Source organism: Ambystoma mexicanum, chromosome 4q (assembly GCF_040938575.1).
Source record: "Ambystoma mexicanum isolate Mex_15411 chromosome 4q, UKY_AmexF1_1, whole genome shotgun sequence".
In the NCBI taxonomy this organism is placed as follows: domain Eukaryota; kingdom Metazoa; phylum Chordata; class Amphibia; order Caudata; family Ambystomatidae; genus Ambystoma; species Ambystoma mexicanum.
The window spans coordinates 1,085,635,954-1,085,780,132 of NC_090928.1; positions in this window are offsets into that span (position 1 = coordinate 1,085,635,954).

A 144,179-nucleotide genomic window follows, 5' to 3' on the forward strand; every position below is an offset into this window, starting at 1 on the left:
CTAGTTTTCAAAAGTAAATATTGATTTATGTATTTAAAATTTAATCACAGTATGTTTTAACAGATAAACAACAATCACCAATGGGGTGACAGAACATAGAAGAATATATTTAATACACTAAGAATAAGTAATGAGCAAAACAGATGCAGTACAGAAAATAATACTTTTGTGTTGGTTCAGATCAGTTTAGCACTATGGTTAGAGGTTCCCCCGGCAACACCCCACAACTCCTAATAGGCAATGTAAAGAGATAGTAGGAGAGAGCAGGTATTCAGGAATAGCACAAATCTAACGGAATAGCAGTCCCACCTTCCCCCCATAAAACACAAGAGAAAAACGGAATTGACCTTTCAGCTGTCAGATGGCTTTTTACAATTGTCTTTAGAATTGACTGGGCAAAAACACCAACTATGGTAAAAAATGCTAATTTTCTATGGGAGCCGCTTTGAACAGTTGCAAACAATCACAAGCAATGATTTAGTCAGCAGAAAACATTTGAAATATTAAGGTCCAAGTCGGAAGTAGTTTAGAGCTTTTTCACACGTGTGAACCTTTCAGATTTTTTAAATCACGGCAAACTTTTCATTGCGCGATATCTGTGATAGTGGGAGAATCGCACTGTTTGAAATGCGGTTTTGGGTTCAATGGATAGCTATGGATGTTAGGTACAAGTAGAGGTTGAACTTTTCTATCACAAAAACGGAGGGATTTATAGAGGTTTTAGTAAAGGTCGATTCTTTGCAAGATAGGCGCGAGAATGGAAAACAGCACTTTTGAAAATGACAAATGGGTTTGCTTACACTAGAGGATGACTATGACAAAGCAAATACCACACAGTAGTGCGACCCGCCTGCTAAGGAGACTCGACTTCTTTAGATGAGAAAAGGGTCAGCGCAAAGATAGTTCTAACAATACTGGTCCTGAAGGAAAGATAGGATGGGTTTGAGATAGGGATAAGACAATGCAACGATACTCCTGACAATACTGGTTCTGAATGAAAGAGAGGATGGGTTTGAGATAGGGATGAGGCAATGCAAAGATACTATGGGCCACAGTTCTTCCTATTAATACTCACAGGATAAGTTTTTAAATTGGACCGTCAGTTCTGGTCATGGATTGGATCTGGTCTAGGAAAGATAGCATGTAAGGCACGGTATTGGATCAGCTAGGCCGGTCAGCAGAATTTGCACAGGATCTGTCCTCCTAGTCTGTGGGTATTTGAATCAGCTGGATGGCGAGTTCCTCAGGCAAGCCTAGTGGTGGCAAGCCCGAGAATTTCAGGATACTGGTTCAAAAGGCCTTCTCCCACCACACATCACTTTACTGGGTAGGGAGGATACATTTGAGGATTTGGGCCTTGCTGGAAATCAAATAGTTCTCTATTGCTGGCAAGAGATTTGGCCTCTGGATCTGGAAGAATATTAAAGCTGGATGTAGAATGCTGGATCAGAGTGCTTCGCCGGAATCAGGAAAGTGAGTGGATCTGTGAGTCCCTATGTGTTGCCAGCTGTCTCTATTTATCCTTTAAAATGACATCACAAAGGGGGTGTATGGGCCGGTTTAGCTAAGCCAGCCCCTGTGAGCTGGGATTGGACCAAAATTCATCTCCGCCTTGAAATTTGAGTGATTGGATCAAGGCCGGATGATGTCACATTTTAGGATTTGCTTTAGAGACCTCCCTTTAGCCACTGGTCTTAACATCGGATTTGAGACTAAATGAACATTTCTGCATTGGTCACCTTTATACAAATACAAATGAAGATACCATATTTTATGTGGCAGTTATTCCTCAAAAGCCAGCAGCGGTGGGATCTTGTCTCCACTTTCTACAGAATTGTGCCCTTTTTGCTATGAACACACTTTCCAAATTTTATGCAACTTTCCACAAATGTGCGTGTTTAGCATAGGGATAAGCGTGTACATTTCCACTATTCTAACATTAATACATTTTGCATAAAACCACATATATTGCCATTCTGGTCCAGAACATGTCACACAGTTCTACCACCTCTTCACATGTGCAGCCAGAAATGAAATTAACAACTCTGTCCTTTTTATGTTTTTCACCATTTTTAATAGCAAGTAATGAGACTTTTAAGAATTGTTCACTGTTAATTCTTAACAGCAGATGGTCACTTGGCTCCACCCCTTTGTCTCTCCTGTGAGTCCAGTGCATCCTCCTCCTTGAGGGAAGCTCCTTCCAAGAGAGTTTACGACTGCCTTCACACCTCCGCTTCCTGGCCTGAAACTTTGCCATTGTTCCTTTGCTTTCTGTAGACAAGATTCTGTTCTAACCCTCAATTAACACCTCTCAGTGAGTTTCTGCTGAGAGGAAGGCCCTCCTTCTGGGAGAAACCTGCTTTTCCAGTTCTTGTGACTCAGCCAAGCTAATTAACTTCTTAAATCCTGCAAAAACAAACGTTGTTGCATCAAACATAAATGTATTTCTTTCTTAGCCTTAAAATCTGTGGGATCAAAAACACAACTAAAATCTGTATTCCTTTTTGGCAACAATCCTTTTTATGTTTGCTAATCCAGCAGACTTTTTAGTTTTAGGTCACTTTAAAGTTTCCTCAGTACTCCTCTGACTGCTGTCATTCAGGTGGCCCCGGGTACTGCACCCAGATTTTGGCATAGGCTGTCAGTTTTCAGACTTTGTAGGTTTTACAATGTTTCATTTGATACATGAATTTTAGCACCAGGCCAGATTTTGAATGTGGAGAAGTGTTGTGTATAGGCATTTAGGAGTTTTTAGCAACAAATCAAATATCATTTGTAGGCACATTTTTGGGTTTCACTTGCAAAGTGCTGCTTCTCTGTCTGCACTCTGTTTGTTGGTCATTGAGCCACTGGCACATTGTCTGCAGTGTGTGCTCTATTAGGTTTTTGTAGGTGTTTGACGCACAGAAGGGTTTTGCTGCCATTGTTGCAGTTTCTTTCACCATAACTCGCAGGGTGATGCCACATAGAACAATGGAGTGGGTCAATACATCCCACAGTGTGTTTTAAATCACACGGGCAACTTGCATTCACCCTGTCAAATAGAGACATTGTCCCTGAAATACTTGCATTTTAGAATATTAATCATGTGTTTCCCGTATTTGCAGCGTCATGGCTGAATCATGATATCGTCAGCACCCATACGTCCACCATCTTTAGCCACGGGACTCCCATGTTCCCTTTTGCAGATCTATGAAGGTGCTACCGGTGCCAGGAATGCTGGGAAAATCCCCCATTGAGTCCTATGGGACGCCATGAATGGGGATTAATACTGTTACCCCGGCACTCGGCATCCGGTGGCAACACCGTCAGACCGAGTGCCAGTAAAGGTATTACCATTTGCCAGTATCCTGGCGGATTTACCGCCAGGATACCAGCAAGGCCCTGATGAGGCCCATTGTCTAGGTTCTGAGATTTAGTAATGGGACACATTGGGCCTCATTACGAGTCCGGCGGTAACCAGGCAGTTTTATCGCCTCGGTTACCGCCGGACTCGTATTCCCATTCCACCTCCGTGACTCCCGGAAATACCAGGGCATTACGACCCTGGTGTGCCGGGAATTCCAGAGGCGGAATTCTGTAAATCCCCATTCCCATTGAGTCCCATAGGAATCAATGGGAATGGGGAAGTGGAAACACCGGCACCATGTCGTGATGGTGCTGGTGTTTCCACGTCCGCCTGCAGGCGGGTGGTGTTAAACCCGCCAGGTCAGACCTGGCAGGAATATCACCTCCCGTCTGCAGGACTCGGAATCGGGCGGTCCGGAATTAACAGTGGCGGCGGCGGGTTTACCGTCACTGTTAATTCCGGACCGCCCGACCTGTAATGAGGCCCATTGATTTTTACATTATTTCATACAATGCATTCTTTAAAAACTATTAGCCGCCCCAACATAATGCAAAAAGTGTGTATCCGTTAATGTGTGTTAATATCAACAATGCTTTTTCCTTTTAACTTTTTATTTTTACGTATCAAAGTGTCCACATTTCTAAAATACTACATATTCATGTAAAATAACTGCCTCAGATAATTCACTCACATAATGGTACTACATTAATCTATTGTCCTTTTTATACTGACATGTTTCCCCTCTTTTTTTGAACTCATAACCTATAAAATGTTCTTGGAAACATAGAAGAATGTCAGACAACATAGAAAACAATGATTTACATTTAAACATTAGAACAGCAAAACAGATTGCACTTTTTAAAAAAACATTTTACTTTTTGTTTAACAATTCCATAGAAATCCCACAGATGTATAACTTGATGTAACTCATCAATACTATATGCAATAAATATTTTCTATTAGTTCCATGTTGCTGGACGTCCATCTGAAGAGTCTTTCATTTTTCCTGTAACCAAATATTTTTAATATAGGATTAACATGGCAGAACTCTTCAAAGTCTGCAAGGAACTGGCCAACCCTACCGCAGCCGCATCCTCTACTACACATACCTGTCAAATGAGAAATTATATTGTGCCTCCTATTGCAATAAATATATGTATATTGGCCTACACCAAGCTGCTTGTAAGTTACTTGCGAAGAAATCCGTGTTGCAAAGTCCTGACCTTAAAATCAAAGTAAGCCGCCATTTTAGGTCAATCGGCCATTTTAGGTTCGCTTTGTAAAGTCACCCTGTGAGTTAAAATGGTGGACAATGTCATTCCGAAATACAACATGGCCGCCTTTTACCTCTGTATATAGCTAATATGTAACTTGCCTGCAAGCCACTTGTTGAGGTCGTGAACTGAGACCTTGTCCTTCGTTGACCTGTGTGTAAAGGATTACTCGTGCAATGAAACTAATCCGCGAGCATATGTTGAGAACAATTTATTCAAATACTGAACGTAGAACACTTGTTTAACTACATTGTATTAATGTTTGAGAAGACCTGCATGGGAAATCCCAGAATACACAGTTGCCTTGTAGGCTTGTTGATATATGTATTAAAAGCAAACCAGTTACAGGTGGATATGCAAACTCGGCATGAACCCTAGATCAGTAAATTATTAGAGAAATATTAACCCGAAGTAGAGTTGGACATCATGTTCGCAAATAGTATAAAAGAGCAATGAATTCTAATGTACAGCATCTCTCACTGAACACACTGAACCACGCTGGAGTTTGCTGTGTTGCATTGAGGGCCGATAGCTATCTGATTTTGTTCTGTTCTTTGTAACTGAATTCAGTATAAATTAAAGTACTTTGTATGTTCCTTTGTAACCCGTGTTGGGTGTATTTCCTTTGGGGTACTCAGCCTCGATATTTTGATTTTTGTTTTCACATACCCAGGCCTTTTGCTCGGACCTGGCCACACACTTCACCACCAAAACACAGGTCAACCTGTCCTCTCACTCTTCTGCTCCCCTCTGCATCAATATTTCTTGGGGCCCCTTGGCTGTCCCCACCCCTCCCCCTCTTCTCTCCTCCATCTACCCTGTCACACCCGATGAGGTCTGTAGAGAAGTCTGGTCTATGAAATCCTCTTCCAAAGAGGTGGACCCCTGCCCCTCAAAAACCATCAAGGACAACATGGACACTCTCGCTCCAGCCTTGGCTGACCTCTGCAACCACTCTTTCGCCACTGGAGTTTTCCCCTCTCCCCTCAAGCACGCCCTTTTGCACCCTCTACTCAAAAAACCCTCCACCAACCTGTCCATTCCGTAAAACTATTGCCCAACCTCAATCACCCCTTTCCTGGGAAAACTCCTGGAGAAGCTGTCTATCACTCAACTTACCCACTATGCTGAATCTGTTGGTTGTCTTCCTGACCATCAGTCTGGCTTTAGAGCATCCAGAGGCATGGAAACTGTTCTACTGAACACCTGTGAAGACCTGCTCTCCAATCTAGACTCCAACTCTCCCTCTGTCCTCATTCTTCTTGACCTCTCTTCTGCTTTCGCTATGGTAAACCACAACATCCTGATCAACCGTATCCGTTATACCCTGGATATCACAGATCAGGCCCTAGTGTGGCTCACCTCCTTTCTCTCTGACCGGCCCTCCCAGATGGAACTCGGACCCTTTCTCTCCTCTACCACTCTACCCCCTTGGCCCACATGATCTTTACCTTTACCCCTAACTGTCGGTGTTATGCGGATGACACGCAACTCACTTTCAGGCTACCCTCAGCCTCCTCCTCCTCCTCACTCATCCCTGACTGTCTATCTGCAATCCAGGTTTAGTGTGCTGCTAACGATCTGTGCCTGGATGCCAGTAAGACAGAGATCGTTCTCATTGGAACCCCTGCTCCTGCTTTCCCACTTTATCACTGGATTGCCTCCCTTGGTCCTGCGCCCTCACCTACCAATGAGGCAAACAATCTTGGGGTCACCTTTGACTCCTCTCTCTTCTTCTCTTCACACATCTCAGACATCTCCAAAAAGTCAAACTGCACCTCCTCAGAGGTATTCTCTACCTGTTCTCACATTCCCTAGAGGCTCCTTACCTTGAGAGCCCTGGTTCTCTCTAGGCTGGACTATTGCGACAGCCTCTTTCTCAATCTTCCTAATTCTACTCTCCGTCCTCTACAGCTCATCCAGAACAGAACCGCTACACTTATCCTTGGCCTCAAGCCCTGGGACCGCATCTCTCCAGTGCTGAAATCCCTCCACTGGCTCCCTGTGGCTGCAAGGATTACGTTCAAGACCCTCTGCATTATCCACAAGGTTTTCTGGGCCGGGGCATGCACATCTACATCACTCTCTGCCTAAATACTCTCTCTCTAGAGTCACCCGCTCCTCCTCCAACTCTCTGCGGGTAAGCTGCTTTCACAAACAGAGATTTAGGGATAGATGTTTATCCTATGCAGGTGCTTCCCTCTGGAATAGGCTCCCTGCCCTCTCCTTCTTGAGCCGGAGCACCTTAAGTTCCGTAAACTCCTCAAGACCTTCCTTTTCTCTTCCTCCTTCTGTCTCCCTCTCCCCTGCCAATCTCCCTTCTTTTCTCTCCACCCTCCTTCCCTTCCCTAACTCTATTCAGTTTTTGCTGACTGGTTGCCTGAGTCACCTCCAGAGCCTACAGGTCTCAGGCTCCCCCGCCAGTCTTTTGCACTTGCCTCCGGGCCTCTGCACTTTGCTCAACATTACTGCAATTTCAGATTATGCTCCTAAGTGGTGCAACCTCTCCACACCTAACCAAGGGCCCTGATTCACCGGACTCTTTGCCAGCCCCCACCCTCCCACCCTTTCTCTGCCTCAGTCTGTCCGCATGCATGACCTAAATGTATTAGGATCAGTTAGTTTGTCTGTCCTGTTCCCCCTTGACCGTTTTTTCATCACACCCTCTCGAGCTTGGTCTCAACTTTGCCACTTCATGCCCTTGCACAAGGAGAAATGTCATCAGGCCTAGTATGCTAGTTTTTCTCTTTAGATTATTCGGAATCTTCAAGGCCTAAGAATGATTCCTGTGTTCCCTTGTTACCTTCCTGCTTTGAAGTGCTTTGAAGCACTTCAACTGTGTATAAGCACTATATAAATAAACAAAAAATAACATAAATAAATAGGATCTCCGGGCATTGGGAAGACTGCTTCGTATTTTTTAAATTTAGTATTCTTGTCCACACATTTCTTCTTAATGGTTAAGATAGGAAACACTAAATTTGAATGTCTGCTACATCTTTGTCTCATTTTCGATGGGTTTTAGATTGTCCTTCATTTTGTTATGTGTCCCCATTTTTACTATTGGTATACTTGATATTCCTCATTTCATCAGTTGACGGATTACCTTTTTGAAAAGGGCCATCATTTCTCTCCTCCAGTCTCTCTTTTGTCCTTCCATCTCCCCACCTTTCAAACAGTATGATCTATTCAAATGTATTGCTTCTTCCTTTCTACCGGCCTACACGTTGTGTTATCGGTCTTGTTCACTCTCTGTGTAATCCTGCATTTCTCATGTTCTTGAAACATAACCCTTTCAGCTAAGTCATTGGGCTCAATACAAGTCGAGTTTGCTGGTGGGGTGGCGGAATTATCTCCACCTAACAGCTGGAAGTAAGCCTTCCACCCAACCAGCAAGAATTGCCAGTATTACGACACTGGTCTTACCAGTGCCGGTGATACTGGCAAAATCCCAAATGGAGTCCATGAATGGAGATTAATACTGCTACACCGGTAATCAACATCCAGCGATAATACCGCCAGACAGAATGTCGTTAACAATATTAGCATTTGCCGTTATCCTGGAGGATTTACTGTTAATGCAGTTACAACATTCATCTATCACTCTATCCTTGTTTTCAAAACATTCCTAGTCTCCTGCAATGCATTTGGTTTCCAAGTCCTTTATCGTTTAGTATTTATCTTAGAAAGCTATATGCATACCTGTACAAGTATGCGGTTTTCAGACCTGTTATATTGTATTTGCCTCAAATATTAGCCACTTACCTGTCAAAGTATGTTTTTGTCAGTATCCTGTCATCATTATGTCTTATTTTAACCTTTTTCCTTAAATGATTCAGCAGTCTATTGAATTCTAGATTCTCCATGGTGTGGCTTGGGTATACACGCATTACACCGCGGTATTTTTCATCGCGTGTTTTTTCATTGCTGTTTTTATTTCGAAAAAAAAATGGGGGGGGGTTAAAAAATTAAATATATGGTTGTTAGTGTAAGGATATAAAAAAAAGAAAAAAAAGGGGCTGCTTGAGGGGGTAAGACCCCCAATGAAATAAAAATAAAATAAACAATGAGTTTTTCGAAAAAAAACGGCGATGAAAAAACCCGCGATGAAAAATACCGCAGCGAAATAACGTAGAACCGTGGCTTGACATGCAGAAACTGTTCAATTACTTTGTCACCATCTTTTATAAAGCTTTTTTATGCAATTGAAAATATCTTATCAATGATATAGAACTGACCATTCAATACTACCATGGATTTGGACAGCTTAACTCTGTTCTTGGCAAAATTAAATTGAAATATGTAGTCACCAACTTTGTACTCTTATAGGTATGTCTTTTTATCTGAAAGGGCCCTTGGTACTGTCAGCTGCTCCCTCCATGTTGGAGATGTTTCATCAGATCATTCACATTTTCATGAATAGTAGATTCATTGATCAGGGCTTTTTCATTGGTTTTGTACAGTCAATGTGGTGGTAATACCTTTTTCCTGCCAGCAACCAACTTTTGTGTTCTTAAATTGGTAGCTTTGGACGGCATTGCCCTACTTGCCATGAGGACAAGTGGAAATTGCAAACCCCAACTGGATTCAGCCTCAACCATATATTTTTTCATTATGGTGATAATTGTCTGATTTATCCTTTCGTTGCCCCCTCTTGAGGATGGATTGTAGGAAATGTGTCATTTTAGCTTCACACCTAAGATTTCCCACATTTCTTCATCACTGCGCTAGTGAAATGGCTGCCTCTGTCTAACTAAATCCTTTTGGTAAACCAAATCTAGAGACAATGGGCCTCATTATGACTCTGTCGGTCGGGAAGAACGCTGGTGGTAAAACCGCCACCACTGTTCTTTCCGGACCGGCTGATTAAGAGTCCTGCATAGACAGAACCAGTGTTTCCATTTCTGCAGGCGGGTGGTGTGAAACCTGCCAGCTCAGACACTGCGGGAGTGACACCTCCCGCCTGCAGGACTCTTAATCAGCCGGTCCGGAAAGAACAGTGGTGGCGGTTTTACCACCAGCGTTCTTTCCGTCATAGACAGAACTGGTGTTTCCATTGTCCCCATCCCCATGGAGTCCTCTGGGACTCCATGGGAATGGGGACTTACACAATTCCGCCTCTGGAATTCCTGGGTCACCGGGGTCATAATGCCCCAGAAATTCCAGGAATCACAGAGGCGGAATGATAATACGAGTCCGGTGGTAACCTGTCAGTTTTTCTGGTTCGGTTACTGCCGGACTCGTAATGACGCCCAATGTGATTTATCAGCCAATATTCCATTCAGTTCTGAGCTAAAACTGTGAGCTGGGATACATTCAATCAATTTCGTCATCACACAGACCACAGTCAACATGTACATAATTCCTTATGCTGATTCTTGCATTTGTGAACCAGGCTGGAAGTGAGTTTATAGCAAACATCCTGAGATATACAAGATGATGGGCCTCATTACGAGTCTGGCGGTAACCGCGGTGGTAAAACCACCTGGTTACCGCCGGACTCGTATTACCAATCCGCCTCCATGACTCCCGGAATTACCAGGGCATTACAGCCCCGGTGTCCCGGGAGTCACAGAGGCGGAATGGTGTAAATCCCCATTCCCATTGAGTCCCAGAGGACTCAATGGGAATGGGGAAGTGGAAACACCGGCACCATCTTGTGATGGTGCCGGTGTTTCCACGTCCGCCTGCAGGCGGGAGGTGTTCAACCCGCCAGGTCAGACCTGGCGGGATGATCACCTCCCGCCTGCAGGACTCGGGATCGGGCGGTCCGGAATTAACAGTGGTGGCGGGTTTACCGCCACTGTTAATTCTGGACCGCCCGACCCGTAATGAGGCTCGATGTCTTGTAACCTTTGTGGCCAATATGGAAATTCCTTCAAGATTTCAAAACTAATTTGAGCTCCTGTGTGCCCTGCTGTAATGGTGTCATGTGCATGATGCATCATCATCCCTCTGAAAGACAATGGCACAACCCATTGAGTACATTTTGATATTAGTTTTCATACCAAGAGACATCTTTTAAATGAAATATTTTTTTGGTCTTCCTTAAGACTCATAATTCTTTGTTTACTGTGTAATATTCCTCTGAAACAGGATTCTTCTCAGGATCTTCAATGTAATCATAGAATATGATCAGTATTGGATTCTCTCATTGAGAAGGTATTACAACTTTGGCTCGAGTATGACAACTCCATGGAGCCACTTGGAGTTCATTTTCTTTTTTAGTCTGTGACCGCATACCAACTAATATCTGTATCCCTCCTAATTGTCAATATGAATGCATTCTCCTTTTAGAGCTCCATCTTTTTCAATTGGTAAACTAGATATTTTCCTTGTTTATGGATACCTGGTATTTTGGAACATTCCTTGATTCTCCTCCAGTATACGGTCATTCCATTTTCAGTGAGCAATTGATCAATTGTTTGCATCAACTGTCTTTGGTGTAAAGGTTTCTTATTGTATGTCAACATTTCCCTGGCCTTCCGGGTCTGGAGATATTCCACAAAACTATTTCTAGAGTAATCTGAATATTTAAATATTACTACTTCCGTTATCTGATTCTGTGCTGGTGTATCTAGGGGTTTATAGATAGCAATCAGTGAGCCTCTTGGCTACTTACAGGACCAATTGTGTATGCAGCAGATTGTGAGGAATTGTCATTGACAAGGGTGTATTTGTATTAATTAATACAATGATGGAGGTAATTCCATCTCAGAAAGGGTGACCTGCTAACAAGATCTCACTTTCATAAACTCCATGCCAAATGCATAGTGTACACCTGGGGCCTGCTGAATCAGTTCCCTGATCTGCAGAACCTGCTCTGCAGTGGCATAGAGCAGTTTTAGGAATCACAGGTGTCCTTTTGACGGTTGCAGTGACAGTCAAGTGACTGTAGTGAAGGGACTGAATTTCAGATATTCACCATTGTTCCCAAACTATATAACTATGATAGTTACTATCCTGAAAGCAGTTGTAAACTATAAATATAAGCCATACCTGAGTTTACAGTATGGTGGCTATCACCATGGATTGCACCACTGAAAGCAGGCTTGCTTTAGTCCGATCATCAGAAGGGCTCTCCCACTCCTTTTTTGATTCATCTCTGGACTTAAGCCTTTGAAGTAGAATTCATTTTGGTGCTGTTGGGGGAGCAGTCTGTTCCAAGGTTCTCCAGTTGTGAGGTGGAGACAGGTAGTCTAAGGCACGGCAAGCTCTGCTCTCTAATCATCTCCCAGGCATTTTGAGGGTGACTTGCTAATGGGGCAAGACCTGCCTCTCTGCCAGCCACATTTGTACCCAAGACTTCACCCCTCTGAAGGACTCCTGCAGGTGTGTGCAGGTCTCCTCCATGTTTGGGAGCCAGAGAATAAGAAGTATTCTTGCCCTTGAGACCCTGGAGTGGGACTCACATCACCTGAGAGCTAAGACGGTCAGCATCCCTGCAATTGCATCATTGAACCACCCCGAACTGTGATTTGAGCCTGTTCAACTCTGTTTGAACCAACAGGACACTCTGGAGCTGCCTTTGGCAATTACTGATCTTCAAACCAATGTCCCACTTGTTCAAAGCAGATAGTCAGTGCACCACGCCAGCTGAAGTGCATCATTACACCTGCAACACTTGAACCACCATTCAAACCACCAGACAGTTAATCGTCATTTCAGTCGCTGGTTGAACCATCCCATGTGTGCCCTGAACTATGCTCATTGAGCACCACACTGAAGCGAATCTCCTGGTGCACCCTGGCTTCAGCCCGTCTGCCGATGAACCTCAACTGTCATACCAAATCTGGTAATCTCCTTGATTTGCATCATTTAAGCATAACTTTGAACTGCAGTAATCTCAGTTTGACCCCAGCCAGTCATCTTCATTGCATCTGAACTACTGTGACTGTCACATTCAAGACCCGCTAGCACAGCACAGAAGAGCCTGGTTTGCCGTTGTTGAACCGTTAAGAATAGCAAAGGTATTATTGCCTGATAACCACGCCCTGGTCCCATTTATGGGCCCTATATTCTGGCTAGGTCACTTTAATGCCTTTTGGCTTCAAGGACAAATCCCTTTTGAAGAACATTGTGTTTTTATTGCATTTCTCTCCCTGCCTCATTACCCAGTGTGCTGCATCTTGCTATCTTTGCATATTCTGTGTTCTGTCTACAGAGGTGGGTTTTTGTAGTGTGTTCTGTTTAGTTATTATTGCATACAGTGTGCTTAAATAAAGTGCATATAATTGTATGGAACCTTGTTTGGATATTCCTTTGTTATGGGTGTTGTACTCTGCTGGTTGGATTGCTACTGTTTCACATGCACACCCCTCGTGAGAGTATAATCTTTCCACGGCCCACACTACCACAAAAAGTGAAAGAGGTATATCTCTTAACTGTGCCTGTCTTACCTTTGTTAGTGGAATCACTCTTGTTTTTTAGAGGTTTGAGCAATGGGTAGATGCTCTCTTGGAGAATCTGGCCATCTCCCAGCTTATCCACCACACTGAATCTGTTGGTTGTCTCCACAACCACCATTCGGGCTTCCGAGCTGCCAAAGGCATGGAAACTGCACTCTTGAACACCCGTGAAGACTTGCTCTCTAATCTTGATTCCAACTCTGCTTCAATCTCATCCTTCTTAAGCTTTCGTCCGCCTTTGATATGGTCAATAACGTCACTCTTATAAACTGGCTCTAGGATACCCTGACATCACAGACCTGGCTCTGGACTGGTTGACCTCCTTCCTCTCTGACTGACATTCCCAGGTCCAACTGGGCCCTTTTCTATCCTCCATCACACTCTCCACCTATGCTGTCCCTCAGGGCTCTATCCTCTTGCCTTGGCTTTTCAACACCCGCCTCACCCCTCTAGCCCATTTGATCTCTGTCTTCCATCCTTACTTTCAGGGTTATGCCGATGACATGCAGCTCTCCTTCATACTTCCCTCCTCTGACTCCTCCTCTTACTCTCTCTGTCTTTCTGATATTCAGGCATGTTGCACTGCTAGCAATCTCTGCCTTAATGCCAGTAAGACTGAGATCCTTCTCATCTGGAACCCAGCTTCCTCCTTCCCGCCTACACTTTGGTCGCCCTCCATTGGCCCCTTCCCTGAGGCATAAAACCTTAGTGTCATCTCCGACTTCTCTCTCTCCTTCTCTCCTGAAATCACAGGCCCACTTTTAGCTGCACCTCCTCAGAGGCATTCGTCCTTTCCTCACCTTCCCCAGAAACGTAATGTCCCCAGAGCTATGGTCCTCTCTAGGTTTGATTACTGCAACAGTCTCTTCCTCAATCTGCCTAACTCCTCCCTTAACCCCCATTCAGCTAATCCAGAATAGGACTGCAAGTCTTATCCTTGGCCTCATGCCCAAGGACTGCATATCTCCAAAATCTCTCCACTGGCTCCCAGTTGCAGCGATAATCATGGTCAAGACCCTCTGCATCATCCATAAGGTTTTCTGGGCCCTGGGACCCCACTACAGCCAACTCTCTCAATCCCTAAATATGCCCCTACTGGAGCGCGTTGGTCTTCTAGTTCCAACTCTCTGCAGATCAGACGCTTTTCAAAGCAGAGAGTGCAGGGTAGATCTCTCTCCTCCGCAGGTGCCTCTCTATGGAATGGCCTCCCTGCCACTCTCATACTTGAGCCAGATCTCCTTAACCTCCGGACGCTTCTCAAGACCCTCCTTTTTTCTTCCTCCTTCTCTCTCCCCTGCTAATGACCCCTCTGCCTCTTGACTGTGCTGCCTGTTATCTTCAGATTCTTACGGGGTATCAGGCCCTCCTCGACCAGTCTACCCTTGCATTGGGCCTCCTCTACCCCCCGCCCACCTGCACTTGTCCTTCCAGGCCCCCTCCCCCTGCATTAGCCGGGCTGGGCGTGCAATCCTTGAGCACTTCCACCACGTTCCTCACAATTAGCACATTGACCTTCCTTCCCCTGCACTCTCTGCATTCCCCTGGCACTGCCCACCTGGCTGCCCCTGGCATTCATTTAACCGATGGGCCCTTCGGCAATTCCCCCTTCACTCTCCCCTGCACTTATTGTGCTGCACTTGCACAATATGAATGCTACAAGGCCTAGTTGGACCATTTTTTTTGCTTTTGTCCTTGACCCCCCCCCCCACTTGTCGCACCTTGGAACACACCTTGTATAGGCACATTACAAATACCCAATAAATAAATAAAATGAAATGCATTCTTGTACTCCTGCAGTGCATAAGTCAATTTGTCACAACGATAGAATCATTTCATTATCGACCCAGACATTTCCTATACCCATGACTGATTGTTTTTCTGTGTCATCATTTATATGGCATGCACAACCATCCACATAAACAGCAGGCATATCTTTACACATTTCTTCATACAAGGATTTGTAAGGGGATTCTAAGCAATTTTTAAGTCTATCATAACATTTAACTTCTTCAGTATCCTCCATTTGTGCAAGTCTTGCATCTCTTTTTATTCTGCCCATAGTTTGCTTCTACTGGAGAACTCTGCATTGATAATCCGAGAATTGGAAAGATTTCCAGGCCTAATTTTCTTCCTTTGAAGATATTGTAACAGTTGGCGTGCAGTATTAACTATCACCTTTTCACCTTGGATGATTAGATACACATTTTAGTACTCTTATGATCATCAACAATGCCACTCAATTTGGGATAAGGACTTACTATCAAAGGTTAACACCTTTTTCTGTTTCTCCTTTTCCTGACACAAGAGTGTAGCGATACAGGTTTTTATTTAAAAAAACAATCTCAAGAAAAAACTCCTGACCTTTGATTGGGTAAGATGTGGGGCTTGTGCCATACACCTTTTCAGCGGAATGACTGCCTCATCCTGCTCATCTCCTGATTGCCAAAGAAGGACCTTTATTAAAAGCTTGATAAAAGGTTAAGCATTTTGAGCATACTTTGAGATACCTTTCCTATTGTAACTTCTCATACCCAACAGATCTCTCCATTCATAAAGATGTGTAGGATCTTTTAACTTCTGCCATGCTTTAATTTTGTTCTTTTGAGGATAAAGATATTATGCAGTAACCTCATGAGCTAAGAAATTCCCTGTGTTTCTAAACCACTGTGCTTTCTGCAAAGAAACCTTGACTCCAGCATTTAGTATTTTGGTCAATACATGTTTTATGATCTGAAAAATGTTACTTTAGTTCCTTGCTCTTCAATAAGGTGTCACCCATATATATATACATATATATGATTATCTCTTTTTTCTGTGCCCACCAACATCTCATGCAGACTGATATTACATTCACTCTAGCTTGTTAATAGACCTTCTCCTTGTCCAGCACAGCAGTGTCACTTTAAAGGGGAAGGCACAGATAGGCTGGGTGGTGCATTCTAGCCCTACAGACCAGTAGCCAGTCATTGAATCTAAGGTGGTGAATACCCTGGAACCTTGCATCTATGCCAGTCCTTGATCAATTAACTGAAGTGGCCATATTGAAACTGGAACTCTCATGTTTAGCTCTCTCAGACATGCACACCATCTTCACTGACCATTAGGTGTGGACACTCCTAGATTAAGGGCATTGAAAGAAGTATGTTCAGACTGTAAAGTTCCTTTGGATTCAAGTGCATCTATAACTTCAGATAAAGCTTCAAGGCAAGCTAGTAGAAGGTGATACTGATGGGTATACATTGGTTCAATGTCATAAGGTTTAGTTAATGCTGTCATACATAGATGCACATATCCACAGTGATATGCATTTCAAAAGAACATGGCTTTGAAAGATAAACATAACTATCTTAATTGCTCTCTTTCTTCATCATTGGAGCATTCATCTGGTAGTTGGATCTGTTACTCTACCAACTTCTCATACTCTGCACATTCTTCTACTGGTGGAACTTATGTGTTTTCTTGCAAATAATATATAAGTAATATGTAAGTATATTTTCATTCAGAGTATATTTGTCTTTTTACATCAAGTGTATCTACAGTTTCATCATTATCTTGTTCTTGGTCATAACCATCAAATCGAAAACGTATCTAATCATCTTGAAGGTGAAATATTACATCTTCTGCTTCATGTCGATATACTTAATTAAGTGAACCTATTCCCTCTGGTCTTGTGTGAACAATTCTGAGGCTTTCTCCTTCTTGATTGACACTTGCCTCAGATATATTTCTAATAATCGGAATGTTCAGATCTGCAGTGTATTAATCTGATGTCCATTCCAGTGCAAGTTCCTTTCTCAAGATGTATACTTTGACAACCTAAATGGTCTAAAAAAAACTCATGATTGGGTCATTCATGATCTCCACAAAAAATGTGGAATCACAAGTGAAAAAATGTAATCTGATATGGTCATTATTGCTCACAAATACACCAGATTTTCAATTTTCCTGACCCTGTGGTTTAAGGTCACGTGAACTGCCTTATAAATGCTGTATTACGAACCTCCTTATTCAAGTGTAACTAAGTTGCATATGGTAGCATCCGAGCATGATTAAATGTATTTTCTCGGTTATCTAAGTCTTGTGGACCACCAAGCATAAACTGATTTAGCAAATCAATCACAGCACACTTCACAGGTAAGCTGTCATTACCTAAGTAAAATGATACGTTGGCATTCATCACATGCCACATATTGTGATGCATTTTCTTGGTTTAAAGATCAATTTTAATCATGCATCCTCCCACTATTCTGTGCTTGGAATCTGGTTCATCCAATCCAGATACCTTCTGATCTCATGTAATTAAATGGGGCTTTAAATGTCAAAACAATGATACACTGATGGAAATGTTCTCCTTTTCTAATGGTTATTCTGTCTTGATATCCATTGGGTAGTCATTAAGTCATACCAAGTTAGAAGGGTGTCCATCTTGCATTTCAATCTACAGCACAATATATGTTCATCCCTTCTGTACTCTTGTGCTTCACTCAAGTGTTTCATGTACTTGAGTCCTCCCTTTTTTTTGGTATCCAGATGGACATTAAAAGGTTGACCTGGCTTCTTGTCTGTGGGTTCTGACTCGCCCACCAATATAATCGTGGATTTTAAACTTGTCCATTCTGCAGCTATACCTCAACTGCCTTACTGGATCTTGCCAAGGTGTGCCACACATGTCAAATTCTGTCTTGGTGGTTTACATTTTTCAGTTAGTGACATGAATGGGCTAGTGATCACAACCCCGCATTCACTCCATCAATTGATGGTGACTGTCTTCTTAACAAACCCTGTCTCCTGAATTGGTGTTATTAAAACTGGATGGCTGTTTGAGATTATGCTTTACCTATCTTAATATCAACCTCAACAACTGCCTCTATTGGGATCTCTTTTCCATCAAAATTGTATGCTGGATTTTGTACTGGCTGCATTTTCAGATGATGTTCCTTTTCCTTCCCCTCATTTATTGATTCAAGAAGTTTCTTGGTCACAGTTGTCGCTTATGTTCCTGTGTCAACTAATTCAAAGGCCTGTAACTAGTGCATAGAACCGGTCTTCAACAATTTCCAATGTGCAATTGAAATGAGAATTATTACTAAGTTTGGGGTTAACCTTCCTCAATCATGCCGTGCTCCTTGCAAGACACAGTGGCATGTGGAAGGAAGCTTTTCTTGGATGTGTCGTTTCACCTCCGTTTCTCCTACATTTGCAAGAGTTACTTATGTACTTACCAGTGTTTCTGAAACTGATGGCATACCCTTCTTTACAGACCCTTCAGTGCCTCTACATATTAGCTTACCAATGGTTTCCAGGTAAGCCACAGCAGCTTGTTCTGTGGTTCCCCCCTCCCCTTGAACTCTTCCTTTAACCTGATTAGGGGACAGACTGGAATAACAGACAGCACTGGATATGTCTACTGTGCTCGTTACTTGCCCATCATCATACAGTTCTGGAGTGAAGCAATCTTCTTGGTCCGGTTCTTCTGCAATATATGCATTTATGCTGAAGTTGTTGGGATCAGAAATATCATTATATACATCTGATGAAGGTGAAGGCACCAACATACCCTTTGTCAACAGGTATCTTTAAATTTCTATCTCATGTTTCCCTTCTGATGTCATGTTACTTGAGTTTTTTATGCTCTTTTATGCACGGAAGTGGTACGCGAAAGTGGTCTGTTTGTGGTGACACAGCAAATCATTTGGCAGTGTCCTTGAATCTTGGGAGGAGCCTCGAACAGAAGTTTCCATAATCACTCTGGAACAGCACAGAGCGTGGTGCGAAAGCGGTCTGTTTGTGGTCTGTTTAGGGGACGGTGGGGACGGTGGATCACCTTCTTCTCCCCTGCCTCCCTCTTCTGCAGTACACCAAAGTACGAACTAGGCAGCGCTCAACCTGCTCCGGGAACAAGGTGAGACTTGTGGGGATTATGTCTACCAGGCCGCATTTCAATATATAACACTGCATGAGTGGCAGAGACTTTATTGTGGGGTAAACTGCAGAAAACTGTTAAAAATGCTGGTAAAGGCCCAGGGGCGTACCAACCCCTCCCTTCACGCAATTCCAAGGTGTACGGCCTTAGATCTGGGAAAGTCCTCTGGGGAAGTCTCCCAAATTGAACTCTGTCGAAAAGGGGAAGGCCTCATTGTGTGCAAATATGCTGGCGAGCAATAATCTTTCAGATCTTGCACCAGCGAATAGAGGAGGAGTGAGGGATACAATTAATGCTTATTTCCCCTCCAAGCATAGGGGGTCGGAAAAGCCACTGAATTTCTCTATTATGGAAGAGGACACAGACCCAAATCAGGAGAGCCAGAGCTTCTTGCTTCATGAAATTGACAATAACTCATTGCTGAAATTGTGCTATGCCTTACATGGAAGCCCAGAAAACATTCCCACCAAGGATGCAGGTTCTTCAAATATTCCTCCAGTGTAAAGGGAAGTTATTAACACTGGGTGTTATGAGGCTTGGAGCGAGGGTGGCCACGACAAGGGTATAGATGTTTTTCATGTTGAATGCCTCCAAGAGAGACTATCTGGAAACCCCAAAATGGTTTATGAAACATATACAGACTTTGTACGATCTCCTGCTGGTAACAACTTTAGTCTGCAAGATATTTTTTGTGGACAACCCCAAGAGTGGCTTTAGCCTTGGGGTTTTTCAATTTGCAGTGAAAATTATGTTGAAACTTTGTGGGGCAATTCACAAAGACCTTAAAAATCAAGGGGCTATGAATGAAGATGGTCCACAAAAGGCAATTACCATAGTGCCTCCTGTGCCTATTGGTTGGCCTGCTGATCAGCAGGAAAGGGTGGCCATGCCTGTTGTAATTGAAGAAGAGGATGAAATCTCCCGGAACATTGAGTCACTAAGTGTACCCCCAGTTGAGGAACAAGAGGTTTGGGTACTTGATCCTAAAGTTCTTACAATTGGGCCAGACACAGTCATGAAGGGTAGCCGGAACATGAATAGGTTGACCCTTATGGCGCTACACTGTAAAGTCCCCTCCTTGAGACTTTTGAATTCTGGTTATTTTGATTTCATTGAGCCCCACACCGCTACAGCAGGCAAGGCCACCAGGATCCATTGCTGCCTGCCCGAAACAGCCTTAATGATTCGACTGCACCAGGCATCTTTGAAGTACCTGGCCTTTGAGCTGGATAAAAAGGAGCACAAAGACATTGTATCAGTGTGCTGCCCCAGTGTAAGGGTCCTCAACCTGCTGTGAAAGCCCCTACTGTATATGTAGCATTTAACTCGGGAGTTAAGTTTGATGACATCAAGGGCTGGGAATGGTTGCAGAGAGTCCTCCCCAAATCCAGGCCTAATCAGTGAAGCAGTGAGATATTGAGTTGGAACACTTGTGGCTTCCTACACTGGATGTGTAAGGGGGGGTATGCCCTGCTCAAATTTGACAATCTTGCTCTTCAAGAGACCTGGGTAACATTTGATGTCAATATTGATGGGTTGGTTGTATTTCAATCTAAGGCTGGCAAAGGAAAAATGGGCCACCCATCTGGGGGTCTTGATTGGGGTCAGGAACTACTTAAATCCCTCACTAGTTGGCTGCAATGAGACCGGGGGGAATTTGTTGCCAGTCGAGATTTGTAGGAAAGTGGGGAATGGCCTTGGACGTATGTTAATTATAAATATCTATGTCCCAGCAGGCGAGGATGTTGCAGAGGTAGTGTTTGATCATTTAGATCTCATCCTGGCTGACTGGGGAGAAATGGCAGACCTTAACCCGTTAATATTGTGTGGAGATTGAAATGCTAGATGTGTGGATAGATCTGAAAGGCTGGCTTTTGAGAATGCGTCCAAATCAAGTACTATGCCACATAAATCATCCAATGCCAGTGGGCGGCAGTGGCTTAGGTACTTGGAGAACTGAATTGTATTTTTGCAAAGGTAGCAGGCGCCCCTCTCTCGGAAGAACAAGGCATGATAACCTGTTCAGTGGTTGTTAACCACATTGAGAGTTTGCAGCCATCTGCTTTTTGCGTTTTGCTTTTTACCTGGGGGCAACCAGACGTGGACTCCCTGCTCACTGTGCTCAGAGAGGCACAGCTTCACCTCACTGATGAGGCCCAACAAGGCTGAAACATGTGTATGGGGTTGCTGGTGGTACTCTTGTTCAGGGAGGAATTGCCATAGCATTTCGGTGCTGGACTGCCCATATGGGCGGGACAAAGACTGATATGCAAATGGATATTTCCCATCTTTGAAAGGTACAGTGAGCAAAAAGTGTGTGCTGCAAACTCTCATCTCAGAACAGGTTATCATGCCATGTTCTTTCTGGAGAGGAGCCCCTGCTACCTTTTTTGAGATGAATTGCATTTTTGGTCGAACGAAAGGGGACTGCATAGGCTGTTCAACCTGGACTGCAAGGGGGAAAAAGGCAACATTGGACTATTTTGCAGGTAACAGCTGCCCTTTGGAAATGGTTAATGCTCTCAGATCTGTTCCTAACACAAACAGTGACCACCCTATCTTAATGCTTGATCTAAAGGTGAATATGAGTGAAACTAACATCCCCAAGTGTGGCAATATCGAACCAAATCATGCACGGAACTGTCGTTGTTGAACTGTGGTCAAATTGGTAAACTGTGTTCAAGGGTTTTTAAACAAGGTTGTTTCGATTGGAAAGGTCTCAAGGGCCAAAAGGCTAATGAAATCGAGGCATGGCTTTCAACCATTGTGCATGAAGAGGGGGGTTGTAATAGAGCTCCCACTGCAGTGAGTAACTCAAGTCTTTGATATAAAGATCTGTGACCCTAAGCGACTTATGCATAGGCACATTCACCGCCTTAGGTTGCGAATAACCCCAAATGGGCAATTAGGGGACTGTGTGCTTGAAATTGGGTGAATTCAAAAGGAATACTGTTCTTGGTTAAAAAATCACAACGACACTATTAAAAGGTCAAAATGGGAACAGTTTGTTCAGCTGTATGCAAGACGTGATTCTGGAGCCATGCAGAAATTACTGGCAAAAGCCATGGGGGTAAAAGTAAAGCACTGTCAGCTCGATCTCGGGAGCGGCCTGGTGCACCCATATCAGCAAAACATATTATGAGACCTCGGCTCCATGTGCATTCCCATGGGCTGACTTGGTCTGGCCTTTGGAAATTAACAGGAAGACTCTCATGTTAGCTATTAACAAATCAAAGAAATCAAGTGCCCCTCGGCCTAACAGCCTAGCTAATGTGGTCTTAAAAGGAGACCCTGAGAACTGGGCTCAAGTTATGCTTATTTTGTTTGCCCATGTCTGCAGAGAGCATGCAATTCCAAACTCATGGCAGCAGTCTGTCTTCATATCCATCTATAAGAAGGGGGAGAGTATGGATGTTAACAACTACAGGCTGCTGTCTATGTTGGAAATTAAAGGCAAACTGTTTGCGACAATGGTCCTAAAAGAACTACCGAAATGGGTGGATGTGAATAATATCCTCCACCCGTTTCAAACAGGATACCGCCCAGGGTCAGGGAAAGCACATAACATCAGAGCTTTACATTTTCTTATTCAACCTACTCGTGGAAATAGGTCAGCAACACTGTACGTGGCCTTCGTGGATTTCAAATCAGCTTTCGACCAAGTAAATAGGAAGACACTTTAGACCAAACTTGGCAATTTGGGTTGCCCGCTATGGCTGCTGCAAATATTAACTCAGATCCACAGTAACAATCGGGCCAGTGTTGGGTTGGATAAGGGAGGGATGGTGACAGCATTGATTAGAGTCAACAGGGGAGTAAAGCAAGGTTGTGCGTTGGCTCCCCTTTTGTTCAATCTGTACATATCTGACCTCATCAAGTGCCTGCTTGCGAAAGCCAACTGCCCCATAAGATCGGCCTGGTGCCAGCAGGCATATACTGACAATTTGATCATCTGTGACCGTACCTTAGTGTGAATGAAGAACTTGCTCAATTAATTGATAATATATGGTAACAACATGAACTGGGTTTTTACCCGGACATGGCTAAAATCATGTTAATATCTTGAAGGAAAGTCTACAGAGTCATGATAGAAACTACTCTGGGTACGATATACTATGTTCCTTCTTACCCATATTTGGGTTTGAAATTAAATGCCCTGTATGGGTATGAGCAGATCATTGCGGCAAGGTCAGGAGGGCCAAACAACTGACCCTACAAGTACAAATGTTTGCACATGAATATGATGGATACCCTATTAAAGGTATCATAACATTGTACAACAATGCCTCTGCCCTACAGTCCTTAATGGGCTTGAAGCCCTGACCATGCAGGATTTCACTTGGTTAAACAAAATAAAGGGCTCAGTCTTGAACCTTGGCCCCTCTTGCCCTATGATATCCTAACGTTTAGAATTAGGACTAACATCACTCAGGGTTATGGCACTTAGGAAACGTGGCTGCTTCTTTATGAAGTCTGGGCCAATCTGGGCCGTGTCTTGATGGCTCGGTTGGGAGACAGTGGCGACGAAGTGGTCTACAGGGGCAGCAACTTCACAAATCTAAACCTCAACATATTTTATAAGATTGATTGGGTTCCAAACTATGATCTGGAAACACCATATGCTACACTGAAGGAGGACTTTGTGAGGCGTCTCAATTGATGGGACTGGTGTCATAATTATATACACCTTTGTAAACTATAGGGATATGAGGCAGTTGTAAACGAGGCGCATTGGAATAGGAAAACCCAGCCCTATTTATTATTTTACCCAGACAGAGAAGTAAGGCGGTTTATTTTACAGCTTAGAATGAACCAACTTCCTGTCTTGGATGTGTATGGCCCACGTAAACAACACGGTTCTGTCGTATCTGTAAAAACCCTGCAAAGAAGGAGACAGTCAGACATGTTTTGATACAGTGCATAGACATGGGCCCCATATATATATATATATATATATATATATATATATATATATATATATCAGTGAAAAAAACTTTGTTAAAGGGACGTTATGGTTAAGTTGCGCTACTAAAAACCTATGAAATTCAGTGAAAAAAACTTTGTTAAAGGGACGTTATGGTTCCAAGTAAAACCGAAAAACCCTTGAAATTCTCCAGTTATGGTAAGCTAAGCAACCATAACTCGCGCCACCACCGTGCACTGCTAAGACTAACACTCAGGACATCAAAGATGACATCACAAATGTCATTGATGACATCACTGATGACATCACATGTGTATGTACTTCTCATGAAATATGTGTAGAAGGGATTCTTATTATGTTGCGAAAAAAGTGTCAAGAATCATTGCAAGAAATAGGTTTTTAGTAGCGCAACTTAACCATAACGTCCCTTTAACAAAGTTTTTTTCACTGAATTTCATAGGTTTTTAGTAGCGCAACTTAACCATAATGTCCCTTTAACAACGTTTTTTCACTAAATTTCATAGTTTTTTAGTAGCACAACTTAACAATAATGACTTTGACTTTATATACATGTCATATGGAACTGACTAGATCTCTTCTATGAACTTGATGTCCGCGAACTTATTTAATGTTCGCGGACATGTTCGGAGAACAGTACCACTACCTAAAAACTGTGGGGGGGGGGTGGGGGGGTATGTTTGATTGTTATATCATAATATAGGAACATTTAACAAATTCAAAAAGCAGCACACAAACACATTATATATAGTAATACATAAGAAATGTAACCCATATATGTAACACACTAACCATTCATTTAAATACAATGGCCCTCATTACGACCCTGGCGGAAAGGGGTTTACGCCGGCGTAAAGCATGGCGTACCTTTCCGCCTGACTACGAGTTCCCGTAGCGCCATGGTGATTTTTACGCCTGCTTTTTGCAGGCGGAAAAATCCATGGCGCTACGGACTTGTTGTTAATTACGCCACCGTAATTTACGGTGGCGTAATTAACGCCTTCCCCACTCCCATTATACCCTATGGGGCAAAAATGGGAATGGGGAAGGGTAAATGGGGATTGGGGACTTACCGCCCCGTCAAGGTCGGAATGGGGCGGTAAGTCCGCCAACCCCCATGGCGGAGTTGGCAGCTTTGCGCCATGGACCATGGTGCAAATTGCACCATGGTTCTCCGCCAGGGTCGTAATGAGGGCCAGTATGTTCTGAAATGGAATATACCACAAGAATATAAATTGGCTTCCGACATAATTACCTCACAGACACAACAGACCTGAGAACAAGACCAGACCCACTGAATACATAGGACTTATCTTACCAGAAATAGTAAGGGTACTTCATTTTACTCATATATTTATAAACTTCCTCTATTAGATTAAAAAATATATTATCTTTTTTTTTTTCTCACAGAAATGTCTAGTACTCTGGAATGGCTAGAGGACAATTTCCCACATGAAGAAATGTCACAAGATAGTGAAACTAATGGCAAACACTTTATAATATAAACCATTTATTTATTATTTTTTTTATATACATTTAACATATATATTATTTTTTTGTACAGAGCATACCAAAATAGAAAAAACTTCAGAAAACCCTGTTATGGATAACAGTCTTCACAATATAGAAGAAAAAATTGATGTATTGTTGGCTAATTTGAATAATTTCAAAACTTTTGTAGAAAATCATTTCAAACCAAAAACCTCGTACCATTGCCCCACTTGTACTTGTCCCTCCTCACCATATCCCAGTCAATTATCCCCAAACCCTCTCCATAATCCAAAACGTTTTGATGAGACTTCCATCCCTTCTTCACCTAATACCAATCATGTTGAAACCCCAAATTCTCCTGTTTTTGTTTCTGTTTCTGCCTCACCTTCTCTGTCATAAATTATTAATATATGTTAAATAAAGTTTAATTTTTATATTGTATTGTGAATAGTTTCCGTTTTTTTTTTTAAAACAATAAAAGTGTCCGCGGACAGTGCGAGTGTTCTGAAATGTTCATACATAAACGAAAATATAGGTGTCCTGAAGAACACCACACCTGTTTGTACTGTTCGCTAGCAAGTTGAAACTGTTCTAAGAACACACGTGGTGTCCTGAAATGTTCGTAAAGAAACAAAAATTAAAGTGTTCTAAAGAACACTATATCTGTCCGTAATGTTCGCTATCAACTTAAAACTGTCCTAAGAACACAATTGGTGTCCTGAAATGTTCGTAAATAAACGAAAATGATGTGTCCTGAACAACAGTACAACTGTTCGTAGTGTTCGCTAGCAACATGAAACTGTACTAAGAACACACGCGGTGTCCTGAATTGTTCGTAAACAAACAAAAATGAAAGTGTCCTAAAGAACACTATACCTGTCCGGTACTATTCGCTAGCAAGTTCAAAATATTCTAAGAACACTATTGGTGTCCTGAAATGTTCGTACGTAAACGAAAATGGAGGTGTCCTTAAGAACACTCTACCTGTTCGTAGTGTTTGCTACCCAATTGAAACTGTTCTAAGAACACAATTGGTGTCCTGAAATGTTCGTACATAAACGAAATTACACGTGACCTGAAGAACACTATATCTGTCCTTACTGTTCGCTACCAAGTTTAAACTGTTCTAAGAACACACGCGGTGTCCTGAAATGTTCATTTCACGTGTGACGCACTTTTAATTACTTCAGAACCCGAACAGTGTCCGTAGGACATCAATGCGCATGCGCTAACCAATCTCCGTGCACTTGGTGTCCTGCGGACAGGCGCTTCCTTTGCGGACTAGTTCGCGAACGGATCATATGACCGCGCCCACGCTCATCGTGTGTCCTGAAATACGGACACTGTTCGTGTCCCGGAACACTTTAAAAGTACATTTTCAGTTAATCCATAATATTTTTCAATAAAATCTCACCATGGCACAAGTCCCACATAGCAATCTTGAGTTTCTATATACCTTTTGAAACTTTCCGATCCTTTTTTTGTGTTCGATCTGTCCGCGGACAGTGCGCATGTCCGTGAACCGCGCACAAGCACCCCTATAAAAGACCATAACCAAGAGCTTATTCCCATTGTGTTTCTGGCTATTCTTCAGAACACAGTGATTTTTGCTGCCACCTGCAGACTACACCATCATCGAGATGGCATCCTTGGCTGCTGAACTGCCACTTGGTGCTGCACCTGCTTCAGCACCACCCCCACCACCTCCCCAAGGGCCTGAAGAGGGGAACAGGAGTGAGGATGCTGAGGAGGAAGAAGAGGATGATGAGAATGAGGTAGAGGAAAACCCTACTACCCGCACTAGGCGTGAGTCTTGGGTGTGGCAATTTTTTACCATTCATGGTAATGTTCCTAAGGCTCGTGCGAACCGTGTTACCTGCAATGAGTGCAAAATGATACTCAGTCGCGGGAAGCACGGTAAGTACAGCTTTGGGACCACTACTATGAAGCGACACCTGAGGTCATTTCACTCTGGGGCTATTCGCAGGGTTGTACCTTGCGAAGAACGTAGCAGGTTGATTTCCTCTACTTCATCATCTGTTTCTGATCCTGTCACCACAAGGACCACCTCTGTGGGACAGCGTCTTCCTCAAGCTGCCTCACAGGCCATACAGAATGCTGATGACCCTTACCTTTCGAGGGTCACAGTTGTATGTATGTACTGTGACACAGTACTCTGCAGGGGGGAGCGACTTTGGAGTGCTTTTGAGACTATCGTCTCAGAGCACGAGAAGACCTGCTCACTACCCAAATAAAACCCACTCTACATCTTCCTCTCTCAGCTCGCCCTTTCTTATCCCTGTGGTTGGTGTCTCCCCCTTTACCCTCCTTTACCCTCCTCTCCTAGTGTGTCGTGTCTGAAAAACCAAATAAAATACAAAATTACAAAAATCAAAAAAGAATAAGGCTCTTTTCAGAGCCGCCTTTCCCAGTTAAAAAATAGAAGTGAAAATAAATGAAGCAGGGCTCTTTGTATTTTTTAGAAGTCCGCGGACAGTTCGCGAACATTAAAAAAATTGGGTTGCTACTCCATCACAAACATTGTAATTTTCTCTGGAAAGAAGTGGTGGCTCTGAAAAGAGCCTTTGGGTGGTGTTTGTAAGTCAAAAATTGTAAATGCTTAACATCTACTTCAAAATCTTTGTTGTAATTCCAAAAAAGGTCGCAATGCATTTTGTACATTTCTCAGAAAAATCTGATTGCCAGCATAAGTAAGATGGACTCCATCTCTGCGAAAAATGTTTGTACTACAAAACATAATATTTTCATTGTGAAAAGAAGACATGCCAAAATCTCTTAGAAAGGCACAAACAGCCTTATTAACATTGCGCCTTGCTTTTTCCATTTGTGGACCAAATGAAGAAGAACAAAGCCACATTTGTCTCTGCGCAATCCGTGAAAATATCACTTGAGAATTAGGAAACATGTCCATAACCTTCCTAAGTCCTTCTTTCATAGCAAATTGCAAAAAAATTCCAGTCACATGTCCTAAATTTGTTCCCTCCACAATGAATTACAATTATGTCTGGATGTTGCTCTGTTTTCAAAGTAGCACAGAGAGGTAGCAAGTCCAACCACTTCATTCCACGTACTCCATGCCAGTGTACTTCCACATGTAGGAATCCAAGATCTACAGCTCCTCCACAGCTTTCTGCATGCACCTTCAACCAATGTATCCACGAATATCCTAAAATCCAAACAATCTGTTTTCTGAAACACACAGCCATAGCTATCTTTTGTTCTCTCAGCAAAAAGAGTATCTGAGAAAATCTCTCCTGGCACAACACACCCACCAAACTTTCCTGACCAATCCCTTTCAGTGCTTATTCTCATTTGCATGACTTCTGAACCCAAAAATCCCCGGATGTAACTCCCGATGTCCGCAAACTACCGCCATGTCCGCGGACATATCGTAAGATGAACAGCCCTTCTACCATTTCCACTACACTCTCTCTGCCATTCCCTCATTGGATGTACCTCAAAAATCACATGACCATGCGCCAATCACATTCAAGACCTCTACATCTAACTGCATCATCATAGATCAGCACTGCAAATGTACTCTGAATCTTACTGAGTACAAGTGTCATATCATTGGCAAGCAGCATCTACCAGAAATACTGTACAAGTCTTCAAGATTTCTACTTGCAGCTCCATGCATATCCATATGCATGAACACAAACTTCAGGTATGCATATTTTCTGTATAGTAGATGAACACATTTTCAAACAGACTTTTACCTTATAAAATCTGTAAAATGAATTTACTGTACTTTTTTCAATTTCCTAAAATCAACTATCACTTATAAACCTTTATACTATTTACTTTCTTTATACACACACACTCAAATCATGTTAAACTAACATTTGTTAAATGAAATATATAGACTACATATATTCAAACAAAATTGCATGCAAACACAATCTATGTTTAAACCTTTATAAAAACACTTATACAATTTCTTATTTTTTGTTTTTATTTATTTATTTACTTAATTACTTTAAATTAGACATGACATTGAGGCGCTATTACCTAGAACAGATTACTTACAGAAATAGTGGTATTCACTAATATATTATAAATTTCACAAGACATAGGCCCTCATTACGACCCTGGCGGAAAGTGACTGACCGGACCGCCACAGCGTAAATAGCGTTTCCGCCATTGCACGATGGAGCAAAGTGCGGCCCATTCCGACCCATCGGGCACGAGCACCACGCCATGGCGGAAGTGCAAAGTCCGCGATGGCGCAAATGACCCCAAAACGGCCCACACCGCCGCCGTACGGCGCCCTAGGTGCAATACCGCCACCCATCATAGCGGACACCGCAGTGAGCGCCAACCGGAAAGTACGGTGACCGTAAATATACGGAAACGGAAGTAAAAACATGGGCCCGGAACGGGAAACAACACCCCGTACACCTATAAAACCACAAAATACACACAACCACTAAAAACACCACCCTGAGACACATCCCAACCCGTCATCCACCCTAGTGAAACCAAGAAAAATGGGAAAAGTAGCGAAGAAAGCGTGCGACCGCAAGCGGCAGGTCCACTTCTCCCGTGAGGAACTCACCGTGCTAACAGAGACCCTCCAGGAGAATGCCGCCGCCGTCTTCTCCACGCAAATGACCAGGACGGCACTTGCGAACAAGAAGGCCATATGGGCCCTGGTGGCACAGCGGGTAAGTGCGGTGGGGACCGCACCCCGCAACCCACAGCAATGCAGGAAGCGGTGGGACGACCTGCGGATACGCGTCCGTAGCATACTTTCTGCCAACCGCAACATTGCCACAGCCACCGGGGGAGGATCGGAATCACCCATCAAGTTGACCCCCTGGGAAGAAATCTGTGCCTCCACCATTGGAATGGAGAGCATAGAGGGAGTCGGAGGGATGGAGAAAGGAGTGCAGACATCCGGAGAATCAGGTAGGTGGCCCAAATAAAACCATGCCAAATCCACAATGTCCAATCATGTGACTCACATGTGTCCACATAGCGCAACAGCAACACATGGCCAGGAGAACGTCCACACACATTGGCCTGATAGCGCACTTTAAAACTCACAATAAATACATAAATAAGTAAAAACCCCAAAAACACCCACTACACGTGCAGCAGGCACACCCTAACTGCAGGCTGCCAAACAACTGCACCCTCACTCCACACACAAATGAAAGCACCTCCAAGGCCCCGACCCAAATCACCCTCAGGTACCACCCCAATGCATGTGATACATTGCCATTCCAATTCCCACAGACCCATTAATAACGCTCGCCCTCCTTTACTCCACCACAGGGTCCGATCCAAACGACGAGCTCCAGGACACCCCTACCAGCACACCTGCAAAGAGGGCAAGACCGACGGCCAAAGACCCTCCACCTCAGCTGCACGCATCAAGACACGGCAGCAGCACATATCAAGTGGCAGCACACAGGAGGGAACATCAACAGGCACCCCAGCAGCCAGCATGCCCACAACAGCACCACCACAGGTCCCCCCAATGGATGCCACAGAAGGTACTGCCTCTGGTGGCAGCAGCACCATAGGTGACACCCCATTAATGGCAGCATGCTCCGACACAGAAGACGGGGATGTCGAAGTCAGATCCATCCATGACCTGTCCCAATTCCCCTGTCTGTTCCATCCCGTACACCATGAGGATACCACGCAGGGGCACCCACAAGACGACGACTGGCCATCCCCCACAAGCCCTGTGGCAGGGCAACATGAGGCGAACAGCCCCTCTGTGACACCACCGCAAATGGCCATGGCCCAGCACAGGCAACAGTCCCTCGACCAGTTAATCGTGCAACAGCAGCAACTGGCCACGCTCCTCAAGGACCATGACGATGGATGTGGGGGCACTAAGGCAGACATAGAAACATCAACTGAGACACTTAGGGCACAACTGGAGAGTAGCACCGAGAGCCTGAGAGTCCAAATGGAGAGTAGCACCGAGAGCCTGAGAGTCCAAATGGAGAGTAGCACCGAGAGCCTGAGAGTCCAAATGGAGAGTAGCACCGAGAGCCTGAGAGTCCAAATGGAGAGAAGCACCGAGAGCCTGAGGGGAGAACTGCATGCGACGTCCAAAGACGTATGTGCCGAACTTGCCGCAGTGCGCCGTGTGCTCACTGAGCTCTCACAAACCCTTAGGGACATGCATGGACGTGAGCAGGCAGAGACATCATCCGTTGCAAGTTCCGTCCAGGGCAGCCCCCAACGTAGATCTGGGAGGAACCTGCGCTCCACAGGCAGGGGTGCCCCTGATACCCGCAGAGGGGGCTTGCAATAGCGACTTCCCACTGACAATGAGCATCTTTGGACACTGGTGTTCGGGGGGGAGGTAGGAGGGTGGAGGGGGTGTGTTGGGCTCACTTGGGTGGCGGGTCGATAGGGTGTTCAACATGATATCACATATGCCATAAACAATGCACGATCAAACAATGAGATGTGTGGACAATGATCTTTGTGTACTAGGCCATCATAGGCGTACAGTCCATATTGTGCATGTACCAGACACACACAGTGCCACGAGTCCCGTGTCCATGTATCAGCCACCAGGCGTGAGTGCTAGAAGCATGCATCTATGAGATGCTGACGAATTTCACGGCCCTCCTGTGCCTCGCAGACTCCTTGAGGTGCTGCCACATCCCCACCCTCATCATGACCATCTTCAGGTGCTTGCAGTTCTGCGTCAGGGGGCATGGGCACATTTCTACGTACGCACATGTTGTGGAGCATCACACATGCCATCACCATCTTTGCAACCTTCTCATGGCGGTACAGGAGTGCCCCGCCAGACCTGCTGAGGCACCGGAAACGGGTCTTCAGTAGGCCGAATGCCTGTTCAATGACTACACGGGTACGTGAGTGGGCATGGTTGTAGTCCTCCTCATGCTGGTCCCGTGGGTTCCGGACTGGTGTGAGGAGCCATCTCTTCAGTGGATATCCGGCATCACCTGTATGTGGACGATAAACAAATTATGTGGAATGCCATTGCTACGTACGCACCCCCCCCCCCTTCCTGCCAGGTCATTGCCGCATCACATACCCCACATCATCATGCATGAAATGAGACTCACCGAGTAGCCAGGATCTGTTCCCTGCGTGTCGCTCCATGTAGCGTGGTATTGTAGAGTTCCTCAAGACCATAGAATCATGGGTTGATCCAGGGAATCGGGCACAACAATGTGTAATGATCCTGTTGGAGTCACACACCATTTGTACATTCAGTGAATGAAATTGTTTTCGGTTGCGGTACTGGGCCTCCATGGCATGTGGGACGACCAATTCCACATGGGTGCAATCGATGGCACCAATGCAACCCGGTATGCCGCCAAGTGCATGGAATCCCACTTTTGTGTTGGTTATTTCCTGCTCCGAGCGTGGTAGAGAGATGTAGTCGTCTGCGTGCTGCAGGAGGGCATCGAGCACTTGCAATAGTGTCCGTGAGAACAGTGGCTGAGAAATGCCATGCAACTGTCCGACTGTGTGCTGGTAGGTGCCTGTGGCCAGGAAGTGGAGTACAGACACCACCTTCAGTAGGGGTGGGAAGGCGGTTGGGCTATCTATCATGCTGACAAGGTCAGCCTGTGTCATGTCCACAATGGCGGCTATGGTGTCCCGGTCCAAACGGTAGAGGGTGTGGATCTGCTCATCAGTGAGGTTGAACGGATGTGCTCGGAGGCGTGGGATTGCGGGCTGCCTGCGTGGTGGTAGTGGCTGTGCTGGCAGCCCTTGCTGGTCCTGCCTTGCCCTCCTCCTCCTCCTGCGTCTCCTCCGTGCGGCCGGTTGTAGTTGGCGTTCATCTTCTTCTTGGAGTTGGAGTACTTGCAGTGCTATCAGGTCCCCCAGGGCCAACATCGCGAGTCCTGCCGGTAGCATTTCGGAGTGGGTGTGGTTGTGGGAGGAGACTGGGTGTGCAATTTATGTGTTTTCAGGCTGTATGGCCTCCACCTGTGGTGATTCATTCCACCTGTGCAAGCTGCTCTCCCCTTTGGGCGAGCACGTCCCGCACACAACGCTGCAATTCGAGGAATGGCATCTTGCTATTACAATCATGTATTAGTACCCGATGGCCGTGTAACATTGGTTGATATGTTCATTCGGCTATGGTCCCATTGTTTCACATGCATTCTTTGCAGTCGCGAACAGACTTGTGAAGGGTCAGTGGAACGTAGTACTCGAGTAACGGTGGACCCTCATGCATCACTGTACCGAGGTTCACCGACGGGCGGGGCCTCCCATTTGTGAGTGAAGGCAGTTGCCATTTTCACACACAGCCGCACTAGATGGATTAATTTGTGATTTCAAGCGGCCACAGATGCCTTTTCGACGTGATGTTGCAAATGAGGAATTCGAAGGGCGGCGCTTTCGGTCTTCAGCTAGCGGCGAGGAGATGCCCACAGGTCTGACTGCAAATATAACGTTCTATTGTTCAGTGTCCTTGGGACAGGGGCCATGGCGAGGATGCAATGATTGATATGAATAGTTTGGGATGCGCAATAGCGAAGTGGATGATGAGGCCGGACGTTCCCAAATACATGTTACTTCACAACACTGGAATTACGGGCTGGGGCACAGTGGATTTTGCAGGCTGCATAACGCACAGACTCAATGGAATTCTCACATGTTATGTGAGTATGGAAACAGGCGTTCTCATTACGGGATGAGGGAATGATGAATGGATGCATGGACAGATGATTTGATACGGTGTTTGCCATGTACAGGGCTTCTTGGAATCTGTCCGCCTCCCCTGCGCTATGTGATGCAGGGCTGCCATAGTGGGACCATCGTCTATCTTGTTGAGCCCTCCCTGTCTCGACGCGCCTTCAGACACTTGTGTCCATGCACGTTACCAATCCCATCTGATGGATTCTGTTTTCACAGACGCATGCACAGGTACACTCGTTTGTGATGGTGTTTTCACCTTGATATGGATAGTTATGAGTCGCAAGTGGTTTTGGGGTGGTGATGATCCTTTGGAGTGGGCTAGCATGCATATGGCTGTGGATCTAGTGTGGTCATTGAAGTGAGTTGTTCGAATGTAGTTCTGATGGCCATTCTATTCTTTTTCTTTTCTTTTGGTTGACAGGTATCTCCTCCCCTTTTGCCACTGCCATCTGTATGCCACTCCTGCAGATGGGTTTTACTCCCGACACCTGCTGCTTCGTGTTAATCAGTGGAGCAGCATTACGATCTTATGGGACGATCGCCAATGGGCCACATGCCCTTACGCAGTACTAGTGGCTCGGAGCAACATTTCGGCCTTTCAGCTGGACTAGTGCCTCCCTATTGGGACGGCCCTGCGGTTCTAGGCGCTTCCATGTTGCCTTTTCGTACGAGAATGTAGCCCCTGTGTACCATGAAGGAACAGGGCGTCACACAAGAAGTAGCTGGTCATTTATTGCGGATGCAGCCCACAATGGTGAAATGTGTTTTGGAGTTCATGGCCTAATGGCTGTATGGGCTTGGTGAATTTGTTGTGCATTAAATTTCTATTCTGATTTGGGCCGTGTGGCGTTCTTCTTTGCAAGTGATGTGGCATATTCCTATTTGGGGAGCGATGTATTGTGAGGAGATCTGCATTGGGTTCCAGCTTCGGAGTATAGTTGCGTGGTACTGTGCTGGGCGCGTTTGCCTACGAAGCCCAGTGAGGTCAGGGGTGAGGGCTGCCAATATGACTGTTTGAATGATGTCATGCTCAGGGGCGGGGGATTAGGTTTTGTGTAACAGATGCCGGTCAGCCAGGTGGATTGGTGGAATGATGTGATTATCGGAATATTGCTGGTCACAGGTGCCTGTGTTTGCGTGCGTTTCTTGGTGGGAGACTGAGGTCATGTCCATTGGTATAGCTTCTGTATTCGTGCCATCTGTGCCCTGCAGCTCCCATTGGCCCCTCTTGTGATTCTTTTGTTCGTTGGCATGCATGGGTGACTTGCACATTTCACTGGCTGCATTGTGACTTCGTTGCACCTACGGGGAGTTGTACTATGTGGCCAGGGAGCGGTGTACAGGCACTCAGTGGGGCCGTTTACGGTTGATTCGCGATGCCGTACTTCTCACCATGGCGGAATGGTACTTTCCGCCGTGCCTGATGGCATTAAGTACATGTCCGCTAGGGTCGGAATTCGCGTACCCTTGCGCCATGGTGCTAATTACGGTTTGGCATGGCGCGCGCGCGCGTACTTGGTGCAGTTAGCGTTGGCGTTCACTACGGTGTCGCTAATGGCATCGTACTTTACGGTGACGGGTCATAATCGCACCGAGCGCTATTCGATGGCGGTATTGCATTTCCGCCATCGTTTTTCGATTTCCGCCAGGGTCGTAATGAGGGCCATAGTAAAGATATTTTTTTTTTGCTACAGTTAGTCATTCAATACAATTTGTTCATTAAGAACATATCATATGTACTGAACTGATGCAATGTATCTTATGTAAATAAATTAGTTTAATGGTTTTAAAGAAGGCACTGAGGATTTCAATTAAAAAAATCAATATCTAAATTAAAAACAGTGCTATATACAAACAAAGATACTAATTTGAAGCTTTTACAATTGCAGTGAAGACCAGTTTCCTGAAAAGAAGCAGCCGAATTCGAAGAAGAAAGAAAAACTAAGAAGTTACCTGTTAATTTAAAAAAAAGTAAGTAAAATATCACCATAATATTTGTATTATTAATCAAATATACTATAACGTTAATACGAGCTATTTCGGTTTCTAAAAATAGAGATTTTGTACCATTTTGTCCAAAAATTTCCATGTCTTAAACAGCGATTTACAGCCAGAATGGCCCACAAATTTCTATTTTTGGAGACACAAATTACCCAACTGCACCACTACAATTTTCATATTATAGAACAAACAACTGTTACTATTTGTACTTTTCCACACCACTAGCTTACTTTTTTTTGTCATCTGAACCCCAGTTTAGTAACACATAAATTCAAGAATACCTATACCTACTAGTTTTAGTTCCCAATGCACAATCACACACCATTACATACATCTTTATCATCTTACTCAAACACTCATGCACACAGCACACATACATTCCAGAACACCCCAACCCATATCTTCTTTATTTTTTTCAACAGACCCTAAAGAATGCCTACCAAAAGTCAAGTCCGTAGAAAGCAACGCAAAAGTAGAGCAAATGAAAATAAAGGTGTCCAACATAAGCATCCATCTCTAGCAGAATTTGTAAAAAAAGTTGAAACAAAACAGCTAATACAATCATTTAGTGAAACACAAAAAGTTTCAAGTACAACTTCGCTTCCTATATCAAAATGTAAACCAAACCAAAAAACAATTAACAGAAAATCAGCTATCAGTACAGATAAAACTACTTCTTCAAATTTTGACATAGTGCAAAGTAAGCATACCAAGAAAAGTATTTTAGCCAAAATATACCGTCACAAAGTCCTTCAAAATCTTATAAAAACAGGAGAGAAATCAGGTTCAAAGCTTAAAACCTATCGTAGGAAATTAATCTTAGAAGCATTGATGGACAATGCAATTCTTCTCAAAAGAAATTTATTTATTTTACTGTTAAACAAAATGAAACCACTAACAAAACTAATAACTAAATTACAAAAAAGACTTCTCAATAAGCGAAATATCAACAGAAAGAACTTCTTAAGTATCAGCGGAGGTGAATGGAATCACATTACAAGCACAGAACCATATTTTAATGAAGAAGCGTACAAACAAAAGCAAACAAATACAATTGCCATACATAGCAGTGGTCGAGGTTATGAAAAAGTGAATAATACCATAATGGAACAAGAAGTACTTCTTACAAAAATATGCCCTGAAAACTTAGAATTACCCTTCCATTCAACTGAATCAGAACGTCTAGTGTACAAATGGCCATGCACGTCAATGTGTAACATTCCCAAACAATGTTTCAAATCTTTACGCCAATTCCTCAATAAATATGTAAAAAGCAAAGACAAAATCAAAATTAAATTACTGCAAAATATAGATACCTGTCCAGTGCGCAAGTACACAGGACTACAAGGACATTCATTGGCCTGCATTACAGGACCTACTTGTAAAACCACTTTCCATGATATCAAAAGGATATCAACACATCATTCAACTATAAGAAATCTAGTCTATAAACTGTGCTATGCTAAAAGTCCTGCTTTAGCACTAGCAAAGTTAAATAACATCCTTCTACAAGGTACAGCAAAAGACCTACTTGAAGAAATTCACTATATCCAGAAAAAATATTTTGGAAGTGAAAGCCATTTACAGAATGAAATAGCTTTAAACCAATTAAGCAACAATTCTACACATGGCAACCTTTTGCTAAACACATACAAAAAAGAAATACTAAAATTTAAAAGTACATCAGCTGAAGTACCAAACCATGTATGTGTATGTTGCTGTAGAATTTCTTATAAAAGTAACACAAAAACTGTGGACCTATCATACAAAATAGAAGACAATGAAGATTCTAAATGGTTTGAATTAGCTCTCTACCTTGTAGCAGAAAACAAATATGAAATAACTGAGCCCTTAATACTTTGCAGTTATTGCACTACAAAACTTGACAACAACCAAACTCCTTCACGTTCTATCACAAATAATTTGGAATTATACCCAGTACCAAAACCTCTACAACAACTTAATTTATATGAGAGCATCATAATTCAAACAGTACACCCATTCCAAGCAATAATACGCCTTCAACCAAAAACAGCAAAATTACCGCCCTCTGAATTGGTAAAAGGCATTCGTGGAAAAGTAGTTTATTTACCATTAAATCTAAAAGAAAATGTGCATACTCTAGGAGTGCAACGTCCAATGCAGCAATCTTTAATTATATTAGTAAATGGAGTACCTACAAAAAACAAAAAAATATGGCAACAGCTGGTAGATTTATATAAAGTTAGACAAGCCTTCCAATATCTTAAAGAGAATAATGAATATTACAAAGAAATTAATATTGAAGAAAACTTGAAAGATACAACTGAAATAATTCAAGAAACACAAGAAGCTGGTCAATTTGAGCTACTAGATCCTGCTACAATATCAAATACTTTAGACCATTATACAATTCATCCTTTGCACTGTAATGACACCGTACAAGATGTACTGGAAACTTACCAAATGCGTCAAACAAAAGGATCGCCAATCAGTATATGGGAAAAAAGTATAGAAGCACGTGCTTTTCCTCTGCTCTTTCCTACTGGCAAAGGAGGAAGGTGTGATGATAGACCTATTCAAATATCAGCTTCAGAATACCGCTCATTACGGATGTATTCTGAAGATCCCAGATTTAGACAAAATGTGGAATACATATTCCACCTACTCTTTGAAAGTTAAATAGCAACTTTATGTTACGGAGTTGCACACATATTAAAATCAGGATCACACTTTCAAAATATGACAGCTACACAATTATTAGAGAAAGTGCAACAAAAGGATGAGGTTTTACAATCAAATATTACAAATCTATTAGCAAATATGCGTGGTACTAAAGAGTACTGGTTTCGACGTCATGGAGATGTACGTTGTAGGATCAGAAACCTTGGCCCACCCACTTGGTTTGTTACATTAAGTTGTGCAGAATGTGCATGGGAAGATTTACATGATTTCCTACGCATATCAAATAAAAACAAAACAAACATAGATATTCTAACACCTGGAGAACTTTGTTCTTTGGATCATGTTAATGTTTCAAGATATTTTCACCATCGCTTCCTTGCTATGCTACATTTTATTTGTAATAAAACTGTTCCTCCCCTTGGAGAAGTGCAACACTTCTTTTGGAGAAAAGAATACCAAGCCAGAGGAGCACCGCATATCCACATGCTTTTATGGATTAAAGATGCTCCTAAATTTGGTCAAGACAGTGATGCCACTGTTTTACAGTTTATTGAAAAATATGTCACTTGTGAAATTCCATCAGAAGCCACAAATAGTGATCTTCATGCACAAATTTTACAATTTCAAAGACACAAATGTGGAAAATATTGTCGTCGCAAATACAAAAACAAAGGCAAATACCACACCAAATGCCGATTTGGTTTCCCTAGACCAGTTACAAATACAGGTCAAGTAAACAACCTCATGTCTTCAGTTAGACATAGTGTTAAAGGTAAGTCACCTAAAAATACATATTACATAAAAAGAAAAGAAGAAGAAAAATATATCAATGATTATAATGCAATCATTGCCCACTTATGGAATGCAAACATAGATGTGCAGTACATTGCAGACAATTCTACTGCAGTTGCACGATATGTCACAGCATACTTAACTAAAGCAGAAAAGACAGAGCTCCAAGACCTCTGGAATGACCTGTCATCAGAGAAAACAGTATCTCAGAAATTATACAGCTTGGGCATAAAAATGCTCACCCATAGAGAATGTGGATCTTATGAAGCAGCTGATCGTTTAACTGGTACTTCATTGTATGGTAAATCTGAACATATAGTATGGCTAAGCCTTGATCCAGCTAAATCTAGAAAAAGAGTTCTAAAATCATATGAAGATATAGAAACAATAGCCAAACATGATCCCAACAGCCAAGATATTTTAAAAAACATTTTATTGGACACATACTACCCAAACAGAAGTAATACTTTGGAAAACATGTGTCTATACCAAATAGCCCAAAACTACACATACAAAAATAATATGAAACCTGATGAAAAAAAAAGGTAAATATAGAGTGACAGACTGTGAAGGCAACTTAGTTAAACTCACTAAACCAAATTTAATTAATCATATCAAATTGTCATTGAAGACTCCTCAACATAAAGAAGTATATTACATGTCCCTGCTACAACTCTTCAAACCATGGAGAAAAGAAGAACAATTACTAGATAACTATGACTCATATGAGGATGCTTTCAAAGCAAATGAAAGCACTATAACTGATGTAAACTTTACACAGTACAAAACAATGTTGCACAATGAACAGCAACATGAAGAAGAACTCCAAGCCCAACTAGATAAGGATACTCCTGAGAGTAGTCAACCTTCTGTAACAGGAAGCCAAGAACCACTGGGAGGACCACTAATAACAAATGAGGCAGAAATAGCTATGATAGAAGTAGAAAACACCATGTGTCAGTATGAATATAAGGAAGACTTAACTATACTACAATCAAAACTAAACAATGAGCAAAGTAGCATTTTTCAAGAAGTAACAAAACAAATTGCACATGGTGTAAAACATGAAAATAAAGAATGTTCCTGCCATAATTATAAACCTATACTACTGTACGTCAGTGGTGAAGCTGGTTCTGGCAAAACGTTCCTAATCAAAATCATTAGTAAGTTCCTTCAACAATTGACAAACAACAAACTGTCAGCTGTTGTCACTGCCCCCACAGGTTTAGCTGCCTACAACATAGGTGGTGTTACATTACACCGATTACTACTATTACCAGTAGAACACCAGAACAAATTAGACTATTACAAACTTTCTGCAGAAGCTGCAATGGAATTACGCAGAGTATTGAAACAAATGAAAATGCTACTAATAGATGAAGTGAGCATGGTCTCCAACCTGATGTTAGCTTTGATTCACCTCAGATTACAAGAAGTACTCAAAACAGACTATGAAGAGCTCTTTGCAGGAAAACACATTATTGTTTTTGGAGATCTGCTTCAATTAACACCAGTAAAAGGTGAACCTATTTTTAAAACATTAGGGCACAAACTCTGCCGTAAAACTGTTGGCAGCATTGGAAATGTCAACCTTTGGCAACATTTCCAATACAGAGAATTAACAGAAAACATGCGCCAATCTGCAGATCTAACTTACGCCAACATTTTAAAAAGTTTGAGAGTTGGTATACTTTCTAAAGAAGCAGAAGCAACATTGAAAACCCGGCACATTAATGCACTTAATGGTGATAATGCATGTGCTACAGATGTTATGGAACAATTAGCCCACAAAATGTCAATTGTATGGCCTTAATGCCAACTCTTGCAAGCTGTCTCAAATTCAATGAAATAATGTTAAGTAAAGAAATGCAACCAATAATGGAAATTAGCGCCACAGACAAACTAGATGTACATGGTATGACACTACCCATGTGTGACCAAGCCACAACAAGACTAAATAATTTAGAAAAATCAATCTCAAACACAGCAGGCTTAGAAAAGATGTTAAAATTATCCTTAAATTGCAGAGTAATGCTTAAACGTAACCTTGACGTGGACCAAGGACTAGTTAATGGAGCACTGGGTACAGTTGTTGGCTTTCAAACATACCCACGTGACAACAAAATTCAGTTTGTCAATATAATCTTTGACAAACTTTCAGAAGTAAAACGGATAGGACGCTCAACAGCTAGATTTCTTCTCTTCAAAGATATGTATTTACGCAGAGAACAATTTTCTCTAACTCTTGCATACGCAGTCACAATTCATAAATCACAAGGTCTTTCCCTAGACAAAGCAATGATAGATATTGGTAACACAGTCTTTAAAGAAGGCATGAGCTACGTAGCACTATCACGCTTACGTACACTTGACGGTCTATTTCTAATCAACTTTGATGCAAGTAAAGTAAACGCTGATATTCCTTGCATTTTAGAATATAATAGACTTCGCTCACTATACACTCCCCATCTAAACACATATTCTGTTCCACAAAAACTAAAACGTTGTAAAAGAAAACTAAATCAAACAGAAATGCAACAGGACGTCACTGCAAATCCTCCAAAGAGAGTAAAAGAAACTAATACTTCATCAAGTACCACAAACAAAAAAGAATCAATTAGAGAAAGTAAACCAGGTACTTCTTTAAAGAAGGAAGACAAACTCCAAAAAAAGCAGTGAGATACAGAACTACCTGGACCATTTAAATTCTCAAATATAGTTGGTGTAAATTGCTATGCAAATGTAGCAATGAATATTCTATTTCAATTACCACCAATTGTTGACAACATTTACTTACACTTTAGAGACACATTGTGTATGCAAATGTTAGTACTTCATAGAAACGCAAAAAACAATCCTGACAACACATTTACAGGGTAATTCATAGAATTTCGCAGAAAAGTGTCGCAAGCGGCTGGCGCAGAGTGTCCGCGTGCGATTGACTGCGCCAGGCACGTGCGCTAAAACCGATTTCTGCGCACAGCGTATTCATGGATTTTAGGCTTCCAAACCAGCCGTGGCACAGAGAATCGCAGCGACCCTGCAGCAGCGCCAGTAACGCCCCCAAGAACGCCCTCGCGCAAGGAAAAGCCATCAAAATCGCTAAATCATTGCAAAGGGCTGCGCTAACCCTGGACGAGTTCAGCGGGCTGGCAAACAGCAAACGCCAAGCGGGGAAAGTGTATTGCAGGGGTGCGCGGGAAGTAACACACACGACTGGCCCCGTGCAAGCAGGGTACGTGTATTTCAGGGGTGCGCGGGAAGTTCCACACGCGATTTCAGCAGGGTACGTGTATTTCAGGGGTGCGCGGGAATTTCCACACTCGATTTCAGGAGGGTAATTGTATTTCAGGGGTGCGCGGGAAGTTCCACACGCGATTTCATCAGGGTACGTGTATTTCAGGGGTGCGCGGGAAGTACCACACGCGATTGTCCCAGTGCGAGCAGGGTACGTGTATTTCAGGGGTGCGCGGGAAGTTCCACACGCGATTGTCCCAGTGCGAGCAGGGTACGTGTATTTCAGGGGTGCGCGGGAAGTTGCACACGCGTTTTCAGTAGGGAATGTGTATTTCAGGTGTTCTGGGGAGTACAACTTAACTATGGAGGAAGCCCGGTATACAGTTGACTGAAATAAGTTCGCAACGTATACTCTGTCTCAGTCCGGGAGGACAAAGATCTATATTACAAACGAAGACAGAGCTATAGTGTAGATGCCACACATAAACAGGACTCCTAGAGTCGGGAGACCACACAGGGACCAGTCTTATTTAAAATGATAAACATCAGATTTAATGAAATTAAGATCTAGAAAAGTGATTAAATAAAGCGGTCCACAGTACATACACTTCATAAACTTAGTGACAAAAAAACAGACAGTTGTTACGTGACAAGCTAAAATTTAGCTGATTAACAATGTATCAAAACATAGACACATTCAACATCAAGAGGTACGTTTTACAAATAGTGTACCGTACCCTACAGTAGTTAGAATTAATATGTCAGCAAATTAATAACTCTGGTAACAATACAGAGTATTATCTCGACATGTTTCAGTTCCTACAGTTAGTCTGGAACATTCATCAGGAGGTATATAGGTAACCACGTAACCAAGACAACATTTGGAAGACAAGTAGTAACATTCACAGTATTCGTAGCATCTGCAGAATAAAAGACAGAAAAAGTGCAAAGCATAAGCTTGAAATTAGCCATTGTTATTGCATGTTCAAAATCCATGAACTCAGGTATCAATATAGAGGGAAATAAATACCTCCACTGATGCCTTGTGGGTGCTCTCTACTCGAAAAGGTAGTAGGTGGTATGGAACCGGAGGTCGTTCCTACCTAAAATGCAAAGACATCCGAATGAGCGCTAAATAGTAGCTCACTCGAAAGCAGGATCTGCGCATTGGATTAGCAACTAATGAGATTTAATGTGGCTAGAGAACCATCTAAAGATAGATATATAGATAAAAAGAGCAGTATAGATAAACGGAGCCCAGTGCTGAGAGACGGAACGAGGTGTCCACAATGTGCCCCATATGTTACCCAGAACTAAGGTAAAATTGGGTGACTATAGCCTAAAAGGGATTAAACGTGGCGTCATTTTTTAGTCTCCTACACCCCCAGTATCAACAACCCCCAGTGTCGGGGGGATACCTCGTCCCGGGTGGTAAGGGGACCGAGGTATAAAACTCCACGGAACCATGCATCCCGTCCAATGGAGGCGGCCAGTAATACGTGACAGTAAGCAAATGCTCATTGAGCCTTACCTTCGATATACAGGTAACTGCGCCGAGCGTGACTGTATCGAGCGGACAGCTGCAGAAAGAGATCCTGCTATCAGCGTTAATGCTGTACGGTCCTTACAGGGAGCACTGCGTGCTACGGAGGCAGTAGTGTAACAAGACTGGGAGACCAATGCTGGGAAGGTAGTCATAGTGGTCCACTAGTCCTACAACTATGTCCGGTCAGAAGGGATGCATACCGAAGTGGTTCTACACGGCAGCCATCATGGAGTGGTTCAACCCAGTCAAGAGAAAGATACAGAAATACTAGAAACGGGTAAAAAAAGTAAGTAGTACTAAAACAGACTGCTGGAGAAAACACACATGTAGTGACAAATGGCTCGGTACTACTCATGTCAGGTGGAAACCATATAGAGCGTATAACGTCTATTATAAAAAACAAAACGTAAAGTACTATTCGCTAGAAACAGCAAAAGGAAGAGATAAGCCGGCCTGTAAGGGGATAGAAGTGGATAGGGGTGGACAGCCTTACAGATGTAAGAGGCATGCTAAGGAGTGCAGCGAGTGATACAGACCCAGGTTCCGCTCTGCTAAGCTCCAGATTACATAGTACAAAGAATACACAGCTCGATGGTAACGGATAAAAAATGTGCAATTAGATGTTATACCATTCGATAGAGTCATTGAGACCCCTGATGTCGCTCTGCAAAGTATATATCATCCTTTGCTCCATATTAAACAATTTTTTTTCCCGTGTGGCATAGTTAGATCCTTTAAGTGATAACAATATTGTCCATTTGAAATCCTCATAATGGTGTTTCAAAAGATTGAAGTGTTTCACCATGGGGGCATTTTCAGTTCTGTTCTTGAGGCAGCTCCGGTGTTCCATGATGCGAACTTTGGCCTTGCGAGTTGTTTTCCCCACATAATGCAGTCCACATTTACAGGTGATCAAATAAATCACAAATTCTGTGTTACAATTAGTCAGATTTGTCTGTGTCCACAGCTTTGAGAGGCCAACATCAACATTTTTGGTAGTTGAGGTCAGTTTACAGACCCCACATGAACCACAAGGGTAATGACCGGTGGGTTCAGGTAAACCCCATAAGGTGGTCAATCTGGGTTCACGGATTGGATTAGATTTAAGTTTGCTGTTACTAACCCTGTTGCCTATCGTGGACGGGATGCATGGTTCCGTGGAGTTTTATACCTCGGCCCCCTTACCACCCGGGACGAGGTATCCCACCGACACTGGGGGTTGTTGATACTGGGGGTGTAGGAGACTAAAAAATGACGCCACGTTTAACCCCTTTTAGGCTATAGTCACCCAATTTTACCTTAGTTCTGGGTAACATATGGGGCACATTGTGGACACCTCGTTCCGTCTCTCAGCACTGGGCTCCGTTTATCTATACTGCTCTTTTTATCTATATATCTATCTTTAGATGGTTCTCTAGTCACATTAAATCTCATTAGTTGCTAATCCAATGCGCAGATCCTGCTTTCTTCGAGTGAGCTACTATTTAGCGCTCATTCGGATGTCTTTGCATTTTAGGTAGGAACGACCTCCGGTTCCATACCACCTACTACCTTTTCGAGTAGAGAGCACCCACAAGGCATCAGTGGAGGTATTTATTTCCCTCTATATTGATACCTGAGTTCATGGATTTTGAACATGCAATAACAATGGCTAATTTCAAGCTTATGCTTTGCACTTTTTCTGTCTTTTATTCTGCAGATGCTACGAATACTGTGAATGTTACTACTTGTCTTCCAAATGTTGTCTTGGTTACGTGGTTACCTATATACCTCCCGATGAATGTTCCAGACTAACTGTAGGAACTGAAACATGTCGAGATAATACTCTGTATTGTTACCAGAGTTATTAATTTGCTGACATATTAATTCTAACTACTGTAGGGTACGGTACACTATTTGTAAAAGGTACCTCTTGATGTTGAATGTGTCTATGTTTTGATACATTGTTAATCAGCTAAATTTTAGCTTGTCACGTAACTACTGTCTGTTTTTTTGTCACTAAGTTTATGAAGTGTATGTACTGTGGACCGCTTTATTTAATCACTTTTTTAGATCTTAATTTCATTAAATCTGATGTTTATCATTTTAAATAAGACTGGTCCCTGTGTTGTCTCCCGACTCTAGGAGTCCTGTTTATGTGTGGCATCTACACTATAGCTCTGTCTTCGTTTGTAATATAGATCTTTGTCCTCCCGGACTGAGACAGAGTATACGTTGCGAACTTATTTAAGTCAACTGTATACCGGGCTTCCTCCATAGTTAAGTTGTTCATAGTGGCTGATTAGTCACAGGAAACTACTTTTAAGTGGGTTGGAGTATGTGCCCTGGCTTAGCATCCTTTTGAGAACCTCTCCTTTATCTTTTAACTCGGCACTTCTACTTATAAACATTATGGCAGATGACAGCACATTAGCCTACAGCGATGATTATGCTGCAGCCCTTATGAAAGCTATTTCTATCCTGAACCACGAAGACACGGTGGATATGATGAAAGATAAAGATGAATGGAATGAACTTATACAGCTAAAGAAAAGACTCACAAGGACAGAACTTCATGGAGCATTTATGCTTGAATACCTCAAGAACAAAGCATTACCACAAGGACTGATAGTCCAGAATGAACCTAGATTGTTTCTTGATAACGAGAAGTTTAGAGTACAATGGAGCTATATAGCTAATCGCTGTGGTCGTGATTGGCTGATTTTGATCATAGACACAGCCAAAGAAACATCCACCAAAATAAAAATCGAACTCCTGAAAATTGAAGAAAATATAAAGAAACTATTACCTCTGGATAATTATAAGAAACGCCTTGAAGAAATTGAGAAAGAGATGAAGGAATTTAAAAGCACGAATACCAACGAAAGAATCCAACGTATGAAAAAAGATTTGGCCCGATTCTCGCATGAGAGAGCTTTTCCTTATGTTAAAGAAGATCATGTTAACAAAACTTTACAAACCAATGGTCCCAATAGACACAATAGACGAGTCCGGTTTCGTAACACCTCATATAGTACCAGTCATGATAGTAGTGACCTTGACGATGCAGGTGAAGGAATGTCATCTGGGAATCGAACTCCCAACCAAAGAGGAAGAGGTCAACCACCTCGACGACAAAACAACGGAGGAAGAAGAGGTAATCAGGGCCGTTTTTTATATCAGGCCCCGAACAGAAGCAGTTGGGACGACGGAACAAAACAAACCAGAAGCGGGAATCGCTTTTGATTAATCTATCTGATTATATTCTCACTGATATAGAACAACAAGTGCTTAATAAAGGTTTAGGGTTCGTGATGACTAAACTACATGATCCTTTTGAATTTCTAATTGATTTAAAAAAATTAATGAGGAAAATTCATCTGAAAGAATTCTTTTCCTCCGATACCGCAACTATTTCGGAAGGACCTACTAACTACACGGGACTCCGTAAACCTTCCACCTTCTATCCTCCAGCACAGAGTTTTTCTCCTGAATCGTTGGTCTTTGAAAAGAAAGTGATCGCGGAAATAAAAACCCTGGAGAGTAAACCCTCAAGACCTTTCCACAACCTCTCTAACCTGGAACTTCAAGCACTAGACTCTCTGTCCAAAAACACACAAATTGTCATCAAGAAAGCAGATAAAGGTGGAGGTATTGTGGTTCTTAATCGCACCGACTATATTACGGAATGCGAAAGACAACTTAGTGATAATCACTATTACCGTCCTCTTACTCTGGACCCAACCCCTGAACTCATAGCACTCGTTACAGATAAAGTTTCCAAAGCTAAAGATCGAGAGTGGATTTCGAAACAAGAGGCCGATTTCCTCATTAATAAAAAACCAACCATCCCCACGTTTACACCTTACCTAAGGTGCATAAAACCTTGGTCAACCCTCCAGGACGACCCATTGTGGCAGGGATTAACTCTGTTCTCGAACCTCTCTCAACTTTCGCGGACCATTATTTGAAAGGATTTGTGCAATAAATGCGATCCTATTTAAAGGACTCTCGAGATGTTATCAACAGTCACGAAAATCTGGCCTTTGATACCAATACCCAGCTGTTACTTGGTTTTGACATCGTATCTCTCTACACTAACATCCCCCAGCAAGCCTCGCTTGATGTGATTGAAGAAATACTCCTGGGTTGCGTTGATAAGGATCCGGTCCCCACCTCATTCATCCTTTGGTGTGCTGAATTGGCGTTAAAACGCAACTACTTTGAGTTCAATGGTAAGATTTTTCAACAAATTGAAGGGACCGCTATGGGCGCCACCATGGCTCTGAGTGTTGCTAACTTGTATGTAGAGACCTTTGAGAAAAACAACATTTATAGCAACCTTAATCCCTATAATAATAACATCGTGAAATGGAGTCGGTATATTGATGACATCCTGGTCATATGGAGAGGCACTTTGACTGAAGCTAACAACTTTTTCAACTGGCTGAATAATTTAAATCCCCATCTTCAGTTCACTATGACGTCTAGTAATGAGTTTACCAATTTTCTTGACTTAACCATTTTTGCCACTAATGGAGTCCTGAAAATCAAGCCTTATCATAAACCCACCGATAAAAATTCCCTTCTGGACTACTCTAGTCATCACATTAAACACCTTCGTGATAACCTCCCCTTTGGCCAGTTTCTATGCCTTAAAAGGAATAGTTCTACTAAAGAAATATATGAGGCTCAGGCTAACATTCTCGTGAAAAAACTGAGACAGAGAGGGTACCCTAAGAATCTGGTGAAAAAATCAGCCAAAAGGGCCTTCAACAACAATCGAGAGGCACTATTAGAACCCAAACCAGTCAAACCTAAAGATGATCGTATTGTGTGTGTGAGTACCTTCTCTAACCAGAGCTTTGATATCACCAACATCATTAAAAAGAATTGGAAAATCTTTCAATCCACCTCTCCTACTATGAAAGTGCCAATTTTTGCTTATAAAAGGAGCACGACGATAGGCAACAGGGTTAGTAACAGCAAACTTAAATCTATTCCAATCCGTGAACCCAGATTGACCACCTTATGGGGTTTACCTGAACCCACCGGTCATTACCCTTGTGGTTCATGTGGGGTCTGTAAACTGACCTCAACTACCAAAAATGTTGATGTTGGCCTCTCAAAGCTCTGGACACAGACAAATCTGACTAATTGTAACACAGAATTTGTGATTTATTTGATCACCTGTAAATGTGGACTGCATTATGTGGGGAAAACAACTCGCAAGGCCAAAGTTTGCATCATGGAACACCGGAGCTGCCTCAAGAACAGAACTGAAAATGCCCCCATGGTGAAACACTTCAATCTTTTGAAACACCATTATGAGGATTTCAAATGGACAATATTGTTATCACTTAAAGGATCTAACTATGCCACACGGGAAAAAAAATTGTTTAATATGGAGCAAAGGATGATATATACTTTGCAGAGCGACATCAGGGGTCTCAATGACTCTATCGAATGGTATAACATCTAATTGCACATTTTTTATCCGTTACCATCGAGCTGTGTATTCTTTGTACTATGTAATCTGGAGCTTAGCAGAGCGGAACCTGGGTCTGTATCACTCGCTGCACTCCTTAGCATGCCTCTTACATCTATAAGGCTGTCCACCCCTATCCACTTCTATCCCCTTACAGGCCGGCTTATCTCTTCCTTTTGCTGTTTCTAGCGAATAGTACTTTACGTTTTGTTTTTTATAATAGACGTTATACGCTCTATATGGTTTCCACCTGACATGAGTAGTACCGAGCCATTTGTCACTACATGTGTGTTTTCTCCAGCAGTCTGTTTTAGTACTACTTATTTTTTTAGCCGTTTCTAGTATTTCTGTATCTTTCTCTTGACTGGGTTGAACCACTCCATGATGGCTGCCGTGTAGAACCACTTCGGTATGCATCCCTTCTGACCGGACATAGTTGTAGGACTAGTGGACCACTATGACTACCTTCCCAGCATTGGTCTCCCAGTCTTGTTACACTACTGCCTCCGTAGCATGCAGTGCTCCCTGTAAGGACCGTACAGCATTAACGCTGATAGCAGGATCTCTTTCTGGAGCTGTCCGCTCGATACAGTCACGCTCGGCGCAGTTACCTGTATATCGAAGGTAAGGCTCAATGAGCATTTGCTTACTGTCACGTATTACTGGCCGCCTCCATTGGACGGGATGCATAGTTCCGTGGAGTTTTATACCTCAGTCCCCTTACCACCCGGGACGAGGTATCCCCCCGACACTGGGGGTTGTTGATACTGGGGGTGTAGGAGACTAAAAAATGACGCCACGTTTAACCCCTTTTAGGCTATCGTCACCCAATTTTACCTTAGTTCTGGGTAACATATGGGGCACATTGCGGACACCTTGTTCCGTCTCTCAGCACTGGGCTCCGTTTATCTATACTGCTCTTTTTATCTATATATCTATCTTTAGATGGTTCTCTAGCCACATTAAATCTCATTAGTTGCTAATCCAATGCGCAGATCCTGCTTTTTTTGAGTGAGCTACTATTTAGCGCTCATTCAGATGTCTTTGCATTTTAGGTAGGAACGACCTCCGGTTCCATACCACCTACTACCTTTTTGAGTAGAGAGCACCCACAAGGCATCAGTGGAGGTATTTATTTCCCTCTATATTGATACCTGAGTTCATGGATTTTGAACATGCAATAACAATGGCTAATTTCAAGCTTATGCTTTGCACTTTTTCTGTCTTTTATTCTGCAGATGCTACGAATACTGTGAATGTTACTACTTGTCTTCCAAATGTTGTCTTGGTTACGTGGTTACCTATATACCTCCTGATGAATGTTCCAGACTAACTGTAGGAACTGAAACATGTCGAGATAATACTCTGTATTGTTACCAGAGTTATTAATTTGCTGACATATTAATTCTAACTACTGTAGGGTACGGTACACTATTTGTAAAACGTACCTCTTGATGTTGAATGTGTCTATGTTTTGATACATTGTTAATCAGCTAAATTTTAGCTTGTCACGTAACGACTGTCTGTTTTTTTGTCACTAAGTTTATGAAGTGTATGTACTGTGGACCGCTTTATTTAATCACTTTTTTAGATCTTAATTTCATTAAATCTGATGTTTATCATTTTAAATAAGACTGGTCCCTGTGTGGTCTCCCGACTCTAGGAGTCCTGTTTATGTGTGGCATCTACACTATAGCTCTGTCTTCGTTTGTAATATAGTTCTGGGGAGTACTACACGTGAATTGGCCGTGTGGGTCCTCCCAGGTGTACGCTCCACAACCTCCACGGCCCCTGCAGGCAGCCCACACCACGGGGGACTACCCTGCACCCCTGCTCATGTCCCGCAGGCAGCCCATCCACCATGGGCATGCCCCCCAGCCAACCCACATGTCACCTTGCACTACTGATCAACAAGGCATGTCTGCCACCACCCCCAACCCCCAGCACTGTGGGGCACCTGCCAGCAGGCCCCCACTCATGTCCAACTCATGTTTCCCACCACCCCCACCCCCCTGCACCATGGGGCACCTGCCAGCAGGCCCCCACCCATGTCCAACTCATGTACCCCTGCACCCCCACCCCCCAGCATTGTGGGGTACCCTCCACCAGGCCCCCACTCATGTCTCCCACCACCCCCACCCCCCAGCAGTGCAGGGGCAGCCTCCACCAGGCCCCCACTCATGTCTCCCACCACCCCCACCCCCCAGCCACCATGGGCAGCCCCCACCAGGCCCCCACTCATGTCTCCCACCACCCCCACCCCCCAGCAGTGCAGGGGCAGCCTCCACCAGGCCCCCACTCATGTCTCCCACCACCCCCACCCCCAGCCACGAGGGGCACCCTCCACCAGGCCCCCACCCATGTCTCCCACCACCCCCACCCCGCAGCAGTGCAGGGGCAGCCTCCACCAGGCCCCAACTCATGTCTCCCACCACCCCCACCCCCCAGCAGTGCAGGGGCACCCTCCACCAGGCCCCCACTCATGTCTCCCACCACCCCCACCCCCCAGCAGTGCAGGGGCACCCTCCACCAGGCCCCCACTCATGTCTCCCACCACCCCCACCCCCCAGCAGTGCAGGGGCAGCCTCCACCAGGCCCCCACTCATGTCTCCCACCACCCCCACCCCCCAGCCACCATGGGCAGCCCCCACCAGGCCCCCACTCATGTCTCCCACCACCCCCACCCCCCAGCAGTGCAGGGGCAGCCTCCACCAGGCCCCCACTCATGTCTCCCAACATCCCCACCCCCCAGCCACCAGGGGCACCCTCCACCAGGCTCCCACCCATGTCTCCCACCACCCCCACCCCCCAGCAGTGCAGGGGCAGCCTCCACCAGGCCCCCACTCATGTCTCCCACCACTGCCACCCCCCAGCAGTGCAGGGGCACCCTCCACCAGGCCCCCACTCATGTCTCCCACCACCCCCACCCCCCAGCAGTGCAGGGGCACCCTCCACCAGGCCCCCACTCATGTCTCCCACCACCCCAACCCCCCAGCAGTGCAGGGGCAGCCTCCACCAGGCCCCCACTCATGTCTCCCACCACCCCCACCCCCCAGCCACCATGGGCAGCCCCCACCAGGCCCCCACTCATGTCTCCCACCACCCCCACCCCCCAGCAGTGCAGGGGCACCCTCCACCAGGCCCAAACTCATGTCTCCCACCACCCCCACCCCCCTGCCAGCATGGGCAGCACCCACCAGGCCCCCACTCATGTCTACCACCACCCCCACCCCCCAGCAGTGCAGGGGCACCCTCCATCAGGCCCCCACTCATGTCTACCACCACCCCCACCCCCCAGCAGTGCAGGGGCACCCTCCACCAGGCCCCCACTCATGTCTACCACCACCCCCACCCCCCAGCAGTGCAGGGGCAGCCTCCACCAGGCCCCCACTCATGTCTCCCACCACCCCCACCCCCCAGCAGTGCAGGGGCACCCTCCACCAGGACCCCACTCATGTCTCCCATCACCCCCACCCCCCAGCAGTGCAGGGGCACCCTCCACCAGGCCCCCACTCATGTCTACCACCACCCCCACCCCCCAGCAGTGCAGGGGCACCCTCCACCAGGCCCCCACTCATGTCTACAACCACCCCCACCCCCCAGCAGTGCAGGGGCAGCCTCCACCAGGCCCCCACTCATGTCTCCCACCACCCCCACCCACCTGCCACCATGGGCAGCCTCCACCAGGCCCCCACCCATGTCTCCCACCACCCCCACCCCCCAGCAGTGCAGGGGCACCCTCCACCAGGCCCACACTCATGTCTCTCACCACCCCCACCCCCCTGCCACCATGGGCAGCACCCACCAGGCCCCCACTCATGTCTCCCACCACCCCCACCCCCCAGCAGTGCAGGGGCAGCCTCCACCAGGCCCCCACTCATGTCTCCCACCACCCCCATCCCCCAGCCACCATGGGCAGCCCCCACCAGGCCCCCACTCATGTCTCCCACCACCCCCACCCCCCAGCAGTGCAGGGGCACCCTCCACCAGGCCCCCACTCATGTCTACCACCACCCCCACCCCCCAGCAGTGCAGGGGCACCCTCCACCAGGCCCCCACTCATGTCTACCACCACCCCCACCCCCCAGCAGTGCAGGGGCACCCTCCACCAGGCCCCCACTCATGTCTACCACCACCCCCACCCCCCAGCAGTGCAGGGGCATCCTCCACCAGGCCCCCACTCATGTCTACCACCACCCCCACCCCCCAGCAGTGCAGGGGCACCCTCCACCAGGCCCCCACTCATGGCTACCACCACCCCCACCCCCCAGCAGTGCAGGGGCAGCCTCCACCAGGCCCCCACTCATGTCTCCCACCACCCCCAACTCCCAGCAGTGCAGGGGCACCCTCCACCAGGCCCCCACTCATGTCTCCCACCACCCCCACCCCCCAGCAGTGCAGGGGCACCCTCCACCAGGCCCCCACTCAGGTCTACCACCACCCCCACCCCCCAGCAGTGCAGGGGCACCCTCCACCAGGCCCCCACTCATGTCTACCACCACCCCCACCCCCCAGCAGTGCAGGGGCAGCCTCCACCAGGCCCCACTCATGTCTCCCACCACCCCCACCCCCCAGCCACCATGGGCAGCCCCCACCAGGCCCCCACTCATGTCTCCCACCACCCCCACCCCCCAGCAGTGCAGGGGCAGCCTCCACCAGGCCCCCACTCATGTCTCCCACCACCCCCACCCCCCTGCCACCATGGGCAGCACCCACCAGGCCCCCACTCATGTCTCCCACCACCCCCACCCCCCAGCAGTGCAGGGGCACCCTCCACCAGGCCCCCACTCATGTCTCCCACCACCCCCACCCCCCAGCAGTGCAGGGGCAGCCTCCACCAGGCCCCCACTCATGTCTCCCACCACCCCCACCCCCCAGCAGTGCAGGGGCACCCTCCACCAGGCCCCCACTCATGTCTCCCACCACCCCCACCCCCCAGGGGCACCCTCCACCAGGCCCCCACCCATGTCTCCCACCACCCCCACCCCCCAGCAGTGCAGGGGCACCCTCCACCAGGCCCCCACTCATGTCTCCCACCACCCCCACCCCCCAGCAGTGCAGGGGCACCCTCCACCAGGCCCCCACTCATGTCTCCCACCACCCCTACCCCCCAGGGGCACCCTCCACCAGGCCCCCACCCATGTCTCCCACCACCCCCACCCCCCAGCAGTGCAGGGGCAGCCTCCACCAGGCCCCCACTCATGTCTCCCACCACCCCCACCCCCCTGCCACCATGGGCAGCACCCACCAGGCCCCCACTCATGTCTCCCACCACCCCCACCCCCCAGCAGTGCAGGGGCACCCTCCACCAGGCCCCCACTCATGTCTACCACCACCCCCACCCCCCAGCAGTGCAGGGGCAGCCTCCACCAGGCCCCCACTCATGTCTACCACCACCCCCACCCCCCAGCCACCAGGGGCACCCTCCACCAGGTCCTCACAATCCACAATCATGTGCGTAATGGTCAGCCTCCACAGCCAAAAAGCCCTACAAGTAACCCATTCACCCACATGGAAATGTAAATTACATGTTACACCCCCAATGTTCATGAAGCTAATGAACCCATGTCCGTCACACACAATGGTTGCAATTGAATGGGAAAACACCCAACATGACATGCATGAAACCAATGAGATGATACCACACGGTGAAGTATGAAAACAAAATTGTATTGAAAAAAATAAAGAATGCTAAAGAAAGGAAACAAACTACAATGTGAATGAGAAAAAATAAGGTGCATGTCCGTATTAAAAAAAAACACTGCAAATCAGAATCCAAAAAAATGTCGTCCAAAGTCAAATGTAAAAAAATCTCTGTGCAATAAAGAACTATGTTAAAAACTAACAAGGGTCCATGAGCCCAACTGAACAAAGGAAACCTACTAAAAAACCTAACTAAAAATCAACTATATACAAAAAGTGGAGCAGTGTCCGTCGACTCCAAATCATAATAAGAAACAAAGGAAACCTAAAACTAAAGAACTATATACAAAGGCGGCGGGCAAGTCCAGCGGCTCACTCCGTGGTGTCCCGGGCCAGGGCATCATCGAACTCCTGTTCGATGTCCCGGAGGCGGTCCAGTTCCATGGCCCCGAGGGTCCGCAGGGACGACGCCGTGTCCTCCTCCAACCCCCTGCGGATTGCCTTGAGGCACTCGGCCCGCCTCAGGGCCCTCCGCATGGAGTTCTCCGCCCTGACCATTGTGAGCCGCGCCTCTTCCGCCCGCCGCCGCTCCGCACCTATGGCGTGGCCCAACCGCTGCCACACGGAAGACACTCTCTGTCCTGGTCCCCCTCCCCTCCGGCCGATGCCTGCCCCTCCGATGTGGAAAGCCCCGGGCCTTCATGTCTCCCACCATGTTGCTGCTGCTGCACTGCCTCTGCCCGTGCACTGCCTCCTGCTGCCTGCACATCCTCTGCCGGCTGGGGTGCAGTTGTTGATGTGGCCACCCCTGCTGGACCTCCGACTCCCGACTGTGGCAGGGATGCCTCCTCCACCAGCCTGGCCGCACCGTCAGAGGCAGCTCCACAGGGCACCCAGGTGACTGATGGGTGGGAAGATGGCACAGAGGACGACTGGCGCGTAGGGGGTCCAGTTGAGGAGGGGGTCGGAGCAAGCCCCATCAGACGGAGGAATCCGGCCTGGGTGACCTGTCCCAGCAGGCTGACGTGGTCAACGAGCCATTCGAGATGACGTGCAGTCTCTCCATGAAAAGACTGCAGGTCACCTCGCATGGCCCGTTGACGCAACGCCACACCAGCCAGGACAGGCTCAACCCGGACCTGGATGGCCACGTCCGCAGGCAGAGGAAGGCCAGTTGACGTCAGCTCATCCCCTGCCTGAAAACGGGTCTGGACGTAGGCATCCCTGCTGGTGCAAGATGATGCAGGGACAGGATCGGGGACAGGATTGCACACAGGCACCTCCGCGGCGGCCTGTGCTGCGTCCTGTCCCTGGTCCTGCACTGCACCACTAGCACCAGTGGGATCCCCACCTCCAGACCCCGTCTCTGGTGCTTGCACGGCCTCCTCCTCCACCAAATCCCCCACCAACCTGGATGACTCCGTGCCATCTTCCCCTGTTGGGCCCTGTGGGGTCCCAGCTGCCCCTTCTGCTGCCGAGGAGTCCAACTGCAACCTCCGCCTCTTGGACCTCCCCCCGGCAGCTGCGGCCTGGGACACGGCACCGGACTCCTCACTCCCCGACGAGATGACAACACGGGAGGGGAGCCGGGCCTTGCGTCTCCGGCTGGCGGTCGGATCCCCGCCGCTGTGCTCCACAGCACCTTCTCCGCCCTCTTCATCAGTTGACGCTGCAGACAGGGAGAAACAAAACACAGGCATCAGGGCACTGTACAATGGACACATACACACATGACAGTTGCACATGAGTGGCATTGGCAAACCTCAGACATGTCATCACAATCCCCAACACACATGTCATTGCAACTCGCACACATGAGCCATACCACAGCCATATCGCAACTGCCAGCACCATCCATACACATACAACAGCATCAGCAGCCAAAGGGGAGCCAGACATCACATGCAACACAGGAAGTGCACCACACATGTACACACACCACCACACTTGCATGCATGTGTACACCTCTGCCAAGTGTCGCACTGTTCAGACGGCCATCCATGTCACATCTGCCAATCAGGCTTCCACATACCGCTGTCACATGCATCCATGTTGCATCACTGTTGCACCCTTGTCAAATACACACACATGCACATGTACACAGTGCTCATACATGCAGCCGAAAACAACATACATGCGTGACATCACGGACATGTCTACTTACATACACATTCATACAAACATGTGTGCAAGCACAACTGCATTTGCCATGCAAGCCTACACACACAAGCACCATCCATGTCTCACACATTACAGCCCTCGCATGTGTCAGCCCCACGGCCCTGTACACCCCCACCCATACTCGACCCCATACAAACAGATGTGCAACCTGCACAATACCGAATAATCACCACACGCACTGCTCACAATCAGGATGCATGTACACTCACCGCTCGACTCCAGACGGGTCTGCTTCTCTACGACCTGGACGTGGAGCGCTGGGGATATGCGTTCTAGGACCCCCATCTGTTCTTCCGACAAGTGGCCCCGGCGCCCCTTTGCATCCGCTGCCTTCAAGAGGCGCCGGGCCTTGTTCAGGGTCCTGGACCTGTAGTCCTCCCAGCGCTTCCTGACATGTTGTAAGTCCCGGACTGCCACCCCCTCCGCGTTGATGGCAGTCACGATGTCAGTCCAGATCCGAGTCCGTCCTTCCTTGTCGGCGCGGGAACTTCCGAAGATGGCATCATACTGCCCCAGGACTTGCTCCACCAGGACACCAACTTGGGTGGCACTGAAGCTGGTGCCCCTCTGCCTCTCTGGCCGGGGGTTGTCAGTGGTCACAGATGGTGTTTGCCCCGACATGACAACCCCAGAGGCAGGAGTGGGTGGGCAACTGGGTCCTGGGGCTGGGCTGTGGAGCGATGGAATTCCAGTCGGGAGTCTTCGGTTCCAGCAGGGGTGGTCACAGCAACAGCACCCCTGGCTGATGTGCAGGCAGCAAATGGCAGTGCACGTGGACAGCAGGCAGTCAGGCAGCAGCAGATGGCATGTGGGAGCGTGCTCGGGTCTCTGGGGGGCAGTAGTTCGGCCTTCTGGGCAGGAGCGTGGTCTTCCGTGTGCTTACGCGTGGCCAGCTTGGTACGGAGTGATTTGGCACGTGAAAATCCTGCACGTAAGCGTGAAAATCGAGGAAAGGCCCTTAGCGCGTAAACGCGTCAGCACGCATACGCGATTCTATTGGACCAAAGGCCCTCAGCGCGTAAACGCGTCAGCACGCATACGCGATTCTATTGGACCAAAGGCCCTCAGCGCGTAAACGCGTCTGTGACGTGACCCGCACGGGTGTTTCCCACACAGCACGTGATGATAGAGCACACGTGGAAAGACTGCACGTCAGAGGGTCATCGCGTGTAATTGGACAGCACGTCAGAGTCTCATCGCGTGTAATTGGACAAAAGTGCGCGTACACGCGATTGGCCTATGTACGTGTATATCAGGGGTGCGCGGACACTTACACACGCAAGTACGTCAGCGCACCTGTATCCCGGGGTGCGCGGGAATTTCCACACGCTATTGGACTGGGTACTGGATTTCAGGGGTGCGCGGGTCACACGCTCGCCTACAACACGCGCAACGCATTAATTTGCGCGCTAACAAAATAACAAGCTCAGACCCAGGATGAACATACCGTTCCTAGCAGCAGTGGGCGTGGCCTACCAAAGGAGGAGGAGGAGGATAGTCAGGGCCAGAATATTCACACCCAGAACCAGCCTTTTCGGGATGCCTGATGACCAGGTGCATGGGAGGTACAGGTTTCCACCACACATCATACTGGACCTGGTGTGTGAGTGGGAGGATGACCTCACATCACCCACCCTGTGCTCCCAAGCACTCAGCCCCCTGGAGAAGGTCCTCAATGTACTGCACTTCTTAGCCACTGGATCATTTCAGCGGACAAGTGCCATTGTGGGTGGTGTATCACAGGCCACCCAGTCACGCTGCCTACACCAGGTCTTGAACATCATCACTGCACGCCCATCAGTCCGCAGGCACATATACCTGCCCAGAACACCTGCAGAAAGGCATGCTGCCACCCTGGATTTTTACGCTGTGGCACGATTCCCCAAAGTGCTAGGTGCCATCGACGGCACCCATGTGGCTCTACGTCCCCCCAGGGCATCTGAGCACATCTATAGGAACCGCAAGCACTGGCATTCCATCAACGTGCAGGTAGTATGTAATGCCAAGGGAATCATCACCTCAGTATATGCCAACTATCCCGGGTCAACCCACGACAGCTTCATTTACCGAATGTCCACCCTAAACCGGGACCTAGAAGCTGGGCGGCATGGTGATACATGGCTGCTTGGTGAGTATGAATGCCACTGCACATGCATGCATGTCAGATACTGAGTAAGGTCACAACCCCACCAATGATACCAATCACCACCTCCACAGGGGACAGTGCCTACCCTCTCAGCCCCCACATGATGACGCCAATTCGGAACCCCACCACGCCACCCCAGGTAAGATATAACACAGCCCACATTACAACCCGGGGCATAGTGGAGCGCACATTCGGAGTGCTAAAGTCACGCTTTCGCTCCCTTGACCGTTCTGGCGGGCAGCTGTTGTACGCTCCCCCAGTAGTGTGCAGGATAATAGTGGCAGCATGTGTCCTGCACAACGTTGCAACATGCCGGGGCCTGGGCGTGGACATGGTGGTGGCCCCACATCCCCAACCACATGCACAGCTGCTGCGCATGGGAGGGGAAAGGGCACGGGGGGAGGCAGCCCGTACACAGCTAGTGGCTAATTACTTCACATAGAAATCACACCCCTGTGGAGTGCACACTGCCCTGGCACATTCCATCTGACAATCAATGATGACTCAACCTGACACTGATCCTGAATGTCTGGAGAATGAACCGTGAAAACCATATCAGCCTGAGATTGTTCACCTGGAAGTGTCACAATGTGTGCATCCCTACCCACACAGACACCACCAATGCAGTTTTGTGAAGTAACACATTCAAGCAGCTAAAATTAATACCCACTTGCAAAATGCAACAAGAGGACAGTGCCATGTCAGCCAACCCATCCCCAGCACCGCCACACCACACACCGTGCCATGTCATGCTATTTGCAGGTAAACAAAGTAATCCCCACAACATGACACTAGTGTCACAATGTAATGTCCCTAATTGAAACTTGCAACACCTGAAATGCTCACAGTAATGCAGGAACAACAACAAACTTGAGCAGGTACTACCATTAACATGACATCACAAATGTTATATATTAGTAGTCTCACCACCTGGAAATGCCTGCACTCCCACCACTACCAACTGTACAGTGTTGGCGCCATGTAGAGTTGTAGGTGCACTGCTGCCAACATGGACCCCATCTCCAGACTAGAGGGCCTTGTGTAGACATGAGGAAGGGACCTGCGAATTGGGAGGTAGACACAGATGATGAGTTACACATCAATGCAACATGCAGTGTACAACACAACAGCAATATGCACTAGGAATGTATACACAGTATTGACTACAGACTGCCCACACAGCTCATGGGAGTCCAACGTCACTGTGTAATTCACTGTCACTTGGGCACACCCTTTGCAAGCCCATGGAAACGGGAAGCAGGAGGGGTGTGTGTGACTCAAACCCAAGCATCTGAACCAAATACATGACAAGCCTGCATGTGCCCAGCCACAATGCTGCGTATGCCCACAGGAACCACGGAAGCCAACAAATTGTCCCAAAAAAATTGGGAAAAATTATTTAGAAATTAAAAATAAAAATAAAAATAAAAATAAAAATAAAAATAAAAATAAAAATAAAAATAAAAAATAAAAATAAAAATCAAAAATGGCCATTGATGGGCCCGGGGGGGTTGGGGAGGCCACACAGGAGGTCCGAGGACAGGATGCACACCAGAACCCACCTGCGTGGATCCTGGGGAAAAAAAACACCTCCATGGGCTCATGGCCCACACGGCTACCCTATTGTGGGAGTATCACTGCTGTCGCTATTATCACCCTGTGCAGCTGCATCCGGAGGTGGTTGCACTATGGGAGGCAGCCCACGCAAGACCCTAGTCTGCTCCTCCATGGCTGCAAGCATGCGGGTGTGGTAGGTCTGGTTCTGGAGGATGAGTGTGCGGAGGTCCCCATGCAACAACTCACGGGATGCCCGGACCTCCGCCCTCGTTGCCTGCATCTCAGCTGAGAGCGTACGGGTGAGTACCTCCAGCTGCTGTTCTGTCCTTTGGTGTGTTGAAGCCTCAAGCTCAACAAGAGTCGTCCTGAGGTGAAGGAGCTCCTGCCTCAGGGCTTCCCTGTGGCCCTGGGACTCAATGGAGATGGCCTCCTGCAGAGTCGCCAGTGCCGCTCGCCTGTCCCTGTTGGACCCCAACATGTCCTCCCTGTGTGACTGGCAGATGGAGTCGGTTGCCTGCTCTAGTCGCTCCATCAGCCTTTCAGGGGGGACAATGGAAGTGGCCACCCTATCCATGGCCTGAGCCATCATCTCGGATGATGCTGCCTGTTGTGTTGCCATACCGTAAATGGATTGCTCCCATGCGGTATTGCCAGGTGGGGTACGGCCACCACGTCGGCGGGCACCACACCTGTCTGGGGCAAGGCGAACTGCGCCTTGCTGTGCCGGCACTGCCTGAGGCTGCAGGACTGCATTCCCCCTCTGATCTGCTGGCCCAGGAACAGGATCAGATGTCGCGGAGTGTGACCCTGCATCCGTAACCACCAAAGGCGTAGCTGCCAACACTGACATCCCCATTGAGGGTTCTGACCCTGGTGCAGGTGGGTGGGACAGAACAGAATCCCTCCCTGGAACACTCACCTGCGACGGCACGTAGGTCTCATCCGAATCAACACCTGAGTACAGCTCGGCGGAGGTGCAGCCAGAGACACCCCTTGAGAGCACGACCTGCAGCACTTGTGGGTTCTCACCCACCACCACACCACGTCCCTCACTGGTGGTTGGTCGGCCCTCGGACCCCTCCTGGGTCTGCACCATCTCCACAACCCCAGCAGCAGTATCGGGTGCGTCTTCCCCTGCAAAGACATACAAACAAAGAAATGGAAACAGGCATTAGCACCATGGCACACAATGAGGGCTGAGAAGCAAGAGAACCAGTACTTGATTGACACATGTCCCACATGACTAAAACCCTCCCATGCATGCACCCTCACTGCATATGAAGGGCAGGCAAATGGCACACACTGATGACACCAAGATGGAAGATGAACACATTTTCTGCATGCTGCCTGGCAGTGGCATCACACATTGGCCTGTGATTGCCAGGTGAAACACACATGCCATCACACAGATGGCATGTACCATTGCTATTGAGTGAAGATGGAGAGGAGGGCAGCACCTATTCATTCAGTCCAGTTCCCGCATGTAATAGCTTTTCTAATTCTAACAGGTCAGATTTTTCACCTGGAGCTGCCAGTCTGAAATGGTCCAATTGCACAGGGACATGTGTGAACAAATGATATCCAGGTAACAAAGTCACTCCACTTTACCATAGCCATGTCAGACATGTGACTAGTGGACTGCGACATGCCTAGTAAAGGTGGTGGAATGCAAACAATCTGCCTGAATGAACAGTGAATAATAAGCAACAATGTTGTGGCAAGGTGACACTTCAAGGGCAACTTGGGTGCAGTTGGGCTAGATGTCTACTGTTGGCAGAAGGGATACTGCTATGGCCAAATGCAGCTGCGCAGGATGTATTGCATGAAGCACATGGCTGACCCATACGACTCAGGCGCACACACTCTCACCTGGCACACAAACAGAAGCCCTCACACACACACCATGCACATGGATGACACACACATGCATGTGCACTCACTGGACAATGCCTCGTAATCAGCCAGATCTCCCACGCCTTGGATCTGTTCCTCCGTGACGTAGGTCCCAGCGACTGACTCATGTGGAGTGAGTTCCATGTCTACTACTGGAGACCCACCTCCAGTCACTAGAGTTGCGGCATGACTTGAGGCCAGCTTACTCTTTGCCCTGCGCTTTAGGTCATTCCAGCGCTTATAGCAATCATTGGCTGTGCGCCTCACGATTCCAAGGGCACTTACGATGTCCGCAACGGTCTGCCAGTGTGCCTGGCGTTGTGCAGGTGTGGTCTTGGATCCTGCAACAATGACCATCTCGTTGTCATGTCCGGACACATACTCGACAAGTACATTCAGTTCGTCATCCATGAAGCGGGGCTTCCTGGACGGGCCGGACTGTGTAGCCGTGTCTGGGGCATCAGCCTGTGCCGGACGAGCACTCTTCCTCTTCCGCTTGGAAGGTGGTGGTGATCCTGAGTGTCCTGCGCCACTCTGGACACTAGGGGCAGGAGCCCTGGTGGACTCTGTATCAGGAGTGTGGGATTGCACACTCAGCATGGGAGTTGGTGCAGGCATTGGCTCTAGTGTGATGGTGTCAGGGGGAATGTCAGCAGCATGGACTAGGACCGACACTGTCCTGGCTGGGTGTGTGAGGGCTGGGGTGGGTGGAGCCGCAGCTGCCCCTGCAGCCTCTCCGCCCTGCCTACTTGGTGCAGCAGATGACCTTGCTGCCCCAGATGCACGTGGCATGGTGACATCAACGTGCACCAGCGCACGTGTCATAGGCCTGCTGACCTGGAAGTCAGCCATGGAGTCAGCCAGGTCTGGTGCCACAATGGGCTGGTCCAACAAGGGCTGAGCATGGATGGTGTCAGCCACATCAGCCTCAACGGGGGGGGGGATTATGGGTGCCCTTGACTGGTCCTCCACACATGGGGGGACAGGCTCACCCTGCAAGTAACGACCACGTCCCCTACCGGATCCACCACGGCCACCACTTGTGGCTCTTCCACCTTTGCCACCCTTACGGAATCCTCGCCTCCCAGCCATGGCACTGATGTAGATGTGCGTATGGGAGTGGCTGTAAAGTATTGTCCTGGGCAATTGGGGGTCAAAGGGGTTGGGTACCAGATGGTAATTGTACCCTAGTGCTCTTGCAAGGCTGATTGTAACCCCTGGGGAAAGATGACGGGTCACGCTACGCACAGGAGCCCCAAAAAAGGGAGATGACGTGCACGCAACCCCTCCTAGACCACGTGTGCAGAAAGAAAAACCTGCACTACGCTGTGGCACCCAGTAACACAAGAATGAACGTATGCGTGTCACACGCAGCCTAGAATGACCTCTGAAGGGGTAGGCTACACACGGGGCAAGCACAGATGTTAGATACGTGCGTGACTCACCGTCTGCCAGGTAAAAGAGCGTGAAAAAGGAGCGCGTTTGGTTGGCAACACCCCCGCCAAAAGAAGATTTGTACGCTGTCTGAGGAGACAGGACAACAGTAGAAGGGAACACTGTTTGAGGGAACAGGCCCAGGTAAACCAGTAAAAGAGAAAAAAGAGAAAAAGCTGTCAGAGGTAACAGGGAATACGAACTTGAAACGCCGTGAAGTAAATCGCGTGTGAAACGACAAGAAGTACAGAATTCACCCACTCGCTCTCCACGAAAAGCACGTACAAGGAAATGGTGTTCTACACGCACCTTTTATACAGGCCCACACGTCCAGCGTCACTTACGCGGCGTGTACGCGCTAGGGCCATTTCCACCAATTACACGCTTTGTCACTTCTGCGTGTAGGGCCATTTCCACCAATTACACGCTTTGTCACTTCTGCGTGTAGGGCCATTTCCACCAATCACACGCGATGACACTCTGATGTGCAGTCTTTCCACGTGTGCTCTGTCATCACGTGCTGTGTGGGAAACACCCGTGCGGGTCACGTCACAGACGCGCTTACGCGCTGAGGGCCTTTGGTGAAATAGAATCGCGTATGCGTGCTGACGCGCTTACGCGCTAAGGGCCTTTCCTCGATTTTCACGCTGACGTGCAGGATTTTCACGTGGCAAATCACTCCGTACCAAGCTGGCCATGCGTAAGCACACGGAAGACCACGCTCCTGCCCAGAAGGCCGAACTACTGCCCCCCAGAGCCCCGAGCACGCTCCCACCTGCCATCTGCTGCTGCCTGACTGCCTGCTGCCCACGTGCACTGCCATTTGCTGCCTGCACATCAGCCAGGGGTGCTGTTGCTGTGACCACCCCTGCTGGAACCGAAGACTCCCGACTGGAATTCCATCGCTCCACAGCCCAGCCCCAGGACCCAGTTGCCCACCCACTCCTGCCTCTGGGGTTGTCATGTCGGGGCAAACACCATCTGTGACCACTGACAACCCCCGGCCAGAGAGGCAGAGGGGCACCAGCTTCAGTGCCACCGAAGTTGGTGTCCTGGTGGAGCAAGTCCTGGGGCAGTATGATGCCCTCTTCGGAAGTTCCCGCGCCGACAAGGAAGGACGGACTCTGATCTGGACTGACATTGTGACTGCCATCAACGCGGAGGGGGTGGCAGTCCGGGACTTACAACATGTCAGGAAGCGCTGGGAGGACTACAGGTCCAGGACCCTGAACAAGGCCCGGCGCCTCTTGAAGGCAGCGGATGCCAAGGGGCGCCGGGGCCACTTGTCGGAAGAACAGATGGGGGTCCTGGAACGCATATCCCCAGCGCTCCACGTCCAGGTCGTAGAGAAGCAGACCCATCTGGAGTTGAGCGGTGAGTGTACATGCATCCTGATTGTGAGCAGTGCGTGTGGTGATTATTCGGTATTGTGCAGGTTGCACATCTGTTTGTATGGGGTCGAGTATGGGTGGGGGTGTACAGGGCCGTGGGGCTGACACATGCGAGGGCTGTAATGTGTGAGACATGGATGGTGCTTGTGTGTGTAGGCTTGCATGGCAAATGCAGTTGTGCGTGCACACATGTTTGTATGAATGTGTATGTAAGTAGACATGTCCGTGATGTCACGCATGTATGTTGTTTTCGGCTGCATGTATGAGCACTGTGTACATGTGCATGTGTGTGTATTTGACAAGGGTGCAACAGTGATGCAACATGGATGCATGTGACAGCGGTATGTGGAAGCCTGATTGGCAGATGTGACATGGATGGCCGTCTGAACAGTGCGACACTTGGCAGAGGTGTACACATGCATGCAAGTGTGGTGGTGTGTGTACATGTGTGGTGCACTTCCTGTGTTGCATGTGATGTCTGGCTCCCCTTTGGCTGCTGATGCTGTTGTATGTGTATGGATGGTGCTGGCAGTTGCAATATGGCTGTGGTATGGCTCATGTGTGCGAGTTGCAATGACATGTGTGTTGGGGATTGTGATGACATGTCTGAGGTTTGCCAATGCCACTCATGTGCAACTGTCATGTGCGTATGTGTCCATTGTACGGTGCCCTGATGCCTGTGTTTTGTTTCTCCCTGTCTGCAGCGTCAACTGATGAAGAGGGCGGAGAAGGTGCTGTGAGCACAGCGGCGGGGATCCGACCGCCAGCCGGAGATGCAAGGCCCGGCTCCCCTCCCGTGTTGTCATCTCGTCGGGGAGTGAGGAGTCCGGTGCCGCGTCCCAGGCCGCAGCTGCCGGGGGGAGGTCCAAGAGGCAGAGGTTGCAGTTGGACTCCTCGGCAGCAGAAGGGACAGCTGGGACCCCACAGGGCCCAACAGGGGAAGATGGCACGGAGTCATCCAGGTTGGTGGGGGGTTTGGTGGAGGAGGAGGCCGTGCAAGCACCAGAGATGGGGTCTGGAGGTGGGGATCCAACTGGTGCTAGTGGTGCAGTGCAGGACCGGGGACAGGAGGCAGCACAGGCTGCCGCAGAGGTGCCTGTGTGCAATCCTGTCCCCGATCCTGTCCCTGCATCATCTTGCACCAGCAGGGATGCCTACATCCAGACCCGTTTTCAGGCAGGGGATGAGCTGACGTCAACTGGCCTTCCTCTGCCTGCGGACGTGGCCATCCAGGTCCTGGTTGAGCCTGTCCTGGCTGGTGTGGCGTTGCGTCAACGGGCCATGCGAGGTGACCTGCAGTCTTTTCATGGAGAGACTGCACGTCATCTCGAATGGCTCGTTGACCACGTCAGCCTACTGGGACAGGTCACCCAGGCCGGATTCCTCCGTCTGATGGGGCTTGCTCCAACCCCCTCCTCAACTGGACCCCCTACGCGCCAGTCGTCCTCTGTGCCATCTTCCCACCCATCAGTCACCTGGGTGCCCTGTGGAGCTGCCTCTGACGGTGCGGCCAGGCTGGTGGAGGAGGCATCCCTGCCACAGTCGGGAGTCGGAGGTCCAGCAGGGGTGGCCACATCAACAACTGCACCCCAGCTGGCGGAGGATGTGCAGGCAGCAGGAGGCAGTGCACGGGCAGAGGCAGTGCAGCAGCAGCAACATGGTGGGAGACATGAAGGCTCGGGGCTTTCCACATCGGAGGGGCAGGCATCGGCCGGAGGGCAGGGGGACCCAGGACAGAGAGTGTCTTCCGTGTGGCAGCGGTTGGGCCACGCCATAGGTGCGGAGCGGCGGCGGGGGAAGAGGCGCGGCTCACAATGGTCAGGGCGGAGAACTCCATGCGGAGGGCCCTGGGGCGGGCCGAGTGCCTCGAGGCAATCCGCAGGGGGTTGGAGGAGGACACGGCGTCGTCCCTGCGGACCCTCGGGGCCATGGAACTGGACCGCCTCCGGGACATCGAACAGGAGTTCGATGATGCCCTGGCCCGGGACACCACGGAGTGAGCCGCTGGACTTGCCCGCCGCCTTTGTATATAGTTCTTTAGTTTTAGGTTTCCTTTGTTTCTTATTATGATTTGGAGTCGACGGACACTGCTCCACTTTTTGTATATAGTTGATTTTTAGTTAGGTTTTTTAGTAGGTTTCCTTTGTTCAGTTGGGCTCATGGACCCTTGTTAGTTTTTAACATAGTTCTTTATTGCATAGAGATTTTTTAAATTTGACTTTGGACGACATTTTTTTGGATTCTGATTTGCAGTGTTTTTTTTTTAATACGGACATGCACCTTATTTTTTCTCATTCACATTGTAGTTTGTTTCCTTTCTTTAGCATTCTTTATTTTTTTCAATACAATTTTGTTTTCATACTTCACCGTGTGTTATCATCTCATTGGTTTCATGCATGTCATGTTGGGTGTTTTCCCATTCAATTGCAACCATTGTGTGTGACGGACATGGGTTAATTAGCTTCATGAACATTGGGGGTGTAACATGTAATTTACATTTCCATGTGGGTGAATGGGTTACTTGGTAGGGCTTTTTGGCTGTGGAGGCTGACCATTACGCACATGATTGGGGATTGTGAGGACCTGGTGGAGGGTGCCCCTGGTGGCTGGGGGGTGGGGGTGGTGGGAGACATGAGTGGGGGCCTGGTGGAGGCTGCCCCTGCACTGCTGGTGGGTGGGGGTGGTGGGAGACATGGGTGGGGGCCTGGTGGAGGCTGCCCCTGCACTGCTGGGGGGTGGGGGTGGTGGGAGACATGGGTGAGGGCCTGGTGGAGGCTGCCCCTGCACTGCTGGGGGGTATGGGTGGTGGGAGACATGAGTGGGGGCCTGGTGGAGGCTGCCCCTGCACTGCTGGGGGGTGGGGGTGGTGGGAGACATGAGTGGGGGCCTGGTGGGGGATGCCCATGGTGGCAGGGGGGTGGGGGTGGTGCGAGACATGAGTGGGGGCCTGGTGGAGGCTGCCCCTGCACTGCTGGGGGGTGGGGGTGGTGGGAGACATGAGTGGGGGCCTGGTGGGTGCTGCCCATGGTGGCAGGGGGGGTGGGGGTGGTGGGAGACATGAGTGGGGGCCTGGTGGAGGCTGCCCCTGCACTGCTGGGGGGTGGGGGTGGTGGGAGACATGGGTGGGGGCCTGGTGGAGGCTGCCCCTGGTGGCTGGGGGGTGGGGGTGGTGGGAGACATAAGTGGGGGCCTGGTGGAGGCTGCCCCTGCACTGCTGGGGGGTGGGGGTGGTGGGAGACATGAGTGGTTTCCTGGTGGAGGCTGCCCCTGCACTGCTGGGGGGTGGGGGTGGTGGGAGACATGAGTGGGGGCCTGGTGGAGGATGCCCCTGCACTGCTGGGGGGTGGGGGTGGTGGGAGACATGAGTGGGGGCCTGGTGGAGGGTGCCCCTGGTGGCTGGGGGGTGGGGGGTGGGAGACATGAGTGGGGGCCTGGTGGAGGCTGACCCTGCACTGCTGGGGGGTGGGGGTGGTGGGAGACATGAGTGGGGGCCTGGTGGAGGCTGCCCCTGCACTGCTGGGGGGTGGGGGTGGTGGGAGACATGAGTGGGGGCCTGGTGGAGGCTGCCCCTGCACTGCTGGGGGGTGGGGGTGGTGGGAGACATGAGTGGGGGCCTGGTGGAGGCTGCCCCTGCACTGCTGGGGGGTGGGGGTGGTGGGAGACATGAGTGGGGGCCTGGTGGGGGATGCCCATGGTGGCAGGGGGGTGGGGGTGGTGGGAGACATGGGTGGGGGCCTGGTGGAGGCTGCCCCTGCACTGCTGGGGGGTGGGGGTGGTGGGAGACATGGGTGGGGGCCTGGTGGAGGGTGCCCCTGGTGGCTGGGGGGTGGGGGTGGTGGAAGACATGAGTGGGGGCCTGGTGGAGGCTGCCCCTGCACTGCTGGGGGGTGGGGGTGGTGGGAGACATGGGTGGGGGCCTCGTGGGGGCTGCCCATGGTGGCTGGGGGGTGGGGGTGGTGGGAGACATGAGTGGGGGCCTGGTGGAGGCTACCCCTGGTGGCTGGGGGGTGGGGTGGTGGGAGACATGAGTGGGGGCCTGTTGGAGGGTGCCCCTGGTGGCTGGGGGGTGGGGGGTGGGAGACATGAGTGGGGGCCTGGTGGAGGCTGCCCCTGCACTGCTGGGGGGTGGGGGTGGTGGGAGACATGAGTGGGGGCCTGGTGGAGGCTGCCCCTGCACTGCTGGGGGGTGGGGGTGGTGGGAGACATGAGTGGGGGCCTGGTGGAGGCTGCCCCTGCACTGCTGGGGGGTGGGGGTGGTGGGAGACATGAGTGGGGGCCTGGTGGAGGCTGCCCCTGCACTGCTGGGGGGTGGGGATGGTGGGAGACATGAGTGGGGGCCTGGTGGGGGCTGCCCATGGTGGCAGGGGGGTGGGGGTGGTGGGAGACATGAGTGGGGGCCTGGTGGAGGCTGCCCCTGCACTGCTGGGGGGTGGGGGTGGTGGGAGACATGAGTGGGGGCCTGGTGGGGGATGCCCATGGTGGCAGGGGGGTGGGGGTGGTGGGAGACATGAGTGGGGGCCTGGTGGAGGGTGCCCCTGCACTGCTGGGGGGTGGGGGTGGTGGGAGACATGAGTGGGGGCCTGGTGGGGGCTGCCCATGGTGGCAGGGGGGTGGGGGTGGTGGGAGACATGAGTGGGGGCCTGGTGTTGGGTGCCCCTGGTGGCTGGGGGGTGGGGGTGGTGGGAGACATGCATTGTTGATCAGTAGTGCAAGGTGACATGTGAGTAGGCTGGGGGGTATGCCCATGGTGGATGGGCTGCCTGCGGGACATGAGCAGCGGTGCAGGGTAGTCCCCCGTGGTGTGGGCTGCCTGCAGGGGCTGTGGAGGTTGTGGTGCGAACACCTGGGAGGACCCACACGGCCAATTCACGTGTGGTACTCCCCAGAACCCCTGAAATACACATACCCTGCTGAAATCGCGTGTGGAACTTCCCGCGCACCCCTGCAATCCACGTACCCTGATGAAATCGCGTGTGGAACTTCCCGCGCACCCCGGAAATACACATACCATGCTGAAATCGCGTGTGGAAATTCCCCCGCACCCCTGAAATACACGTACCCTGATGAAATCGCGTGTGGAACTTCCCGCGCACCCCTGAAATACACATACCCTGCTGAAATCGCGTGTGGAAATTCCCGCGCACCCCTGAAATACACGTACCCTGATGAAATCGCGTGTGGAACTTCCCGCGCACCCCTGAAATACACATACCCTGCTGAAATTGCGTGTGGAAATTCCCGCGCACCCCTGAAATACACGTACCCTGCTCGCACTGGGCCAATCGCGTGTGGAACTTCCCGCGCACCCCTGAAATACACGTACCCTGCTTGCACGGGGCCATTCGCGTGTGGAACTTCCCGCGCACCCCTGAAATACACGTACCCTGCTTGCACGGGGCCATTCGCGTGTGGAACTTCCCGCGCACCCCTGTAACCCACGTACCCAGCCAAATCGCGTGTGAGACTTCCCGCGCACCCCGGTATACACGCACACGTATTTTTTGTCAGCGGGTGTTTGTGTTTGTTTGTACCCCTTTGCACGTCATTTGTCCTGGAGGGCCACAGTATAGGACATTCATCATGGCAGTATATAGGTGCTATTTGTTGGCGCACATTTTGGCGCACATTTCTTACAGCCGCAGAGACGCTACCGCCTGCTTTCTTGTGGCGGTCATGTTTGTGCCTGTGCGCTGGTTTGAGCGTGCGCTTTTTTGCCCTATTCTATTCCATGAATACGTGTTGTAGGCGAGCGTGTGGGCGTTCCGCGCACTTGTGCCCTGTACTTCCCCCGTGACGCCCACGTTTTGGCAAGTTGTTCCCCATTCTGAGTGTTCCGCCCGTGTTCCGCCTACTTTTGTTGCGTGCGCCGCGCTATGTGCGATTTTCACTGTGGCCTGTGCGATTTTCGCTGTGACCTGGCGCACGCAGTTACATGGCCTGTGCGCCAACGTGGGCCGCGCACTTTTTTATCGCACATCCGCTGGTTTTCTCGCGCACGGCCTTCTATGAATCGATGTGCGCTGCTTTTCGTGCGATTTTCGCACTTGCACTGCGAATTTCGCTATTCCACTGCGATTCGCACGTTTTTGACCACTTGCGCCGCGCTAATTATTCCATGAATCGGCCTGATAGTGTTTGTGAAATAAGACAAGAATTGGACTACTGTGCTGGAATGGTGAAATTAACTATAAACTCACAGGAAGATCCACAAGAATTTTTAATGTACTTTCTACAAGTACTGGAAAACAAAAACATACCTATAAAGGAAATCTTCCAGATTTCATACATGTGGAAACATACATGCACTCTGTGCAACAATGTGACACAAGAAGAAATTCCCAATGAACGCTTCATATATATCAATACCAAATTGTGAATCCATTCCATTTCAGCAACTTGTACAAAATGCAAACCATGGTAGCAGGGACGTCATTTCACCAAAATGCCAGGGGTAGCGGAAGTGACATCACACGACCCTTGACCCCTGATGACATCACAGGAACTGATATCATTTGACCCCACCCCGAAGTGATACCGCGGGAAGCGATGGAACACGAACCTTTCACCCGTTGCCAAAACAGGAAGTGACATCACAGCATTGTACAGTACGAAAAATATGGTTACGATATCACTATAATGTGATGTACATTTCATGCAAGAATGGATTGCCATATGTAGCGTTAAGGTCAGTGTGTATAGGCCCATATTACCAAATTACTGTGAATGCAAGCAGACGTCCATGACCAAATGATAATGATGTGTTACTATATAGCACTTACACTTAAGCGCTTTATATAGAAAAAATATACACCCAATATCACCCAACCTGTCTTGGTACTAATTTATCGACCTCAGAAGGATTAAAGGCTGAGTTGAGGCGTTTAAGAACAGACTAAATCAGTGACTTACCCCCTGAAGTGTGCCTGAAATAAACCTTTAATGAGTTTAGCAATTATTGTACAGAATTCCAGAAAGACACATTATTTGGTTTCCTATTCTTTTTTATTTAGGGTCAGTGCTGAAAGTGTTAGACTTGTGGCACTCCTGTTCTTATTTGTCTTATTATTTTTTTTTAAAGGGCCTGAACATGAGAGCCAGCCACTCCAGGACCTTGCATTACAAAAAACGAAAAAAAAAAAAAAAAAAAACGAAATGTTTTTTTTTTATTTCTTTTTTTTTAACAGAGGTCGCAAGGGAGACCACAGAGGTCGCAAGGGAGACCTCAGAGGTCGCAGTTGCGACCTCTGGCGACCCCCAAATGACGTCCCTGCATGGTAGATTATGCTCTACCTGCAATTCAGATAATCACTCCACGTTAGTAATACAAACACATAGTAAATACGTAATACTAATGCTTCTACGTTACAATGCAGATGGTACCAAAAACAACTGCAAGCTGACTGGATTCACACATAGTCAAATATCACTTGGTAAGAAAACATTCACAACAATAGGTATAATCTACCATGCAGGAGCCACAACCAATTCAAGGCACTACACGGCATATATAAAAAAGAAATGTGGATGGTTTGAATGTAATGATAGTACCATTACTCTAAAGCAGAGATTACCAGCAAATCTTACAAACGCTTATGTGATGTTCTTAAAACCAAAATTTGATAAATAAACTGTATTTAAACCTTTAAGTAAATTTGTGTTAAAAATATATAAACTGTTAGAATACTCCAAAAGCTATCTAACTGCTCAAAGATTCTACAACAACTAATCAGATAAATGAATACCACTAAATTAGACCAAACAATACACAGTTAGAATACGCCAATTGGTATCTAACTGTCCCAAAATTATAAATTTGTGTTAAAATAAAATAAACTGTTAGAATACTCCAAAAGCTATCTAACAGCTCAAAGATTCTACAACAACTAATCAGATAAATGAATACCACTAAATTAGGCCAAAGAATACACAGTTAGAATACGCCAATTGGTATCCAACTGTCCCAAAATGTAACAATATCCAAATAGATAAATCAAAACCACTAAAATATATTAAAAAAATAGACAGTTAGAATACGCCAATTGGTATCTAACTGCTCCAAAATTTTATAATATCAAAACAAATGAAGAATCTGTTACTGCTCCAAAGAAATACAACAAAGCAAATTATAAAGCATTAGCCAGAAACAACAAGTGAACACTAAAAACAAACAAACTGTAGCATAACAGAAAAAGTTTTTTTTTTTTAATCCAACAACGATTTTATTTTCTCCCACAGACCCAATGATTTTAGCAACAAATACAGAAACTGAGCAAATTGCACAGTACTCTGATTTGTACTCTACTAAATATGATGGTCGAAAAAAAATAAAAGTATATTGCTTATACAATGTAATAAGTCATTACAAAATACTAATACTAACATGCTATTTTCTTTTATCACAGAAATGAAGAAGAAAAACATGGACTCCCATTACTAGACCAAACAGTAAGTATACAATAATAAGGACAACCATAGCAGCATATCACATCCATAGTATCTAATACCTTTGTTCCTTATACATTTGTTTTTCACCCAAAGTTATAAGCAAATATGAATGTGATATGCTGCGGATATTGTAGCCAGGGCATAGAGTCTTGGGTGCATGGCCAAATGGCCATGCACCCAAGACTCTATGCCCTGGCAACAACCACCGCAGCATATCACATCCATAGAGTCAAACATTTCAACTATGATCTATGGGAAACTTTTAATGTCCGCGAACAATGTGAGTGTTCTTAGAACACTTTGAACTTGCCAGCGAACAATACGGACACCGTTTTCAGGACACCCCCTACGAACATTTCAGAACAACGCGATAGTTCTTAGAACACTTTCAACTTAACAACGAACAATACGGACAGCGTCCTAAGGACACCCCATACGAACATTCCAGGACACCGGGAGTGTTCTCAAAAACGTCTTCAGAACACCCCCATTTTGTTTATTTGCGAACATTTCAGGACACCGCGGGTGTTCTTAGAACACATTCAACTTGACAGAGATCAATACGGACAGCGTCCTCAGGACACCCCCTACGAACACTCCCCGGACACCGCGAGTGTTCTTAGAAGCGTCTTCAGAACACCACCATCTTGTTTATTTGCGAACATTTCAGGACACCGCGAGTGTTCTTAGGACACATTCAACTTGACAGAGAACAATACGGACAGCGTCCTCAGGACACCCCCTACGAACATTCCAGGACACCGGGAGTGTTCTTAGAAGCTTCTTCAGAACACCACCATCTTGTTTATTTGCGAACATTTCAGGACACCGCGAGTGTTCTTAGGACACATTCAACTTGACAGAGAACAATACGGACAGCGTCCTCAGGACACCCCATACGAACACTCCCCGGACACCGCGAGTGTTCTTAGAAGCGTCTTCAGAACACCACCATCTTGTTTATTTGCGAACATTTCAGGACACCGCGAGTGTTCTTAGGACACATTCAACTTGACAGAGAACCATACATTTGTTTTTCACCCAAAGTTATAAGCAAATATGAATGTGATATGCTGTGGTGGTTGTTGCCAGGGCATACAGTCTTGGGTGCATGGCCATGGTGTATGTGTGGCAACAATTTTTTTCCGTCTGTTATGTGCTAGATAGCAACACAATTTCTTATGCTTTTGCATTACACCACTGCTGCTGTTTCTTAGAGAGGAATTTGGTGCAAATCCGTCCAGCGGTTTCACCTGTAGCCGTGCGCAAAGGTTTTCCCCCATACAGTCAATGGGAAAAAAAGACGTTTTAGGACCCCCCTATAACTTTGCCCCCCTGGCCCAAACATCTCCAAACTTTGCAAGAAGATTCAGAGTGACCCATATACTTTTCTTTTACAAAGTTTGGTGAGGATTCGTCCAGGGGGAGCGGAGTTTTAAGCCATCCAAGAAGTGCTCTTCCTATGGAAACAGCAATTTAACCATAACTACACGGCCACGGTGTGTGCACTTGGGAGTTTGGTCCATGGGTACGAGGCTATCACTGCAGAGACATTTTGGAACTATTGCTCAAACAGTTATTCAATCTCCTCGCAGATTGCCTTACACCGGGTGTGGCTTCAGGTGACCCGGAGGTGGCCCTCCCAGCGAATAGTTGGGATCAGGGTAATCCTGAAATAAAGACTGAAATATGTGACCGATGGGGCTAAGGCTGATAATTTGTAACAATATTTGTATGAATTAGTTAGTTTTACATATTTTATAATTCAGTATCATGGTATATTTTATTTCATATTAGGCATGTGTATGTGTTTTTAAGAAGACATTGATGAAATTGGTTTAATATTGATGTATTTTATGTTTTATATGTTTTGTTTTATGTCTCATATGTTGTGTGAGTTAAGTATATGTAGTAATGTTGATTGAGAAATTGTAGATGATTTATTTATTAGTATCTGTATGAAGTTGTTGTATAGTGTTATGTAAAGTTCAATTTGAAATACATCAATATAAAAATATTATTATTGTTATTATTATTAATATTATTATTATTATTATTATTATTATTATTATTATTATTATTATTAATATTATTACTAATATTATTATTATTATTATTATTATTATTATTATTATTATGTTCTTTATCTTCTTTATCCACTCCTGTGTATGCAGTTATCTGTTCTGAAGGGGATGATTATGAGTTTTTAAAGGAAAGTATACCACCAGTCTCCAATTCCTCTTCAGTTATATAGGTATCCTTGTGCACCACTGCGTTAAACACTTGTTTAATTGATCTTCGTTGCTATTTGGTTCCTGCACTAAGGAACTCTTACAGTAGCATGTTGTGCCATCTTTTGAAACTTTAGTCCCACACTTAGGGTTCACTCTTTTTGTTCTTTCTTCATTTGGAACATACTGGCTGTAAGGTTGTATATTCCTTTACTGCTTCCTGTTTTCCAACACATCGATCTCTGATATGAATTCCTTTACTTTTACAATCAAAATTGACTTTCTTCTTTTTTCTCTGTATTTTTTCTTTATTTGGGTCTTGTTCTAGTCATAGTCATAATGTATTCATAATTCTCAATAGTACCATTCCTAAATGCACCAATGGGAATAGCTCTGGATTAGTTTCCCGGAATACCTGTTTGGTCTTTAACAAGTGTTCTCTTAACTAGTTCACTTGCTTGACTTCTATGTAGTATTTAGAGGGTAGTAGTATTGCTATTCTTGGACAGATATCCGGGGTTGCTACAGGAAGGGTGGTATTTTCTTGTGAGGGATTTATCCACCTCAGGGATGGTGTCCTGGGACTCCCAATTTCTGGCCACCCTATTTTGTAAAGCACATGAAAAATTAAGATTGGGTCTGTAGGTTGACCTTGGTCCAGAATATCTGTTAGGTCATCTTGGACAAATTGAACCGGAGGTCTAGCCCAGCCTAGATATTCCACCACCTTGGATATCCGGTGACGATATGAAGAGTCAGCATGCTCTCCTGGCTCTGGCCTACCAAACTCCATTTCAGGCAATGCATCAATGCCACTTGCATTATTCAGAGTGTCAACCAGGTCTCTCATCCTGCTCTCTTCGGAAATAAGAGACATTCCAGTACATTTGGAGTTCCAAAATCAAGGCCAAATGGGGCATCCTCTTCACCAGATCTTTCTTCTTCTTCAAAATTTGAAGAAAGGGATTTAAAAAACTCCTTCCTTGGCAAAGTTTTTTCTGGAACACTCAAAGGCACCTTTATGACGTTTCACATGATCGGTAGGCTGTGCTGAAACCAGCAGAATTTTTGGCGTTGATGGTTTTGGTGTCAACCTCGACAGTGGCATTGATGGCGTTGATAGTAATGGCGCCGATGGCGTTAATAGTAATGGCGCTGATGGTGTTGAGTATTCAACGGTTCCCTTCGAAGATTTTGCCTTCCAGCGTCGTGGAGGTTTCGACGGCGTCGAGGACCTCGAACGCTTGTCATGTCTCGGGTTACTTTTACTCTCTGGAGAACTGGAGGGTTCTCTATGAACTTTCCTTTGACCACCCGGGCCCAAGGAAGCGCAGGTGTTGGTATGGGAGCGCTCTCTGCCGGCTTCCGAAGAAGCCGCGGATGGAGGCTTATTCTTTTCAAATATTTTCAGCATTTTGATGTGGAATGTCTCCCAATCTTCAGATGACGAATGTTTGGTGGGGCACTTTAATTTTTTGGGGGCTTTGTCCATCGGGGATGAGGAAGATGGCGACCGAGTGGTGCAAACCACTGCAGGACCTCAATCGCTTTTTGTCACTCTTATGTCGAGGAGAACGATCTCCAGAATTAACAGTTGAGGAACGATCGGTTTTAGTTTTACAGGACAATTTCCCTACATGTAACTTCCCCTTTCATTCTCTCAGAACTTTTCCCATCATACCCTGCCACTTTGCACAGGAATCAGTGTCATGGCCTTCCCCCAAGCACCACAGGCAAGAATGATGGGGATCTGTGATCGACATTCTCTAATCACATTCCTAACACTTCTTGAAACCCGTGCAAGGAGTCATCCGCGTAGAGGATGAAGACATTGTCATCAATCAACTTCGATTTTCAGGAATTGTGTAGCACAGAATTACTAGCGAGGCACACCGAGTCTCCGAAGAAAACACGTTTGTGGAAATACTGAACTGAGGCCAACGGGCGCTGCACATGCTACTTATACACCCGATGACGTCACCCATGACGGAGGCGGTCAAGCGACATTGACTCGACTCGATGCCATCGTCGCACAGCGCCCTCTGCCGAGAAATTATTTTCCGAAGCTGGACGTGATTATAAAAGATGAGGAATACGTTGGAGGACACAATCCATTCGAAGTGCTTCTTTGGAAAACAAGTGTTTGTATGACATAGCACAAAACTATAAATAGAAAAATAATGTCATGCCAAACGAGACGGCTGGCAAATACTCAGGAAGTCCAGCAAGGCTTTCAAAACCCAGCTAAATTAACCATGTAACTTATCCTTTAAATCTACAGTGCATAGAGAAATGTATTACACAGCTATATTACAACTATTCAAACCTTGGAGAAAAGAGGAAAAATTGTTAGGTGACCATGACACATTCAAAGCTGCAGTCAAGGCAAATGAAAGTAGTGTACTAAATGAGAACTTTAAATGATACAAAGACATTTTATATAATGAACGCCAAGAAGAAGAAGAAATATGAAGGCAAAAAGATAAAGATACTCCTGAAGGGAGTCAACCATCTCATACAGGAAGCCAAGAACCACTTGGAGAACCACTCTTTCAAAATGAAGCAGAAATAGCAATGCATGAAGGAGAAAACACCAGGTATCATTCCGAACAATCTAATGAAGATGTGTCAGTGCTCAAATGAACAACTCACCATTGACCTGGAAGTCACTTAAGAAATTGATCAAGTATTAAAACATTAAAATAAAACTTGCAGTGGTAAACATTGCAAACATCTGCATGTAAGTGCTGGAGCTGGTTCTGGCAAAACCTCTGCATGTAATTGGTGAAGCTGGTTCTGGCAAAACATTTTTAATTAAAACAATCTGAAATTCTTTTGAAGAGAAAAAATAACAACCTTTCAGCTGTTGTAACAGCATGCACAGCCTTAACTGTAACTTTACACCAACTACTCCTCCTCCAAGTGGAACACCAAAACAAATTATAATGTTAAACATTGTCGGCAGAAGGTGCAATTTGAAGTACACAAAATTCTGTGACAGATTAAAGTCCTTCTAGTAGATGAATTAAGTATGGTTTCCAACTTACTTTCATTAATCTAAGAATGGAAGAATTCCTGAAGACTGAATGCAACAAATTGTTTGGAGGAAAGCATTTCATTGGGCCTCATTACAAAGTTGGCGGTAAAACTCGCCAGTAGTTGGTGGGCTACTGCCGACCCGGTAAAATGTTACGCCACCTGACATCCCAGTGCTATCGGGATATCATAAGCGGCAGTGGAACGGTAAATCCCGATTCGCGTGGAGCCCCAGTGGACTCCATGGGAATGGGGACATTGATGCACCAGCACTGTTGCCGGTGCTTCAGTCAAAACACTGCTGGTAGGGGCCTGAACTCATGGCAGGTCAGGCCTGCCGGGAGTACTGTGCCCCTGCTGGTAGACTCGTAGTTTGATGGCCAAACTTATAATGAATTGTCTTTAGAGATCTCCTACACTTAACTCAAAAGGCCAACCCTCGGCAGCATGGGCAATTAGAATTGGTGTGGTTACTGGCTGGAAATGCATTGGAGGGACAGGGCCTTTCTGTTACACCACTGTAAAAAGAGAAAAAAGAGATACCCTCTGGGAAACCCTTTGTACAAGAAATCCCTTGTGAAAACCTCTTGCTTAATCCACAAAACCCCTACAAGGTTTATGGAACAAGTCGATCATTTTGGGATCATCTCATCTCATATTGCGCAAGGAGAAGGGTTAGCAGCAGGAGGTGGAACGGGAGTAAGCACAAATTAAGATGCTGCAAGAGTGGGACCATGAAGAGGCAGATTAGGGGCAACAGATGGTAGATAAGGTGCTTGAAGAGGCAGAGGAGGAGGAAGAATGACATAGAGAGGTGGTTGAGGGGCAGAGATAGACCGCAGGAGACCGAGAGAAAAATAGAGCGCTGACAGATAAAAACACACACGCATATAATTGTTATATGCAATTTCCTGTTTCCTTTTTCACTTCTGACTTATCTGAGCCCCACCAATGATAATGTTTAGTTCCTTCCTTCAGTGGCATAGGACTATGATTTATGTTTTGCTCCTTTCAGCTTGAGAGAGGAAGACAGAGGGACAGTCGGAGACCAAAAACTATGGAGCGAGAGGAAAATGGTGAAAGATCTACAGAAAGCAGTATTCCAAATGCCTTCAGTGCTCTTTTCACTGCTGCAATATTGTATTGGGTTCCTGTAACAGAAGACATCATGAGTTATATTCCATTCCACAAGCACAAAAACAATACATTGCTCTCTTGCCATGTAGGTCAATGCAATGATGGGTGCTGTGGCCCTACACAGTCTTAAGATAAATTCCCCTTTATTACATGCCTCTAAAAAGTATACATGTGTAATCTAGAGTATGTAGTACTCAATCATCTTATTTTTGTATTTTATTGTTGATTTGTAATGCGCCTATACACGTGTGTGTCTCAAGGGGCAACAAGGAAAGGGTGTCGGGGGGAGGGAACAGTTCTACTAGGCCTTGTACAATCGGATCGTTCCAGTGCAGGTATTTATAACGCGTTTAATACCCAAGACTGATTTTATGCACAGATCCAGCATTTGAACCAGTGTTACTCAGCGCGGTCTTGCTTCCAAGACCTGCACGTTGCCACTGAGCTTTCCTCCCGTTACTTATAATAGTATAAATATACACATGTATTTAATAGTTTGCACTAATGTAATCCATCATTGAAAAAGGTGCATCTATATATACTTTTTGCTTACAAATCCATTATATAAACATACCATCATGACTAAGTGTATTTAAAAAAATATTAAAACACATATTTGGGTTTTTACATCCATTTCTTCTGCAAAACCCTTAGCCCCAACGTGTTTCGGTACTTCTATTTGTAGAACCTTGTTCAGGGAGAGTTAAGCTTCAAGAACCCAAAATTGGTAACTATCTTCTGTCAATTCCAGCTTGGATTTAACGTGGCCTGTAAAGACGGCCTGGGAAAAACCAGGCTCAATAAAGGAAATAGACAAAGTGAAAAGTAAAACAGAGCTTTATTAACATCCAAATAAAGCAGGTACAGTATACAAGTCTCGAAGGTCTCATTTTGTTTTTAAAAAACAGCAGCTTTTAAGTCGATCTTTTATCATAATTAGCATCACATAGTGCCAAAACCTATGGTATGAGGGAACTGGTTAAGGGGATTCTGATTCTGATTGTGTAACAACAATTTGATGTCTCTCCCTGAGACCTCTTTAAATTGATAACAGTAACAAAACCATATGGGGTGCATTTAAAGGCCCCAAACAGAATTCCCTTTCACATAAATGGCAGGCATTTTAAACACTGAAACAAAAACGGCCTGGGCTTTGTTTTTGTTCTTCAAGAAAAAATTAAAGAGCCATGTGGAATGGGGCCTAGCTGTCATCACCAATGGATAAGCAGCATGTTAATTTACAAAAGAAGGAGGAATCAAAGATCCTCACCATGTGAAAAACAGGATTTTTAAACATAAAAAAACGGCCTGCACATGTGTGTGCAAATAAAAACAGTTTTTAAAAAAAGGTAAAAGTGACAAAACAAATCACTGCTCACAGAAAAATGTCAGGAAAACAAAACTTGATGTGCGGGTTGACCAAAAGTAATGTATATTATGTTTCACCTACAAAACTCCAGTGACATTTGAAGAGCCACTTTGTCTTCATGAAATAAATGTCAGCCCAAGGCAGACACTTTTGCTAGCTGTGGGCAAAACTTCACAAGGACATCTTCCACTTCCAGCCTAGATGTTACATCTCCTACCTAATGACCAACCGCAATAAAAATGTCCTGCTAAAAGCGTTGAAATTCAATGTTCCCCAGACCTGCTGGCTCTGAAAGCATTGACTCCAAGAAAAGTTCCCGCTTGGCTGGAGCATGGCTAAATTGTGTGAAAATGGAGGCACCCACTTCAAAGAGCAAGCTTCCAACACAAAGGAGACTGATGAAGGCATAGCCTGACCCAATGCAAACAAATGGGCGGAAGGCAGAAAAGGGCCAATTGTCCTACATGAAGATCCACAATTTATTTAAAATGACCATTATCATTTAGGCCTTTTCTCAGTCATCATAAGGCGGATGGACTTCATCTATGTAAGATTTTTATGTAATTTTCAGGTGATTTTGGGGATATATGTGACTCTATGAACTGTAATGGTCAGTTAAACTAGGTTTCTGGCTGATCCAAATATGTTCCAAATGTGAGAGTTGGTGAGCGGGTGGAAATAAAATTAGGGACATGCGTAATAATGTACATATTCATAACTGTTGTGTTTTTTATGGAAATGGCAGAAAGGTGTCACATGCCCTGCTATATGATACAGATTTGGTGGTCTGTTTATCAAATTCTCTGTGATTAGCGGAAACAGAAATTATGTTTAGTATGGCAGTTGCTAGTAAAATTTGAAGTTGTGATACATAACTCGTTTTTGCCAAAATGTTGAAAGGAGAACAAAGGGTTGATTACAGATGGCAATTGCCATATTTTGCTCCAGACCCCTACACCAATCCTGACTTGGAGGCTGGGTTGGGAGGCGAGAAAATGGTAACTGTCCAATCTTAGTGCCAGGAATTATTGCAGGGTACTTCCCCAAGATTGCAAAATTGGTGATGTCATCGCGGCTAAATAAGCGGGACTGCACTAGGACAGGGGACACACAGAAAAAGGAGAAAGACAGGAACAGACAGACAAGAGACAGACCTTCCCAGAAGGCTGCGAAAACTTACCATGCGACAGCTGTAAGGAGACACCAGAGGAGATTGCTGAGAGTGCATCTGAGTGGTGCTATTTTTAGGAAGGCCTCAAAGCTGACTGGGTCCTGGTGCAGAGAGGGAGGCCATCTTTGAGAGAGAAGTGACCAGACCGCTGCCCTATCTTTCCAGAGTGTCCTGAGATGCAGCAACTTTCCTGAACCTTAAACAGAGGCTTGCTATGTAAGTAGAACTGAGCCCTTGGAAACCAAAAGGTGGGGGAGCCTGCTTGCCATGAATCCTTTCCTGTTATAGTGGGGATGGGGGGAACTGTGTAGATCCTTAGCCTATTTAACCAAAAATATGTATTTACTTAAATCAAAATTTGGCAGAACACTATGGGGTGAATTTTGTTATAATTCGAAATTAACAAAGCTCACTTCCCAGTGTGTGCTGAAAACTATAGCCTATACATTAATTGGGTAATCCTTGTTTTCCAGCTGACTAGAACTTCTTAAGGAAGAGGGGCGTCTTTGCTCATTAATTAGTCCAACATTTTTATCCAACTTCCCCAATACAGGCCTTTCAGTAAGGGGGGTCTGAATCCAAAAGTCCCCAAATCATTCCAATTTTTCTGTCTGACTTCCCAACATGGACCAAAGCACTTGGGGGTCTGAAAAACAAAGCGATAAACACCCTGTGTTTACTTTAAACTAAAAGTGTGGGCAAAATCATAATTACCAATCTTGAAATTCTACTGCTAGATATTTAAGCCTGCAGGAAAACCAAAATCGCACAAGGGTACATAAGTGCCTTCGTTATTGATCAGTGTAATTATTTTGTGAAGTGAAATTTACAGAACGTGAATAATTACGATTGTGTCTTTTTAACTCACTTTTGTGATTTATTTATGCTGAGAGAAGTTGATTGTGTTGTGCCACTTACAAAGAGTTTTTTTAAAAAAAATTGTATAATTTCTGTTACTTTTATTTTAAATAAATACCAATGTATTTCCTGTACACCGGCCTGGTTCTTGGCTCATTGTTAGTTCAGGGGAGAGGGACACAGGGGCATGATATGTGTCTGATATAGGGTTAAAAAAAGAATCTGTTAAACAGTTTGTTGCCTAACCTTCCTAGTGGAAAGGGAAGGAACTCCCCGTGCTGAGGGTGGCTTATCAATAAACCATTACAACATCATCTGCACCATAGTCTATTGGTTGCCCTAAAACGTACTGGGTGGCCTAGGGTTTTGATTGGTTGACTCAACCATGGACAACTAACAGGTCGTCAAGACACGTGCCAGACAGGAGAAGAGGGAGAGAGGTCCATGGACTGCTTTCCTTTCAATTAAATAAGGTACCACCCTTATTCCTAGTCCATGAGCCGGAAACATTTCTTTATAGTGGGCCTTTCAGGCCCCTGCACCACTCTAAAGCAAGATGGCTGAAAGTAGAAACAGATGTTTAATAGCCTACTAGGCTCCAGCACAACAGTGGGGAATGTTCTGGGGCCCGGTGTGGAGAATCCCAGAAGTCCGCCCTTGCTTCCCGGGCCTTTATTTTAACTTCTGTGTGACATGAAAACATTCCAGGAAAAGTTTGGGAAGCTTTGAGGAACAAAAAAACACAAAACATTGGGGGTGATTCAGCAGTCAACCAAACATCTACGCCCAGCCTTACCTATGAGCTACGTGAAAGAGGCCGTGCTGAGACAAGGGGGATGTTAAAGTCCAGTCAAACAGAGGAGTAGTGATTAGATATGGCTGGGATGGATTGACTGCGCACAGCTTGGGACATCCTTTGCCTTGTCAACATCGTGATGTTCTTGGATCTGGTTAAAATGTTGCACTGTTAGGAACAGCTGCTTCTTATGAAGGAATAATAGACGCAATGGTAAATATAGTTTTAGGAGCATGACCTAAGAAGCATTACTCATTCTAAATTGAGCGACGGGAGCATTTTTCCCTAAATCCATGTATGTATAAAAACGGAACACATTCCTCTGCTGCCCAGCACCGGCTTTCTACAAGTCTGCATTCATTTACGTGTCCCTTGGAAGAGCGGAGGGAGGTCGCGAACTCTGCTGGATCGCCCATAAGTCTCTGAAGCGTTGCTCTCGGAAAAGCAGCTCTGTAATGTATAAAAGGAAAAGCAAGGAACAGGGACACTTGGCAAGCAGAAAGGCAAAGTGGATTAATGGTGGAAAACATGACCTCACAGGACTGATAAAATGCGCTGGCTCTGTGGTTTCTGCCTCCTCCACCCCTCCCCGCCAGGGGTCGCTAGTCCTGCTCTCACTCTACAGCACAGACCCAAACAATGCAGGAACAATTGTGTGTAGGCGGAATCATATATGTGTTTACTGTTTCGTGTTTTTTTTAAATGAAAGGATAACTTTGTGGTATGCAGGTGCCATATTGGAATGTAATCACCGTGCTGGCAAGGGAGAGGGCTTAATAATGCGTACTGACGTATTTAAAATGACACGGGTTTCACCAAAGCGCCTCGTGCTGGCAGGAGCAGTCCCATTTCTGAGTGCTTTGCAAACCTTTTCACAGTCATCGTATGATTGCTCAATAAATCAAACAGGCTAGTGTTGTGGATGAGCGAGGAAAGATGAAGGCCAAGATTCACAGAACGTTTTCCAATGGGGATTTGCCATTATAAAACACTTCTGTGAATTAGGCCCTAAATGGCGACTGTGATGAAATGACTACTCCCCCAAAGGAGTACAAGGGCGAGTAGTGTCTAAACCACTTACTCAGCCCTCACACTGCCTCAAACAAACAATGATCCCAATCAGAAAGGTAAAACAGGCACAGGACAAGAGATATACCTCCTTTGCCTTTTATGGTAACGTGGGTCGAGGACAGGCGCGCTACTCTTAAGAGTGAATGTGACAACAGTAGGGGAGTGAATGTGATATCCGTAGCAACCCAAACAGCAGGAGTAGAACAGTTCAAAATAGAGGAATGGCAAGGTTTTTAAAAACACACCCCTGTGGAAAGAACATAGAAAATGCAGAACATGAAAGCACTCTGGGTAATGTTGAAGGGGTGACGTGAAAGAAATTACAACCATGTCACTTTTAAATGAATATGTCTTTTCAAGAAAAAGGTGCCTTAAGGTGGCTCATCGGTCTCTAGGGACCCAAACGCGGCGCATGGTCCTTGACCTCACAAATGTACCTTAGCCTCTCCTTGGTGGTTCGATTCGCAGCGTTCCATGTCAGGTTTGTTGTGAAGCTTTGTGGGGTTTGACGCTATGCCAGTCCAGTGCAGTTCAAAGTGTCCACCAGGTTAGATTCATCAGTCGAGCCAGTTTGATGCGATTAGTATCGATGGGTCGAGTCGTCGGGCGAAACGATGCTTGCAGCGTTTTGAGTCGAGATCTGGGTCAGTCTGATGCGACAATCTTGGCGGTTTGAGGTGCTGTTCGGTGACACGGCTGTTCGAAGTCTTCTGTAGCTGTGAGCTTTTTGTTTGAGCTAGGCAGGTGACGTGCTAGGCTGGCGAAATGTGGCAGTGAACTGGTTTGATGCAGCAACACAGTGGTTCATCCAAACCCACACTATGGTCATTTAAAATAAAACGAGCTTGTTTGACACTGGGGGAAAACATTAATAACAATGCATTATTACTTGTCCATCTGTGGACTAGTATTATTTCCAATGGCTGCCTCCGAAGGAGGAAGCAACCTTTTAGCTGAAATTCCTTTTACCATAGACAGGAAGGCAAAGGACAGTATAGTCTGCTGCGATCAAAGCAATGATCAGCCCGCCCATCTATAAATATTATACTACCTTCTATCCTGCATTAAAAAGAGGGGCTAAGTTTAGTCCTTTCTATAAATAAAGGACTTAGTGCCTCTTTCTGAGTTTGGTGGAATTGCTCTGATAATTCCACACGGACAACCTTGTAGGTCCTGAGAGCTATTTGTAGTAGTGAGGCAAGGTGTGATCTTTCACTTTACTAACCATAGAGATTTCTTTGTGGTTATGTTTTTTTTGTAGAGTGGAAGAAAGGGCGGAGTAAGATCTGCACACACCACGATGGCATGTTAAGATTGCTGGCACTATGTGCTGCATATTGGTGAGTATTTTGCACAAAACAAAAGAGGTGATGGTACAGGTAGACCTGCTGAGCCTAGAGCCCCAGTCTACACCTCACTGATGATGCCTAATGTGTGGGGATACTTGTGGTCTTGTGTAGAAGGGATGCAACCATGTAGTTTGTGCTAGACTGCCCCTTTTGCGTTGGACCAAGCCTGAAGTGAGTATGGTCTTTTCCCTTTTTGTGGGGGCCTGCCAGGTTAAAGAACAACAATCTGGAGTGCTGCCCAAAGAGACACCAGAAGTTAAGATCTATTCTCAACCTTCCAGCCCTCATCTCTTTGTTTTACCAGAATGATGTGTACACCATTTGCTGACTCATTCATGAATGAGCCACACATTAGAGTGACATGGAAACTGTTCCCCGAGAGGGTATCTCTACGCTATATCTCTCCCTACTAAAGAGGAAACATCCAGAATCAGATGAGTTTGATGTGCCACAGAAGGTGTTAACATAAATTACTGAGAAGACCTGTGGGATCATGGAATCAGACGCAGTCCCAAAGAAATTGGGTGTCAAGTAAGTAGTGGTAGTGTCTATAAAACAGAGTCAGAGTAAGGGTCTGGGATTTGGAATGGATCAAGAGACAGTGATAGCAATCATTCACTTTGTTCCGGATCCAGGTTGTGCCAAGTCTGCAATAAAGAAAGTAAAAGGCCCCAATCAAGGAATCCAGGGTGTTGATGGGGGGTTAAACCTCACATACGGCAATTCTTGATTTGTTAACAGTAGCCCTGGAGAATGCTGTATTTTCACATGCAGGGTGTATTACGGAGAATCTTCCTTTCTGTGCTAATTCCCTTCACCCTTAGAGACCCCTAGCTCTTTTACTGGAGTTAGGACATTTTAATTTTAACTCCCAAGTAAGTGGGACCTTTTTCTCCCTCTATCATGTGTTTTCACACGATTTGGATTTTGTGTTTTCACTGTTTTGGGGGTCTGACACATTCCATAGGCATCTGTTCTTTGTATGGTGACACAGAGGACCTTCAGTGCAGTGTCACTGAGAAATCCTTTGGATTTCCCTTGAGGTTTAAACACCCTACTTGGGTGAACTACAGAATTGACTTTATTTACCTTTTCTCTTTGTAGGTCCAGCACACACCATCATATGTGGAGTGCTGACAGGTTACTTAGTAGTCCATCATCCTACTTTCTCATGTAACACCTTTTGTTACCCTCCCTGCTTTAAGTGGCTGGTGGCAGTGGTTTCATTTTCCCTACCATTGTGCTTTTCTACTACAGGCTGAACCTTTGGCTCATTCGCCGACTTGTTGTGCCTCTCTGTTGCTGCAGAAGTCCAATGTAAGTGGTCGAGTGTCCATAGTCGAGTGTAACATCTGCCGCAGTACGAATTTGGACAAAAGCTCCATGAGCCTCCTAAGGACACTCCAGATGCAGGAAATCCCAATCCAGAGTCCCCTCACCAGAGTGCAGGACCAAGGGAGCAAGGAAAGCCCAACCAGTGTCCAACGTTCTGCCTCAGTGCGGTTTGCGAAGGGCTGAAATCACAAAGTGCCGCTGAAATGAAGAAAACCTGTAGCTGGCGATGACCTTCCGGAGTACTGCCGCAGGAGCCCTCCAGACGTCCTCCCTCTTGTCCCCATGACTGAGGCTCAGGAACAGGGGTCTGCTTGGCTGTAGCAAGACGGAATATAGCTGACCCCTTTCTTCTAACCAAAGTAACTTTTTTGATCTTGGGGGTACTTACCTTCTTGCCTTAAGTCATGCTGTCTCACTTGAGACTTGCACCTGCTTACTTTCTGAGTCGATTTCAACTCCCTTTACACAGGCTTAACAGCTTGTGGCCCTACAAGTGTTGTTTCTGAACTTTCTAACTTTGTGCAAGACTTTTATCAAAGAAGTTCATCAGAGCTATAGACCGTGTCCAAATGACTTTAGCTGTCCTGGCTTCCTAAAGACACTCTTCTAAATCCATTGACTTTGGTATTGCTTATCCTTCCATAGGTTGTGGCTTGTTAAACACTGTTACTGCTGGGAAAGGCTTATCTAGACTTCATTGGGGGATTCAGTTGTCCTCACATTTCCTGAGAAACTGTTCTAATCTTTTACTTCCCTTAACCCTTCCTTTCTGCAACTCAGAAGGTAAAGATTATTTTGGTGTGATATATAAATGCAAATCATTTGCTTGTAATTTAATTCACCTTAGGGTGTAGGAGAAATGCATTGAGCATATACAAAGATTACTCACTGGCTTTATTGTTTCTGAAAAATAATTTCAAAGTTTACTCAAATTGTTACAACCATTTGGCTTTTTATAGAATGCTTATTTCGAACGTATGTTAAGTAAATACATTACTATTTATAACTAAAATCTTGAATGTAAGTGTTACTTGGCTACTTGTATTTATGGATTTCTTTCGTATAGCTCTACAGATCACATTTACCTCTCTTGAGATAGGCCTGGCTGCTCAGTCACACTACCAACTTGTGTAGTACAGGCCTACACCAAAAGGCGGGTAACCTAATGCCAAGCAGATAAGTCTTGTGTAGTCTCACACAGTGTGACTGCTCAAGTTCGTACCTAACAGGGTGGCATTTGATTGTTATTTATGGCAAGAGACACCTCACCTAGAATCAGTGTATTCATTTTTGTTTTTAATTACTTCCATGATGCCTGAATATAATTCATTAGTACCCGACAAGGGTCATCCAGAATGCAACTAGGAATTCTGATTGGCACTCGCCAGGGAATTACCAGTCCGGGAATCCCTTGTATGCACGTACGTGCCTTTTGTTCCTGGCGGGGGCCGTGGCGGCCCCTTAGCCAATGAGAGGCCTGAAATGGGGCAATCCATGCTCCGAGCCTCCCCATGGCTGGAGGCTGCCTTCGTCCCCCGCCGGGGACTCAGGTAAGTTTTTTTATTTCCTCCACCTCCCTCCCCTACAAACTATCCCCTCCCTACCCTCCCAACGCTACTTACCTTGTTTTTTCTTCTTTTCATTGAGGCAAACGCGCTGGGAACACTTCTGTTCCCAGCGTGTCCGCTCCCGATGGGCGCCATGAAAAAGGAATACGGACTACGTTTTCCCTTTCCCGGCAGCCATTTAATTTGACTTTTTAAAAAAAAAAAAATTTGAAAATGCATGGTATTGGCCTGCCGTCTCGGGGCTTATTGCTACATTAAAATGGAGACCAGGAGCCACAACGACTTGAGGATTGTGTTGGTTTGTCATTGAAAACCTTGTGACAAATTGCATGCCACAAATGTGTCCTCCCGAAATGCGGTTCTTTGCTTCTCTTTTGACTGGTGTTTTAGGGGTAATCATCATACAGGGAGGTTTGTAGTAATTATGTCCTCATGTGGTTTCAATTAAGAGTTTTACATCTTTTCCTATTGTCTTTTCTCTTAAACTAAAAACAGAGCAATGGTCAAAGAAAAAAGTGTCAGTTCCTTCCCTTCCCATAACTGCTGCCCACTGGTTCTTATTCTGTTCTCTAGGGTAGTATAGAACAGATACTGTTAGGGACCTCATTGTCAAAAGTTCGTAAACGGACTGCTTTGAACAGTGTGACTCCCTACAATCATTCAATATCTACATTATAATTTGTCAAAAATGCGAAGCAGGTTCTCTCTGAAATGGCGGCTACGATGCTATATTTCATTGCAATAATTACTTAAAACCTATATTTCAAGATGCTCACAAAAGAAACAAATTCACCTTTTTAATCAAACGTTGTGCAGAAAAAGATGTTGAGAAATAGCTACAATTATTATAAAATTACTATGGTGTTATCAAGCTTGGAAAATGCCTTTCTGTGAAGGAGTACACATCTTTATAATTCATTTATTCATAGATGCTAATATTTCAAATCTAGGAAGAAGGTCATTTCACTTAAAAGGAGGCTCGAAGCCTTAATTTTACATTGCAATGAATTAGACAAACATGAATATTCCCAGAGTGCCAAGAAGAACAGATGTGCATATTAATGGAAACATGTGGGTGAGGCACTTGTAGTGACGGGCCCATTGACATCTCTGTTCATAAATATGGGATCATCTCGTAGCAGCAACGCGTCAGGTCTTGGTGTGCAAGAGTAAACATTGCCACCTTGCCTGTGAGTTTCATGGAACGTGTCAGAGTTTGATGTACGGTTCGGTATGGCACGTTTGTTTATGTACCTACATTCTTTGTATGAATTGTAAAGTAGACACCCCCACATCAATTGTTTGCACACTCTCTGCTCTATCTCCCTGTTTCCTTTGACACTGGAATCATCCCCTACACCTCCAAACTCAATCCTTCCTAGGCTTCAATGACACCAAACTCACATGGGGGTCCCTTTATTTTTCTGACCACCCTGCTTACATCTACTGGAACTCTAACACCTATACCCATATTTCCTTCCAGTAGGCATGCAGCATGCGCCCACTTACCTTCATGCTGTACACATTCTTCCAGGGAACGCTCATCTAATTCTTTAGCATTTCTAGCCTCCTCTTTGATGATGCCACCTCGATATTTTTCTACTTCCCTTCTTTTACTCCTGACATTTAGCATCACGTTATTTAAGGAAACAAGCCCTTTTGGTCACAAATGAGCGTACAAAAAGTAATATAGCAGATGAACTGGAGCCAGCGAGCCGCTTACATTGAGGACAGTTTGAGTGTCATGATAACCGGGTTTGAGAAGATGTATATTGGATAGATACAGGGAACAATACGGTGGACAAACATAGGACAAGTAAGTGTCAACAGGTAGGCAGTCTAGCCAGCTAAGCATGAGCTGTGACATCACCCGCTGCCTCGTCACCATGCAGTACAAGATGGCACAACACCGCCTGATGTTACACTAATGCAAATGCCATCTTTCCCCACCCTCCAATGCTAACCCACTCTCACATTTCCATCTGCCGGAAAACACTCTATCACCCTAGGACTGTATCCTTGGGGTCCTCAATCACAGCCAACCTAAATTAAACTACTTCACAACTGACATAGTGGCCAGGACAACCCTTCTAACTATCTGGAAGATCACCCCACACCTCATCCAGCCCTAGGCCAAAACCTTTATGGCCACCCTGGTCCGAATATTTCTCAAACCAACTCTTAAGCCATGCCGTCTACTCTTTTTCTCCACACAACAATTTACTGAACTTTGCCACATGCACCTTATTTAACCTGCCTAGATCCGTTCCCTTTGCATATTACCATCAGGTTACCATCACCATGTTAGGGGGCTGCTGGTAAAAAATTGCTCACTCTTAAATGTTCTATTCCTTGTATTTAAATTTATCCATGACCTATGAGTCGACCCTCTTCTGGATTGGATACGGGTTCAGAGGGGAGGCGATCCTTGGTTGGATGGAGTACAGCCTCAGGATGGCTCTGCAAGCTCTGGATTGGAGGAGGACGACACCTATCCATTCACCTTTTTATTACCATAGGTCATCCTTCTTCGCTTACCCTGTATAAATCTTTCCAACTATATTGGTGTTTCCTCACACTTATTTTTACTCCCGAAAAATATTCGATTCTACGATTCCGAATGTTCAAAAAAACTTCTAATAGCAATCATACATTCATGATTATCTAATGATGTCTGTATTCTGGGCCTGAAAATGAGAAGGGGGACATCCTGGTCCCCAAAGGAGTGCCAGATGTTGCAGCCATTTTATCCATACACTCAAATCCTGATGTTGTCCAAATGAGTAAATACAGTTTATAGTTGAAAACCCTTTCATGTTAGGGTAAGTGTTGTGAAAAGCTAAATGAGCTCTGATCCACCTGTGCATGATGAATTTATTACCACCCCCGGGAGATGCACTGACCTATCTGAAGCGACGAAAAACAGGTGGAAAATCCAGTGTTCGCCCAAATGCCTGTGCTCATCTCTGTATATCCCCAGAGTTCAACCATGTTCTCTAGACTCCTCTTCTATGGCTTCTACCTCTCACCCTTGGACCCTGGGCACTCCAGAGTCCCCTGTCCTCACCTACCTGTGCCCCTTCCAAACCTTCTGACATGCCTCTGGTCTCCGATGCTCAGGGTGCTAAAATCAATAGACCCTGTTATGTTGGGTGGACAGAGCTGGTCTCTTCCTGGTTCAAACTTGGGTGGCCACTAACACCCCTGTTCACCCCACTTTGCAGCTTTTATCGTTATAGTGATTCAAGCATCAATCCTTTAAACCTTTTATCATATGAATACTAGTCAAATACAAAGATCGCTTGGTCATTTGTATATTCCTGAAAGGTTATTTTATACAAGCTGCCAGGAACACTCATTGGTGCTATTTTCCCCTTCTTCTTTCTTCTAAGGGTGTAATGGAAGAGTATAGTATGTTTGTGTAAAACTGTCCATCTCAGAATAGAAACCATATAACAGAAAATAAGTCAAATGGATATTTTAGATTTTTACAATGTTTGCTCCGTAAGACAAGTGTAAGCAGAGCCTCTGCGCATCCCACTCACATCAGTGAAATGGCAGCATTCCTGAATGACACAGGCTATATACAATGCATGACTCCGAACACCAATCTGATCCCCACTTTAAGGGAGATCTGTGCTTTTTTCTTGTTGTCGTGCTGTCAGCAATGATTGGGTCGGGTCCAGGAAACTATACAATTCTCACCCCCCACAAAGGGACACAGTGATAGACAGAAAGAAAGAAAACACAAAGGCGGTGAGAGGGAGTGAGAGTCGGAATTAGCGTTAGAGCATGAGGTTCAGGGGACAGTTAGTAACTATAGCAGTCACAAATCTTATATTAAAAACAACATGCAATGTTTTAAAAATGAAATAAAAAAATTGCAAAGCTGCAGCTTTAATGCTAGAAGTGAACAATTCTTGGAATGTATACTATGCTCCTTGGCTTAAATCCCTGACTTGTTCCCTCGACAATCATCACATAGAGTTTCTTTTCATGTTCAAGATTGGGCCTCACCTTTCTTGTTATGTTATGTTATGTTATGTTATGTTATGGGGCATTTGCATGCACCTTTAAACATCGGTATGATCTAAAAGCGCTGTGGGTTGAGTGCCCTCAGGGACCGTAGTCCAGGTCAGTGGAGAGAGTTGGGTAGTAAATAGTGCATGGGTGCACTCAGTATGTGTGCAGCCAGGGTGATTTTCATGGTGCCTGGCTGCATTCTAATGTTCGGAGTGGTGCAGAGGAGGTCAGCGATCAATTAGGGCTTTTTTGAGGGGCAGGACTTTCACTTGCCTCCTAAAATGCAGCGGAGAGGGGGCCCGTCTGAAGTGAGTTGGTACTCTGTTCCAGATACCAGGTGCACAGCAGCGAAAGCTGTTTTCTCCTTCACCCTTCTTGCCTTACGTGGATTCAACCCAGCTCTTTCTGTACTAACCATAAATTCGGTTCTATGTGTTAATATCCCCACAAAAATATTGCCATACAAGAGTGGCGCTGTTTGCTGGCAGCGATATTAACTCATGGAACCTGCGGGGGACACCTCTGCAACCCCCGTTCCCATTTACCCCACAAATTATCCCCACCAATAATATTGCCTATGTCATTTCCCGGTGACCATATATATAGCGATATTATTGGTGGGGTTAATTTAACCTGATACCTCTCAATTCAATTGAATCCAGTGCCCTGTTCAAAATCCATAATGCCATCGCCTATGACACTGCTGACGTTTGTCAGTAGATATTATTTTGGGTTGGGGGTCTTTGAAGGGTCAGAGTGCCCCAATAAAATGCCACTTATGACGCAGAGTGCCAGCTGTCAAAAGCCTTCCTTAGAAAACACACTTTAGCAAATAGTTTTAAACAAGACACATTTGGTAACTATCTATAACTTGCAGACACTAACATGCGGTTGTATGAATTATGCCATGCATCGGAGGGATCAAGAAAGTGATCCTGTGGCGTCACCCGATTCGTCCAACCAGTGGTTTTCTTTTATTTGATCATGTTTGTGAAACTAAGGGCCTGATTCATGGAACTTTTAGCGCTGTGCAAAGTGACTTTGCACTGCCAACACCCTGATTCAGAGAGTGGGTCAAAGTGTTATTTCTGTGGGGCACTAGTGCAAAGTCACTTTGCTCCTCTAAAATACACTTTACACTGCTCTGTGAATCAAGGTGGTTGATGGCAGTGCAATTTACTTTGTACTGCGCTAAATGTTCCATGAATCAGGTCCTAAGCGTTAGACTCAACCTTTAAACCATGTGGTCATTTGAAATTGTAACTAATACCTAGGTCCAAACACAATGCTCACTTTACACTCGGTATCTATCGCCTTTACAATGTCCTCACACACTGAGTAGAGAGGAAGGCCCATCATGGTACTTGCATCCCATGGTGGCGGAAGCAGGGAATTGCACCAGTGGGGGAAAGGGATCCCAGTGGGGCACCCGTAATTAGCATTTCACTACTTTACCTGCAGCCGGGTGGGGGCTCATCGGGATCTGAAAGATGCCCCAATGGGGTCACCCCCTGTGGAAGAACACAGAGGAGCGACAATGGCTCCCGCTTTCCCTAGGTCACCTTTAAGTTTTTGTTTTTAACTGTAAAAGTTTTACAAACCATACCACAAAAAATGAAAAAAGAAGACACTTCATTAATGAATTTACTAATTGTTAAAACTAAAAACTTTTTTTTAAAAGGCAATACACGGCAGGTCACACTACACGTGTCTGCTTGTCTACCACCACTTAAAAGCTGGGTCACAGACAATCTGGCTCCCCCTCATATTAATATAGAAATATAGAGAGACAATTTAAGATTGGTGCATTTGTTTACAGGTGCCAGTGAAAGCGGTAAAATATCTATGCAATGTTTAGGTGGGCGGAGCTTTGTGTCTTAATGCAAATCTTTCAAAATGACCAACGCTGTGTCTGAAACCTTCAACTATTCCTGTCCTTTAAGTTAACATCACTTTGCATTCCGGACTTTCTTAGTTTTGATCTTCCTGTGGGTCTAAAAGTCCCAGCATGCAAAGTACTTTTGGCTAAAAATGCAGGACCAAGAAAGGTGTAACACATGGATCAAGAGGGTATCTAGTAAAAACATTTGACCTTTCCTTTGAAAACTGCATATGTATTTTGTATTTGTCTTTTGTAGAGGTGGAGCCAAGTTCCCCCACCCAAAGCTCCTCCCTCACGCTGCCTATATGTTGGGAGCCAGAGTGTGCGAAACGTGCAGTACCGTACCAAAGAGAATCTTGGAAGTAAGGTTACCTTTGAGGAAGCCCTACATGCATGCACAACAATATTAAGGACTTTTGAATCAAATCCCAGAAGAAGTGTGAAAACAGAACAAAAGAAAAGATTGGTGATGTTATGAAGAAGCAGCACTGTCGCACCCAGAAGACATGCAGAGACGAGAGAAGATAAATATTCGATAGAGGAGGTGTTAAAGATTAGCAACATTTTGGGCTCGAGATGAAGATGTTCATGCTGCAGATATAATGAAGAAGATATCAAGTCATTTTACTTTACAATTGTACAGGTGCAGTAACGCAAGTAAACAAAGTATTCTTAAAGGCTTGCTATGTGGTGATTAGATTGCGGTAATGCGCCAACATATATGCATAGGAAATGTACGGACTATGGATGATACCACAAGGTACTTTAGCAGAGCTGGATCCCGTAAGCAGGAAGGCTTTTTCAGTGTATCACAGTTAGAAATTGAAAACCGAACCATGGAGGTGAATTAAAGAAAGGCTTGGTTGGCCCACCAAGACCACGATGTCAAGGCCACTGCGGACCTGAATGTTTGAGCAATGGTTACAGAACATGTGAAAAGAACAAAACTCCTGTCTTAAGTGAGGAGCGAGAACATCGAAGGGGTCAGAGGTTCATCATTTAATAGTATTTTAAATACAGAAAGACTATAAAACGTGGTCTGAAGTCACGTGGTCAGATGAAAATAGACATTGGGACGAGCTGTATCGAAACCAAGAAGACAGAGTATGTCTATATTCCCTCATATTCTCCAGCACAGAGAACATTTCCAAGGCCAAGTTCAAAGCCTTAATTGACTAGCAGGCTGCAAGAGTGATGATAGATGACAGGCTAATTGGTGGGAAGCTATGGTTATGACCGCCCACCAGCACCTGGATGCCAGCCTCTGTGCTGCTTACGTAGGTGCAATATTACAGAGGGGTACAAGGGTGCCAACCAATTATAGAGGGCCACGTAATAGAGCACCCTATATTTTGTATAGCCAATGGGACGTCATGTATTTGATGATGTTCATAGAAACCTGCATTAGAGTAGGGCCTAGTTGCCCTACCTGATGTTAGAAACCCAATCACCTTCCCTGACAAGTATGGAACGCATACTTAGATGTTCCCTGTAAGCCTATCACCTTCCCAAGTAGGTTTTTGTAGTTTGCCACGTAGGTTGACGTCAATGATGATGAGTATTAACTATAAATGTATTTTTTTATGAAATGCATTGAGTGTGAAGTTTTAGATAATTGATATTAAAACAGACGCACTTTGGCAACTTTCTGAGTCAATTTGATTATTGATGTTTGAGTATATTCTGCATCTCCATCCATCTCAAAGTATTGCTACCTCATCATAAATGGCTGGGTTGGACACCCCAGTTCACTTTTGTTTTGTATAGCGCACAAACCTAGCTAGAAAGGCAGCAGAGTGCTGTATTGTTATGAGTGAATTACTAAGATTAGAAAGCTAGGAACTGTCTGAACAGTATAGTTTTAGGGCTTGATTCACAAAAATGTTGCACCATGGGAAAGTCCCATTGAAAACATTTTGGTAAATCAGTCCCTTAATTTCTTTCCTAAATTATAGAAGTGTTGGTGCCAGGCAGATATGTGGTGTGGTGGCAGTGCACACTAGAGAAGTGTGACCAGAGAAAACCTGCTTCCCGAGAAACATCTTGCTTTTTAGTGAGGTCTGATGGTACTTTGGCCAATCCTGCCTTGGTAGTAATGTCTGCAGGTTTGAAGAGGATTTGTGCTAATATTGTCCCCTAGTGTAGATCCCTGAGCATATGCTCACATTTCCTAATGCAGCTAGCAGTCTTGTGACAGTGTTTTTTCCATGCCTTTTAGTAGTACCCTCCAATCATTAGCCCTTTCTCCCTTATGTGTAGTGCATTGCTAACTACCGGCAGGGTTGCCAACATGGTTCTGAATGTTATTCCGAGTCGACAGCAGAATCTTTGGGCTGAGACTCTTTTTGAGCTGCGGGTGTGTGGAACGTTTTGGAATCCAGTCCTATTTTGCTTTCTAAAGGATAAAGACTGCCCCACGCCGTGGAGCGGCCGCGGAGACGACAGCAGAGTTTTTGGGCTGAGACTCTTTTCGAGCTGCGGGTGTGTGGAACGTTTTGGAATCCAGTCCTATTTTGCTTTCTAAAGGATAAAGACTGCCCCACGCCATGGAGCGGCCGCGGAGACGACAGCAGAGTTTTTGGGCTGAGACTCTTTTTGAGCTGCTGGTGTGTGGAACGGAAGGATAGCGACTGCCCCATGCTGTGCAGTGGCCGCAGAGTCGACAGCAGAGTCTTTGGATATTTGGGCTCGCTGGACTTGCAGGAACGGGAGCAGTATTTTCCATTTCAGAACTTCAACTTCTCAACTGTCTTTATCACGTTGTTTCTCCCTCTCCATTTTAGTAATTTCTCTTGTGATCTTATTTATTTCTATCCCCTCTTTTCCTTGGGGAAATTCTCTTCTTCTCCTGTTAGTTAAACTTGAGGCTTTCTCTTTACTCAATGCCAAACATTTTCTTGACTAGTACACCTAGAACTGTTCCACTTATAGCTCTCACTTCTCTAAAGTATGTCCAACACTGGATCTTTACTGAGATATGAGTGTTCCAGTAATGATTCTCACTCTTCTCCACCACTTGATTCTTACTGGGATGAGGATGAGTATGAGGGTTTATAGTGATAAATTCGAATGACATTATGTCGAAAGTCATAATGTCGAAAAAAAAAGTCAACAAAAAAAATGTCAAATGTCTATTTTTCATTGCTTTATGTTCGAAATGGGGGGTTCCCCTCCAGCCCCCCTTTTTGTCAATTATTTTTTGTTTTACCCCTTTTTTTTACTCGCGGAACCCAAATAAAACATGCAAATAAAAAAATCAAACATTCGAAAAAAAACATTTCGACCTTTTTTCGACATTATGACTTTCGACATAATGTTTTTGACTTTTTCACTGCCTACTGAGTATGAGTATTCCAGTAATGATTCCCAATCTTCTCCACCACTTGGTTCTTACTGGGATGAGTATGAGTGTTCCAGTAATGATTCTAATACATATTTCCCATACTTGTTCCTTACTGGGATGAGTATGAATGTTCCATTCATTATTTTCAGTCCCCCACCTGGGTCTCCCACTCTCACCGTTAACTTCCTGTCTCTGAAATAGAGTCACTGGGCTTGCGGTTCACACAGGGTCTTCCAGAGTGATTTTCAAGTTGGCTTCTCAGCTCTTTGTATCTTCATCATTCGTCACAGTCTGTGCTGCCTTCAGGTGAGAGGTCTTTGGATTGTTTAGGAACTCCCAAGTCAACGAGCTTAGGTCATGCCACCACTTCACCCTCGGTAACTCCTTGGACACTGCGTTAGTCTCTCAGTTTCCCATACTTCAGGTTTTCCTGAGAGTAAGAAACTCACCTGTGCACACCAGCTTCATCTCAGCTCCTGAAACTGTGCGTCTATGTCTCCTTCAGCTCTGCTCTCACAGCTGCTTTGGATCTCCTGGGCTTCTCTCCTTCCCAGGTCTCCTCCTCTCAGATTCATGACGCTGCAGGGAGAGCGTCAAAGTCCTTCTTCTGTTTTCTGCTTGCCCTCGGGACCGCTCCAGTGGTTTTCTTCATCTCATTAACAAATAAGTATCTCTTTTCAGGTTTACTCAAGGGTTCTCCCTGAGAATAATACATATCAGCTTGTTGTTCATGTTTTGTTCTGGTATGTGTTATTACTGATGGGCTATAGGTGGGTTGGTTTCAGAGTTCCTCATTGGAACGGGAGACCTTGTCCCCAAGGGGAAGTCTCTCACAGTGAGGTCACGCTTGCCTCTCCCCCTAGGGAGGGTATTGTGTACTGACTTCACCTCTCCAGCCTCACAGGGAAAGGCTCACTGCTTGGGAGAAATGAACAAATCCCACAATTCGTCACACCATGGTACCATCCAAAGACAGCAAATCATATACATGTTTCCGGAATTAGTACATAGTTGTTATCATCAGTGATGCCATTCAAGAAAACCTTCCTGGACTGTCATGAGAACAGAGTAAATTCAATGCACAATGATGAAGTCATGAAGAACATGCTAGAAAGGAATGGCCAAACGAAAAAAGCCTGCCCTTCCCTCTTTATGGGTAATGCAAAGTCGCTGAAGACACCTTTGTGCACAATGGACTCATATTTGAGTAGATAAACTCAATTAGTATCCGGCGAGGGACAATCAGATTGTTACAATCAATCTGATTGGCCATTGCCGGGACTTTACCCAACTGGGAATCCCTCTCCCGACGTTCTTTTCCTTTGTCCGCGGTGGGGGGGGTGGCAGCCCCTAGCCCCCTAGCCAATGAGGAGGCTGGGAATGGGGTAATCACTACTCCGAGCCAACACACGTCTGGAGGCTGCCATCCTCCCCCGCCGTGGATTTAGGGAAGTATTTTCCCGCAATCAATACAATCCCCCCCCTGCCCTCCCAACCCCACTTACCTGCCTTTTGGCCCATTTTCGGGAGCGATTGTGCTGGGAACACTTTTGTCATCAGCGTGTCCACTCCCGATCCGCAAAAAGAAGTCCCTTCTCTCCTTTCCATGGAGGACATTTTTCTGTTTACATTTTTCTTATTTTTTGAATGCCTGCCATGGAAAGGGAGAAGGGAATACTTGTAGTCCGTAGTCCGTTTTCTCTTCCCCAGCGACCATTTAATTTTTCTGTTCCGAACGCTGGAATGTTTCGGAACAGAAAAATAATGCTATTAGTACCCTGGTCCTGCCGGCCGAGGTACTAATAGCAATAAACCCCTTGACACGGGGCATTACCGAATCAGGTAAAGCCCCGGGGCCTTCGTTAAGTCCCTAGCTTCGCTCTGGCCTGCAACTATGGGCCCCAGAGCTTTACCTGACTAAGTAATGCCCCCGCGTCTCGGGGCTTATTGTTTAATTGAGGAGTGACAATACAATATACAGAATAGAGATACTGTATAGAGTGGAAAAAATCAAAGCAACAAACGCTAAAAGAATACTGGGAGCGCTCTGGTGGTGGAGGAGGTGTGAGACATGGTCATGGCAAAGCTGCCTCACTGGGACAGGGATATCAGCTGCAAATATAGCCCTCCTCTGAGTCAGCAAACGTTCAGAGTCCAAGAGAACAATGGAAACAATTGTGGAATGTCGAATGCAGAGCATTGTTTGAAAGAAAAGAAGATAAGAAAGGCTCAGTATTCCCAAACCAGTAAACAAAGGCATTTTGTCCAGTGAAAAAAATGTGATGGACAGCCCCATGAAAACCCTTCTTACTCAGAGAGTATACATATTCAAATCCAGGTACAGGGAAGTGTCCTGCATGATGACATCCTCACATTTCAAAGTGTGAGATTAAGTGACATTGAAATGAGCAGGAAGCCTGACACCTCAGGATCACAAATGGTTGAAAAACAAGATGAGAGGCCATGAAACCAGGTGCATCTTGAGTATTAGAAGATTACCCCGCAAGAATAATTACATTTCTATGTACTTGTTTATTAAATAAGCATTGGCAATGCCAATAGTTTTGACATTTACTGGTGTTCATAGGCACTAAAGTGCAAGGAAGAGAGTGCAACATTTCAGCGGAGGATACCGTAACTGTTTATGACACAGCACACTCCATCCAGGGACGTCTTCCACTGACCATGAATGTGGCACACAATAAAAACACCTTTTTTATTTTTATTTGAACCCTGGGTTCTTGGTTTGATTAGGCATCCAACCCGTCTCACACCCACCTTAACAAATAACCTGTGTCGTAATGGACTATGAACCAGGCAGGTGTATGACAATTACATCTTTATACATTTTTTGAATTCAAAGAATATCAAGCAAATCAAAATTATGGCAGCAGCCACCACTGTCTGGCAGTACATGCAACAATCCCACAATACAGTTACTTCACTCTCTTTACATAAAATACATAAACCTTTAATAGAAACAGAAACAAAATGACTGTTCTTCAAAATGACAGATAGCTCACAGGTTAAGCACCCACCCTGCAGCACTTCCCCCAAACACCCGCTGACTAAATTCTTTGTGGATGGAAAGAAGTGGCAAGGAGTCAGAAAAAAGAGGGACAAATCAGATTTAAACTTCAGAACACCACCCCAAGATGGGAGGCCAGAAATGAAAATGAAAACCTTCAATAGGAGCAAAATGGCATGCTCGGATTTTACTAGTTACTTATATATCAGTTTATAATTGCAGTATGATAGCTAGGACAAAAATGTGTGTGGCTGCACTTAAAAGACAAGGAAGCTCGCAGACTACTGAACAGGGCACCAAAACAACGTGGCAGAAGTAAGAAATCGATTTTGGGAGGAAAACAATGCACAAGAAAACACATGCAGCAGAATTACAATTCGTTTTTCACACAGGCTTCAAAAATGACAAGCAGCTAAGAAAAGGGGCTTAGCTGTTAAAATCGGAAATCAGTTTTAGGATGAGAAACAAAGGCACATAACAGAAAGGATTCTGAGGTAAAAGGAATATTCTTAATGGGATTTTGTTTGGGTTTTTTATGGGAAAAAGGCAAATCGGAATTTAGAGAAAAGCACAATACAGAGGCTATATTTTAATGACTATATTATTAGGGATTAACACTGTGTGCAAGGGGGGTAATTTCGAATTTTAACCAGCCCGCACTGCGTTCCTCCTTATAGGGGAATTAATTAATGTATTTCAAAATGGTACTAAGGGCTTGCAGAGATGACAAAACTAATTATAAAAGGAATATGCTAACAGAATGGACTAACACAGATTCTTCTAAGGAAAGGTGAACAGATGATACTGGCAATTTGGGACTTTGTATGGGATTTTAATAGGAATTGAATAGGATGCAAGGGTAAAAAGAGTGGGATATGCAGTTTTGGGTACTGGGTGATGGAATTCTTACAAGGTAAACTTGAGTTGGGTAATTTGGACAGCCAGCAAGGTCTCAGGCCAGCGGAGCCAAGGATTCTGGTCACTGGGACAGCATGGTTGAAAAGATCTGGTCACGGGACAGCTAGGCTCTTCTGTATGGGATCAGCTGGGCAAGGACTGGTCACTGTGGACAGCGGGATGGGTCAGCTGGGCAAGGTCTGGTCACTGGGCTCTCCTAAATGGAATCAGCTGCCTTTCCTCCTTTCCCCCTAGATTATTGGGTATGCCTGGATCTGGATGGGTGGTTCTGCCTGGATCTGGATGGTCCTGCCTGGATGGAATCAGCTGCCTCTGGATCTGGTTTTTCAGTTTTTGAATCTATATCCCTTGTGTTTCTCTATCTCCTGCTTATATAGCCAGAGTGACATCATAGAATTTTACAATCTGGGGGAAGTACTTTGGACTCACCCCTCTACTGGGATAGGCCCAGCTACTGGTGTTCCCTCCTCCCTCCGAGCTGATCGGTTCAGGGGAAATGACATCATTTTATGTGTGTGCATTTATGACTTCCTTTGTTTACCAAAGTTTCTTTTCACAAAAATAAGTTATGGAGCCAAACTTCAAATCTATACTAGTCACCCTCATAAGAAACAGATATGCAGATTCCATATTTCACAGCGAAACGGACAGTCCGATCGCCAACTCTGTGCGAGGTAGCCTCGTTTTTGGGCATAATTTTGCCATTTTTAGAAGAAACAAAATAACACATATGCCCACTACTATTTCGCATATTTTCACCAAGGTTTATGTCTGTATCATTTATTCTTCACCCAGAAATGCATTTTTCCTGCCATATCAGTTCACCAAGTGCCAGGAACATGCACTGGGTCTCATTGTGCTTCTTTAAAAATCACATGAAAACTGTCATGATGTCTTTTGAAGTTGTTGACAGTTCCCCCTTTAGAGGGATGCTGGAGGAAATCACACCTCACTTTTATGCCCAGTCTAACCGGCCTCCTGTCTTCATTCTGACAGGGCTGCCAGTCAGTCTAGTGGGACAGTGACATTTCACAATTTGGGTCCTTTCATGTGTCCTTGTGTGCTGGTTCCCCTCGGGATGCAGTTTTTCCCACTGGAGGCAGGGCACCTTTTGAGTAAATGCCAAAACCTGTTCTCCTGGTTTCAATATTTCTTTTTGGGAGTAAATATGTTATGTTAGGTAAACTTGGTAAAGCGCACGGACACCCAAAGGCATCTTGGTGCTGGCTACTAAAAGAGGAATCAGAAACAGTACGGTGACAACAACCAAGGAGAGAAACGGCTTAGAACAGAGTAGTTTTAAGCAGCCGGAGAAAAGTGCGTGGTCTTCGGTTGCGCGGAGGGCCATAGGCAACTCATTCCAGGCTCTAGCAGCTGCCACCGAGAAGGCACGGCCTCCCATACAAGACAGACGATAGCGGCGGCACTGAGAAGGCACGCAGATTGGGAGCGCAGCAGATGAGCAGGTGTGTAGTGAGTAAACTTTGCTTGGAGATACTCAGCGCCCAAGCCATAGAAGGCACGATACACCAGACACATCGATTTAAACAAAATACGGCTGGCTACAGGGAGCCAGTGTAGTTGCTTGAGGGACGGGGAGATGTGGGATCCGAAGGTGGGGCGAAGTACAGAGCAGACATCATAATTTTGTAACAATTGAAGCCTTTGGGTCAGGTAGCGAGGCTAGGCCAGATAAAGAGAGTTGCAATAATCAAGGGTGCTGAGAACCAGGGCTGCCACTACCGGAGCCTGGCATTCAGCAGGGATAAAGGACAAAACTTTCCGCAGGATGCAACGTTTAAAATGACCAGCACTACATACAGAAGTGACCTGATTGTCAAGAGACAGAGAGGCAGAGATTTTAACAGCTAAATTGCGGACCGAGCTCGATGGCCAGAATTGCGAGGTCCAAAACAGAAGGGGGATGAGGTACCCACCACCAGGACCTCGGTCTTACTGCCATTCAGTTTTAGCCAATTAGTCATCATCCAATGACCTAGATCCTCCAAACAGTTTCTGAGATGTGCGGCGGTCTCAGCTTGAGTAAAATCAAGGCGTACGAGGATCTGTGTGTCGTCCGCGTAAGAATAGTAGCGGAAACCATGTGAGTGAATAAGAAGCAAATATCATACACCTTTTATAGCAAAACCCCCATCCCCACATATTCAATCCCATTTCTGTGTGAGCACAGGCTGTAATTGTATTTCACTTTTAAACAGCATTATCCTGATTTGTAACAGCACAGTTTTACACATGGGTTAATTTTTATTTTATGGCAAGTTTACAAATGCGGTTTCTGCCGCACACAATTTCTTGTTAATTAAACTTCTGGAGGGCTTTTACATATACGGCCAGTTTCTGGACACATAGAGATATACTGCCAAGCATTTCTTTTAAATTGACATAGGAAAAAGAAACACTGCTTTATTTCTTTCATTTACTGCAGTTTGTGCGCGATGGTTTATAGCAAAAGAAAACACAAACCGTGTTAAGTGGAAAACAAAATTCTTTGCCTTTCAAATGATTTCCCAGTACATCAGCTGTTCTGGAAATGTTTTGCCTCACTTCTTGGTACTCAGCAGAAATAAAACATGCCGACTGGGTTTCTATAAAGGGCACAACTTTATGATGTTTTAAAATGAAATCAAGAGCAAATTGCAAAGCCGTCTTGGATGTCATGTGTGCAGCTTTACTATTCGGAAAACCGCACAGCAAGTGTGGTGCCGTTCTGTATGTAGGTCAACGTCATTTTCAGATGATTTAGATGGAGGTAAAACAATGCAGAGCACTTCTTCTGGTGGCATTCTTGTGTTCAGTGCTCACCACACATATGTGCCATGGAAAGAAAAGCACGGTTGATTTTCAGCATTATTTTCATGCGGTTTTGGTTTGAAGGGGATTTCTGCAAGGACCTTAAATGTACCCCACAATACAACAAGGGGTGCAGGTGCACCATAGAATGACAAGGGAAATAGAGCAAGGGGGAAGCCATAGATGGGGGCTCCATCGATGATGAGCAAAAGGAAATATGAGCGAGGAAGGGTGCGAGTGAGAAGGTAAAAATTGAGCAAGAGTGTGAGATTAAGTTTGATGGGTGGGGAATCAATGGTGTAGGGTGGGTGGGGCTAGAGAGAGGGGGCAGGGTGTGTGGTGTTGTTAAAGAGATGGGTTAGGGTTCAGTAGAGAAAGAGGGGGTACAATGGGTGCCGGTAGAGAGAGGTGGTGAGAGAGGGGGTGGACGGTGGGATAGAGAGCAAGGGGGTAGGGCAGGTTGATGGAGTAGAGAGAGAGGGGGGATGGGGTGGGTTCATCAGGGTAGAGAGGGTGAGTGTAGGGTGGGTGGCAGGGGGTAGAGAAAGTTGGTAAGGTGGATGGGGTAGAGAGATTTGGAAGGTTGGGTGAGTGGGGATAGCGAGAGTTGGTAGGCTGGGTCAGTGCAGATAGACAGTTGGGTAGGGTCGGTGTCATGACCCTTGCCTCTGGCCCTCACTGGCAAGTCAGCCTTCCAGTTAGGGCCAGGTCAAAGGCCTTAAAACCTCATCAAAGACTCTCTTGGAGTCAGTCATGGCGCCTTTGGCACCAGGCTCATAACCATCATGAAGACCAACATTAGAATGGGACTATATACTTGGGACTATTTAACTTGGGGGGGGGGTTCAGCCAACAAGGAGGCACGCGTATAGCTCAATTACAAGGAACTGAGCTAAGCGGTCTAGTCTTTTGGGTGTGGCAGGCCTGGGACTATTTTACATGGACTACGTTACCTGAGACTATTTTAAGTATCCAACTTCTGGAGGAAATACTGTTCAATCGGCCAAATTGACATCCGACTATCCACAAGTCACCATCCTCAAACAGATGTCCAAACAGAAAAAACAAACCAAACCCTCGAGCAATAATTACGTTGCATGTTACATCAAGTGGAAAGAAATTGGAAGGACTTGTTATGGATAGCTGAATATGCCTATAATAATTCATTACACACCAGCACTGGACAAACCCCTTTCTATATGGTAGATATCCACGTACTTAAGAATTGGATCTCCCAACCCCTTTGGAAAAGCCAGCGGTTAAAACCCTACATACGACTATTTCCCAGGCCTTCAAAGAAGCAGCAGAACATTTACTCCAAGCCAAGAACAGACAAATGAAATTTGCTGACCAACATCGTAGTAAAGCCCCCGACTATCAAATTGGAGACAAGGTCTGGTTAGCATAAAAATATGTGCCCATAAAAGGGACTCAGTTCTTTTGCCCCCGATCTGGGACCTTATTCTATTGAATCCATAATAAATCCAGTGGCAGTTAAATTAGCCCTACCACCCACTATGCAGATTCATCCTGTGTTTCATATATCACTCCTGAAACCGGTACAACCCGGTACTCGGGTTACAACACCACCAAATCCAGTATTAGTTGACGGAGAACCCAAGTTTGAAGAAAAGGATATCCCAGACTCAAAATACACCAGATCCAAACTATACTACTTAGTTGATTGGAAGGGATAAAGCCCTCAAGACAGATCATTGGATCCTAGTGAATACATCCATGCACCTCGCTTAATTAAAAAGTTCTATCAAAATTACCCAGCCAACCCAGGACCAGGCAGAAGTGCCACTTTGAGAGGAGACTTGGGGGGGAGTGCTGTCATGACCCTTGCCCCTGGCCCTCACTGGCAAGTCAGCCTTCCAGTTAGGGCCAGGTCAAAGGCCTTAAAACCTCATCCAAGACTCTCTTGGAGTCAGTCCTGGCGCCTTTGGCTCATAACCATCATGAAGACCAACATTAGAATGTGACTATTTACTTGGGACTATTTAACTTGGGGGGTCAGCCAACATGGAGGCACACATATAGCTCAGTTACAAGGAACTGAGCTATGCGGTCTAGTCTTTTGGGTGTGGCAGGCCTGGGACTACTTTACCTGGACTGCTTTGGGTGTGGCAGGCCTGGGACTATTTTACCTGGACTACTTTACCTGAGACTATTTAAACCGCACCCAAAGAGCATACCATGCTTTGCGTTATTCTGCTGTGGGCAGCTTAACGCTCACTGTGTCCAGCTCTTTAATGCCAGTTTACCTGAAACCAAGGACCTGCAGAGAGAGAAAGAACACTACAAAACTTACCTGGAACAGTATCCTGTCTTCAATCCATCGCCGACTTCAATTCCACTCACCTGAAGGTACGAACTCCATCATCCGGCACTGCATGCATCCTGGAATACCATAACCTGGAAAGAGGAGAAAGAAAGACAGCATTAGTAAGTGTTTACTCACGTTCCTCCCAAATGAAGAAAGCCACACAATTCTTACCTGGGTAGTCATCTCCTGGTCAGTATCATTGCTGGAACATTACGGCGCTCTGCGAGGAACATCGCAACCTGCAAGGAGAGAAAAGACACAGGTTAGCAATATAAAAGGCGAAACAGTGCCGCGCATCGCGCATTAGTCACCGGACAGCATCACGCACACCGCACTTTCGCCGACCAGCCCATGCTCATCTTCAAACTGCATGACAACACCAAAATACCTTCCATACCTAAAAGGAAAGAAGCAAGGCATTATTATTCGAACTAAGAGGAACATGAGAACTGTATATACAGACTGTAAAACAGCAAACCTACAGAGTCGCAGCAGGCCTGGATTCCCACAGGGGGGCTTGCACCAGTGAAGTAACTTGGTCGCTGCTCACCCCCCACATCTGCGCGCCCCTGCCATGAGGAGCAGGACGGAGAATCCACCATTTACAACATTAAGGTGAGGAAAAGGCCCAAGGGGGAGGAAAGAGTTGAGGCCAAGGGAGATAGGAAAACATAAAGACAATCTTGTATTGAATCCAGCTCTCCTGTATTGCAGACCCATCTTTAACCAGAAGCCTTACCAAGGGACCGGGAGAGGGTTCGAGAGTGCAAACTATCCAACCAAGGCTGGGTGGCATCCACGTTGATACCAGGTAAGCGTAACAGTCGGTGAGGGTAGAAATAGTGGGGTAGAGAGGGTGAGTCAGGGTAGGGTGGGTGAGTGGGGGTAGGTTGCATGGGGTTGAGAGGGTGACTGAGGGTAAAAAGCATGGGGGTGTGGTTGTGGAGGGGGGTGGGGTAGAAGAGTTGGGGTAGAAAGTGTGTGGGTAGAAAGACTATGAGTCAGGTGGGGAGGGGTAGGGTGAGTAGGTGTAGGGTGGGTGGGGTAGGGCAGGTAGGTGTGGGTAGGAAGAGTTGGGCTAAGGTGTGAGGGTGGGGGTAGGGAGAAAGAGCAGGTAGAAAGAGTGGGGGGTGGGTTGGGGTAGAAAGAGTGGAGGTAGGGTGGGTGGGGATAGAAAGAGTAGAGTTAGGGTTGGTGGGGGAAGAATGAGCGGGATAAGGCAGGTGGGGGTAGGAAGAGTGAGGGTAGGGTGGGTAGAGGTAGAAAGATTGGGGGTAGGGTGGGTGGAGGTAGAGTCTCATTTATATTAGGCCTTCCTTTGGCCCATTAGATCTCTCTTTCACCACAATACAGAGTATATTTAGTTTCACAAAGGGACACCAATTATCTGGGTGGGAGCTTCTAAAAACAGAACAGGGCAGCTAAATCTTGGCTTCCCTATGGGGAGGAACGTACATTAGTGTGGGCAGTGCAGGATTCTAGCCTCTTTGACTGGAGTTTCATGCTGTTGTCTGTTAATGTTTAACCAAACACTCTGCTCTCAGATTTCCCAGGCTCTAAAAAATAAAACAGCAAATGGTTCCAGGTCTTTGGCAACTAGCAGTTAAATATGATCACCAACGTTTGGTCCAGTGTCACAAAAAGGGACATGGCAAATCATTAGAAAACCAAACAATTTACTGGTTAAATAAAATGCATTCTCTGGCATCCCAGCAAAAACACCATCATAAAATGGCATTGGTAGCCAAACCAGTTGCGAGATTCACTGCAGAGAATATATCCAAAATATCAGACCCCCTCAAACAAAACACCGAACTCAATAGAATGCAATTGTAATTGGTTAAATAAAATTCCCCCAGGAGAAGTCAGGTAAAGGTTAATGAAACTCACCAATGTAGAATGTGCATTTAAAAAGCAGAATATGTATATATTTTGATACCAAGATGCAAGGCCAACAAGAGTATGTCTCCAAACAAAAACATACTGTGAGCAAACTAAATACAAAAAGCACATCACTGGGCACAACTCGATTGACACAATCCCCAGCACTTACCCACTTTGCCCTCTTCCTTGCTGCACTTGCACGTTCTGAACACTCACAAGGCATAGTAGGTTTGTCCTCTTTTCCTTCCCCCCACTGCTGTTAAATATCGTGCTTTAATGTATCTTAATGTATTACTGTATTAAATATTGTGTTTTTAATGTATTTCCCCACTCCTGCTCCCTCCCCTGCCCTGTGGGCGCTTTGCAAAAACAAAGAGGTGATGGCTGGAAGGTTTAGACTTAATCTTAACCACTGGCAATGCTCTGGGCAACCCTCCAGACCACCGTTCTTCGCCTGCCAAGCCATTACAGAAGGGAAAGACCATATGCAAATCAGGCTTGGCTCCACCCCAAAAGGGGCAGTCCAGCCTGAACTGCTAGGCCACATCCCTTCTGCACGAGACCACAAGCATCCCCAAACATGTTTCGCCCTTGTTGGGGCTCATCAGTGAGGAGTAGCTTGGGTCTCTAGGCCCAGCAGGCACGGGACCCACGTCTGGGCATACCCGTCCCACTCGGGGTGAGATAGCAAAAACAAAGAGGTGATGGCTGGAAGGTTTAGACTTAATCTTAACCACTGGCAATGCTCTGGGCAACCCTCCAGACCACCGTTCTTCGCCTGCCAAGCCATTACAGAAGGGAAAGACCATATGCAAATCAGGCTTGGCTCCACCCCAAAAGGGGCAGTCCAGCCCGAACTGCTAGGCCACATCCCTTCTGCACGAGACCACAAGCATCCCCAAACATGTTTCGCCCTTGTTGGGGCTCATCAGTGAGGAGTAGCTTGGGTCTCTAGGCCCAGCAGGCACGGGACCCACGTCTAGGCATACCCGTCCCACTCGGGGTGACATAGCAAAAACAAAGAGGTGATGGCTGGAAGGTTTAGACTTAATCTTAACCACTGGCAATGCTCTGGGCAACCCTCCAGACCACCGTTCTTCGCCTGTCAAGCCATTACAGAAGGGAAAGACCATATGCAAATCAGGCTTGGCTCCACCCCAAAAGGGGCAGTCCAGCCCAAACTGCTAGGCCACATCCCTTCTGCACGAGACCACAAGCATCCCCAAACATGTTTTGCCCTTGTTGGGGCTCATCAGTGAGGAGTAGCTTAGGTCTCTAGGCCCAGCAGGCACGGGACCCACGTCTGGGCATACCCGTCCCGCTCGGGGTGACATAGCAAAAACAAAGAGGTGATGGCTGGAAGGTTTAGACTTAATCTTAACCACTGGTAATGCTCTGGGTAACCCTCCAGACCACCGTTCTTCGCCTGCCAAGCCATTACAGAAGGGAAAGACCATATGCAAATCAGGCTTGGCTCCACCCCAAAAGGGGCAGTCCAGCCCGAGCTGCTAGGCCACATCCCTTCTGCACGAGACCACAAGCATCCCCAAACATGTTTCGCCCTTGTTGGGGCTCATCAGTGAGGAGTAGCTTGGGTCTCTAGGCCCAGCGTGGGTCCTGTGTCTGCTGTTTGGGTCCTGGTCATGCTGTCCCAACATGTTTGGGGATGCTTGTGGTCTCGTGCAGAAGGGATGTGACCTAGCAGTTCGGGCTGGACTTCCCCTTTTGGGGTGGGGCCAAGCCTGATTTGCATATGGTCTTTCCCCTTCTGTAATGGCTTGGCAGGCGAAGAACGATGGTCTCGAGGGTTGCCCCGAGCAATGCCAGTGGTTAAGATTCAGTCTAAACCTTCTAGCCATCACCTCTTTGTTTTTGCTGTGGGCGCTTTGAACAGTATTAGTGCCTAACAAGCAAACAATAAAATACATTTTAAAATAAATAAATAAATCAAATCTGTTCTCACCGTGTACTGCTATAATATCAAATGAATGTAAAATGTTTGAGATTAGAACAGAACACTGAAATTGAGAAACACATACTTTCTTTCATTTTGTTGAGCCTAGGAAATAAACTGTAGGACGTTTGCAACAAAGTACAAAAGATACCATGAAAGGGCAATGCTAGATACTGGAGGGCGAGGAGCTGGTGCACCGCCCCAAACCTGCGGGCAGGCAAAGTTTGTTTTGAGGCTGGCTGCCTTCACGTGTGAAGCAACATGAGCCGTAATTCCTGCAGCCCTGCCTGTCTGCCCACTGCCAAGCCATGCATGAGCGTCCTGAAAGAGTGAGGGGGGGCATGCTTTCAAGGACCAAAGGGAAAGCTGCAAGCCACTGCAGCCGCCTGTGCAGGCAGACCAAGGATGTAAGGGCAACGCGCTGAATCCTTCCTGGAGCAGTGTGCGGGCGAATATAAACAAGTGCGTAGCTAGACTTAGAGACAATAGAACAGCCAATATCAAAGGGGTGCACAGAGGTTTCCATAAGTAGCTCCCCACTCTGACAGGAGTCTTATTGCATCATAGCTGCAAAGCACATTTCTCCAATGCTTACCAGAAACAAAATGGCTTACTTGCACATACAAACACACACTGCACATGCAATCACATCACTAGCTGCACACCTATTCAGGTGCTCCTTGCACAAAAGACACTTCACCAATCCCATACAAGTCACTAGATGTACATTTTCAGAGCAATTTTAATCCAAAACTTAACTATTACACTACCTTGTTAATTAAGTTGTAGTAAATATATTTAAAAGCATCAATCAAGACAAATAACGTTTAAATAATATTAACAGGTAGTGGCCCGCATTTTCGAAGTAAAAATGGCTGATAAATTAACCACTCAATACAAATTCAGCCAAAGAGTGCAAAAAGATTTGTAGTTGGAGAGAAAATGGTGGTAATTGGAGGAAAATCCTATAGACACATAGCAAAACCACATCCATCCATCCTCGTATGTCATCTGCATTGAAAAGCATTACAAACCTACATTCAAGCCCCTATTTCAAGCTCTTATGTTAAATCTCTTATTTTAATGACATTAGTTTCGATTTTAAAGGTAGTGCTTTCAGCGCCACCTAATAGCCAAAAGTAAAAAGGGAACTATGTAATGGTCTAGCTTGCATGCATAAGCAAACAAAGACATTAAACATAAAAGTGGGCAAGCGCAGAGGGACTGAAGAGTGCACAAGGGCATATACTACAATTGACCTCTCCACCACTACCAGCTACAAGAAGGCAATATGCTCACTAGAGACAATATTATTGTGATGCATATATATTTGACGTATGAACCTCAATAATAAACCTATGATCACATTTTTTTATGCTGCAAAGCCTTTATTGGTGTTATCATAAATCACCACAGCTTGCTCTGTCAGGAAACAGCTGGGGTACTGGGGGGGCACAGTTGGACATTCTAAGGAGAAGTGGTAAAAGCTAGGGGAGCTTCCAGGCAGAGAGTGAGCTGTTGCACAATGAACTTCATAGCAGAACTTCCTTTTCTGTTTCCCCAGCTCATAATGGACTTCTCTATGGGCTGAGGTCAAGTCGTCCTCCACAGAAAGAACAGGTTGATAGAGCAGCATGTGTGAGGAGTGTCGCTAATCACAGGGTTGAAGACTGGCAGCGCCAGCAGCTATATGGCCTAGTGTCCTCAGGACATCCCGTTCTCTCCAAGCTTAGCGTGGATCTAGCACCCTGCCATCCAACCACCCTACCAGTGGATTTATGGGGATTACTAGAGTTATATTTGTGTGAAATATACACAATGGATGATTAAAAAATGCACATTTTTATATTCTCTTCCCTTCTCCCTGGTATAAAGCAGGATACACCAGGGAAATTCTATTCACTGGCCAAGTCTATGATTGTGGGTAAGAGAAGTGAAGACTGTGCAGTTTATTTTTTTATTGATACCTTTAATTGAGTCTGTATTCATTTGGTGTTTGGACGATGGGAGAGGAAGTGTGTCACAGGTTGCTGTTCTGACTATGAATCATCAATGCATTCTCTTTTGTTTGCCCTAAATAGCATTTTGTCAGACTTTCTTTATGTACTGTGGGCTAATGCCGCCAGGGTCGCCTGGGCACTACTGCACTTAAGTTAAGGAGCTTGGGCCTCATTACAAGTCTGCCACTATTTTGCTGGTGATTCTGTGAACGTAACCACTGAATCACTGGCAAATCACAACCTTGCGGGAGCGTGTATTCCGGCATGCCAGTAACAGCAACAGTCCGTCATCGCCAGCTAAAATTGGTGGCGTCGCCAGCAAATCACTCACTTAAATAACAGCAACAGAAACACTGTGACTGGAAACAACGTCATCGCCAGAACAGGAAGCTCGTCTGTGGCCATTTTGGAAAACACAATCACTTAAAATCACCTAGTTCCTGTTGCCATCCGGACACGTATACACCGACATCTCAACAGCAGGCATGTTTGTTTATTTTTTTGTAATGAGCGCCAGACCCGGGGGTATCAGGGCGCAGAGGCTACATGAATACTTTCAGCTTAGGGTTACATAGTTATATACATACAATAAGCGAAATCAATACAACATTACATAATTTAGCAATAATGTACAACATCAACAGGGTATTTACAGTTCAAGATAGCAAGTCATAGTAAGGGTCTCTGGGGTACCTTAGAAGTCATTTCCTTTGAGCCACTTAGTGCAGTTGTGCCTGAACTTCAGATAGGTTTGGTCTGCCCTCAGTGAGAGGGGTAGGGAGTTCCAGAGCTGTGCAGCTTTGACTGGGAAACTGCTCCCACCGGCTCTAGTCAATTTGAATCTTGGTACCATCAGGCAATTTGTGTTTGCCGTTCAACTGGGCCGGCTGGAGGATTTTCGAGTGAAACTCTCTATGAGATAGCAGGGTGCAGCATTATTTAGGCATTACTGTGTTAGTGAAGCAGTTTTTATCAGGATCGTGTCACTGGTAGAATGTCAGTTATTCTGTCTCCTCGCCTCTGAGATGTGCTCTTTCTAGTTATGCCCAAAGGGCATTATTCTGGAGGATCTGAATTTTGCTGATAGTGTACTTATTGGGTCCAATGTATAGAGAGTTACAGTAGTCCAATTTAGATAAGCTTAAATCTCTGGACAGAGTGGTACAGCTATTGTTAAATAGGAAGGGTTTCCCTGCTCTGGTTAGCTTCCATGTGTATGCAGAGGTAGAGGCCATGGAACTAACCTTTTTGGTAAAGCAGAGGGTAGAGTCTAGATAAAAGCCTAATGTTTTTGCCCCTTTAGCAACATTAATAGTGTTGCCATCGTTATTAAAGGAGGTGTATTTGTGGCCTAGTTTGTTAAGGATGGAGGCAGATCCGAGAACTATGAGCTCAGTTTTGTCATCATTCAGGCATAGACCGTGGACAGCCATCCATGCCTGGATGATGACGTAGATTTTATTTACCAAGGCCAAATCCTTGTCTTAATCCCTATTAAGTGGTATTAGAATCTGGGTATCATCTGCATAGTTAGTGTAGGTGATACCAAGAAGGTCCAGATCATCGAAAAGGGGCTTAGTAAATATATGGTACATTGTGGGTGAGACACAGGAGCCCTGTGGCACTCCACAACTAATAGGGATAGGGTCTGCTGCTGCTGATGGCGAAAAGACTCTCATAGTCCTGTTGCTCAGAAAGGATTGAATCCAGACTATGTCCTCCTTAGAGAAGCGGGCTTCTGAGTCAATGTGATTGCATAGGACCTTGTGGTCCACCAAGTGAAACGCAGCAGAGAGATCAAGAAGGAGCAGTAAGGCCGATTTCCCCTTGTCCCTAAGCTCGTCGATCTGGGCCTTGAGATCTGTCAGTGCTGTTTTGGTGCGATGTTGAGGCCTGAAACCTGATTGGCAGACCCCTAGGAGCTGGTTGTGCTCTAAATACTCCTGTATCTGGAGATAGGCCACCCTCTCTAGATTTTTAAGTAAAACTGGCACCGTAGTAATGGGCCTAGAGTTGGTGGGTATAGTTGGATCTAATGACTGTTCTTTGAGGAGAGGGAGTGGGATGGTGCCAGTAGAGAATGACGCATTGATTAGCTTTGATATGAAGGGTGCAAGATCTCTGGCTGCGTCTTTAATGATTTGGGGTGGGCATTGTTCTCCCTGACAGTTGGAAGTTTTGAGAGACAGGATCATTTTTCAACCTCAAGAATAGAGACTTTAGCAAAACTAAAGTGTTGTGGTGGTTTAAGGGGAGGCGTGGGGATGCTAGCAGGTGTGATACTATTAGGTAGGTTTCCTTTTGTTTAGCAATCTTTTGCTGCAGGGTGGTTACTTTGTTAGATAGGGTCTTCTGTATATTGGAGCACCAGACTTTGTCCTTTACACAGTTGTCTGGCACAGGGATCAGGGCTTCAAGCTCTTTGAGGATTACAAAAAGTTCCTTTCTGCTTGAATTTGCTTACAGTATCCTATTGTTATACTTTTCCTGCTTGGTGAGAAGTATTTATTTTTTATAGAGAGAGGAGATATTGATGAGGTTGGTTCTGTTTTCATCTGAAGGTGTCTACCTCCAAATGACTTCGCATTTTCCTTTTTCCATTCTCAGGGTTTTGAGGTGTGGGGTGAACCAAGAGTTCAGGTGTGCTTTAGGTTTACATTTTCTCATTTTTAGAGGGGCAATGGAGTCTAAGGCTGCAGTCATAGTTGTATTGCATGCGTTGACTGAAGTAGTGGGATCAATGGTATCTGGGTGCACGTTGAGGGTTGGTAATATTAAGGGTAGGACGTTATATGCTGTGATGTTCTTTTTATTCCTCGTTAGGGTGGGGGGGCAGAGATATTGTTTTTGGTTGTGAGAATTTTAGCTGCAAGGGTGAGTACTACAAGTTAGTGGTCTGTCCATAACTGTGGAGTTTTGGCAGTGATGGAGGCATTCCAGTTGTAATCTGCCACCCAAACAAGTGTTCTTCCTTTGTCATGTGTGGGAAGTGTCACTCTTTGAGTGAGGCCAAGTTCAGTAAGAACATTGGCAATTGTTGCTGCTTGCTGGTCTTTCGGATCATTGAATCACAGATCCCCTAACAAGAGTAGTTGTGAGGTGTTTTTTAAATTGTCAGATAGAATGATGATGTCCTCCTCAAAAGCACCAATGGGGCCTGGAGGTTTGTATATTAGATGAATGGTGAGCGTTTGGGAATCAGAGATAGGTAGTTTGGCAGTAAGGGTTTTACAGGATTTAATGTCAGGAGAGGGGACCAGTCTCAGGGCTAGATTAGATTTAGCAATGAGAGCTATGCCTCCTCCGTGAGCCTCGATTCTGTCTGCTCTAAGAATAGTGTAATTGTTAGGTACTGTGAGCATGAGGGCAGGGCCTGCTGCTGCATGTAGCCTTGGCTAGAAAGTCATAATTTTCTGCCTGAATTAGGTCAGCAATCTCTGTGGCATGAGCAACTAGGGATCTAGCATTTATTAAGGCCCCCTTAAGGTCAGGAACCAAGTTGCTTGTCATTAAGTTGGGTGACGTATAGGTATTTGCTTCATCATGCGATATAGCAGCTCTGGGGTTTACTCTGCTGATATTTTTTGTGGGTCAAACTGTAAGTTTTGGGTGTGGGTATAGTGGTGGGACTGTTTTTTTTGGTTATGGAGGTTTGTTTGTTGTGTGGACATTTTCTCCTAAGGCCTGTATTAGTCATTGAGCTGGCAAGTGGTTCAAATAGTTTAGTCAGTCTGGAGCGGAGTCTGATGTTTCTAAAGGATATGTGGCAGGGTCTAATAGTTTTGGGTAGATCCTGGGTAAGGTTAGCATTGGGTGGCAGTGGTTTTTGGCCCAGATTGCTAGGTGGCTGTAGGGTGGCTGTCATGTTTCTTGTTATGGTAGAGTCCAGAGCGGGTGGGGTAGCCGGCCTGTAGTATAGCATAGTGTACTAGTATAATGTCCTCTAATGGAGAAGGCTAGTTCGGTTTTAGCAAGGCAATGTACAATCAGTACAAATTTAGTCATTTAGTCATTTAGTCATCTCGGGTCCCTGAAAGGCAGCAGCAGAAGCCATGCTTTGCCGAGCAGGAACTCAGAATCCTGACAGACAGGATTGTGCAACATGCCAGTGAGCTGTTTGCCACAGACCACTGGCACAGTACACAAATGCACAGAAATGCCATCTGGGTGGATCTGGTGCAGAAGATCTCAGCCGTGGGAACTGCACCTCGCACAACACGACTGCCATAAGCAGTGGGATGACCTCCGCCTAAGAGTCCACAACCGGCTGTTGGCCCACCAGAAGGAATGCCTGGCCACTGGCAGTGGGACGGCCTCACCAATAAAGCTCATGTCGTGGGAGGGGAAATGCAGCAGGGTGCTGCACCTTGAAGGGATCGAGGGAGGACGGTGCAGGACACTTGGGGAGGGAGGTGAGTACAACGTGCCACACCAAAACAACCACACTGGGCAGGCAAATACAGCGCACACCACACAGAGACATGTCCAACTGCATGACACCACACCACATCGAACCCATACAGTGGCCAACAAACCTTGGTCTTAGGCCAAGGGTTTACAAACCCCCCCATCTATCAAAACACATATATGCCCACATGAGTACTGGTCATGCGCAAAAAGTATAAATGGGTGGAGAGGGAGGCACTAATTTCGTTTCGATTTAAAGTATCTACTGCTTCAAAATAAGGTAAATTCTATTTGTTGCTGTTGTATTCTAGTAAGACTTCAGGTGCACCAGGGCGAATGTCACGGGGCCACTCGGGACTGGTAGAAAGACTAGGAAAGAGGGCATGTATTGCTACGTGCCAACCCTTAGTGCACTCCAGGGGGAGTTCAATCCCAAAATCATTAACATTGAAGGCATGCCGGTCCCACTGTTTGCTGTTCAAAGTTTTGCGTATTGTTATAAGGTTTTATATTAGGATTTCGAAGTGCAAATGTTCAATGGAATTTGAGATAGGTGTATATAACATCTAGTTAATTGTTAGTATGACAACCAGTTGTGCGTCATGCACTTAATTCAGTTCACAAGATGTAACAATCAATTCATTCATACAATGATTTACAACATTTGAAAAATCAGAAGACCCTAAACGGGTTATTTTAATCAACCAAGGTGTACAATTCTTCGAAACATTCTTGATAAACATAACCAAGGTCCAAACATAGTTGGTTTGTCTTAGAGGATTTGTTTTAGTACACTCTCAATTGTAAGACTTTTGTTTCACCCATAAATTTGCAAAGTCCCTTTTTCTTGTATGCGTTAATAACAAAATAACATAATATAATAAAGTTCTTTGGTTCAAAGTCACCAATCCAAAGTAGCATCAGGGTATTTCAGTGTATTGCCAACGCGTTTCGGACTTTACAACAGTCCATCTTCAGGGCCAATGATACTATTTGTTTCCAAAAATTCTATATGTTTGTGATCTCAATTCGTAAAGCAAGAAACATAGAAAGTAATCCACTGTTAGTGTTATTGAGCTGGCTCAATCTTGACAATCTCATCTCTAAACAAATGACCACTTTCAGAGTTGCAACTCTAATAGTTACAAGCATTATACTCAAAGTACCTCTTTTTTCGTGCCGCTAGCACTTTTATCGCTGGTCTTTGGACACACCCTGTAGATAGGATTGATTGTATATAACTCGCTGTGTGTGTAGTCAGTTTCACCTCGAGAAGACTCTCACGAAAATAACTTCTGGAGAAAAAACAGAATGAAATGTGGATTCAGTGCATGTTTCTAGAGGGATTATAAGTACATTTTTATGCCATCATCTATAAAATTGGTTTCTATGAGGAACCACTTGATATTAATGGAGTGAGCTGAATCATCCCTCACAACCTCCTTAAGATGGCAGGTAATTCCTTATTTGCTATACCTAAGGGAAATTCTAACCTTAGCTGTGTTCAGAGTAACTCATTGGCTCTATGGCAGAGAGGGGGCTAGTTTGCTGGTTGAGTATCGATCTATCACTCACCTCTGTGCACGAGGCGCGTGTGTGCCAAGGATCATCAGGTATCCGGATATCGAGGGGCTTCCTCCGGTCCGTGAACTTGTGAATACAGACTGTATTTAAATGCTGTTTAGGTACCTATGCGCATGCGTTAGAGCGGGTCAGACCGCTTCCCAATAGTGCATGCACATAGGGAGTGCTAATAACAGATTCCGCTGCGCATGCGCGGGTGGACAGCGCGATGCCCGTGGTCTGATCACATTTCCTTCTGCGCATGCGCAGAGTGTGCCGCGCGCCACCCTAAGGCTCACACACTGCCCACCTGTGCATGCGTGCATGCTTCTTCCTAGTTCCTGCCGGGGAAACGAGAATGTATTGGATTTTACATCTAACAGTGCCAATGGTTTCTAAGAGACCCTGATGGTATGTAAATTGCTGGGCTATTAGGGGCTCCCACTGTTCATACACATGTAAATCTATGGTCATGTACCTGTCTGTTAACTCTGTGCCTCACCTCCGTATAATACTGACTGGAGTCCGATGTCCCAAATTGCAATGCCTGTTAATCCTAACTTTTAGAATTCAGGGCCCAGGTGTCTCGTTAATTCAGGTTATTTATAGATATAAGAGATTCTGAGTTCTAGTAGGGAATCATGTCCTTGGGCCCCTGCACAGTTCAGTGGGGAGTAGCGCAGACAATAAGTCTGCTTGGGTCCCCGTCTGTCCTATGCTGTAGCCAATAGGTGGCACAACCTTCCGTACCTTCAATTCTGCCTCCTGAGGAGGGTACCATGTTCACTGAATACATAATACTTTACATGGCCATGGAGTTTACTCGCTCGGATATGGTATTGTGCTCTAATCTGGTAAGAGCCTTTCCTGTCTCACTCTTTACGACAAAGCTGTGTCTTACTTTTTGTGCTTTCCACATTGTCCCTGCTGACCTGTCGGCTCACATTCTACAGTGACTCCTCATGAACCTTAGTTTCACAGTCTAACCTGCACATAGAGTTTTGGAAACATGTATCAAGGATTTTTTTGGTGTATATTTTTATGTCGCCATACGGCTTTATGTCAAGAGCCCTTCACGCCTTCAAAGTCAGGCATCAAGAGATAAGCTAGAAGTTATTTCAAACAAAAAACTACTTTTCGTTTTTATACATCAGACATAACATATCAGAACAAACTCAAAACCAGCTTTACATTTTGATACATCAAACATAACACATCATATCGAATTCTACATTCATGCCTCTAGGGCTAAGACATTCAAGGGTATCGATCCATGTTATCTCCCTCTGGTGGAGAGTTCTTACAACATCTCCACCTCTGGGGCCGAGGTTCACATGTTCAAGTATCACACATTTCATTTGTGCTACAGAATGTTTGGCTTCTGAAAAATGTATTGCAACAGGTGATTTCTGACTTTTGGTTCTAATGTTGGGTTTATGCTCTGACCATCGGATTTTAGCTTTTCTGGTGGTCATGCCTACATAAAAGCCCTGGGACCGCTTCCCTCCAGCCCTGAAATCACTCCACTGGCTCCCGGTGACCACAAGGATCAAATGCAAGACCCTTTGCCTCATACACAAGGATGTATGTGGCCTGGTCCACCATGGGTCTCACTGGGGCCAGCCCATCCTTGACCAGTCTCCCCCAGCATCCCTTACCAGCACTTGCCCTCAGGCACCCCTCCCTGGACTAGCCTGAATCTGGTCCACCCCATCCTTCGCACTGTACTCCCCTCACCCTTTTACCCCTTGCACCTGCTGCTGTGGCTCCCATCAGCACTTGCTCAGCCCCTTAAGCCATCCACCCCCTGCACTTCACCCCCTCCCACCATCACCCCCTCCCAGTAACCCCACTGTGTTTCTCTCATTCTAAATATCTCCAGGCCATAGCATACACTAGGAATTAGACAAGTTGTATGTAGTTCCAAAAAATCCTTAATTGAGAAACTGCCTTTATGTCTTAAAAAATTAATTAAGGTCATGAATCTTCTTTCCATTTTCTGTTATACATATTTTCAATTTGCGTCACGTTCAAAGTATCAGATATGCACATGCCCAAATAGATATAAGATTGAACAATCTCAATTATTTCACTCCCCCATTTTCCACTTCCATTCGGGACATCTTTCCTTACGGGATCCAATTTCCATGATTTTTTGTTTTTGGTAGTTATGTTATTTGTCGAATAGTATTCACATAGGGCATCTATACTTCTTTGTAAGCATATCTGTGTCTTATCCAATAACAAGTTGTCATCAGCATACACAAGTCATACAATCTTTTGCTAGTCTATTTGTGGAGGGAAATTATGGCAGTTATCTAAATTGGACCCATATCTGAAAAATATAAATTGTACAGGGTAGGAGTCAGTGGGCAACCTAGCTTTAATCCACAATTGGTGTCCATGGTTTCACTCAGGGGCCTCTCATTGTCCAATCTAATCTTTAGTTTTGTGTTAGTATAAATCTCCCTGATAAAATAAAGTAGTATAGGGTTTATGTTCCATTTCTTTTATTTTAACCACAAGAGATTGCGTTCAACCATGTCAAATGCATGCTTGTAGTCGATGAAGTATAGGTATAAAGCACCTTATTTCTTTTTTAAAGATTTGCATATTAAATAAGAGAATGCCCAAAGCTCAAAGGAAGCACCCATACCATGTCTAAAACCCGACTGTAGGTTTGAGAACAAATTATTTCTTTTTATCCAGTTGTTCATCTCTTGTAATAGTGATTTTAAATAAATCTTACAGCACACATCCATCATGGATAAAAACCGTTAATTTGATGGATTATCTATGGCCCCCTTTTTAAATATTGGGATTAGAATTGAGGCTTTAAAATTTGTAGGGATAATACCAGTCAATATGATGGTAGTATAAATAAGCCCCAAGGTTTTAGCTAAAAAAATCTGGATCTTTTTTATGCACTAGATTCAGGATTCCATCGGGACAAGGTGCTCTTGATGTTTTTAATTTGATTATTGTTCTTTCAAAGTCTTGAATATGCCATAGTATGACTTTCTCACTGATAGTTTGATATTCAATCTGAGAGAAGGTAATCCCCTCTTTGTAATACAGCTACCCAATATATGCTTTCCAGGAACGCTCAGAAATGCAGTTAATCCCTTTTTTTGCACCACCTGGCTAGCCATCTGATTTTGATACACATTTCAGAATCGACAAAAGTCAGTGGGCCTCATTACACGGAAGGCGGTAAGGGTTTATCGGTACCGGTAAAGGCACCAGTACCGGTAAACCCTTACTGCCTTACTACGAGTTCCCTTTGCGGGACCCGACCTTAACGGCTGGTTTTACCAGCCGTTAAAGTAGGCTGCCGCAAAGGGACCTCGGTGCTAATTACTTTACCGCAATTTGCGGTACCATAATTAGCTCCTCCCCATTCCCATTATGCCGTATGGGGGCAAAAATGGGAATGGGGAAGTGCCTTGGTGAATGGGGAATTACCGGCCCCGCTCACCTTGGAGTAGGGCGGTAATTCCGCCATCCACCAAGGCGGACACGTTAAAATACCGGCGGCAACCATGGCGCTAATAGCGCCATGGTTACCGCTTACCGTGTAATGAGGCCCAGTGTTTCTTATTATGTTAAACATTAAAAAACAATTATTTGCAAAAATTGAGGCCGTATGACTCTTCACACAATGTTTGTATTTTGTCTTTTGGTTAGCAGTCTTCCAATGTCATCTCTAAACCTTTGCTTTTCACCACTTCAGTTATGAACTTAAAAGTTTCAATATGCAGACTTTTTTTCCAATTTACAGATGAGTCACAAACAATATATTTGTGAATGAGTCTAATCATGCCAGACACAATGCACCCTGTCTCATGTCGCACATGGTTGCAGGTGTGAACGGCAGATTTTCATGATTTTTAGAGAGAAAAGGTTTGTCAGATTCACACGATTTTACAGACAGGTATCTAATTGAATAAGCTACTATCTTCCCAACTCTCAGCCCGACAACATTTTTCTCGAAGCTATAATCACATTTTAGCTTGTAACTCTTGTTCCCAAGGTTGACTTTACTGAGAAGTTGTACTATCAGATGGGGATTTAAATAAGCCTTTTGGGGATATTTGATTCATTTCTGTGAGTGTCATAGTTCTCAAGTTAATAGACAAATAAGATATTCCATATACACCTGTGACGTTCTATTAATTACATAGATATTAAAAGTTCAATTAAACAGCACATTTATCTTCTGTTGACCTGTATGTAGGCCTGGCTTTGGGCCAATCCTGCAATAAAGTAGTGTATCATTCTTTCAAGGATAATGAACTGGGCATGTGATTCCTTTTCTACCTCAAACAGAGAATACAACTCCACCCCCAGCCCACTTAATATTCTCCTGTAACATGTCTATTGTCATTGTACTGAAGGAGAGAGCACAATTTGAATTTTAATTCTGACTATTACTCAAAGTTCATGTCCATTAACTAGGTTTTTGTTTGATTGATGTCCATCACCATAAAAAGTTTTAAAGTCAGCTTCTTATGACAGAACATTGTGCTTCGAAATGCATTTTTCTTTTACACAATATACAATTTGCTTCAACGTTTTGCATCCGATTAGGTGCTTTTTGCTTCCATCTTCATTCTTGCAGCTTATTTTGAAAACAAATTTCTGTAGCCAATAATGCACTTTCAGGTATCGGTCACATGTATTGAACAGTAGACCTCCGGTTTTGGGCTGTGTCATTCGAACACAGGGACCATTTCATTTTATTATTCCTTTTACTTCTCTGACAACACTGGAGGGGTTTTTGGCAGTTGAAATCTTCAAGCTTGTTTTTATGTCTGCCAGCCAACAGTGTGATCTCAATATTTCTGTACTTTTGGGCCCAACGTGGCCTAGGGCAGTTCATGTGGGTCTTGGGTCTGAATGTAAACTCCACGCCACTACTCATTGTTTATTTCACTTACCCAGTGAGGCTGGGGGCGATCCCCGTGGGGCCCTCTCTTCTGGCTGCAAGTGCCCGGCACATGCCGGCATGACACGCCCCAGGCACAGTGGCAGTTTGACTGGGGCGATACACCTCTCAAATAATAATACAGGTGTCCTAAGGCAGGAGGACGGAGGACAGGAACTTCCAACAGAGGGCAACAGCTTGCTTGATCTTGCTTTTCTGTATGAATACATACCATGGAATGGGGCCTCATGCTCGTCTGACTTTTCAGGTTTCAACCAGAAGGTGTAAGAAAAGTTACTACAGGGATGACTTCCTTTTGGGGGCCAAGTGTTCAAAGTGATATCGCTTTTTGACCTTTCGATGTCAACTTTTCCTATCGTTGTGAGGCAGAATTCACCATGTTTTGGATTGTTCACCCACTGATAGGGAACATGAACTGGGTGCAATCCATTGTGAGACAGGCTAGCTAGATCCTACTGATGATGTGTTGTTGCAATGCTTATCTTGCTAGGTACGAGAGGACTCGCAGGTTGAGACTCTGCTATATGTGCTTGGCTGAGAAGCCTATGGGGCGATGCTACCATCCGTGGGGATGTGACTTAGCGCCAATAAGTCAGAATCCCCCATAAACCATCAAGATACTACAGCGTTCTGGAGCCTCAGTTGATCTTGGATAGCCATCCTCTGGGCCAGTGCATAGAATCGCTTGACTCAGGACTCGAATGTGGACAGAAGGGGGCCACCTCTCTCACTCATAGTGCACTGCATTTTCATGGGGAGCATTGTGCTAATTCATTCGTAGATTACCGGATTCTGGGCCAGGGTTTTGTAAGTAACAGAACAGTTACCTCGCAGCAATCTATTAAAAGTCATCCTCTGAGCCAAGATGTTGTCAAAGGCACTACTGCAAGTGTCTCCATCCTTCCTGCTGCACTGTGGGATGCAAGGGAACCCCCCCCACCAACCATGGGAACAACTACGGGGTGTGGGCTGGGTTGGGAGTGCTCTTCTCCCTTTCCAGTCAACCTAGCAAACCAGATGGCCTTGGGCCAGCTAGCTTAGGCAGATGGCTCGACCGAGCCCATGGGAGCAGAGGAGAGAGGCTGAGCCTTGGTTCACAGATGGCAGTTTAAGCCCTGGCCCCAGAGTGCAGAGTTGGTAGCTTAAGCCCCAGCCCCAGGACTCAAAAGTGGCAGCTTAATCCCCAGACTCTGTGTGCTGAGATGGCAGCTTAATCCCTGCACCCTGGGTGCTGAGGAGGCAGATTAAGCCCCATACCCTGGACAGTGCTCTTAAGGCAGGCACAACCTCATGATCGCCTGGCCATGTGTTCATGGTGGTCAGACCAGATGGCCTGAGTCGCAGCTGGCCCGGCTGTCTCCTACCTTTGTCTGCAGCCAGGCTCCATGAGCCCCCACTTCATGGGGGCGTAAGAGTAATTGGGAAGTGTCTCTGTGTGGAAGAGATGTGTGGTGCAGGTGTGCTCCTCCATGCTCAAACCAGGGCTCCAGAGGATATGGGCCTCAATGGTCTGGGCCTAAGTGGGAAAGGTTACACAAGCCCAGCAGATGAAGGCCCAGATGGGACCTGGGGTCTGGTAGGAGTCCCAGAGAAGACTTACCAGGGCTCTATGAGGTAGTCGGGGCCCTCAGGCCCCTCGGGAGGGTACTGCTCTAAGGCATCACAGGCATAGCCCCGGATGAGCAGATTGCAACCCCGCACTTGGGTACCGCTGTCTAGGCCATGGCTGTAAGGTCTCCCTGTCCCATGCATGACTCCTTGTGGAAGCCCTATTTGTATCCTTTCCCGCACTCCATATCTATGCGAGTGGGCAAGGCAATATTGTGAGCAATGCAATGGTGGTACTGAGACATGTGCACAGGTGCTCTTCCCACAGCCTTGTCTGTAGGTTGTACTTGGGTCACCTTGGCATTGGTATTGTGACATGTAATGGTTTCTTGTAATGTGTATGTGGCAACACATTGATGTGCCGGTTGACATGTGCGTGTCTCATGAATGTGACTCATTGCTGTCTGTAAATTGTGTTACATTATCCATTCTGATTGCCTGGGTGTGTGTTTGTGTGGGGCAGTTGCTGGTTGACTGAATTCATGGTACGGATGATGTTGTGTATGCCACACATACATTGTAACTGTTGACTTATGTCTATGTTCATTGTCTCCTTTTCCACAGTCGCTGTCAGAAGATCCAGGACGTACCAGTTCTGGAGTATCATTAACCAGATTGCCACCAATTTGCTATTGATAGCATTCATGCCTTGCTCAGTATCATTTTACATCTGGTTCATCTCCCATCTCATAATCTGTAGCCATTTTGCATTTGCTGCAGGCTGGACGTATGGCATCAGAAAGAAGGCAATAACACCTGGTGTAATCTCTCTTGAAGCAACAAATCCTTATTTTTTGTTTACGGGGCGCTTATGAGTGAGTGGTACGTTACAATATATAGCAAAGTCCCACAAGCTACCCCACCTTTACACACCAAAAGGGGTCAGATTATGGAATATTTTTATCCACATCACTGTGCCACACTGCACCCCTTTGCCAATGGGGAAAGAAAACTGTCAAAAAATTAAGGAAATAACCCTGTGCGCGCAAAATCTGAAAAATTGCGCATGGTGCATAAACCATCAAAGAGCTGCACGCCCTGCCACACGCACAGGCAAAGTTGGTGTAAAAACAGGAATCACTGCTGTCATCTGTCATCTGTCATCTGTCACTGTCACTTGAAAGAAGGCCACAGAAGGGCTAAAATCCGAAAATGCTCTTAAATACAGTTTCCTAATCAATTGCAACCTAGAAAAGTGCTGTTTTGGCGCTACATTTAGTCATTTGCCCCAGTGAAATATTGAAAGGAAAGTGTGCTGAAATCATGGATTATCAAAGCAGTCAGAGGACTCCAGGCCTCACTGACTGACAGCTACATCAGAAAATTAGCTGTCAAACCCTGTTTAAAAGTGTTTCTATTTCCTCATTAAAATGTCAAAAATTGCCTCTGTTGGTGAAGGGCTAATTATTTTAAAATGTTTAAATCCTTTATGAACTGTGCTTATATTTTATATGGGAAATGAAAAAAACTTTAATGTCAAAGGGCCGAGTTTTGGACCAATCCACTATGTAATTCAGATTGGATAGCCTGGCCTGGGAAAATTGACATCTCTGCTTGACACTTCCTTGAGAACACGAAGGCTAATGGCTGTTAAAGGCTCCCGCATAATGAAACCAAAGAAAGCCTCTGACATTTGTCTCCTAGCTGACCCAAGGACATAGGAAGTCTTAGACACCCACCTTCCTAGAGGAGGGGCCGTATGTGGTGGAGGTTTCTCAGTGAACTTCAAAGGACTGGCCATTTGCTCACTTTGAAAGTAAGGAAAAAAAACCTGGACTTGATTTTGAATGGAAATTACTTGTTTGTCCTTCAGAACTTTATGACATTTAACAGGACAGCCAAAATAAGTAGACAAGTGAAAAATACAAACTTGTAAATCTTAACTCATGCTAGACAGTTGAAGATGTGGTAGGAGTTTGTACTACATAAGGAACCAAAGATACACTAAAACATTGATTGCAGCAAAACTATAAATGGTGCAAGCTTAAAATTGTATGTACATGATCTCCTGATCAGCGCCCAGAGATGTATCAAAATAGAAATTATTAATCCAAAGTGTTATGGGTAAAATTGATAAAAATCCATAGAATGACCAATACAGCTCTCACTAAGATGGGAAGGGGATGTAAATGTAGATAATCGAGTATAAAATATATGTGTACAATTTTATGAGGGTACATAATGGTAGAAATGTACATTTGTGCAAAAGTATGTTTTGGGTAAAAATCCAGGTGGGGGTTCCTAAATTCTGTCATAAAATGACAGCTCTGTTTAGACTGCAAACCAGGACAAAGTACACGCCAGTAGCCACTCACAGACATGGGGGTGTGTTTTGAAGTTCTGCCCACCCCATAAACTGGGGGATGGCATTTGTAATGTAAAGTTTCACTACACAAAAGACAGACTGCTTCCAGAAGACACTGATTCCAGAACCCTTCCAGTTGTCCGCACAGCACCTTATGCCAGAACTCTTCAACTTGTAGCTGACTCCAGAATTCTTCAAAGATCCAGATTTCTTTGCAGAATCCAGCCTCTAACATTGCAAAATTATTGCTCGCCTGACCCAATTGCAAACATCCCAAACTTGAAGGGATTTAATTCTGATTCAGCTTGGTTTGCTACCACTAAGGCTTGCCTACTGAAAACTTGCATCCTGCTATCTACCATGTCCAGTAACCAGAAGGGGCCCTTCCAAATCCAGGCTGAGGTGCAGTCCAGTTGACCAGAACTGCCTTGCTGATCCAATCCCGCTAGAGGTGCCTTGCTGCCGGTAGACCAGATCCAATTTATTAAGCAGAGCTGACGGTCCAATTTAATAACTTCTTCTGTAAGTATTAACAGGAAGAACAGTAACCCTTAGTATATCTGCATTGTATTATCCCTATCTCAACCCATTCCATCTTTAATTCAGAACTCCAGTATTATTAGAATCCTTCTTGTGCTGATTGTTTTACCTGTGCTCCAAAACCATAACTCCATAGTGATTCTGAATAACTAAAGTAAATCCCAGGAAGAAGTAGAGTATCCACAGAGGACGGGTTATGCTGATCACGTGACTGTAAGATCCATCTGTGGAATTATCTTTTTCATAGTCATAATATAGTGTAATCAAACCCATCTGTCATTTTCAAAATCGCATTTCTGTTTTCAATTTCGCGCCTAATTGCAAAACGCCTCTCACTAAAACCTCTATAACACCTTCAGTTTTAAAGATTGAAACGAAATTTCAACTCTCACTGATACCTAACATCATTGGCTATCTCCACAACTAAAACCCACATTGGACCAGTGTATTTGACCCGTTTTTCTTTAATATCGCATAGTAAAAGTTTGCCGCGAATTTGCAAAATTCACAAGTTTACACGTGTCATTCTCCCATTTCAAAGTGCCTCTTCCATCCCATGACGATCTAAAGTGTGTGCTGTTGTTTGTATTATAGCTCATGTGTGTTAGGACCTGCTTAGCGTTGCTTTCCTTAGGATTTTTCTCCATTTAAGCATTTTTGACCTTTTGCAGTATTTCACAAAGCCATTTTCAGCTGTCATTTTCAAAGTGTCGTTTGCCAAAATAAGGTTTTCTCTCTTGTTTGAGAGGGAGGATTGCCTATAACCCTAGACATTGGGCCTCATTACGACCCTGGAGGTACGGGGTAAACGGTGCCGTAAAAGGTGCCGGCGCCGTTTACCGCGTACCGCCTCATTACGAGGTCCCCTCGCGGGACCCAGGAAGCAACGCCTGGTCAAACCAGGTGTGCTTACCGGGTCCCGCGAGGGGAAGAGGGAGCAAACAATGGGGCAACTCGTAATGGCCCATTGTTTGCTCCCTCTCCCATTCCCATTCAGCCCTATGGGGGCTGAAATGGGAATGGGGAAGGACCGGGTCCAGGTCCTTGGAGGGAGGAATTACCGGGCCTTCCGAACTCGGAATGGCCCGGTTATTCCTCATTCTGAGGAACAGGACCCAGACGTGATTTCGGCGGCTGCCATGCCGCCAATAACGGCATGGCTACCGCCGAACTCGTAATTAGGGCCATTGTGTTTCATTCCTGAAAACCTGCTGATTACTCACATTGGTGTAGGGCTGCTCAATTGTATTTAAACAAAACTTTCAGGGGGAACATTAACCTAAATGCTATCTGTGTACAAAACAAACTGTTCTTTTTCCCTGTGTTTTCAATTTTGCCTCCTGATAAGTGAATTCAATTGATGTGCTTATCTTTCTGAATTGTATTGTCATCCTTTGTGTGATTGCTGTTTCATATATATCTATATTAAACCTATGTGTGTTTGAATATTAAATAAATAAATAAATCTTTACCTTTACAAACTAGCGTGATTCCTGGTTCAGTGTGACCTGGGGGGTATTTTTTAGAAGGTTTTGATATGAGTGGTATATCATTCAGAATATTGAACTTAAAAACAAAAATAAAAAAAGGGTTTCATTAGCGCACTTCATACTAGGCGAGACTTGGGTGTGTGCCTGATTGAAATCTCTTACAAGATGAAGGGCCTCATTACACGGTAGGCGGTAAACCAAGGTGCTATTAGCACCATGGTTCCCGCTGGTACCATACCGGTCCCACCATGGAGAAAAGGGGAATTACCCCCCCATTCCAAGGTTGGCGGGGCGGTAATTCCCCCTTTCTCCATGGCCCTTCCCCATTCCCATTTTTGCCCCATAGGGCTCAATGGGAATGGGGAAGGGGCTAATTACGGTACCGCAAATTGCAGTACCGTAATTAGCACCATGGTCCCTTTGCGGGTCCCAACTTTAACGGATGGTCTACACCAGCCGTTAAGGTCGGGTCCCGCAAAGGGACCTCGTAGTAAGGCGGTAAGGGTTTACCGGTACCGGTGGCCTTACCGGTACCGGTAAACCCTTACCGCCTACCGTTTAATGAGGCCCTAAGTATGTTCAATGTAGATCTAATGTATGTTAATCAGCAGATACATAGGGTCGGTATCACTTAGAACACATTTTATTCAAAAGCAAACAAGTTTAAAAACTGTGCATGCCAGAATATGCTATATAATACAGACATCTAATGGTTATGACATACAAATCAAGCAGATAATGAACAGAATGTTCCAATGTCACATACATTCATGATATTTAATTTCATTTTTGGTGCTGTTAGTAAGTCACGTGAAATAGCTGTTTGCAATGTAAATTAAAACACCAGTGTAGAATACCAATTTCGGTTGGGTGATATTGTATGCAAATATGTGCTCTGTGAAGCGCTTTGGTTAAGGCGCTATATACATAACACATCATTATCATTATCATTATAACATGTTTGCTTTGAATAAAATGTCTTTTAAGTGATACTGACCTTATTTATCTGCTAATTAACATACAGTAGATCCACATTGAACAGTCTGACCACCTTTTGCTGTGTTAAGGTGGGGTATCTTGTGGGGCTATTCCTATATATGATAACACCTGGTGTACTGGTGATATTTATCTGGAATTGCCTGAAGCAGTTTGGATGAATCTTCTGGCAATTAATTCAACCTCTTCTTCTGGACCTTCAGTGAGCGCTTCCTCATCAGTCGGGGCTGGGTCAGAACTTGATTCTGTTGCTGCATAACAAGCTTGGATGCAATTGCTAGATAAGCTTCGGGCACCACAAGAATAACTGAGTGCAGTGATGCTAATTGACAGGTGCGTCACCAGGATGGTGGGAGATGCAGATGTGCTTGCTGGCCACACACCCAGTAGAGATCCATTAGGGCTGCTGTTCCTCTTGCGAGATCTGGAATAAACAGTGGCTTCTGGCATTTGATAATCATGCCAATGGGGATTGTTCTGTTCTTTTGAAAGCAAAATTCAGATTTTTCTTCTGCTTACACCTTCACTGGAACTTCTCGTGTCTCAATCCATGAGAATTTTGAAGCATATGAAGCCCATATTGTGAAACAGTTCTTATTGATATCCCCTATCACTTCTTCGCTTAACCCTGCTAAACCCCTTGCTGTGCTGTTCACCACCGCCTTTTCCCATCTGTTTGACACAAACAACACTCCATCCACCTTTACCTTTGTTGTGGCTTACATTGAGGGATACTATCTTCTTTGGTACATTTTTCTTAATCCTTGTCCATTCGTCCAACTTGTACCTTGTGCCCCTGGATCAGACTGCAAACCTGACACAGTGCCAGATGAACCAAACACTGGGCTTCCAAGGATGACATTTCCTGGTGTACTAACATGTTGTGCACCACTGGGGAATGTGGTATGAGGGAGCAGACATAACAGCTCCCTTTATACCTCTATGTCACACTAAGCTCATGTGACTGTACCACATGTGTCTATAATCTGCATGGTGCACATCAGACATTGTATCAAAAACTACTACTTTGTACTGGTTATTCACATGTTCTTCATAATATCCCCTATTAAATTGCAGTTTAAGTAGCCATAATGCTATATCCTGTGAAAGTGTCTGTGTGTGTGCTCTTTTAAAATTCACTACAGTGGCCATAAAATCATCAGTAGTTGTCGTGACATCAAAAAATACCATATTTCAACATCTCTCTGGACTACAAACCCACCCCTTTCATATGCCTTAACCATATAAACTCACTTGACAAACACAAAAATACAAAAATATTTCAGACATCAGAAAGATATGCCTAATACCGCAGGTCCTTCACCTTAACCGCAAGTACCCTATATGGTCCGTTATAGCGTGGTTCGCTCCACCGGCGGATGACATTTCTGAGATACCTATGTCCCCCAGAAGCAGCTGGAGTGGTGGCGAGCTCGCAGAATCTGGTGGAGCGCTGGTGTACTCTTCCTCTCGCCACAGGGCAATCTGTTGAGAAATACATGTTATACATTTTGTAAACTCTGTCAAATATGATTTGAATTCTTCTTCTAGAATTAACATATTCCTGTGAGCATCAGATGCACGACGCACAGGGGATAGTGGCGTGTCCATACATCCCCATGCCACTGTCTTGTGAGGGGAGAGGTGATGGTCCCTACAGGGCTGAGTCCTTAAGGCCAAAAGTAAGAAATTGACCCATTTTCTTTCTACGTTTCTAAGTGTGTCACAGCTTAGACAGCTTTGCCTTTCAACAATGATGTTGGCCTGCAAATGGTAAATGGAGCACATCATATGTTTAATTGCTAACAGAGCAGCAATTTCTTTAAACAGCTTATTAAATGAGTTGGTTGCATTATCGCTTTTAAGAGTTACGCACACTCCCCATTGGGGAAACACTTTTCTAACCAAAAATGTAGCTGCCGATTTGGCATCAGGATGTGCACATGGACCAGCCTCAATCCAACGAGACAAAGGGCATACCACAAATATGAGATAGCTAAAGGTATTACACCGCTCTCTCATATCGGTAAAGCGAATGTGGAGACCCTGAAATGGGACAATGGTTTGGGGCAGTGTTCCCCTCAATGTTTTTAGGGTGTGCCTAGTGTAATATGTCTAGCAAAGTGCACAGTTAGATGTAAACATATTTAGGAGCTGCTGTATATTTGGCACATACCAGTCCTGTTGTATATTGGTAGTGATATGCTGCTTAGACTAGACACACGTGAGGGGTAGTGAAACTGATCAAATGCTGCTTGAACTAATTCTTGGAGCATCACCACTTTCCCTGTACTAACCTCTCTCCATACCAGGTCTGCAGGAGACTGTGCACACCCCCTCCTTTGCCACAGTAACTTTTCCCTCTGGGGTGCTTGGGCCTGTAATTCAATAACTTCAGTAATGGGTAACGCAGTATACAGAACCTGTATTTGCAATTGCATACCAATAGGTACCTCATACTCTCCATCAACCAATCGGATAACTTCTCTCCCAGTATGTCACTGACCTGTCTCCTGACCAATAATTGATGACCCGTCAACAAAAAACATTTCTCCGTCATCTAAGGCATAGTCTTGTGCTTTAGGAATGTCATCATCTGGTCCTTCATATGTGACACAGTCATGAACGTCATCATCTCCATTAATGGGTTCTGTCAGAAAGGTGGCAGGGATCTCTCTTACAACGAACAATGTGAATAGATGGGCTAGACAGGATAACTTTATATACCGAGGCCCTATCTGTAGTTATTGTGGATTTGGTCCTCTCAAGTATCACAAATACGGTATGTTCCATGGATGGAGTCCCTGAGCACCCCATGACAATTGTGGCTGACGTCTCAATAATGAAAGCAGCTGCAGATAATGCTTGTTCACAGAGAAACTGTCCTTGTATGACAGAATCTAACATGCCACTTTAGTACGCCAAAGGTTTATAGCCTATAAGGCTGTGTTGTATCAGTACTGCCATCATCATTTGACCATCAGAGTGTGACAAAAGTTAAAACTCTTCAGTATAATCAGGGTTTGTGAAAACAGGGGCAGTAGAAATTACATTTTTCAATTCCTGAAAACTAGTGTGTGTCTTGTCAGGCCCTATAAGGGAATTTTTTAGTTTGTTGGGCTTCTTTAAGTGCTGGAAGCAGTGGTCGCATGTATGATGAATAGTAAAAAATCTATACCCTGCAATAATTAAAAAACTCCAGGAATATTTGCATATCTTTAATAAATAGTTGCTGATGGGGGCGTGCTGTGCACTGCTGCTGCACGTTCTGGAGTCACTCTCTTACCATTGACTGAAAAAAATGTCCCTAAATATAACAGCCCCTTCTGACAATACTGCATCTTTGCTCTCCACCTTGTACCCTTTGTTGGCAAACATTTGCAGTAATTTGGTGGAGTCCTCCCTACACTGTTGTTCAGTGTCACTACACACCAACAAGTCATTCACATATTGAATGATGGTACTGGGCACTTGAATATTACCCAAATCTTCATGCAGAACCCTGTTAAAAATACTGGGGCCGTACAGTACCCTTGTGGGAGCCTAGTATGTTGGAACCGCCTCCCAGCAAATGTAAACACTGTGAGATATTAAGAATTAGGGTGAAATGGGACAGAGAAGAAACCGTTCTTCAGGTCCACAACAGTGAAGTGTATTTCTGCTGTGTGTATGTCACACAATATTGTGGCAGGATTAGGACCACAGGAAAGTCTGCCTGTACACAATCGTTAAGGGGGCATAATTCCTGAATCATTCTCCAACTTGCCCCCTTGAATTCCTTCACAGGATAAATAGCCGTATTGCACAGGTATTTTGATGGAACTATGATGCTCTGGTGTAAAAGGGCCATGATGGTGCCATACATTCCATCTTCAGTTGCTTTAGGTAAGGGGGTACTGTTTAACTCTAGGCAGTACTGCCCCTGGCTTCAATGTAATATGAATTGGTGTGACACTCCGCAGGAGCCCAACATCATGAGGTTTACTTGTCTACAATCTATCAGGTACCTGAGCTAAATCTTCTTGGGCAAATTAAGGGGCACTCCCTGCCAATAAAACCGAACATGGAACGTGATACTGTATCATTATTTCACATGGGACACAAACTTCCAATATTATTTCCCCATTGTTATCTCAAAAAGGTCTTCATGAGTTATGTCTCTCTGGGGCTGGGTTGGGTCAAAACACAAAATCCTACGCCACTCTCCCTTGTCTGGGTCTGTGGTCATCAACACCATCCTTTCCTTCTACATCAACATTTCTTCTATGTCAAGCATAATGACCGTCCCTGCAAGAGGTTCTTGGGTCTGAGCAGGTGTGAATAAAATTTCAGAGGGCACCCACCAATACTGATTGGCCACCAGCAGAACTGCACTAAGAAGTACTGTGATGCCATGAATAAACAAATCAGAGGCCACTGGTATACCTCTATAAACTGCTTTATTTCCGAAAGCATGTATGATCAACATGAGCCTCACGTAACAGATTCCGGGGGGTCAAACACACCACACCCCTCTTGGTGAACAAGATGGTCATGTTGAGCTTACTTAAGAACTCTGCCCAGCAGATTGTTGGGGGTCATAGTGGAGAACAACAATGAGGCCTCTATTACTCTGTCGCCTATTTTAATGGGTAATTCTTTTGTAAAAGGTGCCAATTGTACTGCCTCAGAGAAGCCCTGCGTATCAATTACCTCGCATGATTTTGTTGCACCCGTGTCCACTATGAACATGAATTATTGCCTATCTCTGTGCCCACCAAGGCTTCCTCTTCTGGGTTGGCAGTGACCGATAGAACTGGGCACACTAAAGCTCTCTGTAGGCTATCCCAGTATGGGTATTCGTTTATCCTGGAAAAAACACATTGGATTCTCCCAACAACAGTGGCTGCTTGCAAATGCGTCACTGTGCTATTAGGTATTGTATTACCATTCTGCACTTGGGGGCCCTGCTGCTTCACGGGGTGTACTGTATATGTTGGTGCACCACTAGGGTCTGAAACTTGCAGCGGTGGAAATGATGGTGGGGGAGCAGGTGTGGCTGTGGGTAGTGGTGCACCATATTTAGCTGCTGAGCGTGCTTGCATATAAGGCAGGGGGTATGGGGCCTGGCCTCGCTGCGGATATGAGTATGCCTTCCGCTGCAGATACGCAACTACTTGTCTGCTCCTGCACTCCCTGGAAAAATACCCCATCTGTCCACATGTCCAACACTGTCCCACTCCTCCTCATAGCCCCATTCTTCTGAAACCACCTTGTCCTCCACGTGCCTGCAATAATCCCCCTCGCTGATACCCCCTAGAAACTCCTCTTGATACTGAGGCTGGTACCCACCATTCCAACCATATTCGCCTCCCCAACCAGGCACCCCTCATACGTCTGCCTGGAACGCTTTGGGCTCTATCTGTCCTTCTGTCTGTACCTCCATCACTGCCCCTTCCAGCACAACATTCGCTAACTTCTTCTACACCAGTTTCACTTCCTCTATCTGCGCTCTCTGAGCTGTTAGCTTCTCTTTTTCTTTTAACTGTTTGCAAAGTTGTACAATAATACACTGTATTTCTACCCATTCTTTAGCTTCAATCCCCACTATCTTATTAATAATGTTCTGCACTTCCTTCAGAAGTCCCCTTTTCACCATGAGATAAAAGAACGGGGTTGCCCATTCCCAAGAGTCTCCCATCTCTTCCCTCCACATTTCCTGCATTTGCAAGATATACTGTGCGGGGTCCTCATCGTCTCGCATTGTCCGCTGCATTATTGATTGAAGGATAGGCACATCTAGATATGTACACCACTGTGCATCCCATCTTTGGGACCTAACATCATAAAAATGGGCTCTATCATGGCTATCATCCCCTAGCTTCACTCCCCGATACCGAGACATAACCCAAATTACATCAGCCCGGTCCCCCAATATTGAAGCAAATACACTTTTCAGATCCCCTACAGCCAGGGCCGTACCGACTGTCTGCTTGTCAAAGGCATATATCCATTTACGCACTCATATCCATGTCAGCCCATGGTATATACTGGGCCCTTCCTGGCCTCTTATGCAACTTTCCTCTTCCCCGTCAGTGATCTTTTTACTACTATCACACGCCCATACCTATTCCTTAACCAGGTCCCCACAACTTGTGGGCAAATCACGGGCAGCTGCTCCTCCTCCTCCAGCTCATCTGTGGTACCCACTCTTCCTCTCCTGCTCATGTGCGATCATACTCATCATCAGATCATACTGTCCCATAATCCAAACTGTCTGCCTGCCTTCTCCTTTTGTCCTCCCGCTCCTTTTCTAGATGCACATCCTTAATAGCAGTACTGTCTATTCGAATCAAAGTGTCTCTCGCCCACCATTCATCAGTCCCTATAGGTGCTTGTTGCCCGTCTCTCCTATCTAACTTCAACTTGGCTAGTTCTTCTTCTGCCTTTCTCAACGCTTCTTTCAACTCCTTCTATGATTTCCTATCTATTTCTTCCTGCAATCTAGGTCTCACAGATACAGCCGCTATAGGGTTGGGGAGGTTATGATACTGGCCTGGTATGGACGGTGGGGGTGCAGTAGCGTGCAAAGGTACATAGGTAGGATTTGTGAATCCTGACACAGCGCAGGTGGGGCAAAACCCTTGCAGGCAAAGAAACTGGTATGTTCCTACGGGGAATACTGGGGCTGGGGCACTAGATCATTCAGGGCAGTAGGCATGGTTGCAGTTTGGAATCAGATGATGGGCAGCTCATTAACCGTTTTGGGGAGTTCGGCAGGGGCATCTTCCAAATCTTCCACCATCTTCCACAGTTCCAATACCTCCTTCCTTTTTTTCAACTTTTTGCCTCTGCACCTGACTGCCGAAAAGGTATACATATGATTACACATATTCGTATTGCTTGTTCTCTGTTCCGGCCATGGTTTGTACATCCCTCCTTCAGTCTCTGCTATCCATTATTTTTGGTACTTAAGGATTTTTTCTCAGTACAACAGAAGAACTTTACACATGTACTACAACAAGGTTACCAGCTCCATTGCAGCCAAATCCTCTATCATCGTTATACGTTGCTTATGTTGGCCAAGCCCCGAACCAGCAGGGCTAATCTAACCCATTACCCGCCTTTTCGTACAATTCCCTACTACCAATGGCCCACCCATCCCCTCACTCACAACCTCCTGCACTATTCTCAGACATGTCCTTCTCGCCCCACCCGCAAACCATCTCTCACAGAACAAAATCAGACCATCTCTCAGCCACTCCTCATCACAATAAAACTAACAACAATAAACTCACAACAATAACAATTCAAAACTACTTTTTCATTCCAACACCCCCTATATATTGGGTGAAGAGATCCCAGTCCCACAAAGGGCCTCTACCACAACTACTTCTCGTCCTCACGCCCCCTTACAAGGGGCAGAGAGATCCCATGCCCACTGAATATTCAGAGCCTTCATTACACAGTGCTGTCTTCTACCCTAGTAAAATAGGAAAGGGTCTCCAAGGTGCACGCAGTGAAATGGTAACTGCAGGTGGGCACGGTGCCTCCGGATGTGCAGGCAGGAATCTTCCGTGCTTACGGGTGACTCTGGGATCACATCGGGGGTCACCAATTTCTAGAGTAACCTCTTGACATCAGACCAAAAAATAACAAGGAAAAAGGCTTAGTGCACCCTTTTGTAAGAAGAACAAGAGCTTTATTTTGTGTAGCCTTAGTTTCACTGGGGTGCTGCTGAGAGTTATGGGGAGGACACACAGTTTCTACGTGGTGCTGATTAGAGTGTTTGGGGGTGGATGCACAGTTCCTCCAGGGTGCTGCTTTCAGTTATGGGCTACAGCTGCTGTTTCGTCAGGGTGAGTTATGAGGGACAGGCCGCAGTTTTGCCGGGGTGCTGCTTAGAGTTAGGGGGGAAGACGCTCAGTTTCTACAGGGTGCTGATTAGAGTTAGGCGAGAGGAAGCGCAGTTTCACTGGGTGCTGCTTTGAATTACGTGGGAACGGGCCGCAGTTTCGCTGGGGTACTGCTTAGAGGTAGGGGGTAGGATGTGCAGTTTTGATGGGTTCTCTTCTCAGTTAGGGGGTACAGGCAGCAGTTCCGCTGGGGTGCTACTTTAAGCTACAGGGGACAGGCTGCCGTTTTTCTGGGGTGCTGCTTTCAGTAAGGTGGTATGGGCCGCTGTTTTGCTATTCCTTCATTACTTTTTGACATCTGCTCAGTGCAAGGGTTCTTTGGGGCGTGTTGTAGGAGTTCCTGGCCCAACTTATTATTCTTTGCGCTGCAGGTTACTTTGCTCTTTATAATCCATGAATCATCAAACAGCACTAAACTTTTCGAATGTGCAATGATCTTTTCACAAGTAGTTAGCGCGGATTTAGCACTTTTTCTATGAATCGGCCCTACATTGGCATGAAAAGTTTCAAAACACATCCTTGAAAAGCAGGGTCAGTTTCCCATTGGAACACAATTTTGTAAATCAGGCCAACAGAGTCTAAAATTGCAGCCTCAAAGTGGCAGGACAGTCCAGTGATTTCAATGCTGCGGCTACGGTTTCCTAGCTGGGTATGCAATGTGGCAATACAAAATATGTGTAACGGATGCAGTCCCCAATGTTACCGTAGTATGCCTCACGCGCCAAAATGGTTTCTTGGCTTGCACACAGTTTGACTATATGCAAAAAACCTTACCGGATATTCTTTCCCTGAAAGGTTTTCCCAACCACCCCAAGAATATCTCATAAAACGTTTTATATGTGAAGGATTTTTTTTGCTTTTGTAACAAAACACAGCAGCATGTTTGACAGATTTAATTTCCAGATTAAGAGTGAACGGAAATCTCTCCAGGCTAGTTGGCGAACGCAGGATGCCTCTTATTCCAGAATGAGGTTTGGCATGCTGGCTGCCAACACAGTGTTGAATTAAATCAACCCGGCCTTGTAGAGTCTGTTCCCGTCGCTATCTCTCTGTATTCATTGCTTTCAGAACGCTCCATTGTGCTGTTGTTAAACCAAGATAGCTGACGTGGAAAGACTGAGCACTGTTTCAAAAAACGAGACATTATGTACATCAGTTTTGTTCTTTTGCTGTTGAAATAAGATTGTCTCTCTGAGAAATGCCACTCAACTTAATTTCTGCTCAAACAAGCAGAACTATCGCACCCACAAGCTTTTACCAGAATTGGCACCACTGACTGACGCGGTGGAGACAGGGAGACCGGAGTGATGTCAGGGGCTGGTAAAATATGCCCAGCAAACAAGAGAGTGAGAGTCAGAGGAGCTGAGAAATGATCCAGCGGGACCTACAGCATACATGCCAACATTCTGTGACCAAAAATCTGTAGGAATCTTAAAGTTTCAAAAATAGTCAGGCGAGGAGGTAATGATAGGAATAGGGCGCGTCAGCAGCCCATTGTCATTGAATGAGCCCGCCGCCGCGGGTGCATTCAATGACAATGAGGCGCCTGCCACGCCTTCTGCCATCACGCCAGCTCGGGGGAGCCCTTGAAAGACTCACCGGAGTTGACGTGGTGATGGGCTAATGGCGCCTTTTGTGAAAGGCACTCGCGGCGGAGGGGCGCCCTTAGCCCACCGCCGTGGGCGCCTTTTACATCAAAGGCCTGCATGCTGCGCCTTCTCCCGCTACGCCAGCTCGGGGAAGTCCTTGAAAGACTCCCCCGAGCTGGTGTGGTGGGGGGCTAATGGCGCCTTTTGCCAAAGGCACCTGCGGCGGAGGGGCGCTTTTAGCCCACCGCCGTGGGTGCGTTTGACATTAACAGCCTGCATGCCACGCCTTCTCCCGCTACGCCAGCTCGGGAAGTCCTTGAAAGACTCCCCCAAGCTGGCGTGGTGGGGGACTAATGGCGCCTTTTGCCAAAGGCACCCGCGGCAGAGGGGCGCTTTAGGCCACTGCCGTGGGCGCCTTTGACATTAAAAGCCTGCATGCCGGGCATTCTCCCGGTACGCCAGCTCGGGGGAGCCCTTGAAAGACTCCCCCGAGCTGGCGTGGGCAAAAAAAAAAATCGGTATTTGGTGTCAAAAAATCGGTAGGCGGTAGGACTTCTTAAAAAGCGGTATCCTACCGCCTAAATCGGTAGGGTTGGCAAGTATGCTACAGTGAGGCGCAGCACATGTCACATGGATGCTCACAGAACATGAGGCTGTTCAATGCATTTACCTATAGTACTAAATGAGAGGGTCGATAGGGATGGCATTTGTCAACTATGCTCTAGGAGCGTTTCATAGATTTAACATGCTTGCTGCTGTGTTACACCAGGATACAGGTTAGCAGCATGCCTGTGTTATGAAATTGTTATGTCATATATTATGGAGAGGCGGGAAAAGGGGCTAGTCCCAGGTTAAGCTATATGAAGAAATGCCTAGATGTTGAAGGTATAGCACCCGGTTTACATGCAATTATAATTAATGAAATAATAATAACGAATAAAAAACAACAAATTCCAAATTGACACATTTATTTTCGTTATTTTGCGAGGGATCCGCCAAGCCCCCCCTTTTCTATATAATACTTTTCCCCCACCCCCAAAAAGACTATTCCCTCTCACAACCTCATTTTTAGTTTTATCCAGAATTGGTTATTTTGGTATTAGTTGTTTTTTCATTTGTTAATTTTTCATTAGTGGTTTTGGATTCATTACAATCACTGCATGCCATAGCACACAATGGCCCTCATTACGACCCTTGCGGAAATCAACCGACCGGACCGCCACAGCGTAAATAGCGTTTCCGCCATTGCACGAAGGAGCAAATTGCGGCCCATTCCGACCCATCGGGCACGAGCACCACGGCATGGCGGAAGTGCAAAGTCCGCGATGGCGGAAATGACCCCAAACCGGCCCACACCGCCGCCGTACGGCGCCCTAGGTGCAATACCACCACCCATCACAGCGGGCACCGCAGAGTGCGCCTACCGGAAAGTACGGTGACCGGAAATATACGGAAACGGAAGTTAAAACATGGGCCCGGAACGGGAAACATCCCGCCGTGCACCCATAAAACCACTAAAACCACACAACCACTAAAATCACTACCCTGAGACACACCCCAACCCGTCATCCACCCTAGCGAAACCAAGAAAAATGGGAAAAGTAGCGAAGAAAGCGTGCGACCGCAAGCGGCAGGTCCACTTCTCCCGTGAGGAACTCACCGTGCTAACAGAGACCCTCCAGGAGAATGCCGCCGCCGTCTTATCCACGCAAATGACCAGGACGGCACTTGCCAACAAGAAGGCCATATGGGCTCTGGTGGCACAGCGGGTAAGCGCGGTGGGGACCGCACCCCGCAACCCACAGCAATGCAGAAAGCGGTGGGACGACCTGCGGATACGCGTCCGCAGCATACTCTCTGCCAACCGCAACATTGCCACAGCCACCGGGGGAGGTCCTGAATCACCCATCAAGTTGACCCCCTGGGAAGAAATCTGTGCCTCCACCATCGGAATGGAGAGCATAGAGGGAGTCGGAGGGATGGAGAAAGGAGTGCAGACATCAGAAGAATCAGGTAGGTGGCCCAGATAAAACAATGCTAAATCCACAATGTCCAATCATGTGAAGTGCCACGTGCCCACATAGTGCAACAGGAACACATGTCCAGGAGAACGTCCACACACATCGCCCTGATAGTGCACCTTAAAACCACAATAAATACATAAATAATTAAAAACCCCTAAAACACCCACCACACGTCCAGCAGGCACACCCTAACTGCAGGCTGCCAAACAACTGCACCCTCACCCCACAAACAAATAAAAGCACCTCCAAGGCACCGAC